We start from the raw sequence: 137,909 nt of genomic DNA, 5'->3' as shown, positions 1-137,909 counted from the left end.
GCTCACACACACACACATATATATATATATACATATATATCTCCCACCAACACCCCTCGTATTACTTCTCTGGCTTTCTAGCTTTCACGTACGCAGCGCTCCGGCTTGTAAATTGTATCCGTTTCAGGCACATAAATTGTTGTCAACTTCCGTTGGCTGCGACAACGTCGTCGCCACTGACCACTTCTACAGCTGGTGACCCTCTTGCTACCATTATCCTATTCTCATGCTGCTACTACTCCTGTGTCCAAGCATCCCAGTATGCTTTGACTTGAGTGCTCGCTGCTCGCCTGGCCAGAGATTCTGGTGTATTTTTCTTTTTGTTCGGCCAACTTTTGCATCTTTTTTTCAATTCCTTTTTTTTGTTTTTTTTTTTTTTTTGGTGTGTGAGTGTGTGCTTGATGCAGCTTCAGGTTCAGCGTCCAACTCCAACGTAATTGAATTTTTAATCTCGTTTATAGTCAAGTGATCTCTGGCATATACTGCCCCGTGTACAACTTCGCATATTTTACGTGCCTGGCGACGGGGCTTGGTCGACGCTCAGGTCCAGTTTCTGAGTTTCTGGGCAGCAGCCAAATACACTTTTACGCAAATAAAGTTGCTGGCTGTCATGGACGTAGTGGGGCCAACAGGGAAGGAAAAGGGTTAGGACATGGAACGAGTTGGCCTCATAATGAGCTCCCGACGCTATGCTAAATAGTTGCGAAAGGTAACCTTGCCAACTGGAAGGAGGGGCGGGTAACGGTAGATACCCGGGTTATTATGCACACTAAATTGCATATTCAACTTTTCGACTGTTGCAATAAAATATATTTCATACAACACAATTTGTGGGCAGTCGCCAATGAAGCCGGCTCCGAATTACCTGAGCAGGCAAATGTTTTAATAAACTTATGCCACATAATGCATAAGCTGATAATCGGCTGACGAAGTCCAAGCGAAGTGTTATCGCATTAAAATGAGCGCATAACTTTAACTGATTGCAAATTGAATTTTGGGATTTTTGCCACGACTAAGTATGCCGTGTCAAAGGCTTGTAAGCGATTGCATCATTAACTTGCTTACGTGATGCACAACCAGACCACGAAGACGGCGAGGGTAACGTTGCGGCAACCACAACGTTCAATTAAGGCTTAATTATAAGCTGCACAGAGTCAACGGTATTGCGTACTTTTTAGGGTAACACAGTTTTATAGAGTGAGGGGGGAGGCGGGTATGTGTGTGTGTGTGTGTGTGAAGAGCTTGTTGCAATTACTCAACTATTGCAACGCCACAGCGACTTGTACGACGCTTTCGCACCGACATTTTAGGCATTTCGCATTTACTGCGACCTTAATTGCGTATCTTAAAAGTTTTAGTAGCAAAATAAAATTCAAATGAGCGCTTTATTATATCTACAGTTAGCTTATAAAAGTCATTTTAAAATATGTGATATTCCATCTAAGAATCTATTGAATTTATATCTTCTATATGCCATAAATTTGCTTTCATACCTGTCACACTTCAGTTAAATATGTACACTGACAATAACAATGTGCATGGCACACGTTTATGTCCTTGCTGAGATTGCTGCACCATTGTATTACGATGAATGCCAATATGGCCATAGACATTCCAGAGTCTGCAGAATGTTTGGATAATCATTGGTAGATGGCCAATGCGATGTCTGCCGCATTGCCCAAGAATTAATTAAATATTAAAACAGTTCGAGGAGTCTGTGCCACTGACACTGGGCAGAGTGGGAGTCAGTTATTTGTATATGACGTACTTATGTGCAGACTAAGTGGAATATCGATGGGCTCCGCATTGGGCAGCCATTTGAGTTTGCGTCCGGGCTGTGTATGCTGTGTGTTTCGCATGTCAATTGTTTGATTTTCATTAAAACCACTCAACTGGAATGCTTATCTTAATTATAGGATTTTACCATAATATTTACATTTGTTGTGACCAGTGCCAGTGCATAATGCTGTCAAACTATCTGGCCTAATCCTTCTACAATGCAAATGTTTGTGGCATTGCTCAAACGTTGCCTATACGTAATTTCTGTGTCTGCCTCCGCTTGTGTGTTGCTGCTGCAAACTGTGCACAGTGTCTGCTTGAGCGGTCAAGGATTGGTCTTTCGAACCATAACTGTTGCAGTTGTCTGCCGCTGCCTCTGCCTCTGCTTCACAGTCGCTCTGCCCGTATCTCTTGGTATAGGTAATTGTGCTAAATTTTTTAACTGCAATAATTATACGGCAATTAGCAAAATGTTCAATAATGCAGCTATGCCAGGCAGCCGTTACAATTTTTGACTGCACTCGGTAAACTTCTAATTGCCATTAGCGCACTTTACTTTTTCCCAGCCAGCCAGCCAGCCAGCCAAAAAACACCACGAGCGTAAAGTGTGCGGAATGGGTGCAGGCGGGCAGGCAGGCGGCAGGCAGGTGAACTCCTCCATTTATACAACGTTTTGTAGCACTGGCGCGTAATTAGACCACGCCGTTAGTTGGTGCTGCAGCTGCAGCTGCCGTTGTTGGTTGTCTGTAATTTAGTACTAATGGCGCACTTAAAGTGCAGGCAATTATTTTAGACCTATACCACCTATAGCAAAACCTATACTCATTTTCCCAGGCGATTCAAGGGCGCTCTGCGTTCACTCCACACTCAAATCTGCTGCTCGAGTGCTCTCAATTGCCCCCAATCGAGGATCTATTAATCGTCAGCAGCCACCATGTCGCATCGTTGTCTGCCTAACGAAACTATACCAGGAGTTAAGTGCCCACTCAATGGCAGATAGCTTCTTATGGTGTATACTTCAACAAAATGCAAAGTAATTGCAAAACTATCCAGATAAGTGTGCTTAGTGATGGCTACGTGTTGACTAACGCAATCCTTTTTCATTCTTTATTTGAATTGTAGCTCCAAAATAACAAAGCTATTGTCAAAAATAAAAAAATTAAATGCAAAGGAAGGCAAGCGAGTTCGCCAAACACCGTCCCTAAACTCCTTGCAGAGGCTATTGTGTTTTGCGTCAACGATCTTTATAGCCCATCTCCTTAATTGTTTATTGTTTTTTATAATCTAAATACATTTTTTTTCCTGGCTCCAGGGCAAGTCCACCTATTTATAAAATTGGAGATAATTTTTTAAAAATAATTCTAAATAGTTGTTGCTAGTTGAACTCTCATCTGCAAGGGATTGTATTCTTTACATGACAGCAGGCAACAACTGAAAACGAAATTCATTCAAAAAAATCAAAATGTAAATCAAAAGCACGGCTACAAAAATTTGTTTTCTGGGCACTTGATATTTGCGCGGTTGACACGAATTCAGGTTTTGAATAAGCTCAATAATGAACTGGTAAAAAAGAGATGAAAAATCAATCTTGGTTGCTTGTTGTTTAGAAATCCCCAAACTGTCAGTCAAATAAATCTTATTGAGTAAAAGTTTGAAATACTAACCCTTCCGCCACAGTCAGTTAAGAATTGTGCAAAATTCGACTGCTGGAGAGTGTAATTGTGTGTGAGTGTGGTGCGCCGACAATCAGTCCATAACTGTGCATTTATGTGCCAGCTCACTGGAGACTAATGCCGGCGCTATCAGAAATATGCAAAAATCAACTCGGCTGTTGCAAATGCCGCAAGTGCCGGGCTGCCAAACAACGGAAAGCAATATGCACTGACAATTTTTTCCCTCAACTTTCTTCAACAGAAAATTTGCAAAAAAAAAAAAAAAAAAAAAATCGGAAACATATAGATATATATATATAGAAAAAACGAAGCACACAACAACTTTGACATGCTCGTGGGAAGAGAGACAAAGTGATATGTGCGCCATGTCTTGATTTGCATAAGCCCTTGCTCTCAATTCTCCCGTTTTTTTTAGCGTTTTTATGACAGCGACAATCGATAGTCAGATAAAGCCATAGTGCACACACTGTTCGGGGAGCCATCAATCAAAATTTCATATGTCCAAGGGCGTGCCAGAGTTGGAGCCACTGCTTGGCCATTTTAATGTTCCACACCAACTGCACACTTGCTTAATTATTTATTACTATTCATGCGCTCTCTATTTATAAGGTAATATTTATGCCACCGGTAGAGGTGATTAATAAAAATCTATAGGTGAAGGATTGAAGACATCAAGAAGACATTACTTTAAATCAAATTTATCTTAATATATGATATCCTATATATATTATTTGTATTATTTGTGTTCTGTGTTAAACCAAGACTACGTTGATTTTTTGGTTTTTTATACGATTTTTTATACGAAGCATTTTAGCTAAATATTAAATACTATAATGGTATTATCTTCAGTCTGTTGGATTATTTGGTACTTTATTCTTAAATTTAGTCAATGAAAAGAAATGTCTTTAATATCAAAATCAGAACATAAGATTCCGTAGATAAGCCCCAAAGATACTCTATAAAGTTAGTTGTATATAGTCACAATTAGATTTACCTATTGCAGGTTTACAGAGAATAATTTTTTAGCTCATAAATTAATGACAGTTCCATCTATTAAGTGTTAACTTGTTTTAATAATGTATGTATAAAATAACTCCAATATTGCCCAACACAATGGTATGGTAATACTGCATTAATTGGGTATAAGTGCGTCTGAAGGATTGATATTTCTGATATTTTTGAATTTCTATTTTTGCTAATAACTTGCACGTTTGAACGTGCTTAAAACTTTAGAGTTCAATACATTTTGCTGTAGCCTTGTTGCTCACTCAATTCTATTCGACTCAGTTCGATTCTTTTCCCAGTTCTCATTCTTTTATTTTGGATTCCTTTGTTGTTATTGTTATTCTCGTCGTCGTCGCTGTCGGTAGCGGCACCAAAAGCGCTCATAAATCAAAAAAGCTGTTGTTTGCTCACAGGCGCACCCACTCTTTGTATGACTGAATGTGTGGGTGTGGGGGTGTGTGTGCGGGTGTGTGTGTATGGGTGTGTGATGTGTATATAAATCACAAAGCATGTCCTTTGCCAATACAAACACAATTGAGCATGCATATGCAACAGAGGCTTGCCCCAGCAATGCGAGATCGAGCTATTCAAAAAAAGAAAGAAAAAAAAATGCAAAGAAATTGCGTTAAAAAAAATTTGATTAAAAAGTTTGTCGCCATCGCTCTGTATTCGTGTGTGTGTGTGTGTGCTATATACATGTTATGTGTGACTCGTTGTGTGTATCGGTGACTGTCACTGACACAGAGGGCACGGCAGAGTAGCGAAGGGCAGCTGGCGGCCAGCAAGCATTGAGCTTATCGATATGAAGCCAATGCCATGCGAACTAGAGTTATAAATCTTTCAAAAGCCAAACAGGGCTTGAATTTCATTTTTTTACCTGACAGCTGAAACAACTCAAACGTTGCCCACATATTTCGTTCCACTTTTGCGGTTCTAGCATGCTAAATATTTATAATATAATTTTGACTACTTGTCAATTGCGAATTGTATTATTGTTTTTTGTTGTTATACACTGACACCAACGACCAAAGAGTATTTTCGATTTTACCTTTCCAAACTTTTCTTTTTGACGAAGTTCAAACTACAGGCTTACAAATAAAATTACTTGCCTAGAATAATTTTTACCAGCTGACTGTGGCTGTAATTACACTCCTTATGGAGTATTACATCGTCGGTTCTGCCTGTGCAACGATCTTATTTGAGTTTCTATTTTTGGAGTTGTTCGACTTACTTGAAATGTAATGTTGGCGCACTAATTGCCAGGTCGAAAACACTTGCGGTTGCGTTTTTGGCACAAGTTGTTTTGATGTGACCCACCTGGCGTATGCGCAATTAAAAGTTTTGCACCACTTTCCTTCTAATTGTAATTTGACAGCAGTTGTAAAATGTGAAATGCGAAACGTTGGCCCTGTTCTCATTTGTGTCACCTGCAGCTGCAGCTCAAATTAGCTTTGTTAGCTTAACGTGACAACGAGTTGAAATTATCTTGGACTACCTGCCCCGCTCCACGCTCCTGCCTGCCTCCAATGCCTGCATGGGCCACGATGGCAGCTGCAGCAAGTTCAAGGTTGTGCAAATATTGCCATGCAAATGTCTCTCCACATATATACATACAATCGCAAAAACATACACACATACACAAACAAGGGTTTGTGGCAAATAGTCTCGTTTGGTGCTAACAAGCATTTTCCTACTCATATCCTACAAAGGAAATAGGTTTTCCGTTGCATTTGTTACACACAGAGCTTCGACTCTTTCCGAGTAGGGTTAGGTGGCCTGTGTCCTTGCCTGGAAAAAATGAAGCAAATAGGGGCTGGCAAATCACGATGTAAAAATGCAGCAACTGACACAAAAAAAAGTGCGTGACAATGGCGACAAATGTTAAATGTCAGCCTAATAGTATGCAAGGCTAAATGCACTCCATGCCGAGTTGGAATGTTGGTTGGGCGTGCGGTTGCTTTTTTGTGGTTATCCATTCTTGGCACAGAAAGTTGTGGGAAAACTTTTCCTCTTTGCAATGATTAAAATACTAAGCACAAAAAAATGTTTATATATAATAGGCATTTAAAGCTGAGGGATAAATCATGAGAAAGGAAAACGAATTTCAAATGGATACAGACATTAGCTTTTAAAGAGGTATAGCACTTAAATGATAAATACGAAAATACGTTGACGTTAAGAGATGGTACGATAATAACAGAAGAGAGTATGATGAAAATTGAGTAAAGAACAAGGGAGAATATTGCAGTCGGGCGCAAGCGAATTTCGGGAGATAAAGACTTCTGAGAAGTTTAGCATACCAAATTATCTATCCATTCTTCGAAGGATGTTCCAAATAATCTACCTCCCAAGTTTTGGGGACGTCAAATATTTATTTTCCGCTTTCTGAAGTGTTTTAATAGTGTCAAATTTAGTGTTTTTAACTTTTTGTACCTTCCGAATCAGAGTATAAAAGTACGTTACTAATGTTTGAAAGAATGAGGCATGGTTACTGTATTAATCACAAGCGGAACCATCTGTGCTCGCCAATCCATTGAGATGATAACCACACAATAACTGGCTGTTTCTGCCTGTCTGGCTGATTGGCTGCCCAATTGTCGCTTCCGAGTTTCAATGGCGAGCAAATAAATATATATGCATATCCGTGAAACAAGAGGGATTCAACTTGGACCACTGGAAACAACCTCAATCGCAGATAGATATGTGTTTGTCTTTGGGCACACATATGTCTTCGTGTGTGTGTCTGTGTGAGTGTGAGTGTGTGAGTGTGTGCGCGTGTGTGAGTAATTGAAATCGCATCGAGACGTGAAATGAAACGTAAAGTCATCGAATCAATTGAAATGAAAATTAAATTAAATGTATGCGCTCATACATTTATTCATACCCGCTTGTACCAGCGCACCTACCTCAATGTAGTCAAACACACTCGTAGTCGCATTCACAGCGCCATTCACATTCGCACACATCAACTCAATCTTAATTAAACACAGACACGCACATTGAGCTCCTTGAACGGAAAAAGCAATCGTGTGACTGTGACTCAAAGCACTGAGCGTGGTAGACGATGACTGCGGGGGAGCATCTTGAAGGGGAGAGTCGATTGCTTTTCAGCAGTATATTTTTATAAGGTCTCTGTATTTGAAATTGTTTTTATTTCTTGACAAGTGAAAAACTTTTCTAACACCATTTGATATTTATTAAATTGAAGATCACTCTGAAAATAATAAAAGTTGTAATAAGAAATGAGTATATTGTTAATGAGTACACAAATTAGGCAATACTTAATTTGCTTACATATTAAGACCAGCATAATTTCAATTAAGGTTTTTCTTATATAGTTTGGATAATTGTGAAAGAAAATACTGATTTACTATGGTCTGCAAGGCAAGCCCAAGATAACCTTCCTTTATTGATTAAGATAGGCGTAGACATATGTATCACTTAAAACTCATATTTCGACCGATTGTTCCTCTGACACCTATATGATATCCAATCCGGTGTCGTTCGACCTATATACAGATTTCAGCAAAAAGATAAATATATAAAAAATTGCATCAAGAATATATATACTGTAAGCGGTCGGAGAAGAGTCCATAAATGCGTTGCAAATTTCAAAGCAAAATAAAATTATATAAAACCTGTTTTACGTAAGCTAATAAAATTAAAAACATTATTATCCCAAATTCAAAGCCCTAATGTCATTTTATTGGTTTATTCCAAACCCTTTATATGATTTGATATTTTACCAGTATGTGTTTGAGTATTTGTGGTCGTGCTACATGAAATATGCCTATTCATGACAATGTAAATCGGAGTGGTCTACTTAGATTAATAAGACGAAGCCCAAATTAAGAACTTAGTTTCAAAATACGTGTTAAATTTATATTTGAAGGTTGCCAGACTATGTAAATGACTTATGAATTGTTTGCATGCGGATTGATTGTCTTTGATGTTCCTAATTTAGCATAAATTGCGCAGCCGAAAAATTCTAAAGTGTTTTCACTTACTCTGTAAAATAAAATCAAATAAATTTTTCTCATGCCACACTTAAGGAGTGGAGCAGGGAGTACTGTAAAAGTTGTATAAATAAAAACCGCAAACGCTTAAGTGAAATGAATTTTATTAAATTGAAATGAAAGCAAAACGACTTTTGCTATCTTCATATGTATGTATATTTGATTTTGTGGCTCTGTCTTGCGTATTTATTTGATAGAATGAACACAAAGAATGTGAGGGAGGGAGAGGGGGAATGAGAGAGTGAAAGAATAAGGAGAGGAGAGCCACAAATCAAGTTGTTGCTACCCAAAATACTGGGGATGCCATAGACAAGGCAAGCGACATTTTAAGATGCTTTTAGCGTTGCATATTTAAATGAGCCGCTGTCAGGCGAAAAGAAATCATAAGTGGAAATCTAATAATCAGGCCGCAAGTAATGCCTGCAACTGTCCGCATAGAGAGAGATAATCAAATCAAATAAGCTCAGCCAATCGTTGCATAAATTTATGACATATGCAAAAGGCAAATGTGCGACAAGACGAGTCCTCACCGAGGGCAGAGTCCTGTCTTCCTACCAACTAGCTAGGTAATTCCATTATGAGGCAATCGCATTTCAAATGTGTCCAGCACAACAACAACAACAACGATGAAGACTTTATATCTATAACATGTTATGTGTGTATGTGGAAAGTGCAGGAGCCCTGTCCAGTTGGCAGCGTTTGGATGAGGGAAAAACTGAAACTAATTTTCCACTTTGCAGCACAATTTAAGCCAATAATTTGACCGGAGCTTTAAATTCAAGCTGCACAACTTTAGTCCAAGAAAATTGGTATCGAGTAATTGCTGCTGCAATATCCATAAGACATTTCATTTCCCTCTTTAAACTTTAGGTATCCTAATTTTTTTAAGCTTTCATTTGATAAATAGATTTTTTTTTTTAACTGCAACATTAAATCATTTCAACTAAAAGCCTCGTCATCGTTTGTACTTGATTTTAATGAAAATTGTAAAAAGTAATTAATATGAAGACAAGATTTAATAGGCGCTATGGACGAACCAACGGGTGCAAAAGCTGGTTAAAATTTCATAAATTGTGCAGAAAATATGTTGCAGTCTCCGACACTCAAAAAAAAAAGAACGAAGACTTATTCACACAGACAAGATGGGAAACGATTTTGGCTGTATGTGGAGCAGAAGACAAGCTGCGTTTTACACTGAAATGTATGAGGAATGAAATTTTTGTGGCGATGCTAACACACACGGACACACGCATAGGGACATCAATGTCAGGGCAAATAACAAGGAAGGCAATCGCAAGCAGGGCTGGGAAATTGGTAGCTGGGTAACTGCAAATAGGAAAGTGGGAATAGGGGTTGTCAGGAACGTCGCTGCGTTGGCACCAATTTTGGCGTTTCCTGCAGTCACTCGACTGATTTAAAATGTTACCGTTATTTATACACGTAGCCAGGCTATATAAACAGCAGGAGCTGCTCCCCCGTGCGCTATGTATGCGTGTCTGTGTGTGTGTACATATATGTGTGTGTGTGTGTGTGCGAGTAACATTTTTGCACATTTTTCATCGTTTACTGTGGACGGCAAGGCTGTAGCTGCAGCTCGACAGCATCGTGCAACTGACTGACTTGCGACTTGGCAGTAACAAAAACAGTAACTAAAACAACAACAACAGCTGCGCCTTCTCGCTACACCCTCTCTCTTGCTCAGTCTCTCTCTCTCTCTCTTTCTCTCTCTCATTCACTATATCTTACTCGCTCACTCAGACCAGCCGTGCGCTGTCAAAAGAGATTTTTTAAAATTAACTTTTCATATATTTATGTATGTTTAAATATGAGCTCAACGTCTTTGTCGGTTTGCAACAACGGTTTATATATATATATATATATATATATTCTATATATATATATATGTATTTATTTTCATATATTATATATTTTTATATAAAACCGTCTTACTTTATATAAAGTGTTGGCTTCCCAGTGTGTTCTTCAATTTGTTATTTTCTCTTCCGCAGCGTTCTGGCGTCTGAATGAATGTGTCATAAGCTTTTCAGCTATAGAAAATATTACACGCTTCATTCTAAGTTCCAGTTGGGCAGATACCCTGCATACAAAAACTACACCAATTGCTCACCTTAATCACAGATAACCACATTTGGGAGAATGAAAAAAACTTAGTGGCGGCTTTATGAGCTTTGCCCAGCTAGTTGTTTTTGCCCATTTTATTTTTCCAGGGTATATAAGTGTGAGGTACATTTACTTGAAGAACTTAATCACTATGATTGAAACAATCTTAAGTGCTACAAGGCAATTCTAAAATTAAAATATGATTTATTTTAATGAAACAATAATTATGCACAACTTGATCATGACTTTCTAATCCAACAAAATGAAAAAAGCCGACGAAGCTTGCACCAGAGCAAATTCAGTCAACAAAATGTATAAGGAAAAAAATCAACCAAAGCTGACATTTGTGCCTTGCAGAAATTCAACATTGTGTTGTCCTTTTATTTTGTTTTTGATGCTTTAGTGGTGTTATTTTTTGTCGTTGCCGTCCCTCATGCATTTTTAAAGCGCTTAACAAAATTTCAGCCATAAATATTTGATAATGCGCTTGGCATGCGCCAAAAGTTTGGACATTATATGGGTTGACTGTTGCCACAAAGTTGCTAACTTATAGCAAATTAAGAGAATTTATAAGCTGGAAAAATCTGTTTTAATTATCTAGTCTAACTGCGTGGGATGGCAGTCATCTGGAAAATGTTAACTTTATATTTGGTGACTAAAACACTGTACAAAATGCGCTTTGTTGTAATTTGTTAAATTATAATTACAATAAGTAATCATTGGTATAATCGCGATGATATACCTATACGATAATTACACAATAAAGATATAAATAATCTAAAACTTGACTAATTGTTATTAATAATTTAAAACTTGACCAATGTTTCAGTGGGAACAATAAGACTCAGTAGTCAAATGTTGATAGTTTCTTTGTTGATAAAAACAAATTTCTAAACCTGTTTCGACTGTGACTTAAAGCCAATCACCTTATCCATTCCAAATATGTAATATATAAAATATGTACTATTACTTACAACACAATACTTTGTTTTTGACGGTTAATTTTTTCAGCAAATTTCTTATAAACGATGTACTCCATGTAAGTAGGAGTAATTGTACCGACGATCTATGGAATAAAATTGAACAAAACATATCGCAGATCCCGTTACTCAAAAATCCCGCTTCAGCGTATTGGTCATCTTACCAAAATAGGCAATCTACACAAATATGTTCGGCCGTTTGTACTTAGTACTGTGCACTACTCGAAGTCCAAAGGAAGCGACTGTGATAAAAAACCTTTTAAGGGAAACAAAGAACTTCTAAATCGAAAAGAAAAGAAAGCGCCCAAATTCGAGATGAAAATCATGCCTGTCTCATATCAGAATCTCAGCTACGAAGAGCTTAATATGAAGCTGGGTCGCGAACTGTCGCCCCATCTGACAATCTATAAGATACAGTTGACATCAGCGATGTCCATCCTTCTGCGCATAAGTGGATTCGTCTTGGGCATGGGGTTCTGGGCAATTGGTTTGATGGGCTTGTTCTGTAATATGGATATCAATGAACTTGCCACAAAGATTGAGGAATTCGAGTTGAGTAAGAATTTCCTTAGTTTTCTCAAGTTTATTATAATTCTACCCTTTGCGTACCATATGGTGGTTGGTACGCGCCACCTTATATTTTATTTGAACGTGTTTCTCAGCAAGAAAGGAATTTATGCAACTGGCTATGCTGCCTTGGCAATGACCCTAATTGTGGCAGCTGCCTTGACTGGCATCAATCTTGAGAACGAAATGGAAGACCTTTGTGAAGTATCAAATGTTGGACAACTCGGAGCGGAAGTGCAGAGCTTGGTGAATGAGAAGAGTGATGAATAAGTAAAGAAGGAGATGAATTCTGATTAACAAGCCTTAAAGCTGACAACAATTGTGTTATTTACAAAATTTACCGACTGGCTTTCAGTTTTATAAATGTGATACTAATATTGTTTGATGGTTCTTCAATTCTTCAAATTGTGTATAAAACTAAACTACACGCCAGTAAATAAAATATATAAAATCAAATACATATATTTTTTCATTAACACAAAACTAGAGTGAGTATGCGCTTGACAGTTAGTTTACAACTCCGAATATTGTGTAAAATGTATATAACTTGTACACTTTGCAACTAAATATAAACTCTTCGTTACTGCAAATAATACATAAGAGGGAAGGTAAACAAGCATTAAATGACAGCAATTAAGCGCACCCACTTCTAAGCGCACCATCAAAGCATTCCTTGGTATAAGTCCGAAAATAAAATGATAATTTAATTTAATAGAAAAATCACAAAAATGTTTTTGATAGCATGAGACACTGAAATGTTAAATTGGAGCTGAACATTGAAGTGCTCGGAACTCAGAGCATAGTGGGGAAAGCCATTAAGTTTATTAAGAAGCTTTAATTAGTTTATAGGAAACTGCCCACGAACGAGAAGAAAAACGTGTCTACATTTCATTAATTACCGAGCTGTCAGGGCAACCGACGACCACTTTAAGACTGTGCTTACCTTTTGATGGGCCCCTCCGGGCACAAAATCCTAACAACAATAACAATGAAGCCAGCATTTGGGTATGGAGGGAGGAACTCAATTGTGAGTCGATGGTTTTGATTGAACACTCGCATCTTAAGTTTTGACGTTAATCTTTGATTAGGGAATGGGCGGCGTCAGTTTTGCTGACACTTCATTATGCGATTTTAATATGAATATTTATAAAATATATAAAATTCAGCAATGCCACGAGCTGATTTAATCTTATTTTGCTGCGAAACGTTTGATCTTAATTAGTGTACTTGAATGTTCGTCCATTGAATCGAGTGTCGGCTTTGCATCAGCATCAGCATCAGCATCAACATCAGCATCAGCGAAAATGACAAAATGTCGCAAATCACCAATGGGCCAGCCTCCTCTGTGGGGCAGTGGGTTTTTAGATTGGGGAGCCGCCCTCTCGGTTGATTGGCAGTTGTGCTTCTTGCCTGCTCTTGGCCTGATTGCCATTGCTGCTACTTGCGCTTTTGGTCTAAGCGGATTTTATTCGCATATTAATTGAAGTTTACACAGCGATAAAAGCAGTCGGCCCAGGCCATAATTAAATAGAGTTCGGCTTGTTAATGTCGCACACACTTTTGCCGCAGTGTAGAAACAGTCACGAGCCAGCCGCGTCAAATTGTCAAACAGGCACCAAACTTTAGTGTGAGGCAAATATTTTTCAATTAAAATGGCTGCTCGGCTATTTGCTCAGCACTTTGGCTGCGTGCATAAAAATTTAGTGGTCTCATAGTTGGTCAGCGCTATCGAATGAGAGCCCAAGAAATACTTACCATGATGAGCATTTATAGATACATTGCTGCGATTTACCCCATAAGAAGTTAATCAAGGTAAGGCTATAAGAAATTTAATTAAAAGTTGGAAAAAATTGATTCGATAGATGAAAAACCCAAACACAATGGAGTGAAATACTTAATGGAAGTGGCTAATGGCGACTTTAAAAGCGCTTATTGAACAATTTACATAAATACTTTGAATAGCTTTGTTTCTTTTTTCGATATTAATTAAGATAAGTTGCCGTGGCATAGTCATTAAAAATATAGTGAATATCACACACCTTTTAATAAGTAAATAATACATACATGCAGGGCCAACAACATATTCTCTGTGCAGTCTTCATTTAGTTGTGCACTAATTAAATAAACCGTTTAACACTTGAGCACGCAGACAGCAGACCAGCAAATAAAATTAAGCATACGCCAGGTAATGCACTGCAATTTGTACGTAAATACCTAGCAGTGCTCGTCGCTATAATTACCTTAAACTTTTCAAACACATACATGTTTACGTGTGTGTGTGTGTGTGTGTGTATAATTATGTAGGTATGCCTTTAATTTTGCTTAACTCGAAGCCAAATCGACGCTTAACTTTTTGAGTAGCCACCACAAACCAAAGAGAACTGCAGAGATAGAAAACAAAACTAAACCAAAATGCTGGAAACAGAGCGGCTCTTCTGCCAACTGTCGATAATTAGCAACAAAAGTTTTAACTTGGCTATTAACACGCATTTGCTGCATAATGGGCCTGTCTGGCATACATTTTGTACTTGGCTATGGATTTACCAATGGCTTACCTTTCGGGCTCCATTTGGCTTGGCCACGTGGCGCATTAACTCAAATGTCTGGGCAATAAAGCAATCTTAGCTTGGCTTGGCTTCGGCTAAAACTCTCGCCCACCACCTACCCACACCGCTTGAACTTGATGGGCAACATTTTCAACAATTGGCACAACAATTGCCGCACACTTGACTGGCGCTGAGTGTTCCATAATTAAAGCTGAATAAAATCCGAAGAGGTCACGACTAGGAAATACCCAGTCCTACCATACACATAATGAATGTGGATTCAAGTGCGTGTGTCTTTTCTTCTTTAAAAAATTAAATTATAAAATACGTAACTTTATTCGCTTGAATATATCTGCCTCTCGCTGCTAAATACGTATGCTCAACTTCATGATTTCCTTTTAGTCCATTCATAATACTTACAGGGTAAATAAAAAGAGCAAACCTCAAGTGGAGCCTTGAACTCATTTCGTGACTGTGGCTGTGGCTGCATTGCGTGTAGCAGCTTTTGGCAGCACGGCCAAGTTGCAGCCACAATTGTTGCACGCACAGTTCCAGTCAAGTAGAAAAATTGGTTGGGGGCGTGGCCAGCCCCATATACATACATATATTTGCACAGTAGGCGCTTGCACACATTTTAACTTCATATTTATGAATCCTGTACACGGTTGGGGCTGGGCCACTTTTGCATGGCCTCTAATTACCTTTTTGGCTTGGCGTGTACGACCAACTTTTTGGCCTGATAATTTCTTAATACTGAACCCTCTTGATTGCACTTGTGCCACTAGCCAGCTGCGCGCAGCACTTTTTGAGCACTTCTTGAACTTGAACAGCTTCATTAGCCCACTGATTTACAATTGATAACAGCAATTGAATGTGATTTGCAAAGTTTCACGCTCAACCGATTTAGAAGAAGATGTCACTGCTACTAAACTAAAAGTTACGTTTAAACTGAGGGAACCCTTAATGTTCTACCAAAAGCCCATAATGGCTCGGTCATTGGCTCTGCAGTCATTCAATAATTTCCAGTTTCAATATAAAAAGAAACCTTTTACTTGCAATGTATTTGTCATGGGACAACCAGCCAAAGCATGGAAAATGCTGGCCCTGACGTTTAAATTACCAATTTTGTGTAAACTTTTTTCAAGAACTTGCAAAGGCTGTGTACTGCTTCATTCGAGAGGAAATGTCGCTCTCGTTCTGCACTTGGCCAATTCGAAGTGGACGGCCACTTTTGTCGGGGCAGCAATTGAAACGCTCCAATTGCACATGTCAATTGGACTGCTGCAGACATAAATCAATAGCTCTCCAACGGCAACGGCAACGCCATTTGCAAAACCACAACATGTCAGCCTTAAAAATGAGCCGCTGCAGCTGTTTCCGCTGCCCATTAAGGAATGTGTCCGTTTTGTCAGCAGCCCGAATCCGCCAGGGCTCCGGCCAAATAAGTAATTGCATTAAAGCCAGAAAAATTGCAGGTAGTTAAACTGGTAACTGGCAATTGGCAATTGCCAGCTGCTAGCGCTGGCTGCAGACTGCCACTGTCGTGTCTAATTGAATTTTTCAACGCCTCCCTCATTTATTAATCCGATTTCAATCGACTTGGAAGTCCCAGGTGTAGCATTGCATTTCCCACCGAATTAATGAGATTCATTAGCTGCATTTAGATTGCAATCACTGAACCAGACAACGTTAAATTGTAAACAAAAGTCCTTAATAGCAGTTATGAAGAAAAAGTGCCGAAAGCGCATCCAGCTTTTTATTTAGGTCATCATTTCCGGGCATATAAATTCCAATTCTCAATTTACAGAGACCTTAAATATATAGTTAGCACTTTTATACATAGTTTAAATATTTGAAAATTATTTACATACTTACAAAATTAATTTAATGATTCAGCAAAGTGAGAAGTGACTTTAAAATGTATTTGATATAAATATAATGCATGCCAAACTCTAAAATATTCATAAGCTAAAAACCTCAAACATGAGAATTAAAATTTGTCTCGTCCTGTAATAATATGCAAAGTATTTATTGATATTAAATATTCGCAAGTTAAGGTGAAGAAAAATTTAATCTATTTTCTATTTTGCAAATAGGATGCCTTAATAAAATCAATGTGAACATTTAGTTATGTTCGGCAAAATAAAATAATTGTATCTTCTTAGACTAAAAACTGATTAACTATGAGAGAGAAGCAAGCACAAAGGAATTCGTACATTTCCCCATATGCGCCACGCCCATGGCAGGCACGATCTATAAATTGGGTCAAATATTTCAGCTTGGATTTTTTGGTTGTTCCTGCCTTTTAATTAGCATGTTTATTTGACTTTGTCTGTACGAGTGAGAGCACAAAGTTTGCTGAGCTCAGAGGTTGAGGCTCAGTCTGATGGGCTGAGTGCTACAGGGCGTACGAGGCGTATGTTTAATTTCTGGTTTTGTGTGTGTGTTCCAAACTGCTTGTGAGTTGAGTGTTGATTAAACAAATTGCAAATGAGTTTGTGCTTTTTTTTGTTGTTGTTGTTGTTCATGTTGTTGTGTTGCTCTGTTGCTGCTGAGTTTGTCTAAATAAACAAACAAAGCTTTGGGTAAGACATGCACTTGAATAAACTCTTATAAAACTAAATAAATACTCGCACATAAAAGGGAAGTGGAGCTAAATGTAAAAATAAAAAGCAACTGCTGACAGAAGGCGTGTCTCTCTTTCGTCCTTTACCTCTCTATCTGTGAGTGTGTGTGCGTGACAGTGAGTTATTTAAGAAATGCAATTTCAATTAAATATGCAAAATACTCAAAGTCTAATTTAGACAGCAACCCATTTGAGCTAGTCGCTTTGCCTGGCTTTGCCTCGCAACTGCCATTTTGTTGCCAAAACTAGAAGCTGCAGTACGCAGATACTTAAGTATTTATATGAAGAGCAGCAGCAGCCACAGCCACTGCATCAGGAGCAGCAACAGCAGCAACAGCAACAGCAGCAGCAGCAGCAACTACTGCCACTGCAACAAAAGTTTGTAATCAACAATTTGCATATTTGCTTTTGAAATGGCAAAAACTCAGCCGCCTTCACCTTGTGCGCTCTGTATTTTTAATTTTTTTTTTCTGCACTTTAATACTCTGTGACCAAGAAGGAAAATGGCTACATTTTAACTAATTTCAACTGAAAAATTCAAAATTAATTATGCACAACAACTGTGTGTTCACATTTAAGTAGATAATTTTAAAAATGTCAATATTTTGTCTAAGTATTATTATATTATTGTCATTAATATTAAATGCATTATAGAATATAAGTGATTGATTTAATTTTTATTTATGTTTTGTTACAAGTTGGTCTTTCTTTTAAGAAATTTAGAAAACTCCTTGGCATTTCTATTAAATTGGTTATAAGTTTGTTGTTTCAGAACTATTTTACCAAAATATGTTGAAATGGCAATGTAATATGATAATAAGATTTTATAACAAACAACAAATTAACAAAATCTTCATCATAACAAAAATGTTCTAACATGAGTATCCCTAAACAAATACATATTGAAAAAATATTCTTAGTATATATATAATATTCCGGTATTGTTTTAATTTTTTTGCAGCTGTTTTATTCAAATTTAAGAACTAATTTCACCGAAATCAGGGAACCGAGCAGTCATGTGTATTAAACTGCAGCATTTTTTGACTTTGTATATATATGCATTTTGCCATTTGTTGTAGTTGGTAGTGCCCAGTTCTGAATTGCCTCGCTTTGTTTTTCATGGTTTTTATTTATTTTCGGTTTTTTTTTATTTGAATTGTTGTTTTGTTGTTGCTCTGTTGTTGCTGTACTCTGCATAGTTGTTTGTTTGTTTGTTTGTTTTTTTGTAGGCTTTTAAGCATTTGGCAAGCATAAAACTTACTTAATTTGCGTTTATGTGAATTTACGCTCTAATAAATTTAACCACAGGTTCTCCTGAAAATTATACAATTTACAAAATAGTTATGAATCATAATTTTCATAATCAGATTAATAAAAATAGTAATAGAAACACAAAAATGAAATTGTTTAGAGGTCGTATTCACTGCATCGAACTTTGTTATGGTTGTTCTTTTGCTGATTAAAGTAAAAGCCAGAATTTGTGGGCGTGGCTACACTTGACACATGTTTGGACCACTAAGCACTGGCCATTACTACAACCGAAGCGACTGGCCAATGCCATTCATTCAGTGGCTCTTTAGCGTTTGTTGACTGGATAATTATGTGGTGCGTGCGAGATTTATGACCGGCCAGCGGCGGGCAGCGGCTTCGCGAGCCAGGATTAAGGTGCAAAGGCAGGAATTTTTAGCTGTTGGCATTGTCTGTGCTGAATGTGCTGCAAATAAATTGACTGTCTGTGTCGAGGCGAGCGCTAAGTAAACAATGAGACACCCACAAGCCTGACACTAAATAAGCAGTCTTGTGTAGGTGCAAATGTGCCACTGTATACACACGCGTGTGTGTATGCTTCTGAATATTTCTGGCTGTGTGTGTGTGTGCGTGTGTGTTTGTGTGTGTACAATATTCAATATTGCAGATACAACAGCTTGGGCCTCAGTTCGTCCTGTGCGCGCGTGCCTTGAAATTAAATGTCGTTATAAGTAGGCATTTATATACAACGCAAGACAGCGTCCTTTCAGCCAAACACATACAAGCAAACTCACACGTACACACATATACATATATATTCAATACGTATGTGGCACATATTCATTTACCCAGTCGATTGTCGACAGTGAGGAAGTCAGGCGCAGTCTCAGGTCTGCGGCTCAGGGACTCAGTCGCACTTTGTTTGTGTCTGAAGTTTGTCTTTTGCCACACCAAACAAATATTGAAAAGAAATAAAACGCAAGCTAAAGAATACAACCGAAAGAAAAATAAAACAAGAGACAGCAAATGGTGGAGCTTTTACTTCTAGCCTTTTCAATGAGTTTCCCTGAAAACCGTTCGTTAAACTGTAATAAGCAATGTAGCTACACATGGAAAAGTCAAACGATTCTATGTTCTTAATAAATTGAAAATATTTCACAGTTTGTCAGCACAGAATACATTTAGCCAGTAAGTCACTTTCTGCTAGTCACTTAATAGTATATTCAATTAGACTTGAATAAAATATACTTTTGAGCTTTACTAAGAGAAAGAAAATGAACAGAACGTTCTGAAACTCGATTTAATTGGAGACTTATTTACACATATTCCAAACTAAATTTTGACACTTGTGTTAAATACTATCGGATCCAGCAAGAATCACATACTTACGCCGTGGTGCGGATTATAGCTTTTCGATAGCTGCGATGTGCTCGAAAAGTATTTCACATTGAGATTAAGAAATATTTTAAACGAATTTGCAGCTGGTGCTCAACAGCATTCAGACAATTTATGTGCCACTCTCAGGACTCAAGACTCTAGTTCTTCATTAAATACAACCCAATTACATTTTGCAAACGCATACAAATAACACTGAGCAGACATACAAACACACACGCACACATACACATACACAAATTGAAGATCCTACCCTCATCTAATTATTCTCTCAATTATAAATCCTCCCAACTTGGCCCCTCCATCCATCATTCTGTGGCTAAACGCTCCAAAGCATCAAGTGTTGTTTTTGTGTACATATGTGTGGGTGTGTGTGTGTGTGTGTGTATATGTGTTGGTATGTGTATGTGTGCAGCTACAATGCATTGGAATTACAAACAGGCAGCAGGCAGCATCATTACAAACTGAACTGTAAGCGTTTACAATCGATGGCAAAGCAAATCATTGTCATTACGTGGGCGTATCCGCACGCACACCCAATAAACACACATACACACTCCCATAGAAAGAGATAGAGAGAGAGATAAAGAGAGAGAGAGAGAGAGAGAGAGGGAGCGAGCAAGACTAAAGCAATTTCCGTACAAGTTTGTGGGCACTGCGTGGCTGGCAATAAGTTTCTATTTAGTACTATAGTACTATAGTATTGGGAGCGTGCACTGCACTAGTAATGAGCTTTAATCATAATTGATTTACTGCGTCTGCCTGCATCCAGTGCTGTCATCAGTGCTATTCAAGCGAGGCTCTCAATTCCAATTCCAATACTAATACAAAGACCACTGATCTGCAATGAACTGCGCTAGACAAATTATGTCTGAGCTCATTTTTCAAAAGCTACAACCGAAATAAAAAAATTGTGATAAAATGGAAAGAGAGAAGCGAAACTTGTGCCGCTTTGCAACTCAACACTCGGTTATTGAATTTTAGCCATAGCTGGCAGTCAGCTAAGAACAAATGGCTTCGAATAAAGCCAAAAGTTTGCTTTCTTGCCAACAGACTGTGGAGTAGGCCACGAGTATGAAGAAAATATGCAAATATTGCCAGCAACCTCAAAAACTTTTCACAATCGCAAGTTATTTGAATCTGTTGCCACTTGTCGTCCGCTGCATTTAACAACAGTTTAAAACCAATTGCATTATTGATATGTCCTAGATGAACTTACCAGGATCTGTCAATGCATAAGATTTTACAGAAGTAGAATTTGATTGAAAGTGGTAACAAGAAGCTGACTAAGAAATGAAACAAGATTCAATTGTTAAAATTCAAGCGATAAGTAAGGAGAAGCAAGAAGCAAAGCTTGGAGCGAATCGATAAGCAAATCGAGAATAGAAATTAAAAGTAAATGGATTAGTAGAGCGAGAAACAAAGTAGGAAATGATATGTAAACTTTAAAGTTATGAAATTGAATAAAAATTGAAGAAGCAAATGTATTAGTGAAGCAAAAAAGAATTAAAATAAATGAGTTTCGAATCAAAACGCAGAGAGACGCGCAAATCTAAGCGAAAAGAAAAAGAAGATGAAAATAAAGTCAAATGTGCAGCAAAAAACTTGTGGACCTTGTCACTTTTGAAAAAACTTTCTAGCATGTGAAAGTAAGTAATAATGATGTTGTCAACTTGTCAAATATCTCTATGTACGTGATTGCCCAATTTTGTGATAGTTCTGATGGACAGGATGCCGAATGTAAAACGTACAGCTTACATCTCTTTTATGTATTTGTGGGGGGAGATGAGGGTTGTGCTTTTAGAGTGAGCTCAAGGCAAGCAATTTCTCTGTTTGCTGCATATTCACTGATTGGCCACTTAGTTATGCGACGTCATAAAGATAAGTAATGGTTGAGTCTAGTCCGGATAAGTTTGGTTCGTTCTGCCATTCATTAGCACTGTCAGCTGTGTCATGCAGTGAGATGTCCTTCGCTTAGTTAGTGCAATATGCAAATTTTCTCTAGCAATACCCGTAGCTGATGCTTTCGGTGCTCTTCGCCATCTTGAAGGCTCGTTCTCACAATCTTTACTGCATTTGAGTCTTGGCTTTTGCGTTGTTTGTTTAATAAATTTGCCCGGTCAAAGACAATTTCAAATTCTTCCAGCAATTGTCAAACAGCAGCAGCCAAAGCAGCCACATTTACAGTCATAGCTCGAGGCCCCTGGCCAGCTATTGCCAGCTGCAGTAACTGTAATAGCGACAGTAACAGCACCAGCTAAGGGATCCGGTACCGTTCTGAGAGGACAAAGGAAACCAATTAACAGTCGCCATTGTTTCACTTGGTAATTCAACTAAATTGCATGGCGTCGTCATTGCAACTGCCGGTTGCAGTTGCAGTGCATAAGCAAATCTGCAAAAGCACGTTCCCTGGAGTTCAGGAGTTGAGCTGCTTTATTGCCACAAAATGTGCGCTATGAACATGGACGAGGAGAATGGCATTTGTTGGATGCTCTGGGTGTTTCGTGTTGGGCTGTTATAGGTGCTTGGTTGTAAGCAGCAGGTTTGGGAACTGGTTGAATGACTTGACTGCCAAAGGAAATAAAAGCATATTACTTGGCTGGGTGTAATAATATTGTAGTTCTTAGTGCAGAACAAGTAGAAAAGGCAACAGAAAACCTCAAAGCAAAGTTGAGCAAGTGATTTTCTCACATCATTTGCAGAATTGAGGAAAACTTCGTTTATTGCTCTACAGCTGTCGATAGCAAGTTGCTGAAATATTTCAAAAATATAACTAAAATGTAGGGTGTATCCCATTACAGAGTTAAGCTCGAGTTTATGACCTCAATGACAGAATTAGAGTCGTCCTTAAAGCACATGATTTGAAAATCATCTAAAATCTAGAAGGAGCTCTACCTTTGAGGGTAATCACAGTAGCATAGCCAAAGTCTCCGAGACAATGTACTCCTAAGCCAATTTCATATTATTTCGCGAAACTTTTCATTATTCGTATTCATTTACATATGCAAAACTTTCAAACAAACAATTACAAATTGATACTTCCCTTTATATAAATTGTAAACAGATGTTAAGTAGTTCAAGTGTCAGTGGAATGCATGGAAACAGAAGATACACTTTTAATACATACTGACGAGTTGTAAGAAATGCAGCAAATTTCAAAGATACAAATTTCAAGTAACATTTCATTTCAGAATTGAACAGTCAGTGTTGAAAGACAGAGTTCAAGACTCTTACGTTCCCAACAACTCGCAGGCTAGATTAAGTCAAGCGAGACACACTGCTTAAATTTTCACGCACAAAAGCTCGTTGCTAGGAGCACTCAAACCACGGCTGAGTGCCAATCAACAGTTGCAGGACGACGACATGAAACCATTTGGGCGCGACTGCTGCCCAAATTAGCTACGGACCATCGGTGTGAGTAAACAAATGGTGAACTGCATGCGCCGCCAGAGACACAAATTCAAATGCAAAACTTCTTTTTTTTCGACAATGACGATGGCGATGACGACGAGCCACAGCCTGGCAACAACTGGCAACAACTGGCAACTGGGCAACTTTTCATTAGCATTGGCTCTAGCATACACCACAGGAGGCCACCCACGGCCCATACGCCAGGTAACAAGTAGCAAGTGCAATCGATGTCCATGTGCAACTGGGAAAACATTTTCATTGGTTTGCTTGGTCGGGTGCCGCTTGGTTGCTGACGTCGTTTTTGATGCGCGTGGAAAATGCATTTACAGCGTGGTCGACGGCGACGTCAGCGATCGCAAGCGTTTCCTTGGCTATTTCATTATCTCTCAGTGTATGTGTGTGTGTGTGTGTGTGTGTGCGTCAGCCTGTTTGCTTGGATAAACGATGTAATCTAGTTTAAATGGAACTTTTCACATTTAACTGCACACATGCAACGGCTGCAAAGAAGAGTTTCCGGATTTTACCCGATAATGAAAACTTAAATCATTGTATTCAAAATGCATGCCTCAGCAGCAGCACAAACATGAAGTAAGCTCAAGGCAAGCCTGACTTTTATTATACTCTTAAATCAGAATGGTGAGAATTATTTTAATAGCAAAGGAACAGTCAGATTTGCTGCTAATTATAACTACAAGAACTCGATAATAAAATTACAACACTGAAACTACATTTTTCATTATGAAGCGCATTCTATAATCAAAAAAAAAAAAAAAATAATAATAAGTTGACACAATTGTATTTGTAATTATATCCTTATCTAAATAAAATTAAAAATGTATTCCATCTGCAGCCAAATTTTCGGTTGGAAAGCGATAAAAAAAACCTAAAGTTTTCGAAATTCTTGTTGGTTTTCAAAATATTTGAAGCGATTTTAAAAGGAGAATACGCATAAGAATAAGTAAAAAAAAAGAAAAAAGCATTTGAATTTAACATTAAGTTTAAATCGGTGCTATACACTTTCATATCATTCTTTAATGTTCTTTATATACTTTTGAAAATGTTTGGAATTCTAGTGAAAAACTTTATGCCCACTGAAAAACATATTTAATATATTGCTCTATATACTTTCCTTCACAATGAAAGAGCTTTTTGGGTCATTAGCGGCTTTCCATCCAGCTAAGGACAAACGGGATTCATTCAAAAGTTACGGGCGTTGCCATAATACGCATAATACCCGTTTTGCAGGTAGTGCACAGAGGATGCAACTGAGCCAGCTGCTGGTTGCAACTCACTCTCGTGCTCAGTATGGGGGCAGTGTCGGTGGACTGCAAAGTGTTTTCATTTCGTTTTCGTGGTCCGTTGCGTGCCAAATCCATGAGCATGCGATGGCCGCAAAAAGTTGTCCTGGACAGAATGGCGAGGATGAGCTGCGTCAACCTTTAGTAGCCATTTGATGACTTTTCGCCGACGACGAGGACGATAGAGTTCGTTTGTGATTGTTGTTTTTGTTGTCGTAGTTAACCACAATTGTTGTTTTTGTTGTTGTAGCAACACGCCCCATTGTTCTTGTTGGTGTCGTTGATGGGCGTTCAAATGAAAACTTTTCCAATTATTGCGGTGAGCCAAAGAGAGAGAAAGATGACCAAAAGAAGCACAGCAAAAAAAAAAAAAATAATAAAATAAAATAAAAATGAAAAGAATCAGTGGCAGACAAACAACTAAATGAGCATCAAATCGAACTCGTGCGGCGCATAATGAGCGTTTGCCATTTGTGTGCAGAGAGAGAGAAAGAGAGGTGAGTGTGGGGAGCGATGGTTCGATTTCTGGCAAAACCCAAGTCATTAATCTAATTTGTTCGCCCTACTATGGAATTTAAAATGGATGTCGCACTGCAAGGTGTGCAAGTACATCGATCAAATTATTTTGTAGCCGACGCTGGCGGCCGTTAATGATGATGATACCTAACTGCTTAACTGCTTAACTGCCTAACTGGCAAACGCAAGACGCAAAACAATACGACGACGACAACAACAATGCGGAACATTGACAATGACACGATAAGCTGCCCCGCGCACACAGCATGAGATTGTAATGCAAAAGGCACAAAAACAATGGCGTACGCAGTGCCGCTAATGTGCGCCGGAAGTGACGCCATATTGTTTTTAGTGCTTTTGTCATTTACTGACTTGTGTTGTGCCTGCCAAACTGCCGAACGATGACTGCGCATTTTTTCCATCGCCTCGAAGCGAACCACGAAATGAATGTGAACCACCGGTACAGCATTTGAAATATGTATGTATATACATACTTGTGTGTGTGTGTGTGTGTGTGTGCAAAAAAATATTGTTATTGCTTTAGGTTGTTTTGTTTGATTAAATGCTTTTTCTTCAAATTCTTTGGCTTTTTTATTGCATTCAATCACAAATTGATTAATAATTGTCGTCATCGTCAGTTTCATTGGCCGCCAACTCTGCTTATAGGAAAGTTTAATTAAACTTTAAGCGCGTTACGTTTCAGTCACTCTCTCTCTCTCTCACACACACTTGTTTTGTCTCTGTCCCTCATATTGCGTCTTGCTCTTTTATGTGTCGATTAATTACACGTCTTTGCTCTTTCGGAAAGTTTAATTAGTTTCGCTTTTAATTGACAGTTGAAAAACTTCAGTCAGGCTGGCATTTGACATGTGCTGTGTGTATATGTAAGTGTGTGTGAGTGATGTATAGTTGAGTGGTGTATATAAATAATTGTAAGAAAAACATTTGCAAGTAAACTGATTGAAATACGGAGTCTGAGGCAAATTCAATGCTGACAACAGCTCAGTTGTAAGAGTGTTGGACTCAACCACAGAAAGTTGAGTTCACAATTTTATAATTGGAGCTTAAGATCTGAAATCTCAGAAGTATTTTTTTTTTGCATTGAGACTTGGCAAAGCTTATAATATTAAAAGGCGTTCGTGTTGTCTTTAAGTCGCTATATTGTTAAACAGATTTCATTTTCAATTAATTGTTTTAATGATGTCGATGGCTGTACGCTGAAGAAAATGTGATTATGTCTGTCATAATAAAAATAAATCGCATTTTACAGACACAACAATATCAATCACAGATGCTCAGGAATTTACTGACTTGCCCCCAGAACAAATCTTTAGCTTTAGATGCCAGAGACTGCATACTTGAAACGCAATTAAAACAAGTAAAAGAATGCGCACTTCGATATAAATCGTCTATGAGATACTCTCAACTTTTGAAGTTCTCATCCTATCGAATAAGAAAGCTACATAAAGAAAATGGTTTGTTTTTGGTGCTATAAAAAAATGACTTTCATTGATATTCCCGAATCGAAGGAACTTATCTAAAAACATTAAATAAACAGAGATACTTCCTTCTGTCTGGTACATACTTTGACAGAACTTACCTATTTTCATATATGCATCGCTCTGAAGGTTTGACAAATGGCGCATAGTATCTAGGATATCTCAAATAATTGCTATACCCCATGTTCCTCATACGTTCTGTGAAAAAGTCAATGAAATACGCATTATTTGCACTTTGTCTTCATTCTGTAGCAAAAGAAAAGGAGACGCAAAAACCAACTTATTGACTAGAGCTGAGCGGTGAGAGAAAGTGGTAAAATAACTGTAACTGTTTCTTGTTGGGTAAGTCAACAGTCGCAATGTTGTGTTAATGTTGGCTATATGTTTTCTCAGTGGTCCTGCCACATGTGTGCATGTGTATTTGTGTGTGAATGTCCTGTCATTTGTTGACCAAATAAGTACATGGCAAGCAATTTGTATTTGTTTTACTTTGTCGAGAGTCGAGAGTCGACACGCACCGAAGCCAAAAACCAAAGGACTTAACTAATTTCATATTAAAACATCGTTTTGCATGCAGGAGCAACATCCAATGAGAAATATCCACCCATCCACCCCCTGTCCAAAATCATTCTGCACGTTGGCACTTTGAAGCGGATCTAATGAATTTGAAGCCCAAAAATTCTTTGGCCTTGGATTTGGGGGCAGTTATTGTCATATGTGAGCCTGAGTATATATTTGTATGTGTGTGTGTGTGTGTGTGTGTGTGTGTGTGTGTGTGTGTGTGTGTGTGTGTGTGTGTGTGTGTTCGTGGGTCTGTGTTTGCGAGCCACATAATTGTCAAACTCATTCTGCACAGCTGTCAGCCCGTAGCCCGTCGGCGTTCCGACTAGACCCTACTGTGCTTTGGTATGGTGCGTGGCATTGCAATTAACATTTATGACATTTCTCTTCTTTCTTCCTTACTTTTGTTGCTATATATATATATAGATATACATTTTTTTTTTTTTCATTTTGACCATGGACTTAGTCGGCATTCCGCTCAGTGCTTAAAGCAAATCAAAGTCACATCGGTAATCCAATGAGCTGGCATTTCATTTTTTGCATCGCCTCATGATAAATTGTATATATCTACTAGTGTATACGTATACATAAATAGACAGTTAAAGTGAATTACAGATGAGTGGGGCTCGGCTGTGCGTCGATGCGAAACCACAAAAAAAAAATAAAAATACACACACACAAAATAAAAAGGGGGACACAGCAGAAAATGCTGAAAAACCGAATTATCGACAAAAATTTTGTGCTCATTATTGAGGCCAAAAGGACGACACATAAATTTGATGCGCTGTCCCTTTTGCCCCAGCATCAGGAAATTGTCGGGTAGACAATTTGGGCTTCGCTCAAGCGCGCCTAATCAAAAGATAAATTCCCAAAGACATTTACTTAATACACGGCTTATACATGGGTAGTTACAGTCCGCAACATTTTCAAATATATACCATTAAAGCAGCATTGATGAGTGGGCTTAAACACTGAAGACAAACCAGCGAATGAATTAAGAAACAGAAATATCTTAAGAGTTTGTAATTGAATAGAACTGATAAGTTAACTTGAGGTTTCTAATTAACATTTTAGAAAATGACGCCATTCATTAGTTTAACACAGTCTATTTTTGATAAGCACATTCAAAGCTAATTGAAAATAACTAAAATCGCATTATATTTAATTTATTTTTAAATTATTCAACATTATCAATTTTTTATAAGTATATGCAGAAATTTTTAACAAAAAAAAAAAACATTAAATTAAATTTAATTTTAAATAATTTACTTTAGGAACACTTAGCACAGTATACCACATAAATATTGTCTATAAATTAATTCTCTTCAGCAAACATACTCATTTGTTAAGGATATGAAATAGGTATTAAGTTTCATTAAATTCTCTTGACAAGCTTTGAACTTACAACTTACAATTCAGTTCAGCCGTAACCCAAATGTACAATTTATGCTCTATATGCATTTCCAATCGGATTTCCTTTAACTTGCCGTTGCTTCGTTGTAATTTAGCTTGATTTGAACTTACGACTCGATTTCGGCTTTTTTTTTTGCTTTATATTTGACCGCCTCTGCTGTGGTCGCGCCGGCTGTATCTTGGTTGCTGTGTGCCCCAATGCCACACCTACTTTCCAGTGGGCACGCATCATTATTATGCCATGCACAGTTATGTGCCTGACCCAAAAATATGTAGAAAGGCCGCGTAAAAATCCTTTTTGGTTTTGCAAATCGGGCAATCTGAATCCACCATCCCTTTTACGTCATACAAAATTCAACTTTTGTGCTGAATTTTTGAGTCCATCTGGATTTGTGTGTGTGTGTGTGTGTGTGTGTATATGTTGGAGTATGTGTGTGTGTGTATTTGAGTGTGAATTTTATGCTGCTGCCTAATGTCAACTTAAGGCACGCCCAGGCAGCGGCTCAATTTCGCTTTATGTTAATTTAAACATGTGCCGCTATGCGCATAAAATATGAACAGCTACCCAGGCCCAGCAGCACACCGTCCCGCCCCGCCACGCCCCAGTCAACGACCTTTTGCACAGCAGTCCTGGAAAAACCTTCTATATCCTGTTAGCTAGCTGACCGCTGCTGTTGCTCCTGCTCCAGCTATTTGTTCTTGTAGTTTTGGGTCAAGTTAGGTTGTAGTGTGTGCCAAGATTTTCGTTTTTTACTTTTTATTTCAGCTCCCCCGCAGTTCTTGACCCCCCTCGTTCGAAAGCTTATTGCGTATGGCCACATTTGTAGCAACTGATTTTTTGTTACGCTTCTTCATGCTTTATGTTTGTTGGGTTATACTTTCATGTATATTTTGCTGATTTCTTGTTGTTGACTTTTATGTTGGGTTGCCCTTGCCCCTGGCCCATTCGCTTGTTTGTTCGCTCGGCGAGGCGACTTAAAGCACACAGGGATACCCATGACCCCCATACACAATCACACACAGACATATTCAAATGCGTATTCGCTTAGACTCATATTCAAATTTTTTAGTTGCTTTCTTTCGACTGAAGTGATTTAATGGCTCTTACTTGGTGTATTATATATAACTTGCTTATATATATATATATATATATATATATTTATATATATATTTATATACATATATATTTTAGTTTATACAGATCTCAAGAATTACAACTGTTGAGCTTATTGGTTAATCTGGAATGCTTGAGCTTGAGCACAACTTAGAAATTATTATAAGAGCATTTTAGACACGTCAGCTACATGCGTAAAATGTAGTTTTATTTATAATATTTATTTAATGTATGATCGCTTTTGAATACATTTGGCAAACTATCAAAGTAAATATGCCAATTTGTTTCTAATACATGTCGATTATTCAATTGCTTTCAAAACTCAAGTGGGAACTATTAGAAAACTCAAATTTTCCAAAGATGAGATTTGGACAATCATGTTAAAATTTGGACTGATCATTTTCAGGTACAACTGTAGCGTATTTTCATTTCTTCTTTAACCAAGTACAGCCCAAAAAAAAGAAAAAATCAGCTACTCAACTTCTTTTTCATTTGTCAGCTAAATGTGAGATTAGTGTTTATACACATAGCACAGACAACAACTTGTCCTGCTTCCTTTCTGCCGAATTATGTTTTTTTTTTACACAATTTTAAGTTGCTTTCTTCCTTTTTTTCATTTTTAGGTTTCATATGAGCTACAAAATTTCATTTCTCTTTTTTTTCGGCCAGGGGCCACATTTGTTGTTCAAATGTTTTTGCCATTTAAGTAAATTGAAATGTTTCCAAATCTATGTATGTGAGTGGGTGTGTGCTTGTGCGTATATGTGTGTGTGTGTGTGTGGGTGTTTGGTCAGGTTGCTTTCCTCTACATCTTAAAATCATTTTAATTAGAAGCTCTCTTTTTTGCAATCTCCGCAAATGGTACATTTTAATTAAATTGTTTACTCAAATCAAAATGGTAAAAACTTGCCAAAATGAGGCCAGAGCTGTCCTTTTTGTCCTTAATGAATCTTATTCTACTTTAAATTTAAACTGCTGTTTATCGGCTACAAGCTGATTTCTGGCCATTTGCCGCTGCTATGCGTCGCAATATCTGAAGAGCAATGCAATTGCCATAAATTGCGAGTGTCCCAAGGGATTGCACAGTGAAAATTGTTCACAGTATTTTTGCTACTGTAGGCAGCCTGCCCCATTTTGTGGCATCGAGAATGCAAAAATTGCCAATCGAAATGCGATCAACGTGCGCCATTTAAAACACTGCTTTTAGCACACATACACAAACACGCACACACACTCACTCTCAAATACGTACTTAATGCGCCTAATTGTACTGGTAATGCACATGAAGGCATTTAATTATGGCCCAGCTTATATGTGTGTACGTGCTCGTGTGACTGAGTATGTGTGTGTGTGTGTATGTGTGTGTGTGTATGTCGTCCTGTCTCTGGTGTGATTAGCCTATACAAATTGCCACAGTGTCATTTGTTACACAATTCAACTGGCTCTCGCTCAACAACAAAGCGCTGTAACAATGCGTTGCAATGTCAACTGCATTTAATTTATTTGCTTGCCACAAATACACCAGAAACAACAACAATATCAACACAGACAATAACAGCACTTTGTGTTTCTATTTTAGCTTAACATCGAAAAAACTGTCAGTACATCAAATATTTATTGTATTGCCTCGAAGAAATATAATCTATTTTCAAAAGCGAGAATCGTAGTTAATAGTGGTGTGAGAAAAACTTTTGTTGTGCAATTGAAAAACAAGTTTAAGAATTTAAAAAATAATAATAAATCAATAAAACAAAAAATTCACATAGCATAAAAACACAGTGTATTTAAAAACCTGTAAAACTGTTTACCTACAAATTAAACCAAACTATACAAATGAATCGTGAAATGCATTAAGCCCTTAAATTAATATATAGTACTGTGAATTTGTAACTTTATGAAAATTTTTTGTTTTAATTGGAACTTGGACAAATTAAAATAAATAATGTTCGAGTGCGTCCATCCTAATTTATTCAGTTTGGATAAATTGATGCCTTTGCCAATTTTTAATATAATATATAATAATATATAATATATAGAAGGATAGTTAAATACATTAAATTTCACGAATCGGAGGTTTAACAGGTTTCACAATTTGTTTTTGTCTTTGTCTTTATATCGATTAAATAAATGGCGATTAATATTTATTGTATAATGAGAAAGGTATTCTCAGCTAACTTCGAATAAATCCAAATACTACAAACTGCAACCCTTGTTTTTACAAATTTCCTTTAATTTTTTTAAATTAATGCGAAAGTGCCAATCAAATTCACAAACGACATGTAGACAGAGAAAACGAATATATTTTATATAGCAATTGTATCTAGCAACTTGCCAGCAACTGGATTTATATAGCTACGAACAAAACAGAGCGCTTACCATTTATAAGAACTTTGTTGCTATCAAATTAATCGATTTAATTGAAGATTGCACAATGGCTGCGACAATCAAGGGAAAAGTTTCGACTGGGCCAACTTATTTTCAGTTTGTTTACAATTGAAATTCGCAGGGTGCAGGTGCAAAGGATGCAATCGAAACAATCAGCTGCAAGATATTTGTGTCTGCCTGGAGTTGAAGCTGGAACTGTTATTGCTGTGAGTAACCTGACGATGCCCCACAGCACTGAAAGTGCACAAAATGTTGCACATTGTAGATAATTGAGTGGATTGCATGGTTGCCCCCAGCGCTACGCGATGCTGCTCTCCCTTTTTCTAAAGGTGGCCACCTGCAAAATAAATAACTAACAATGCCTCCGGCATCCAAGGAGCTTCCATCGCTGTCGCTTTGTAAATAGTTTTTGCCTCCAAGTGAAAAGCAAACACATTTAGTTTGAGTGCAAATCGAGTTTGAATTCGCTCAAAGCAAGCATTTGCTGCAACAGTCAGCGACTCAGATCACACCCATGTCCATTACTTTAATATCCAACTGCAAAATGAGCTTCTTGTCAGAGCTGGTCTCTTCTGCATAATGAAACTGATAAAAGTTTTAAATTGTTTGCATGCCTCAAATTGTGGCAGATACACTGAGGGAAACAGTTTGTAATCATGCATTTATGTGTATATCATCTCTGGACTTCTCTGGCAACTAAGAGAAAGATTTGTGCAACTATTTTAAGATATTGGCATTGGCTTGGTATATACTTAAAAGTGACCACTTATTATTTATTTCTTTCTTATTTAGCACTCAAGTCACTCAAAACATCCTCTAGTCAAACAATCTCTGCCTGTGGAGTATTAACTTAGCACAATGAAATCCGTGAAATAGTAATTTCCTTCTTTGAAATTTCAAGAACATCGCAACCTAAATTATCTCAAACAAAATATATTGTCATGTAAATAATACATTATTTATTACGTAATAATAATATTTTATAATTCCTGTTGCTATAATCGCTTTTTTCTCTGTGTAATACAACTAACTAGCTACAATACTGCTGTCTCGTACCTCTGAAGGCCTAGCAGCGACATATTCAATTAAATATGCAAGAAAAGTGCACATCAACTGAATTTTCTGCATATTTGTTGAAAAGTAGTTGCGTAAGTCGCAAAGTTGCGACGAAAGTCAGCAAACACAACTAATTTCATATGCCTTGTAGCCAATTTAAACAGCAGAAGTAGCAGCGGAGCTTTTCAAGTTGTGACAGCGAAAATAATGTGGGCGAAACAATGAATTATGCACTTGAAAATAAGTTTGGCGATGCGAAATTGGAGCGCCTGTGGCTGGCAGAGAACTAAAACCGGCAACCATAACCGAAACCGGGCAGCAAATCACTCATAAATGGCCAGCGGAACATATGGCCAGTGGGCCAACACATTTGGAGAGTGTGGCATACACTAGCCTCTCCCCCCCCCTTTCCGACCAACTGCTTGCCTGCCAGCCACGCCTTTATGTTTTGAAAGTTTTGCGCTGGCAATTTGCAAATAGACGCACAGACAACAACAAATTTAGTGCCATTTAATGTTGCAAAATGCGTGCGTGGCTCATAATAATTCATAAGCAACATTTTGCGATGGCAGCGTGTGTGGATGGTGGAGCGTGTGTGTTGGTTGATATGTGTGTGTGTGTGTGTGCAGAGCATTGTATATATTTCATAATCAATGCGTTAAGTTGAAAGTAATGCATCAAAATAGTGTACAGCCATTCAGACAATAACAACAACAATTTGAACGGAATCAACTTCCAGCAGTGTACTGCTGGTGGCCAACAAAATAAAGAAGAATTTTCTGACGCAGATGGAGTACAGTACGATAGTCAAGACTGAAGTCAAGTGGAACCCAACGGAAGCTTGTCAAATCATGATCTTTGGCAAAGCCAGTTGAAGAGCCACACAAAATATTACATATACGCAGCGTTGCCGGACTTTAATTTTGTGCTGGATGTGTGTTGTATTTTCATTAGGAGCAGTGCAAGCACGTAAGGAGACGATGTGTTTTTTCACACTGAAAAACTCAATGCTACAAATTGCACATATATTCTTGTTATCCTTAAAGGAGTTCGATTCAAGAAGTCTTATAACTTTTGTAGAATTTGTGAACAGCTTTAAAGGAAACACATTTTTTAACAGCATTATTTATCACTCAAGCTAAGCTGTCTTAATGGTAGTTATATATATATAAAATTGTATTTGATTTGTGAAGATCAGATAGTTTTTCGCAGGTAATGTTGTGCGGTGATTTTACAGCTAACGAATTTCGATATACGTCCATCGCTAGTCTAAAATCACATTCTTAATTACAAAAAGTCACTTTGCAAGTACCGCTAATGAAAATGAAATGCTGAGAATGTGAAATTAAGCAAAATAATACAAAAAATGTGGGCAGCATAAAAGTGAAATTATAATTAATAAATCCATCATCATATTGTGTCCTCGCCCGACTGCTTGTGTGACGCCAACGGCAGCGCGCCCAGTGAACCCCAGTGCCACCCTGTGACACCCTGTGGCTGCAATAAAATGCATGAAATTTGCATAGCCTGCTTGCAGGCGTTTCATGCATCAGATGTGTTATGAATTTCAATGCAATTTCAGCTACAGCCACGAAAAAAACAACAAAAGAACTGAAGTGAAAAAACATAAAAAAAAATATATAAAATCAAAGTAAAAACGCAGCGCTGACGATGGCGAATTGAATGCGGTTTTCCGACGTTGCAGAAGTTGCAAAGGCAACTGGAACTGCAACAACAGCTCCAATAATTGTGTGTGTGTGTGTATTTTTGTGTTTGTGTGTACGTGTCGGAGAGAGTGAGTGAGGCGACATGGAGTTCTTGACGCTGTCGGTGACATTTTACATTACATAAACGTATTTATGCAAATGTGCTGTGAACTGTGCTTCCCACGAGCTGATGTTTATGTTGTTGTTGTTATTTGTTGTTATGCTTGTTGCCCACTAACTGACTGGCTGAGTAACTCGCCTCCTGTTCGCTGTTCGCATTTTCCTTTTGGGGCAACGTTTTTGTTGTCAATGCGCCATATTTGCATGCATTTTAAATGACTCGGGTATCAATTTTGACATATCACTTGACAGCTTAAAAAGGTTTATGTATTTATACAAACGAACAGGCGAAACATGTGTGTGTGTGTGTGTGTGTGTGTGTGTATGTGTGCGCTTGTCTGTATATAGAGCGAGATGGAATCATCACGACGAGACATCAGCAAAGAATGAGAGGGACAGCATGCGAAACACTCAGCGCGTTTCAGTATACTTTATAATAAATGACTGTAATAGATGTCTTCATATCCTATCACATCATTTTATGATAAAACATGTATTAAAAATTAAGATATCACCCGTGATCTACTTTGCAATTGTTTATTTCAACTAGGATGTGAAAATTTATATTTTCAACTTCTTATTTGTGAAGTGCGAATGAGGTTTATGGATAATTATTCTGCTCACATACATGTTCTAAATCAAAAATATATATTTTATTTATATGATATATCTGTTGTAGCTTTATAAATATTTATTTATAGCATATAAATACAAGATACAATTTTTCAATATGTTTGGATGTTTGTAGTGGATATCTGTTCGTCCAGCAAATAAATGCATTTTCACTCGCGCTTATTTATTTGCTGTGTACTTGGACATAAAAAATGTGTATTTTAAATTTATTGCTTCATTAAAGCTTAATACCCCAAGGCATGTGTGCATACATATGTCTGTAATATATATATACATATATTTGGATTGTTCTTTGCAAGTGTGTGTGTGTGTGTGTGTCAGGTAAAATATTAACGAGTTGGGCATACATTTTTCCATTGTTTGGTCGGTGCTGTTTACCGTTGTTGTTGTTATTCTGTTTTTTCTCACGATTTATTGTTGTTGTTGTTTTATACAGCCTCAACCGCTGACCAATTCATTTAAAATACATTTGAATTAGCCCACAGATGATATATTATATTATTGAATATTTAATAGACCGATATATATGTATATTCATATTATAAGCCGGTATGCGTGCAGGTGTTGTTCTTATTGTTGTATGTATGAATGTAATTTTGATGTTTTTTTTGGTCATTATCAGGTTTTATTGTTACAAATTGTAAAATGCATGTTATTTAAAGCATTTTACAGGCATTGCATAGAGTGGCAATAGAATTATGAAAAATGACAGTCAAATGTTCATTTTATTGTAATGTTAATTGCATTATGAAGGGGACGCGAAATAGAGATAGAGAGAGAGGGAGAATGGTTGTCAGTGTTGGAGATTTTCATGATATATGTGCTTAAATGCATTAATGTGATAAATATTAATATTTTGATTTATTTGACCAAATTCCTGTGAAATAATAATGTGAGAATAATTTACATGATTATTTATTAAATTGCGTCAATTAGTTAATATAATTTATATAACGATATTAAGCTGTCCAGCTTTAAGCGCCACTAGAGCTAAGTTACACAAAAAGCCGAACTCAGAGTTCAAGTCCAATTCAGTGGCCAAAATCCAAAGCTCGTAAATAATTAAATTTGCTGGGTAAATAAAAGTTCAAGTGACCGCCTTGGCACTGCTCAAATGTCCGCTGCTCATCTGCAAGTCTCAGCGCTTCCTGACAGCCAACAAAAACAAAATCAACCCTCGAACCGATTGTCCACAATGTCAAAGTCAGGAGCTCAGTCTCCCGCTCTTTCTCTCCCTCTCCCTCTCCCTCTCTCTCTCACACTCTTTCCCTGCTTTCGTTTGGCATTCTGTGAAATTGCTTTTATTAGCGTATAAATCAACAGTGCAAAAATCGGAGCATACTTTCTGGCGCTGCTGCTTTCCATGGCTCTCTCTTTCTTTCTCTCTTTCTTTCACTCACTGGCAGACTGTTTCAATTAAATTTATGCGTCATTTTAAGTTGTTTACAAGTTGGCAGCACTTGATAGATGGCACGACATAGAGGGAGGGAGAGAGCAGTCGCCAGTGCCAACTTAATGCAATTGCTGTTGGCCATGCTCAAACAGCCTCAAGATTTGCACTTGAAAACTGCATGAAAAGGTCAAATGGCTGTTCAGCAGCAGAATAGTCAATTTTCATACGGCTCAAGTCACGGTACGCCACTCGTATTATGTGCTGCATAAAATAATAAAACTATAAATTAAATTAACTCATAAAAATTCCATGTGCATAAAAACGAAGAACAGTCCGAATAATAACTGTCTTGTTGTTGTTGTTGTTGTTGTTGCTGCAGACAAGGGGCTATCTATCTATTCTGTGAGTTAGCCAGCATCCTTAACTGCCCGCCAGAGACCATTCCATTTCATTTTTGGGCTTCCGCCGCCCTTTCTATCCCATCCCAGTCAACTGCCCTTTTATGGGCATACATATAGGCGCTTTGGCTTGTAAGTAGCATGTAAGTCAGCTCGGAGAGCACATGATTTAAATTCTTGTGAGCACGCCAAACCAAATGGACAGTGGAACAGTGGAGCAGTTGAAGAGGGATAGAGTGAGATACTTGGCCAGTGGGTTTATATATGTATGTACGTATATATAAAGCGTCAGCATGCATATTTGATTTGATTTCATTGCCAGCCTCGCCCCGCAGCGTAGCAATGAGAACGCGATGTGCCTGTAAATATTTATTAATGCCGTGGAAGTTTTTTTTGGACGGGGTATAAGTAGATGCGATTTGTTGCTGCGGGGAAGACGGCTTTGATTTTATGGCATGCCGAGTAAAAATGAGATCAATAAAAAGACGGCGACCGAGTGGGAAAGTATGTAACTGTTCTATATTACTTTTATTGACTGTAGATTTACTCAAGCTGCTTAGATTCAAGGCTTTACTTATAAGAATAATCAAAAATGGATTGCCTGTTGTGCCTTAGCGAACATTGGATTATCCTTATAAGTAGACCACCTGCTACTGTTTATTCATTTTTTCCTGTTAGTTCTCCTTAGTGTACTTCTGGGCACAATTGGAAGATTTGTCTGCAGTTCCTTAATCACCATTCTCTTAATTTTGATGCGCAATTTTACCAGCATTATTTGCTCTTTGTTTTCCTTATATTTGCGCTGACAGTCTGCAATGGCTTTCCTTTCGTACTCAAGTCTCTGATGATTGGAATATTTTGACTCCATATTCCAGCAATATCCTTTTTTTTGGCTAATTTTGTGTGCACAACAAATTCAGTGGAACTCTGATTTGAAAATCAGAGTAAAAGGTGTAAATGAAATTTCAAATTTAATAAACTTTCACAACACACAGAAAACAAGTTAGCAAAACATTGGATGACCAATAACACAAGTCGGAGCCAGCGATGATGACGTTAAAAGCAATTACAAGAGACCAAATGAAAGCTGCACAATGCAGCCCGCTTCCCCGTTGCCACTTCAACTAACTTCCAGCTCTTATAACAGCAATGTGCATGCAAATGCAAATTGCACACTGGCATACGTTGCGTATACGTAACGCCAAATGCCAGCACCGCCAGCGAACAACTAAAACAACAACATCGAAAGCAAAAACAAAAAACAATAGCAAAATAGTTTTGTGTTGCGGTTGTTTTCAGTGGCTCAGAAGCGGATGGAGGGTGGCGGGTGGCTGCTGAACGACTAAACGACAACTGGATCAACAGCACCAACAACAAAAATGTTGGCAATTACACCGAAGTAGTCGTACTCCAAAGCAAGGCCACCAACAGCAGCACCACCACCAACACCAGCACCATCAGAAGCAGCACAAGCCACGCTATCCAAGTACTCGAATATGCCATAACTGCGAGAATTGTAAGAGTTTCGTGCTGTAAAATGCAGTTTCTTATGCGAGTTTAAAAAATACATAACACTTTTCAATGCCAGAATGGAAACTTAGAGTAAAGAAGACCGTAGGATACCCTCACGGAACTCATTAGGCATTTTGTTGAAATTTTGTAAACGAAATATCCGAGAAAATAAATTGATGTATTAATTGACATAAGGTCAAGTAAAAAAATTTCCTGCACATTATTTACTGACTTAATTAATTCTAAATATTTGAAGAAATCAGTTTTATATTAAAATATATTATCTTCATAAGGACAATTCAACACTCACAAAATGTAAGGAACATTTTTGGACACTAGGAGTATGACTCTGGAAATATGATAGTAATCATTTCCAAGTCAAATTCTGTATCTGGGAATGGAAGCGGGCCACAGGTCACTTGTGATATAGACAAATAACTTTTAGGCCATCTAAAAGATATAGGATTAATGATGAAGATGATCAGCTAAGAATAATAAAGAGACGTGCATAGACATGTTACGCTAAATTATTGCCTGACTTTGATTGGACAATTTCAATTTTTCAATTAAAAATTATGAAATTATTGAACTATGCATTCACAAATTAAATAGTAAGCAAACGCCTATTGCTTATTCATGGAATCAAGATTCATGTTCAGTTTTATCTTTTACATGTAAAACAATTAGTGATGTATTCTATTGATTGAGTTTGAACAAAATGTAGAAATATGCCAAGAGCTAAAGTCCAACCAATAGCAACAAAAACCACATCGCAAGGACTACATAAATATAGAGAAATACAATTTAGAGAGCTTGCAATTCCACGCATCAAATCATAATAATTTCATACCAAATGGAAAATGACTTGTGCAAAATGGGAAAAAATAGAAACCGAAAAGCAAATAAGAAAACGCCAAAATGCAGACTAAACCACCTAGCGATGACCTATACATAAATTATTAAATTCCTGACAAAATGTGAATATCTATCAGTTATGCATTTATACGCACATATAAAAATATAGATGTGTGGCACAGTTATATACAATATTTTCTATTAATATTCTATGATATGAAAATACAGCTCTGGCATACTATAAGTTCGCTCCCTGCTAGGGTATGCATAAAGCCAGCAGCTCCTGTCAGCTATCGTATATAAATAAGCTGGCAAAATAATAGAAGCTGGCAAGAGGGCGAGGGTCGTAGCTCAAACTCGAATTCCATTTGTGTGCATTTCAGTTTGTGTTTAAATCAAGAACTGGATATATTCGTTGCTCCCGTTGTTGCTGTTCGCTATCTGGTGCGAGGAGATCTCGACAATCATTCAGGCTGACAGGATGTGCGCTTCAGTGCGTTGATTGTGAGTCGAAAAGGCTAACAAAATACAAATACCAATACATGTGGCCAATGACAGAGCCGGTTCCTGCGCCTCAGTTTGAGCCTGTCGAGGGTCAGCGTCTGGCGTCTCCGATTGCCTTTCCTGTGGCTGCAAGTTGAGAAAACTGCTAATTGAATTTATGCCACGACGTCGAGCTGACAACTTCCTGCAACAACAGCTAACTAGCAACAGTTGGCAGTGTGTTAATGCAGGAACAAAAAAAAAAAGAAAAAAGATGATGACATGGCCCTCCCTGCTTCCTTGCCACATCCGGCCTGCTCATTAAGCATATGGCGAAAGTGGCAGCAACAAGGTGTAAATACGCTTGCCACCCCCCATATTACTGCTGCCGCTGTTATTTATGTTGTTGTTGCTGTTGTTTTGGCCATGTTATTTTTTATGCCCAGCAAAGGGAAAATTAAAAAGCACAATATTGCGACTCCTTTTCTTTGCGGCTGTCTGGTGCCTCCTAGCGCGAAGCCTTTTCTGTTTGCTTGTTCCCGCTGTCTGCCATGACAATTTAAATGCCAGTTGTCTGCGTGTTGGATTGGGGGGCGTGCCAGGGGCAGCAGGGCGTAACTGGCAGTGGTAAGTAATAGCTGCCATTTGCTGCCAGACTGCGGTCTGCAGCCTCCTGCTGAGCTGTTCGTTCTTGCTTTTCATAAACCATCCTGCTGCCACATACTGCATGTACATACATATCCAATTTGAATGAATTCCATGTCATTACAAATGTTGTCTGGTTTGTAGGGGAAAATATGAACTTAGCAGACACTTAGAGCTTTATTGCCAGGTAACAGCAAATAAGCTGAATAAATACTGATATACATTATATCGAAATATTTGCAGGAAGCAATTCAAAATTATGGGATGTGTCACTAAAAACGACTCTGTATAAGTGTTCAAAGAGGATTTAATTAAATTTTCAACAGCCTGTTAGTTATTCCGCTTAGATTCAAAGACACAACGAAGTCTCTAAAGTGTTCAACTTTTGCGGAATGTCAAAGTTTTTGCTGCGGGTATATTAAACTAAAAGCTTGTCTGCAATAGACTTTAATGGTAGTATGGGATAGTGTTATAGTTTCGCAGAATGTCAAAGCAGCAATAAAAAATGCATTTTATTATACAGAATATTTATGAAGAATGCACAAACTGCAAGTGACTGACTCTATACTCAGCTATTAAGTTTAGTTATACTGAAAAGATATAGATATGCTCGGATATAACTATGACGATACTTTCGATAAATATAATTTCGGTGAAAAACTAAAGTCTATCTATTAAGGAATTTAAAAGAAAACTTTAAAGCTTGATTTCTATGAGTTTGATACGCATTTTATATACATATTTATATTTTTAAAATGTTAACTCAATGGAGCAACTTAACTGACGTTGATATAAATATATATAAAATCCAAATAAATATTGATGAAGGGCCGCTGCACAATTTGTAAGCGTGCAAATGCTGCAGGATTTTTGGCAATTATGTCGCAGCACTAAAATGCAACGGGCCAAGTGCCAAAAGCCCAATAATTCACTATAGGTCAGCAGCAAATGTGTGTAGCGGTGATGGCTGGGAAGGGTAAGGGAAGCTCATAGCGGGATGCTCTCTAACACAATGGCAGCTAATAATAAATTAATTGAGCAATTGCATTTCTGGGTTATTGGACAATTGATTATTTTTTGGGCATTGTACGTTGTGAGCTTTCTATTATTATTTATGGATGAAGGCACTGCCACATTACACTGGCCACCCCCTCAACACATCAACCCCTTTACTGCCTGGCAAATCCAATCAGCGTGGGCTACCTAATATTGTACAATCTTCGCCGCGTTACCAATTTTCGTCATATTATTGAGGTGGGTTGGGGATTTCATAGGTTTTTGCCAGTTAACCCACTAATTAAAACTAAGTGGCGGGCGTTGAAAAACGCGTTCCAACCTCTATTAACCCAGCGACGCCCAATTACACTTTCGCTTAATTTTTTAGCTCGGCGTGCGCGTCGTGCGCGTCGGTGTCAGTGCCAGCCCTTGTGGCACCCAGTCCTAAATTTGACATTTTGACAGCGTGGTAAGTTTACAAGCAACAACCAGCAACATCAAAAGCAACAACATCAACATCACACATTACACAAACGCCGCATTGGGGTGCCGGATTCTAATTTGCTTACGGGCATTAGGCCAAAATTTTAACTGCGCCCCCGGAAAACACTAAAACTGAGGTGAGAAAAACGTGTGTTTGTGTGTGAATGTGTGGGATTGTGTGTGTGAGTGTGTGTGCCTTGTGTTGTTTGTTTGAAATCTTAGTTGGAGCTGGAGTTGGAGGTTGGTTTGTGAAATATACAGAAAACTCTTCAAGTTGTTGGGGACTGCGTAGTTTTACAGTTTTATTAGGGTAGCCTGTGCTTATTGTAAATGAGTTCAGCAAACTGGTGTTTGCAAATACATATATGTTGAAATTAGAGCTTCAACACGTTGTCATACTTGCCAACGGGCACACATATATTAGCGACCCAGTTTAAATAATGCCGACACTTTTAGTTTCTATAATTTTCTGTTGGTCAACTGACTGCTGAAGGATATGATATATGTTAAAACATGTTAATATATATATATATATATACGCATTTGTATTCTAAGTAATTTCTACTTAGGATTTAAACTGGTTATTGCATTTTTAAAATGCCTTAAGCGTTTCTGTAGATTGATTGCACATCGAGACACAAATAGTTGTGAATTCGTCAGAGTCTACGTTCATAAGCAATTTCGTTATTTACAATAAAATTTGTGCTTGGCTTTAAATTTTTTATTATTTTTGCTATTTAACTGTGCACCCTAAAACGTAAGTTAAGATTGAAACATAATTTTGTGTGGTCACGTGCTTAGTTCTTACAACTAGTATTTAAGATTCAGATACAAGGTGGCACAGACACTGACGCCCGAACATTAACTCACAACATTTAAGTATGCACGCTGTCACCTTGCGCGTTTGTATTCTGACAAATGGCGCACGTTTTACATATGTACAGTTGCAATCTCCCCCATCCCTCCCTCCCCTTGCCGATCACACAACTCGACGGCAAACCCTCGAGCAGCACATACACTTTGTGTAAATGTAACACAAAATGCCGCAAACGTGTGCGTGGCAAATTTGTAAAGTGCAAAATTTATGCGTAATGTGAGGGCGTTACCCGAGACCAGCCCCAGAAAGTTGCTGCTGCGGCTTACAAGTTTGAAGAGGCCTGGTAACGACGACGCGACGTCTCCGTCTCCGTCTCCGTCTCCGTCGCTGTCTCCGTCGCTGTCGCTGTCGGCAGCGAAGTGCCAAAAAGTTGCAGTCAACGGCAACCCAAAAATATGTAACTGTCTAGCCTCAGTGTGTGTTTGTGAGTGTGTGTGTGTGTGCGTGTGTCTGTGCGTGAGTATAAAATGCTTGTGTGTGTTAGTGTGCGTTTAATTTTCTCGCCAAACTAAAATGTTTTTCGGTAGCAGCCAAAATCGAGTTTTTTTTTTTTGTTGCCACGCGCTTCATGCAAATATTTGCTAACTCTATGGCAACCAAATGGCAGCAAAAGGTTAGCAAAATAACTTTATACGCGCCGCGTAAGCGCAACAAAAGCTACGCAAATACACGCACACACACACACACAGGCACAGGCACACACACACACACACACACATATGTGCAGGCTGTGTGCGTGAATTTGGATTTTGGTAAAATTCATTAAAGTTTATGTTTGCGTATGTTTCAACAGTTTTACAACGACCCGCCCACATTTATATGTATGTGCATATAAATATGTGTGTGTATGTGAGTGAGACAGATAACAACAAAAACAATGTCGATATCTGACTTTTAGGGCCTGCCTTTTTACGCTTAATGTGTTAAAACTAATTTAAATTTATTTCATTCGTGTAAATTTGCCAAGATGCTGTGGCAGGCACAATAACATTTTTCGGGCCTCTGTCATGTTCCCCTTTATTTCCTACATACTCTCTCTCTCTCTCTCTTTCTATCTCTCTCTCGCTCTCTCCTTCTCTTTCTTTCTCTGTCTCTGGCAAAAGGGTCGTAGACTCGGCATTCAAGGGGTTAATAAATAAATTACGTATACGTGCACATAAATTGTTGTTTTGGGCAAAGCCAAAGTTCATACTGCAAAAAGCAACAGAAACAGCAACAACAACAACAACAAGAACAACAACAAGAACAACAGCATAAGGTTAGGGGTAAATTAAGAGCGAGGAGCTGAGGGATGAGCGGGTCATGATTGGCAGCTATTTGTGTGCTGAATGTGCCGTTAAATTAGCCAAATTACGATAAGATAGAAATTCTTGGCTTATTTGCTTAGTTTGCGCCACAGCCAAAAAAAAAATAAAAATATTCAATTAATTTTTCAATGTGTCACTTTTGCTTGTACTCAACTAGGACGCAAATTATTTTTCTATTTTTGTTTTTTTTTCTTCTTTGTTAAACATGCCTTCTGCTGGCTCATTATTAATTTACGACCAGAGTGGCACGAGCAAATAATAATAAATAGTTGGAAATATGCATAAGTGTTGTAAGAGCAACTATAACAATCGAGTTTTTCGTAGTATGCCAAAATAAGACAAATTAGCCTATAACCAAATTAGATTCGACCTGATTATAATCTGACTATAATAAATTCGTTTAATAGTCACTTAATAACAAATATGTGCCAAATATATTGCACTCCTACTCGTAATACTGAGTTAAAATAAGGCCTGTGAATGGTTCCAGTAGCTACCCCATTACTGTTCGCATATTTCATATTTATTTAAAATAATTCTTGTGAATTGTTTCGGTGGCCGCTCCGCAAGCTGTTTCTGCATCTAACCAACACAGTGGCTTTGGTTGCACTACGCCAAAAATTGTTTATGGATTATTGGACGTGTTGTTGTTGTTTCTTTTTGTTCTTTTTTTTTTGGTGCGTGCAACGCTCAAAATGCGCACCCAAATACTTAAATATGCAAATAAAGCATTGAAATTTCGGTTGCGTTGGCAATTTAATTAAATATGAGGTAAATACATTTGCTGTCTACCATAAAGAGGACATGCACAACAATTGCATGCGACGGAGGCAGGCACGACAGCTCTTTGTGTGGACGAGTGAAGGCAGCTCAGGGGGTGATGGGAAAAGTAGGGCTGAGGAGGACAAACAGGCCGAAGACAAACAAACGGAGCAAACAGACAAACTAGTTAAAGTGTATGAGCGGGGCAACCGGTTTGTTTGGCAGACAGGCCACAGGCAAAGGCAACGGTAAAAGCAGTAGCGGCGAGTCAAGTGGGAAATGGGAAGTGGCAAGTGGCAAGTGGCTGGGAAATGGAGAAAAATGGGGGCGTGACCCCAAATGACACAGACAGTTAAGTGAAAGCGTTGAGCGTTGACACGCAATACACAAACAACAAAAATAACTTTAACAACAATAACAAGATACAGTTAAGCCTGCCATGTTTTTTGGCCAGACTGAGTTCCGTTTCACATTTAATTTCATTTGGCAACTTTGTCGTGCGTTTTTGTTTTTCCTCTCCATGTTTTAAATCGAATTGTACAAATTGCAAATTGTAAACATGCAATAAATTAAACAACTTGCAAATTAAATGAATTTTCACATCCACACACACACACACACACACTATGCATATGTGAATGGATGAGTGAATGGAATGCTGCATGTTTAAGCCGCTGCAGATTGCCAGCTGTGCTAATGAAATTTATGTAAATTATTACAGCCTACAAAACATGCACGTAGCAATCGCCGTTGGAGGGGGCGTGGCATAAGAACAGACTCTAAGAGTGGGCGTGGTGAGCTTAGCCGAAGGGACGCAACGTGTGCAGTTTGTTACCCCCAGCGAGAAGACGCATTAAAACTAATGCTGATGCGACGTCTGAGAGATCGGCAGGATGAACAGGCCAAAAGTAACAGGACGGAAGCCGGGAAGAGAGAGAGAGAGAGAGAGAAATGGAGACAGAGGGGGTGCTGTTAGGGAAAAAGTTCGGCAGTGTGAGTGACAAACAGTCTTAGACTGGAGCTTATGGACAAGTCCATAAGGCCGCCCGTTAACACCTTGTAGCAGCCACGTCCACGTTGCCTAATGCCAAAGCTCAGAGCCATTGCCACAAACTGTGTCAGCAAAGCAATTCTTATACCCTGTAACAAGGCAATATCGTTTAAGTGGGCCTGCTAGACTATAACAAAAAGCATGCTGCAATTTATTTTCTCAGAAATATTGTAAGTGACAAAATCCGAGTGAGAGCACCGACAGAGAATTAATTATTATATTAATATATGTTTTATATATTTATGATGGAAATTTTACAAGAGGCATTTCATAGTCAAGCACTCCTGTTACTTGCAGAATTTTTACTTGTTGTTGTATGTCTAAGCGCCAAGATGCTACAACCTTCTACAAGTACGGCAAACCCCAGGCACACACTGCGATGCCAGCGGTCTGGAGTTGAGGTCTTGGCTGTGAGACTGTCCCAAGGGGTGTGCAAAGGAGGGAGTGAGGGCGCGCACGACTGTCTGGGCATATAGGCAGTGTGGGTGAGTATATATATATGTGTGTGTCTGTGTGTGTGTGTGTGTCTGCGAGTGTGTATTTTTGCTATGTAAACGTGTTTTTTGACAGTAATAGTTTGTAATATAAATTCACACCAGCACGCCAATGCCAAACACAAACGCAGAAGGCAACCCCTCGACGCACACATCTCTCTTTCTCCCTCTCTCTCTCGTTCTCTCTACCTCTGTCACACTCACACAAACACATACAGACAACAAAGTATTTTGCTACGTGTAACAAAAAAGCCATTTAAGCATTTTGAGGTTAGCGACGCCGCCAGCAACAGCGACGCCAGCTGTGCTGCTTTCTCTTAACTTACCTTTACTGGGGGAGGTGTGGGTTGGTTTTACGAGTATAACCTCACAATTTTATAGCGCACACTCCATGTGAGCAAGTGTTTGTGTATAGATGTGTGTGTGTGTGTGTGTGTGTGTGTGTGTGTGTATGCGAGTATGTGTTATATCCCTGATCCCTTTTAATATATAACCAAGTGTGTGTTACCTTTTTAGCCAAACTTTTTTATGGCTTTAATGCCGCACAAAACAATTTTATATAAATTAAATTAATAGAGCAGCGCTGTTGACAGTGTTTTTGGGACTAGTTGTGCTGGTTTGTCCTATTATCTTTGGCCTCCTTTATGACTTGGCCAACCAACTGCACAACTCGCAATTTATTTCATTTGCTGCATAATTGAAAATTCTTTCCAAGCGTCTGACCGCGAGCTTATCGCATAATTTTTATATGCAAGTGATTGCCTTAAACACAAAATCCGACATATATGTTTTTTATATATAGTATGTATGGAGATGGTCAACGTTTTGGGCTCAGCTCAGTTCGGTACGGTCCCATTGTTGATGATGCACATTTCATGTTAATGCAATTAAGTTTTAATTGTTGAATTGTTGATCTTAACGCATGATTTCATATTTATGCGCATTAATGCGAATCGCTTGCCAGCCAATGTCGTCATTCTCATTCTCTTATTGATGTTGTTGCTGTTGCTGTTTTCGCTGTTTTTGTTGTTTTTGTTGCTTTCGCTGTTGCTGTTGCTGTTGGACACATCGTTGTCATTGTAATTGCGCCTCGATAAACATTACAGTTAAATGTCGCATTTATTGTAATTACACAATTTTGTTGCAATCATTTTTAATATGCACGCACATCGGTATTATCTTTTGTTTGCTTTAATCAACTTGATTAAAGTCGCTGACACACAATTTGTGAACGCCTTTTGTGCAAACCTAACATTTATTATGACATTGTTTCACTTTTCTATGTACAACACACACACAACACACACACACAGAAATATCTAACAAATTGGCAGACAATAAATGATTTATGGCTGAGAATTAGTTGCAGTTTATTATTTAAAAATGGCAAATCCAGTTAAGCATTGAAAATTAGAGCAAAAGTAAATGTAGTCCAAAAATATTTATCAAAATCAGGCAGACAGGCTATAAATTTGTCGATAATCTTGAAGCTTATACAAACAAAATGATTTAAGATAAACGGTAATGCAAATATGCAAATAAACTTAAAAAGAGTATTTTAAAACATAACCTTAAATTTGTAAGCCGAATCAAAGCAAACAGGAATCAAAAACTTTAATTCATATATAGTACACCTACATATCTTTAAAACCTTCAAGCTATCTTAAAGATATCAATTTCCAATTAATCAATCTTGCTATCAACTCAATATTAGTTCCACACCTAATTACTTTGTATGCAACTTATTACTCCTGTCGAAAACTGATGCGAGATTGGAAATTTTTGCTTTAAAACTTTGTGCTTACATTGCTTCATATTTTTCCAAGAAATTTGTCATAAACGAAAGCATTTTTAATAAAAACTTACCACACACTCACGCACCCACACACACACACACACACACACACATACACGCACAAAACTCGAGACTTTGACAAGTTTTCTAACACAGCCGCAAAATGATTTTGAGTACTTGTTTGGCTGACAACGTGGAAACCTGGTAACCACACCAATTTTCAACACGTTTCCTAAGGGTATTCTATTTTTTTGAGCACTTCAAACCCATATATTTATATAAATCGTGATCATTTATATAATCGTGATCAGCATAAATAGCCTGGCCAATATAGCCAAGTCGGTGTATCTGTCAAGTCTCCTGGCCTCAAACCAATCATTTTGAATTCAGCGGTTGAGGTTTGTCGTTCTTCATATTTGTATGGAAGGGTATTTCATCTACGGCTTGATAAAGATAAGAACTGCTTTTGTTGTACTGATTTTTGTTCTTTAGGTAGCCTTATATGGTGCTGCCGCATGCAGCAAAGTCAAAGTTTTCAATCACATGTCAAGCGTCAAGTTGACTCGAGTGCGAGGCACGTCGCCTGTTGGCTTTTCGACAGTTGTCGCACATAGCTCATAAATGTAGTAGCAGGCGGTGTGCCACACTGCACCCTGCCCTCTCACTCTCTTTGCTAACCACAACAGAAAACCTTTGCTTGCCACAATTTATGTTTCAAGGCAGGAGCAAGTAGTCGCAACAGGAAAGTATGTCGAGTACGAATATTTTGCAAGCTTCAACTATTATTGTGGTTATGGGCCCAAAGATTTGCTTAGCGTGTGATTAATTGTGTGGGCAACGAAAACAGCTGTCTGAATAATTAAAATTTTGGTCAAAAATCACAAGCAAATCTGCTTTGGCTGCCCTTTGTGCTGGAAAATCAACAACAGCCCAACACACACAGCCCAAAGGGGTGGATCGAAATCATCATTAAAATGTTGCCCAAATTAGTGTTGAAATAAAACAATTTTTGGCCTATTTGGTTTTTGTAATATGGGTATTGGTTTTTCGGGTCATTCAGCAAATGCTAATGAAAATAACACAATTCCAGTTTTGTACAAATTAATTTTAAATGCTATTTCAGTCGTTCATTGTTTTGGACTTTTCTTGTGGCAAAATTAATATTATCGACATTCTGCGCCCTTTTCTCTTCATACAAATTTTTGGTTTTGGTAGCCATAAATTGACCAAACTAGAAGAAACTATAAGAAGATAGCAAAAATAACTTGACTATAAGATTCCCTTGGTTCATATTTAATTCATTTAACATTTTCATCAATTCTTCGAACACACTGTTAGTGAATTTAGATACTTTATCAGGTAGCGTATACATGTATGTATCTGTAGGTAGCCCATAGCCAATTTTCGTCAACCCTCTTATACCCACTAATTAGCTCAAAGGTACAGTCATGTTATTTGCCACATTTGCATGGCAACATTTGATTTTTGAAGTTGATGAATAACTCATGAACCGCATTCGGAATTTATTAGCTGCAAATCTGTTTGCAGTTTCGATTGTCGAGCTACAAGTTTGGTGCTTGTAATGAGCAGCTATCAGTTGCATAATTAAGGAACGGTCTTCGAAAAAGGCTATGTTATGCCATTCTGCCAGGGAGTAGAATTTCGACCAAATGTTGTGTGTGGTAAGTTAATACAAACCAAACAATCAGGTAGCTCCAGGCAATATCACTGTGTAAAGGACTTCAATGTTGATGTGCTGCTTTGTTTGCCTTGGTCAGTTAGTGTTTCTTGTCCTATTGTCAGCTGGGCAAATATGGCCGGCAACAACATTAGTTAGCTGCACTCGGTTTTGAGTGGTGCGTAGACAGGACCAGATAAGGCTTGCTTATGTCAGAGCCATCAATGCATAAACCAACAATTACAGGCCAAATATAGTTAATCAGACTGACATATGTTCTTGCCTGCCTATACGCAGAGCGAGAAAGACAGACACAGCGAGAGAGAGAGAGAGAGAGAGATACATAGGGAGGAATACCCTGCATATCCTAGCGACTGCTTGTGCTTATCTAAGTAAGTTAATATGCCATTTGAATGTTGTGATTTGAATTGTCTGTCCTCGAACACAAACAATCATACTCAGGCTCAATGAATTTTAATTAATTAAAGTTTGCTTGTGTCGTGCTTGCACTTACCACAAATCATGACAAATATGAATAAAGTTTTCTGTGATCCTAACTGATTATTGTGATTCTTGTTGCTGTTGTTGCTGACCAAGACAAAGTCAAATGTTTATTATTAAGCGGTTAAGTAAATTTTGATGTGGTTTCATATACAAAATTCTTGGAATTGCTACTGTCGGTGACATACTTATCTTCTGAGTTGATGTGTGTGTCTGAAATATAATTATTGTTGCTGCTAGTAATAACTGATATTGTTTTTTCATATGTGTGGACGCAACATGGATTATCTATTGAGAAGTATTTAACTTTATTGCAATTTGATTGGCATTAATTGTATAATATGAATTTAATGCAATTGAATTCCAGTTTTATCCTACTCTCATATTTTCAATTGATATCTAAAATCAAATTTTAATGGTATTCGCATTGTTGTTTATTTGCATTTGTTCTGTCATTTGATTTCAATTCAACTGTAATCTTAAATCGATGCTCTCCAAAGTTGTTTGTTATTTGCTTTCAAATTGTTTTGATATTAATTTTCGAATTTGACCTTAGTTTAACTGCTCACATGACAACTATTAAAACCGATTGAATTCAAATTAAATATGAACTTTATGGTCTCGAAAATACCTCCCATAAAAGGTATATTAATTTCGTGCCAAGTAAATAATATTGTCAGCTATCAATTACACTAAACAATTTAACAAAAATCTCTATATATTCCATAGTTCGTTGGTTGTTTAAAATATAGCTGAGGTAAGCCAACTGTCCACTGTGCCCATAATTATATGTGGGTGGTGTTGGCACACATCTTTTGCATACTTACTTTGAAGCGACCAACTCCCGAGGGAAGTTGTCTCTAGCTCATGTTTGTTGGTTACTCAACGGCCAAAGTTCAAGTGAAAAGTTGCCAAACTACATACGAGTGCGAGTTGCCATCATTGAGCTTATATCATTTTGGCACCCAGAAAAACCGAAAAATGTTTCAATCCGTGATGAAGGTGAAGGTGGAATTTTAGCATCTGTGCCGAAATACTAAAGTTGTACTATGTGTGTGTGTGTGTGCATGTGTGTGTGTTGCCAACATTGTTGTTCGCCATACATACACACTCATACCAGCACTCGCATTTACAGGCATAATCTAACATTGGCCGGGTTCTGTCTGCCTGTCAGCTCACAGGTAACAACTGGGGGCCAAGGCATCATCATAAACGTTTATTACACCCATAAATAGGTGAGAAATTACCGTTTGTTTGGCCAGTGAGCAGCTTGCTGGCAATATTGTTGCCAAAGTCTTGGCATTTCTTCTTCTGCTTCTTCTTCTCCTTGATTATTTCTTGCGGTTCTCTTGTTGGGCACGTCAAAGGTGAGACGCTTAAATGTGCGAAGTGCTGTTCGTCAAATAGTTTTTACCACAGCCACAGAATTAGCAACTTTGTTGTTGCCCTGCCTTCCATGCCTTCCCGTCTTACACAATTTGTCGAAAATATTTGCAATTAAAATTTGCTTATACTCCATAAGCAACAAAGTTGCGTTGGGCAACGGCAGCATCAACTAAGGCAAATGAATTGAATTTTCTTCAACCAATGCAAAATTGGCAGCTGGTCAAAATGTTTTTAGCTTGTGAAGCATGGAATGTGCAGTATCAAATAAAGAAAGCGTTCCATATTTATTAGTACAGATAAAAAGCCAATGTATCTTCAGCAGCAATTTGGTAACTATCAATAATCGATTGAAAATATAACAATTTTTTGATAGTCAATTGGTTAGTATGTATTTTGTATTATGTATATTTTATGTATATGAATTTATATCGAAATTTAAGTTTAAAGCTTAAGTTTGAGTGTTAAGCGAATTATCTGATCTATTAGTTAAGTATTTTAAGTTATTATCTGCCATTGGGAGATATCTCTCTACAGGACAGTTTCCATTGTGCTAGAATTTAGTTGACTTAGAGCCTCTTATTTCTGGACCGTTTATCCCTCCCGACCAAAGAAAAATCATTGTTTTTGGCATATGAAGCGGTTATTTATTTGCACAATTCTTGTGCGCATTTCATTAAATTTCTTATAAAATATGGTGGTCGGTGAACTTGATTTGTGATTACTCTATAGTCTATTCGTTTAATTAAGCGAGTTTTTCCAAATTAATTCGCTAATGAACTAATTTAGTGTTGGCTAATATAAATAAGCGCATAAGTCGACTGTCAACACTTTTGCGATGGGGCGTTTCATAAAAATTTATCAAGTGCGTGCGTATTTTCCCTTTTTTTTTTGTTGTCGCTTTCTTTCTTTTTTGTTCCATTCCAGGATACATTTCGCAGCACATTTGCAGCAAGCATAGATTTTTCACACTAGTGGATTAGCAGCGAACGGAGGGCAGCTCCATGGTGGCGCCAACAGAGAAGGGGGGGTAGGTGGGCGCGTGACAACTTGACAAATGCTCGGTAATTTGTTGCGACGTAAATTTGAATGGAAGCGCCTTGATTGCCACTTGAGACATTTGTGAGGCAACAGCTGCCAGCGGAAGAGAACTTCTTTCTCCATCTGTCTCTTTCTTTTCTTCTGGTTCTTCTTGCTTTGGTTCTGTCACTGTCGTTCCGACCGTTCCGCTTGGCTTCTGTTAGCTACTTACTCAATTTTCCGACCACGCCGGAAATGCAAATTATAATGATATATTGGCTGTGAAAAAAATACGCGACAGCCGCTACTGAAAATGGAGAGCGGCAACAATTTCACCGTACTCCTAATGGTGGACCTGCCTACTAGAGTACTAGACACTAGAGATATATGTTCGGTATATGTATATGCATGTGCCACGTTGATGAGAAAGTCACAAAGTGGCGGAAGAGGCAAATAATGAGGCAAACAATGCTTCGTTTTCCAAGAAGTAGAGAACTGTAGGGAATATATGAAGGTATTTAAATGTAGTGAGCTGCTAAGGTGTTTTTCATTTATTGTTGACAAAATACAATTTCAAGTTATTATATTTAATGATGAGCAAAATTGTTTGATTCGTTCTATTAGCTGATATATTACATTCTTAGGGTATCTGTTAGCCGTAACTTCAGAATCTTCTCATTCCTCACTTATTGCTTTTGTTTCAGTGCTGCTATCGTGGCTTAGGATTACCGCTAACGGTAATAAATAGACCTGCCACGCGTGTGTAATTTCGAGGGGACTCAAAGTCGCAACCAGTACGGAGAGAATGGGGAAGAAGGCGCTCCGACGACAAGCGACCGTTGACAGTAATGAAATTATGACATTGCTAATAACAGTGTACTCCGGCGGGCTGCAGCTTAAATAAGACTTCTTCTTCTTGTTTTCCATGGCCAAAGCCCCCACACTGCCTGATCTAACGTCCTAAAATATGATTAGCTGGCATTTAGCTTGTCCTGTGAGTAAGAAACCCTTTTTTGGGAGCCTTCGAAAGGCGAATTTTTAGCGCCTGTTGTTGTAATTTATTTTAATTAAACTTTGCGCTGATGAAATGCCGTTGATTAGACTTGAAAGACGTGCGCACACAAAGCTCTGACCGGGGAGATAAAAAAAAATGTAAAAATTATAATACGATGGAAAAAAAAACAAAGAATAAAACGAATTGAGTGCCAGCGAGCGAGAAAACTGTATTTACCTCTTGACTTATTAAGGTCAGCTGAAATTATCATGGACTTAAATACCTTCCCGAGCAAAACCTTAAAAGAATCAAATATAGTTCTATTTGGACTGGAACAGATAGCATCTAATATGCAATAATCTAAAATTTGCTTATCAGGGAAAGACATTTGGGAAAGGTATAGTCAGAAATAATACAAAATATTTAGATTACCCACCGGGCACTGTAAATGTCAGCTAAATTAGGTGTAATCAGGAATCTGCCGAATTTGAGAAATCCTCAGTGCAAGTATTGTGTCGCCTTCGTCAGAAAAGGATGCAGTATCCTAGGAGAACATGTCTTAGGCTAAGTAGACATAGCAAGAATCAATGATGATGGTAGAGCTATAGGCTTAGCATGAATCACAAGAGATCTGACTTGTTCACAGTTCATGAAGCCCCCAATCAAAATAACATTAGCTTAAAATCGAATTTTCATTGGAAGTAAATATTATTAAAGTATTTAATTTAACATCACTGTTTTAAAAAACCCATAAATCTATAAAATGAGGTTAAACATAATCTACGCATATATATATTTACACATTTATATATAAAATAAGGCGTTATTCAGGAGTGGCTGCCTTTCGACATATCTTGGGAGAACATGTATATGTCTAAAAGTACATTGGTATCTGTGTTGATTGGGTAAATGCATGTGGCCTCATCATCAGCTGATGATTATGAAGACGAAAAACAACGACTGCTGATGATGAAGCTGCAAGCGAAACGATTCGTTTGAAGTGGCAACTTCCTCGCCATCGTGCTGAGTGCTACAATAAATCACTGTGGGACATTTTCTTTAGATGTTTCTGGTTACAGTAGTCGCCACTCCAGAAGAGATTCTTTTCCAGATGTGCTAGGAAATTGCAGTCAATTTCAGTTTCCGATAGTCCTATTTTTATACACAATTTAGTAATGTATTCTTGAAATAACATGACTCAGATTAAAGCTAATCGACATTTTTCTATTAATTTAATGGTATACAAATGTTTACATTCAATATTTGAAACAGCTTAAGAGCAACTCACAAGCAAAACGATTTAAATATATTGGCTAATCCAACTTGAGCAAAACTGCAACAATTTGAGTAACTACTGTACTGGCTGCACCTCCTTTAGCTCGATGTTGTCTTTGTATTCGTCTTCTCCGATGTCACTGCGTCGTTGCTCATGTCTTTTGCTATTATTTCGCTTGACATTGCGCTTGTCTTTCATGACGCTGCGCGCATAAGGCAGCTGCCTCAGTTACTGCCTGCAGTGTCGTTGCTGTTGCCGTTTCACATCGAGCTACATGTAACAAACGCATTTTGACAAGTGAACATGCGCCAGGCCAGGCCAAAATCCGAGCTGAAATTGAAGCAAAACCAAAAGCTAGAGATGCAGCTGCAGCTGCAGCCCGAGCTGCAGTCGTACAATATACGGGAAGACAGGTTCTTTCATGTCCGACATGACAACACCGAGAGTTATGGACCCACTTGCCATATGCGATTGTCTATCAACCCCTACGATTTCCCCCTGCATCAGTGCGTGCTCAACCAGCACGAGTTGTGGTATGTATGGAGATAAGTAACTACTAGCATCTTGTCTTGTCAAACTACTTTAAAAGGGTTCGCCCACATAGAACTTGAACAAGCACATGAAATAAGAACATAAGATAGCGAATCGATTAAGCTTGAGCAATTCCCATTCACTGAATCAAAATAAACAAGAACTTCTAAATGAGTAACTTCTACAAATGTGATGTACGATTTTTGTGCAAGTTTGTGCTGTCAAAAAATGATCCGAGTAAATCGCAAGGCAACGCAAGAAGCGCATGATTTTAGTCTGAAATTAGCAAGTCGACATTATAAATTTCATTCATTTAAAAAAACGAATATTCAAATATTCAATAGTGAATTTTCAACTGTCCGGTGAGCACATCGGATTTAACGCATTAGATGACTTGAATAAGAAAATATAGAATACGATATGAATTTAAGTATTTTCATAGCCGAATCTTAGTATTCAACGTGCAAATATGTGTTCCAATTCAAGGCCTGCTCACAGACCTTGTCTTATGCTTAGTCGTTAACAAACTACAAATTATGTACACTTCGACTGTACGAGTATATTGTACACGTAGTGTTTTGCATATTGTGGCAATATTAATGCTAGTCGCTTTGCCACAACAGTTGAGATCATTAATCTTTCTTAGCAGAGCAAGGCCAAGGTCCTGGACTTGTCAAGCAGTCGATGCAGCAAGGACCGCTGCCAGGACGTGCTTTCTTCCAGCAGTAACTTAGGCGCCACGATTCGCAGCAAATTCCAGGAATTCCTTGAATGCTGTCACCTGTGAGAACAATGAAAAAAAAAATTCAAATAAAAAATTCGTGAGAATAATTAGCAGGGGGGCTAACTGCTGACCAGATTTCGGTACAGTTCCTGTCATTGTGGCCAATTGTCAGTGTGAACAACTTTGTTTGCCTTGGGCCATGATAAATGGCAATAGACTGTACTCTGACTAGCGATGTCAGTTATGGGATTTATATATATATATACATATGTATGCATAGTCGCATAGGCATATATGTTTTTTGATTTGATTGATTGCTTATGGACTTTGGCAAATATGTTTGATTTGTTGTGTGACTTTAAAGCTATTCATCTCTGTACAATATGAGAATTCTCCATACTAAAAAGTAGAAACAGCCACATACACATGAACACACATACACACACACACGTCGCCCATTAAGTGGCAGAGACCACATACAGTTTTTTTTTTTTTTTTGTGCCAACGGCACCACACGCAGCTCCTTTCAAGCTTGGAACCGGGCAGGGCACCACATAAGTAAATATAAAAAGATCATAAATTTTCATTCAATTTAATGCCTCAGCAAACAATTTTTATAGTCAAGGCAAGAAACTGTCAGTTTGGTAAGGGAGCTGGAACTTGGAAGCTTCTCTCTGCCTCCCTCCCCACTCTTTCTCTATGTTATTTTCAGTGCAGTCTGTTTGTTTGCCGAGCCAAGGCTGAGCTGCTGGCAGCTGTTCTAACAGCTTGCTCTCTACCCCGCGTTTATAATGCATACTTGGTCTTATACTTATATGTACTATATATATATATATATATAAATACGTATATTTGGTTATCTATGCCTTATACATGTGGGCGCCCCATTTCAAAGATGACGGTATAAGCACGTGGCTGTATGCAAAAATTGACTGCCAGGGCAAACCGCGTTTTGTGCTCGACATTATTTATTTGGAGCGGTGAAAAGTGGATGCTTAAGGCAGCAAAATAAATTTGTATTAAATTGCTAACAGGAATTTTTGATTGCAAACATTAATAACTATATTTGCTATCCGCGTGACCATTTTGTGTGAAAGCCAATCAAGTTTGAAATTGATATCTGTTGTCCACAACATGTCTGACACGTTGTAGTTGAGATACTTTAAATTTTGTTATATTCATAAATGTTTTACTTTACTGACTGTGCTGAATTTCATTACATACAATCAATCATGCTTGTCCTTCCTCTTTCCTCTTTTGAGATCTGCTTTTTCCAGCTTCATTTTCCCTTTGTCACTTTCTCAAATATTTACTAAATGAATATTTGTTATACAAATTTTCTCGCAGAAAAATATAGTGTATTTTAGCAATTTTACAAACCTGTACCTGTTTATTTAAAAAAAAATGCTTACCAACTTAAATTTACAATTAAAATACATGCAGCGTTGTGGCTCACAAGATTTATGGAAACATTAATTAATATGCCTGCCAAATTAATGTAAAAGTGTCGGCTGAAAAATCTGGAACATTCTTCTTGTTACCGTTTGCTAAGCGACTTTTATAGAGTCTGGACTCTGTCGTGGTCATTTGTGGAATTCTGGCGTCTGCCTGCGACAGCATCTTTGCTGCTGCTCATAAATCACAAAATTAATCCTTCTTGAGTTTATTAGCGGGAATTGACGTGTCTCGTTATCTGTGCGCCCAAGCGACCGGCGCATTTACACTTACTTACCAACCAGTGAGGGCCACGGCCAGGGCCAGAACCAGAACCGCTAGACAATTGTGGCCATAAATTATGCGTGCATTGACGCTGTCTCAGCAGCGCTTTGTCTATGTTTTACAAACTGTTTTGGCCCAATTCGCTAGTGTCCATCTACAGTTAGTCGTTATCTTTGGCGCTGTTCATGGTCAAAACGGTTAGGCAAACACGTTCTGCTTAACGCTTTGCTTTTGAACTTAAGCGCTTGAGTTCATTGCGCAGTCTTAAACCTGGCTAATAAAATGCAAATCGAACAGTCTCACAATAGAAAAGTCTAACTCCTGTCTAGACACATCGTCTATTACCAAAGGCAGCAGCAGGTGGTAATCATTTAACAACCGTCAAGAAATATATCAAATATTCTTAATAAAAAAGCTGAATGTCTCAAATATCGAGAATCTGTGTGGGCTCATATTCAGTATGTGCTTATGACCTGTAGTATTAATAGGCAATTTAAAAAAAAAGTAGCCATAAATTGTGACGATCTGGAGTCCATAAATTGTGTCCACCTATGTGCATGTGACGCTCGACTCTCAACAGCCCATAAAACAGGTTGAGAGACAAACTTGAGCCAATTGGCCTACAGGATTTTATTGTAATATTAAAAAATGTTTCTTTAATACACTGGTTGTAAATTTGACATGTTTTGTTAGATCTAAATGTCAATATTCATATTTTAAATTAAGATTTTAATGATTAAAAAATGTAATTATTTAAGGTTATGGGTTAACTCATCGTGGCATTAAGCCTAGATAAGGAGACTTTAACTAAACTAGGCTATTTCAGGTTAAAAAAAATTTGATTTGTATTAACAATAGATTTTTAGTATACATTCATAAACTTTATTAGCATTTGTATTCAACTTTCTGATTTTAATAGCCTTATTACGTTGAAAGCCATTTGGATACAAGAATTTCAATAGAACAGAACTTTCACGCATTGGTCAAATTAAGTGCCTAGTGGGAGAGTTACAATTTTAATGTATATTTTCATATTTCTTACACTTTGAAAAGCCTCCATTCAGATAAGGCATTATAAGCTCTAATGATATAATTTACTTACGACTAAATAAAAATGTCTCTTTTGGAGTAAAAATAAGATGAAGCGGAAGAAGAATCACAAACAAAGCCATCGATGCGTTAATGGCTCCATGTACAAATAACAAATTGAATTTCAGCGGCGAATTATTCTCGAAACTGATTTCAATGTGATCAACGGTCCATGGCAGTCAGTTTAAAGTACGACCAAACTGCAGGACGAGCACGAGGACGAGGACGAGGACGGTGACGAGGTCGGTGACGAGGGAAAGCAAATAATTTGAGTCCCACGCAAGCAAGCAAAAGTAACCGAGTCGCATTCTCAACTCAACTTGGAGCAACTTTTTACAGTTGTTCTTGCTTGCTGGTTTGTTGTTGCTGTTACTGTTGCTGTTGTTGGCGTTGTTGCTGTTACGCATCCCAGTCACGTGTTGCCACAACAACCGCCAAAATTGTCAACAGCGAAAAATTGGCGGGCGTGGTGTGGGCGCGCGTGTTTTGGCTGACTGTGTTGCAGAGTGGGCGTGGTCGCCTACAAATGAGCATGAAAAGCAGTACAAAGAAATTTCCGGTAGTTAAAGCGTTGCCTCCGCTGCGGCTCCATTTTACTTTTCTTTTTTTTTTTTTTTTTTTTTCGTTTTGTATAGCATATTTTCCCAGGCGCCTTGTTGTCCTTTCTACAAAAGAAAAAAGAATTCAAGGGAATAGCTAATGAAATAAGCACTGCAAGGCGGCGGCTGCTTTTTTGCCTGGCCAGGCATTTGGTCACACACAAAGGAAACAACATACACACCCACAAAATCAGTAAGTTGAAGTGTGCATTCCGTGGGCGCAAAAGGAAGTCATAAAAATATATACGAATGTAAATAAATAATAAACAATATGCAAATGTAATAAACAAAGCCATGATGAAGACAAACAATAACAACAGCAACAACAGCAACATAAATAATATTGTTGAATGAATTACCATGCACTTTGACCACATTGTACAGTGCCCAACATAAAGCTTTTAATGCATTGAAAATGCTCAAATATTAGGATCGTGGCAGCTGACAGTGCTCCACCTACAACGAAGGTTTACTTTTTTTTATACCACCTACTCAATGGATATGTGACAATTTATGCATTTATACACGTATATATATATATATATATATTAGTTTTTTATTTTTGGGATTTTTCATTGCGAGCGAGCACTTGTGGCTGGCTGTCAAAATCACAGAAACTCAACGAACCAAAAACTTGAAATATATATATTTTTACATGTATTTTTATCCCATGCCCAATAACTTGCGTGTGTGTATGTGTGCGTGTGTGTGTTTTGCCAAGTTATGCAAAATGGACCCACAAAACTAGGGGTATGTCGACGCATGCCATGCAAATGCTGTCAAAACAGATTTTTTAACCGGCTATTTTTTGGCATTTTTTCATTTCTCGTTTTTTTTTTTTTTGTTTTTTTTTTGTCTTTTTTACTTAATGCGAGCGAGCCAAACGTTTAGCTACATACATTTCTTGGCAGGACGTCGGCCACAACTGCCTGACTTACTGGCTAGTTAGTCCTCTACCAAATTGGCTGCCAGCCAGCTTATGTAGATTTCTGCAAGCTAAACACGTGCCTGAATTTTTCGTTGAGTTTCAGTTTTCAGTTTTGTCTGGGGCAGGAAGTAAAGTGGGTGAGGGGGAGAGAGAAGGGGTTGGTGTTGGTGTATGGCGTATGGATAGTCCTATGGCAGTGATGAAGACTACAACTTGGCCGTGCCATATTTTTTCAGATTTACATAATTATATGTGTGATTTATGGATTTGAAAGTGTGTAACTAAGAACGATGTGTTTAATTTATTCGTTTGTTATTTTTGTGTAAAACTTACTTATTAAATCAACTTAAATCAAAAACCTATAATGATATTAAACTATATGCGACAAGAAAAATATCAGTTTGGGCCGAACGGTATATACTATCTGCATAAATGAATAAATAAATACGAGATAGCATTATAATTATGTATCAGAATATGTATTATATTGGCATATCCTGACCCAGCCATATCACACTTCTAATTAATTCAATATTTTAATTATTGTTATAAATTCAGAAAAGTTGCAGACACTTGCTGGCACCACAAAAAATAAATCAATTGCATAAAATATGGAAGAAAAAATGTTAAGTGCAAATAAAAAGAAATATTAATCACAGCTCATGCAAACGCAATAATTTCAATTTGCTCGCCAATGTGACAGCAACAACAAAAGCAAACAAAAATAGCAGGAGATGAAAGGCATAAAACATACGCACAAGCACACACACACACACACATACACACACACACATGAACACACATACTCAAATACACAGGCAGAAACTGCACTGCATATGCAATATGTTCAACTGCAGCCAATGGACATGCCCCGCCTCCGTCACCACCCCCTTCTGCACACCCCCATCTGCGTTCTCTCCTTAACGCTTGTCGTTGCTATTGAGATAAGAAAATTTATTGGCTGCGCATGTTCTTTGTGACAGATTTCGATTTATGTGCCTTTTATATGTTTGGCATGAGGATTTTTTATTTAAATTTCCTTTTGTCTCTCAGCACCGTTGACATTTTTGGAGTCATCCATTTCCATTCCATTCCAGCTTTAAGTGGACATCCCTTAAGTGTATCCAGTAATGAGAGAGCACCGTGTCCCAAGTCGTCTTAAGCCATAATTAATGAGCTGTAATTGAAAAAAGCTGGTCAAGCTTGACTGTGTATTTTTGAGGTGAGAAACAAGACTGGAAAATATCCTGCCATGCAATTCAAAATTTAACCAATAGAAAGAGGAGGAAACAAACGAAAATATTCAATAATGATACGGAAGTTCGTCAAGTAGGCGCCGTATGAATATAATTATGCATAAAGTTAACTGATCACTTTTAAAATTCAGTTTTCCGATTATCACTAGAATAATAGTTTTAAAGATACCATAATGACTCGGAAAATATTTCCATTATGGGAACACATTAATCAAAATTGTCTTAGTATAGGGTATACATATCAAAAGGCTATGGTTCAATGTAGGATCAACCCAAAGAGCAGTTAAAAAAGGAGCAAATTGAAAGAACTGTGGTTAAAGCCCATTTGGCATCTGCCTTTGCCAGCCATGTGCTCTTCGATTTGCACTTTGTCAGGCTGAAAGAGAACTGGAAATGGATAGGAGTAAAAGGGAAAGGAGTGTAGAGAAAATGGTGCACCAGAGTCTGCCCTGGTTCTTGCAATCCCATTTAATGCCGCAATCAGCTTTGCTTTTTGAGCCTTCTGCTACTCTTCACTGTGTCTGCTCTGCTCTTGGCTTAATGTAAATCATACGCCCCGTGGCCAATGCAGAAGAAGCTTGTTGCGCTCTTTAATATGCAGTCTTTGAGCGCGGCAAATTGACTTTATCAAATCAGTGGCAATTTAACTTTATGTTAATAATGTTCAAATTGTTTGCCTCGTATTTGCCTTTTTATATTTTCGAGCAAAAGCTTATTTTAATTGCTATAAAAACGCTATACTTTTAATGACATGCAGAAAAAGTACGCAAAATTATGCAAATAGCGCAAATGCTACAAATTGTTAGTTGAACTCGATTGCAGGTTATTAATTAGCATTCCAATTAAAACACAAAAGTTAGACATGTGACTTTAACATTTGTATTTTCATTTTCTCTTTTAATTTCCATTTTCCCTTTCCTCGCTTCCTTTCCATTGACCATTAGCATCTGCATTTTTATGTGAAGTGACATTTGTGCTGTTTGTTTATGCCGTTTGACTTTCACTTGGCGAACGAACGAATTTTCACTTACACTTTGCACTTTTCTTGGGCCACACGTCACTCGTCGAAGTTTTGAAAAGTTTGGTTGTCATAAATAAAAAGCTGCCTGGTTACAGAAGTGAAAACAAAAACGCAAAACAAAAACAATAACAACATCCCAAAACAAACTGCAAAACTGACGAACGTAAAAGTAATGAAAAGCCAACCATAGTAGGCAGAGCAGAAACGAGCAGGAAAAAAAAACCCCAAAATGGCTACCAACTTTTCTTGAAAAGTGAAAAGCAACTAAATTACAAACGCAAGTCAAATCTTTCACAAGTTCGTTACAAATACTCGTCTAAAGTCATCGCCAGAGAGTAATTGAGGGACCCAGACAGAGAGAGAGAGAGAGAGAGAGAGAGAGAGAGAGTGGCACGTTAAAAGGGATCAAAGTTGCTTTTGGCTTGCCGTTGCTCGTAATTTAATTAAGGACCTTTGCTTTTGGCCAATCTCACTGACACACTCTCACACACACACACACTCATTCCCTCACTCTCTTTGCGATGGCCAGGCTAACCAGTCAACTGACTGACAAACCCACTTAGCCAGCCAACATACAAGCTGTCCATCTGTCCGCCAAGTCCGTCTGTTTGCTTGATTTTTTCCTGCCTTCGTTTCGTCTCGCAGTTTCAATTTTAATTTTGCAGCCATCAAGTTGACTCTTCACTGTTGTTTCTCAGTTTTTGGCTTGTTCGCTTGGGTTTCTTTCCTTATTTTGACCAATATTTGTATCATATTAAGTAGGCTGGTTGACTTTTGGGACATTTTAATTTACATTGAATTAGTCATAATGCCAATTTGCTGGCTTAAGAGATTGCCTAAGTGACATTTAAATGCTTACAGCTTTTTTGCATTAGGTTTGTATGTTGTATAGTGGCAAAGATACTGTGATAAATCAAAGAAATGCCTTTGACAAGGTCGGCAATATATTTACATTTTTGATAACCTTAACATGAAATTCATATTATAATTTGTCATTTATTTAGAACGTCTTAATAAATCAAAGCCAATTAATTATACTTGGCAATAAGTTATACAATTTTAATAAAATATATATAGAAGCCTTGCATTTAATTTCCAATTACCAGAATTTATTTTTCTACCTGTCTGATGTAGTAATGCATTATTGCTAATGAAATATAACTGACAAGCACTTACGACTAGGAGATTTGATTCGGCTTTTTGGACGACCTTGGGCAGCCCAAAGCACTTTCTAATTACGCAAATGGCTAATTGCTGAGGGCTGAGGCCCATGCATGGCTGCAGTTGGGGCAGCAGGCGCAGAGCGTAAGGTGTTAAAAACAAGGGATAGAGAGCTCTGACAGCTTTTGGCATTAGACAAACAATTGTGACAATTGGACAAGTTCTCTTTGCTCTCGGGCTCATGTTGCTGTTTTCATTGGCCACTCAAGTGTATTTTTTTTTATTTGCTTGACTTTTTTATTTTTAGAAGCCCTCCGCCCACCCCACTCCATACCAACACATTCGTTGTCTTTACGTGAGCTTTACATTTTCATTTTGGTATTGGTCGACGTCGTTTTTCTTTGCCTTTTGTCTCTGCCTTTATCTCTCGGCCCGGCATTCGTTTCAATTAAGCAAATCCCCTTAAGTGCCAAGGCGTGTATGTGGGGGGCCCTACCGACCACTTTGTCAACATAGACTGGCGAATCCGACAAGGACAATAGCAATGAGTTTCTATGAGTCTATGAGTCTATGAGACAAGAGTATTACCATGACAAGCGAGCGCTGCGCTTAACAATTAAAGGGCTGCACTTGAAATGCCATCACGTATACGGCGCGTAAACAACACGCTAGCCGGCAATTCGGTGAGCGGCAAATCAAAACCCGCACCCATAGATAGACTGGCAGCCGAACCAATGCAGACTGCAGACTGCAGAGCGCAGTCGGGTCGATAGCTAGTTGAGTTGAATGTTTGATGTGTCCCGCATATGGCATCGACGTCGACATCGGCGCCCTATCTATTTACATAGATGCAGGCATTGGTTGCGCCTCAAAGTATGCAAAGCGTCACAGCTGCAATGCGGTTTAAAGGTGCACACATCAGCGCACACACACACACACACACATACACACACACATATATATATATAAAGTAGAACTAAAAGCCGCGGATTTGATGATGTGACGTTGAGTAAAGATGATGGATTCATCAGCGTATGCAAAATGCTGTCACACGCTTTGTCGTCGTCAAACGTCCTGTTCTCGCTGTCGTCCTTCTACTCAAGTCTCCCTTTTCCCCGTCAATCTGTGTGCTCATCAACATCAACATCATAGTCGAGCACGATGCCAACTGCGACGCGATGATAAACGAACGTGATTTTGTTGTTGGCTTTCCCCGCTCTCCGCCTCTCAGTTTCTGGCCAAATCCGCATCCGTCGCTTCTCGCCCAGCATTGCATAAGTTGTAGTGTGGAGCGCATAATGAAAATTTCATGTAAATGAGCATAAAATATCTTTTTCATTTCACTCCGAGTCAGTCAGCCACGCAGCAGCGGGGACCGAGACAAATGTCAGCTTATGAATTAAAATGCCTTATGATGCTGATTCTGTTTTCCTTTTCTTTTTTTTCCGCTTATTTTTTTTTTTTTTTTTTTTGTAATAGCAATCTGTTCTCGGTGAAATCTCTCTTGTTCGGCGTTTTGTTGCTGGCTATCAGTGCTGACTGATAATTGTGCATGATCTGCGATGACAAATTAAATGGGGCTTATGCTATGCTTTTTTCATACCCTTGCAGAGGGTATGTTGCTTTGTTTATTTATTTTTTGTTCTCTGCCTTATGAGTATGTAATTGTATATTAAATGTTTATCTATTTTGAATTAAGGTAATTATGGTAATGGAAACATTGACCAAGATACTATGAAATTTGTTGTGCTTCTATTTTATTATATAATAAATCCAATAGTGCTTAGCCAATTTTAATTTCAAAATATTCTATAGAAAGTGGCTTAAGGTTTTTTGGTTTAAGAAAGTTACTACTGAAAGTAGACTTTTATTATGGAAATTCAAAAATATAAATCTTTAATATTGTATTCACTTGGTGGTGCCAAATTGACTCTTTAGTTTGGATTAAGTAGATCAGTATCAAAGAAAATAGCTCATAGTATTTATAGCTTTGTAATTGTCTTACACCAGCTGAACTGAGCCAATTTGGTGAGTCACATCTTTGGAATTATTCTACTTAATCTAAACAAAACGATTTGGCATCTGAGCCTAATCATTTTGTGAAAGTGGTATAAGTAAGTTCAATTTCTATGCAAGGATTTACAATGGGATCTCTTGAATTGATTCCAAGAACACTTGTAGCCAATGTAAGTTGAGCTTATTTCTTGGCACTTTGTGTTGCCAGTGAGTTGAGCTGCGAGGCATTGGTGTCATCTCGCTGGTTGGTCTTGTGTCGAAGCACTTGAGCAGCCTTGTAAATGCAAAGGCAACCACTTGATAATGAGAATGTCGCAATAATACCTAGCACGGACATCATACCCCCTGCCTGTGCTGACCTCTGGGCGGCCATTTAATCACTAATTACATGCACCGCTGCCATGGCAAACAATCAGCCGGCAGTCACCTGGGGTCATAATTAGTGTAAGCAAATGTAGAAAAGAAATCTTAGACCTGGCTAAAGACAACCGAAGCAGTGGCAAATAGACACAGAAAAAATAAAATAGAAAAACGTGCTGCGGAAAATGAGAAAAAAGATGAAGAAACCCAAAGAAAACCCAAGACTCAAACTGTGCACAAAGTTGCGGCTGGGACAAGTGGATGTCTCTTTGTTTTTATTCTTGTTGTTTTTCTTGTTGTTGTTGTTGTTAAGGATATAGTTGCTCGCAGCATCTTCACAGCGCATTTGCTGGCCAAAAGGTGTGAAAATACAAACAGTTAGCTGCTGCTTCTCGGCTGCATCTTTGGCGTTTATCGCCTTTGTGCCTTAGTGCCCCATTCGAAACTGTAATTAAAATTAATTGGAGGCTTTTCTTGTGGTCAAGCTGAGCGGCGACCGCTGTGGCGCTTAATTAACGCTACAGTCCGGCTAAACATAAAAATATCCTAATGAATTTTTTCCTTGCTTTAAAATTCAAACGCTTTTTCGGTCGATGTAGATGCTTGCTGTTTACTTGCCTCGGGAAACTTGAGCGCAAGTATCCCAAAAGCGCACTAAACAAAACAGTCAATAAATTGTTTACATGGCAAATTGATCCCAGGCGTGCATTAGATGAGGAAAAATGAGTTGACTTTGACTGAAAATAACAACAATAGCAACAGCAACATTGAGAAATGATGCTGCCGCACAACACTACGAGAGTAAAAATAACAACAACGAGAGGAATTTAAGACATTTGCGCTTTGGCAGAGCTCTGGACATTTGTGGCATTCATAAATATCTAGATCTAGATCTGGTTTTGGTTCAATTTTGGCAAAAGAAACAAATAGCTAATGGTGAACGGTTAGTAAGATGAACGGGCATGGGAAGAGCATAAGAGCTACTTATTCGAAATAGATTAATGAGTATCTAAAAGTTAAATTATTATACAAAGCTCATGAAATTCATTTACAAATATATATCCCAACTATTTTAATGACTCAACTGTTAACCTAAGCCAAGCATACGTTTTTCAAGCAAGTTTTGTAAATTGGAAATTGCTTTTTAATTTTTATTGACCAAAAAATAACAATCAATTTTTTTTTCTAAATTCTGTAGTGTGTTATTTAATAAAAACTTAATTACAGCAGTTGCAGCATATTGCCCATTTGACTCCTAACAATGAAAACTGCTGCCCAAGCGACAATAAACTGCGTATGCGTATTTTTAATTGATTACCAACTTCCGCAGCCGACAGTGTGCATTAAAATGCTCTGGTAGCCATAGCTCTTGCAGTTTTGCGCAATATTCAATTAATTATCAATTAATGTGCTACACACCGCAGAGGCATTAATTACATATGCCGCGTTGCACAGCCACAGACGTGAACGTGGCAACAAGCTGCAGCAGCCACTACAGAAATTGGGATACCTTTAAATCTATCAGAGCTTTGAATAATATCGATTTCTTATTAAGGCTTAACAACCTGCATGTTTGCGTCTGTATATGTCTGTGTGTGTCTGTGCGTGTGCAATTAGACAAGTTGACGAGTGTGCGCATGAATATGTGGGTCAAGCAGCGAATATATTGCGGTATATTTGAAATGTTTGTGGATACTAATGCAAAATTAGTATTCTTAAGAAATTAATATGCTTCTCTACGGGCTGTAGAACTAATTACTAAAGCTTTAAGATTCCTACAACAGCTTCAGAGCATTTACCCTTTATAAAAATAATAACCACACATTTACTTAAAAACTTTATTCAAAGGAAATAAGGTAACTGAGATTTGCTTAATTGGTGGTTAATAAAATACTCTGCACAACTTTGAAAGCTAAACACTTTCAAAGAAAATTGAATACATTTTTACTAATCGATTGCAACGAACTACACACGAAAATGTTATAATTTAGTGTTTACTTACTACAGTTAGGACATCAACACAACAGCAGTCAAAACTAAATTATATATCTTTCTCAAACACGTCTGCCTACTTTGCTTTATTCACAACGATTGATGTCTTCTTCTTCTTAAAGTTAGTGATCACACAATTGTCATCGATCGATAGATGTTAAGTTACAGCCTTGTAACTACGTCACGAGCAGCCTGTTACCTACATTGCAAGTGTCCTGCTACAACACGTTTATGTCCCTGGCTGGCTGCTCAATTGCTGACTCAATTTAATGCAACGAAATCTGTCAGTTCATTCAATATGACTTTTAATAGTTGCTTTTTGACTTGTGTCACGAAACTTTCAATCGGAGCACCCCAGAAGTTTTTGACATTTGTCTTTGAAGTGGTTGCCAAGGGGCAACGCAATGACAGTTTGCCTGCTGATGCCGCTATCCATTTGTTGTTTGGCGGCATCGGGGCTCGCTGTCAACCAGCAGCCAACTGGTAGCACATTTTGCCAAAGGCCGTGCATTAGCGTCATTGCAAAATCTGTAGCCATAAGCCCCATTGGGGCTGCCATTAGCACTTGTCATCTGCACGCCATCCACTCAGAAATCCAGCTCCAACCTAATGTTCGGAACTGCAAACTGGGCAAACTAATGACAGATTGCAAATAATTTTCCATTTGGCCGGAATGGCCTTGAAATGTTTAGAGTTTTACCTGTGACAGCCAAGGCAGCGACAAGTCTCTCTTATACCCTGTAACCTGTGCTGTAATGCGTGGCAAGGGTACACGGGGGACATATATCCCATAACGGATATCTATATTTATATTAGTGAGCCTCATCAAAAGCATAGCAAATCTCAGATATCGCAAATCAACTTGAAAATTAACTGTATGTTACGGCTGGAAGCAGAGTATCTGCTTGTCGGAGCACTCCGACTTGAGAACTCTCACTTTTGGGTATTTATGTCTTTGCATATTTAGTATTTTTTTTATATTATTTTTTTTTGCCTGATGCATGCTCAAGATGCTTGCATCTGCTTTAGATTCAGTTGCAGCTATAGCTGCAGCTCCTGCATATTTGCAACAGAATTCATTGCGCCAGTGATGCCGCACATATTTTGTTACTCTGTGCTTGCTGTGCAAAGATTAAATAAATTTCATATTTTACGTTTGTTTTGGGAGCCACTCACTTGGCAGCAGCGCCACACCCAGCTCCTCGTTACCCGTTACCCGTTCCCCACTCTGAGCTGCTCCGATTTTGTCTCTGTTGTATCTGTGGATTTTACGTAATATGCACTTTCTGAAGAGTGCAATAAAATGTTTTGCGCGAAACTTTTGAGCTGCCTCGCCTTCATCGGCAAAGTTTTTAAAATACTTGTGCTCATTGTTATTGTCGAGTTTTTAGTTAGATTTGCACTTTTGTTTTGCCTTAGTTTCTGTGGCATGGATATTGTCCAAAAACCGTCGCCCAACGCCCCATTAGACACTTTGGTATTACTGTCAATGAATGAATGCCAGCTTGCAGATCAACTTTGCAGGCAATTTCTGCCATTCTATACAACAATGAAAGCAGTAGCAGCAAGTTTCGACACAAAATAGATCAACTTAACCCTGAGAATTGATGATATCTTTATGAATTGCGAACGTTTCATTACTTTCTTAAATACTTAACAAATCAAGTTTAAGTTGAGAATTGAAATGTGATTTGAAAGGGAAATGAAATAAGTTCAGTGAATAGCCGGTCAGAAACATATTATTACTCTCAAAACTATGATCTGACAATTATTTTGAAATGTTTATCATATATTTAAGATATTGTAATTATTTTCAGTACTTATTATTAAAAGGATAAATAAACACTTTTATAAATTTTAATGTTAAATATTTACGTGCTGTATAGTATATAGAATAGATCACAGCGAGCCACTCTTTAGTAAAATTTATTGAGTAATTTTTGGCCACATGGGTCAACAAATTGTTTCAATCATATTTGACTTCAGCTTTTGGACAAATTGTTAGCCATGTTCAGTTAGCTGGAGCCACATGACAAATGCTTTCTGTCAAAGTCTGGATGCCATAAAACACAAAACGTGGTCGTCTTTTGTGAGCTAATAAGACATGCAGCGGAGATGAGAAACGAAACGAAAGCAAACAGGAATCTCTTTCCAGTTTTGGCTAATAGATCATTAGTTAGCCAGTTGCTGTGGGAGAGTATTTAGGGTGCAGTCATGTTATTTGAATATTTATGGCATGTATAACTGTAATTTATGGCCCGACATTTAACAAACGGAGCAAAGCTTGTGTAGAGCTCGACGCTTTGTAAAGCCCAGCTGTCCGACTGCGTTCCTCCTATCGTATGCGTAATATTAATTATGCCCCCAAGTGAAAGTATTCCTCGTAGCGGGTCTCAACTTCAAACACACATTTCGATGGTGAGCGGAGATGTACACATACAAAAATGCTGCTAAACTTGATGGCTGATGATTACGCTGATGACATTGTTGTCAGCAGTCAGCGTTGCTACGATGCCCATCATTGTCAGCGTGCTGCAAAAATGCAAAAATAATTCATGGCTGATAGGGCGGCGGCAGCAGCCAAACAAAAGCATCTAAAGTCAAAGAGCGATGCTGTATAAAAAATGTACGCAAAAAGGAGCAGAAGGCAACGTCGAGTCGAGAGTACATTGACAGTTGACAGTAGCGGTAGGAAAAAAAGAAACAATGGGTAGACGGGGGAGACTGGAAGTAAGTTGAAAGTTAGACTATATATACATACGTGCTGGGTTGGAAGGACTTGCTCTTTCTGCAGCTGCTGCTGCTGCTGCTGCTGCTGTTGCAGCTTTGCAAAATTGCTTGTTTACTTCAAAGCGTGCAATTCTTGTAGCATCAGCTGCGTCAGGGCGCAAAACAATGCTGTCACTTGGGCGACGCTGACACACAACAGCAGCAGACGCAGCAATAGCAATAATAACAATAAGAGCAATGACGACAACAACAATAAGTAAGCTTGCTCCAGCTAAAAGAATCATAACTCGTATATACCCTGTAACCGGCCCTAAAAGGCATTTTATTTAATGCCTTTATTCGCAAAAGCATACAAACTGTAATACAAACAGCGTGAATAGCCTCGTCGTTATATTTGTACCTTATGGGATCGGATATGTTTTCTACAGCCTGTTACACTCACACAACGTTCTGAACCCTTCTCTGCTTTTTTTTATGGGTATATAGTGTAACAACAATGGCTCTGGCACAATGTGTGTGTTGAGTGCATTTTCAGGCACTGCACATGAGCCGCTGCTTGAGATTTGCCTTTGCGTCGCGCCTTGTGAGGATATTGAAGCGGAAATTGATTGAAAGTTGCTGCTGCTAAAAAATAATGGTAATGAGATTGTCTTGACTCGACGCTGATACGACACACAAGCCAAAGAGACACTGAAGTCGAGTAGTATCCAGCAGTCATATCATTTACCTGCACAATAATCCCATCCAACACAGCAAAATCCATTAGTAATTATGAATATTGCGCATTTGCTTGGTTGCCAGTACGTTCCAATTTTTGTTGATGCGCTGTCAAATGTTATATATACGAGTGTATTATGCGTTCTCAGTTTGATGCATGTGCTCCCGGAAAAAGTTGCATGTGTTGCATAACAAATGGCCAGCAGATATCAATGGATGAGTTACGCTGTTGTTGCCAAGCAAAGCATTTTGCCGCTGCTCTTCCTCTCCTGACAGTGATGGACAGCCGCATCACTCGCCGATGGTTGTATGCACCAATTTGAAGTGCAACTGCAACTGATTTTTCAGTTGTGATGAAAAATAAAACCAGTAGACAATAGATAATAGATAAAAGATCAATATAAGTTTAACTCATAGCTATCAACTTTATTTCCAAATTCAAACTATCGTCTAACTAACGGATGGAATTAAATATGGCAAGTTGTATAAGGTACATATCTTATTCGGAGTGAGTCAAATCAGACCAGCATATCATTTTATTATCATCCAAACTGACCAGTTATTTCAATAAGTAAGCAAAAATTAGTTTAAATAGATGTAAACAATATTCGGTTTAAATAATCTGCTTTCATCACTCTCATGATGCGTACACGGCGCATGAATTGGGCTCCATCATGCTTGCTACAAAGTTGTCAATATTCCCTTAATATTTAATTACAGTACTGAACACAAATGTGTGTACCCACAACTGGACATTTAACAGCAATCAAAACTGAACAGAGGAAACCTACACTTAATTGAGCGTACATTTCAAATTTTAATTTGAAATCAGTCGCCTGTAAGAGAGCCAGAGAACATCAAAGCTGGCCCACAAATTACCACAGAGTGCTGAATGTAATGTCTGAAATGTGACATATGAGCAGAGAGTGAAACTGTGACCACTTCTACAATAGCGAGAGGAGTCTTTCCCAAAAATTCGTTACATGTATTTGCTGCAATGATTTCTCTGGCAGCCTCTGCATCGCCCTCTCTCCGTTTCTCTCTCTATCTCTATCTCTATCTAGTTGTGCTGTCTTGCAGTGTGTCAATATCAGATTCCTTTTTTAATTTCGACCAGCGTGACAAAGTAACGCATCAGAAGGAATCTCGTAATGCATTAGAGAGAAAAAGAGAGATAGAGAGAGAGAGAGAGAGAGAGAAGGAGAGAGAGATAGAGGCAGAGAGATAGAGTAAGTGAAGAAGTAGGAGATGTAAAAGTTGTCAAACATGACCATTTGGCATTGTCGTTGCCATTGCTGGCTTTCAAGCCACAAATCTAAGTGATGTCTGTGCCTGCTCTGCTCTTTATTTCTTTAGATCTACGCCTCAGTGCACATGCAAACGGTTGCCCCTCCTCCACCTCTGCAGAAATAAAAAATAAAAAAAAGAAATCATCATGGAAAAAGCTAAATGTAAGAAATGTTGTAGTATGTCCCTCCACATACACACACACACACACACACACATACACACAGTCACTTACTCATAGATAACTCATACGCCATGTTTGCACAGACAGAGGCACATATAAGCGTTGTCCTCGTCCTCGTCCTCGCCTTCGTCGCTAGCTGTCCTCGCTGTGTCCATTTGAGTGCACAATTTGAAAAGGCTATTTGGCTCCGGCTGCCCTTGAGGCAGAAATTCAGCAACCGCGTCGCAAGACGTTCTGGATGTTGCAGGCGACAGGCTCCAATGACGATGGCAATGTTGCATTGTCAATTTGCGTGTGCATGTGTATGTGTGATTAAAATTGTTGCCAAATGGCGGGCCCTAAATGGCCAAATTGTTGCAACAAAATATTTCAGCAACCTTCTGTCGGCAAGGTTGTACTTGCCTCATTCGATTAGGCGTCCTCCACTTGGGCTATTCATGCAAGTCCTTGACTACAAAAAATTGTAAAGATTATACAACAGCAAAAGGCGCCACTATATATTTTAAATAAATACAAAAAACACTCGCTGCTTGATTTCTTTGAAATTTTTCGAATTTATTTTTGAATTTATTTAGTTTTTTCTTCAGTTTTTTTTATTGTATTCCTTGTATTTTGGTTTAGGGGACTTCTCATTTTCGCCTTGGATTTAATTTTTTGAGTGCTTAAAATAACATACATTTATACTTTTTTAGTTTTGGTTTCAATTTTTTTTTTTGTTATATTTATTTACTTTACAATTAATTTAAATTAATTTATTATCTATTAGCTAAAGTTACTTCATCGTGGAACGCTTTCATACATACACTTAGTCCTTTTCTGATTAATTTTGTTAAAAAGACATCACTTTTAAAATACATTTATTTGTATAGCTATAATTGTTGCTTCTCCATATTTAATACGCCCTCGTCTGGCTAGACAAACAGTTTTTTCAACAGTTCTTTTTTACAAATTAGCCTAAAAAGTTTAAAGATTCTTTGTGTTTTTGTCTTAAACGCAAATTTAAAGTTGCAACAATAAATGTACAGGGTGCTTGAAGATACATTTATTTATTTATATTATATATAAATAATTATTAAACACATATATTAAAAATGCAATTTACACTTATATTGTTTAGAGCTCGTAACAAATTGCTGCATTTCCAACAAAATGTTTCTTGAAGTTTTAAGTCTTTTGAGTTGTAACTTTGAATATGCAACCAATTTACATTTTTTATGACACATTGATTTAAAAAAAAAATCAGAAATGTATTCGTATATTTTTCTATTTACATTTATTAAGAGCTACTAAATATTTATGCTAAACTAAAATTGCAGCTAATATGTGTGGTTATGAATGTGTTGTTTTTCTTATATTTCATCATATATTTATTTTTAATTTGCTTATGTTTTATTTTATATTTTTTTATTTTTCATATATTTTTTAATTGCCAAGAGTTTTCTTTTTGTGTTTTCTGTGAGCTTTTAGTTAATTTAAATCAATTAATGCTTAATTGCATATTGAGCTTAGTTGCTATAAATTGTTGTTGCTCTGCTTAATAATTAATAATATACGTACACATACATACATATATCCTATATATATATATATATATATATATAATTATATATATATAGTTATATTTTAACATTTACAAACATTTACAAAGTCGAATTGGAAAGTATTTGCATTCTCATTTAAAATTGATTTTTTTTAATAAAAATATTTTTTTTTTTTTTTTTGTCTGCAGCTGCAATATTTTAGTACTTACTGTAAGGAAGGAACCTTTTGTGATGCACTTTTAATTGGAATTATTTATTTGCTGTTGTAGAGTTTCAAATTAAATATGCAATAAAGACGAATAAAAACATGAAAGTTCAGTCAATGTCAGTTAAGGAAATACTTTACATGGCCATCATTTTAATTATAGTTTATTGTTCGGTATTTAATTTCGTTTTATTTCTGGCATATTGCTTAGATAGCCAAAAAGCTATTATATTTTCATAGCAATATTTTGACTTTCGGATTTCGGAATGCATTTTAATACGTTGTTGTTAAATAAAGTGAGAAATCTGTGCATTAGGATCTCTGCTCTTATCTGTTATTTTGCGTTAATCGATATTGTTTCACAATTTGTTGCTTTTATCAAATTTATGGTTTGTCCACAAATATTTTTATGCACTGACATTTATAATTACACGGATTTATATGCATACTTTATTGGTAAATGGGAAACTGGCAAATGGCAAATTGCCCTTTAATATATAGATGTATTACTTTATTTTTTTAATTTTTGTTAAATTTTTGTAGTTCTTGTTTTTTTCAGGTTAATTTAAGCTTTCAATTCGTTTTGGCAACGCGCTTAGCCTAGACACAAACCTCGACGAGCTCTCAATTTAAAAAGGACTGCAACTTAGACGCAGCTCTCCTGCTGCGAGTACATAAGAGGCGTGCGTACTGTGACTATTTCGCGCGAATAGGACTTGCCCACGCCGGAGAGTCCTGACAGGGAGCTGCTGGGACTGGCTACGGCTGCCGTCGAGGCCAGACCGCTGCTGTTGCTCGAGACGAGCATTTGGCCATGTGCCAGCTGTTGCTGTTGTTGTTGCTGCTGCTGCTGATGCTGCTGGTAGGAGGGCGGCATGGGAATGTTGCCAGCTGGATGATGTTGCAACTGTTGATGCATCATTTGCATCATGGATGCCGAGTTATGCGGCTGCTGTTGCTGCTGCTGGTGATTATGCGGCAGGGTATGATAGCCACCCGGATGTGGAGGTAGCGTATACATTTGCACTGTGCCCGGCGACACAGTTGATGGTGTGCCCTGTGACCCCGGCGATGAGACACATGGACCAAAAGCCGCACCGGCCGCAGTGTCCACCTGCATGGCGGCAGCAGCAGCGGCGGCGGCGGCAGCTCCAGTTCGTGTCTTATATGCATCTATCTGCGCGTATATCGTGGGCTCCTCAAAATAATCGTATGTGGGCGGCGGTGCATGCTGATGCGGATGCTGCAGACCGCCCGCATTCGGCTTGTGGCGCTGCAGCGTCGCCGTTGCCGGAATGCTCGGCAAGAGCTTCCTCATACTCGAGCCGTGTGGCAATGTGCCACCCATAACTAGCTGCTGCTGCTGCTGCTGAGACTGCGACTGCTGCTGCTGTTGCTGAGCTGTGCTCTGGCTGGGTTGGCTCTTCTTTGAGCTGCTGCACGCGGCGCTGTTTAGCGAAAGTTCCGCATAATGCAGTTCATCGTCCTGCAGGGATAAATATATTTTGTGCATAATGTACATTTTTTATTTACGAATAAACAAAATACAGGGATCTCTCGCAAACTGGAAAGCTTTAGTTGCACCAGTATAATGGATTTGTAAATAGCTTTAACACTAATTTTTTTTAATTTTAATTTAATATAATACGCTGAAATGCTAACGCTAAGAAATTCACTTCATTTATTTTAGCAATTCTAATTTCTGTAATTTGTATTTTATAGTAATCATTTCAATATTTGGCTGATTGTAGATTATACTTGGACAATCATTTTTAGGTTAACAGTTTGGCCTTTAGCAAACGATAACTTACCTTGCTGCTCTGGTAAGCGCCGCTGTCAGCCGAGCAGCCGGCGCTGATGCCGACGCCAGCTGTGGCGCCAGGTTTGCAACTGATTTCTGCCTCGCTGGTTGTCGAAAGATGTCCCGAAGGCGTTTGAGTTGCTGATTTTTGTTTATATTCGCCATCAACTACATTGAAGCCAGAGCGAGACAAAGAAAGAGAGAGATAAAGATAGATAGATAGGGAGAGAGAGAGAGAGAGAGAGAAAGAAAGTTGGCTTAGTGAAAAGTTTTTAGCATGTTGTTGGTGTTGTTAAGTGGGGCAAAGGAAAAGTTTTTCGCTGCCCAACGGTTTGATGCTGCCCATTTTCTACCCTTGCAGAGGCTGCTATATATTCTCACAACCCCATTAAGTGAACATATGATTAAAATGCTTGATCAGCAATGGCGGTACAATTAACCAGACTCTTCTTTGGAATTATCTTAACGATACTTTGGCTCCATCAGTCTGATATCCTTGAACATATACCTGGCATTCAACCATTCAGACTTTCTACATTCACGACTTTTTTAATTCCCCAAAAAGCTAGACAAATCTACAAATGTTGAAAAGATATCAACTTTGGACTATATATATAATCACCACTGGATAAATAAACTGCTTCAACTGCTTGTTGTCTGCAAGAGTATTCAAAACTCGGCATAGCCAAGTTAACTACTCTTTCTTGTTCGGTAAATCTGTTGATGGTTTTTGGGGCGTAACGTTCAATTTTCTTTTCGCCCTTTACCGCATTTGCCGTGAAATTGCTGTACGTTAAGAAAATTGATTAATTTGTTGAGCTGTGTGAGCGGCTGCTGATTTCTTGATTGCCATTAATCAAGCCGAAACGTGTGCACTGACTAAAATCTCTGCAAACTTAAAGTGCTGCATGCCGCAAGGCACTGGGCAGGGAGATGTGGCAGGGTAGGTGGTACTCAGCTGCAGACATATGAGCAAACAAAAACAACAGTTTTTGCCTGCTTGTCTGCCTGCCAGCAATTAGCTGTCATTTAAATATTTCAACACTGGCATAAAAATGCAGACTCGCCTCTTACCATCCACAAGACCCGCCCCCAACAGACTCTTTAGGCATGTGTATGTAGGTTTGTTTGTGTTGGCTGACTGGCAGCCTATTTGTCCTAAAGCCCTTTCGCTAACGTACATAAATTACACACACTCACACACTGGGATCATCCTGGCGCATACATCTTGAGGCAAAAAGGAGCTATGGTGGAGAATGGAATGCAATTGCACTTACCCTCATTGTAGGGGACGACATCGGGATTCTTCTCGTCGTACATCTCCTCGGAGTGGCTCAATGGCAATGAGATTTTATCCTTAATTTGCAAATTGCCTGGACGTGAGAATTTCGCATTCGAATGTGCGAACTTCTGCTGCTGCTGATGCTGATGCTTGTGCGAGCGCAACTTCAACGCTGCAATGGTCCCAATCCCAATGCAGACCAGGGCCACCAGAATGCCCACAAAGATGCCAATGGACAGAATGGGTGTCAGCTCAAAGCTGTTCGCCCCCTGGGCGCTACCCTTGTACGACGTCAATGCAACTGCAAAGAAATAAATATAGAAAATGTAAATCAAGAAGAAAAAAAAAGAGAGAGAAAGAGAGAATGTGTAAGCAAGAAAAAGCACGTGAAAATCATGTTTAATTTGGAGTCATTTTAATGCCCAATTAGACAAAGGGCCGCTAAGCAGTTGCCCAAAACAGTTGCCCATTAATAAAACGGCTGAATACTAATATTTTTTCATTACACTAAACACATTATGAGTATAATGATTTCCTAAAGCAGCTTTTCAGTTCGAAGCTCTCTATTTTTTTTAGATTTGTCTGAATTGATAAACCAATTGAAATTCTTTTTATTTATTACTTGCTTATTTTATTTCGAAAATTTCTTTGTTTAAAAACATTTTAGAACATATTCTATGTACCAATTTGAATTTTTTAAATATAAATGTAATTTAAGGTTGAAAATATATTATGTTATTTAAATAATTTTTTGTTGTATATATATATTATATTATATATATATATATATTATTAATGATGAAAAGTAAACTCTAAGTGATTAATTGGGTTGTAATACTGTAAGGGTATTTAATCTTCTCCATTCCATTTATGTTTTAGCCTTCTTGTAACGTTTTCATCATATTTTCTTATTTTCTTTTGCAATTTTTTTGTATTGTGACTTTATGAAAAATTAAAACGACTCAAGTTGTTTACCCAAAAAATATGTGTCTGTCTCTGTCAAGTACATAAAACCCCGCACCGCTATCCATTGGAAAAAACCTCTTCTAAACTTTGCTTTACGGCATTTTGCCTCAGCTAATTAGTATTACAATTTGCTTTTGCTCGGCGTTTCTCGTTTCGTGCCAGGCGAAAACCTTCTAAAGACAATTCATTAATGTTAATCATTTTATATAATTTGTTTCTTTCCTTTGCGCTACTTTGGCGCTTGCATAATTTTTTGTTGCTGGCAGGGCAACTGCAAGGCAAAAGTTTTTGTGTTGCGCTGGGAAATTTACAATTCATTGAGCAGTTTAGCTTAATTAAATTGTGAGACGGCATGACAATAATAAAAGCTGAATGAAACCTTCTGCCCGACTTTAAAATGCTAAAGTCTATTGTTTGTAATTTTATATACTTTAAGAAATCTCATGCAAAGTTATGCAATTGTACAGATTCTCAAAAACATTAACATAAAAAATTCATAAATGGCAAATACACGCGCTACATAAAAATGCATTAAAAATTCATAAGTCTCTTTCAAATGCTCCGCGCAATATTTTCCCATTCGCCATTCCACAATCACCCACCTCAGTCCATAGCTCCATCATTTACTTACCAGTTTGCTTCTCGGCGGCCTTCAAAGTGTAGCCATCGACGGCCACCGCTTCACTGCGTCCCCGTCCGTTCACCGAGTAGATATAGATCCGGAATAGACGACCCGCATCTAGGCCAGTAACACTGAATACTGCAAATTTGGCGCTTATGTTGGCCTGCAGCAGACCACTGTGCTGATCAAAGATTTCCATAAGGAACCATTGACGCATGCCTCCGTCAAATCCTGCAAATGGAATGTAGGTGAAAAATGAGTCAACTTTTCTACCAATATAAAGTCCGATTTCAGATTTGGCATCTCATTTTTTAAATTTCACTAACAAATCTATAATTAATTAATTTATTCACTGCTTGCTTTCAGGAAATTCTCTTGTAGGTAATCAAATGAGAAAATGATTTGCTTAGTAGTTTAATCACCAATTCGTCACATCCCTTTCAATTGCAGTCACAACCAAGCACCGCAATTAAATGATTAAGACTTAAATACACTCCCTTTATTCTGGGTATTATCAATGTAAATATTTTGTTTGGTCTGTCCAAGTACCACTTCGGGGCCCGCCGCCCTCTCTCAAGGTTGTCGCAAGTGTAGTTAACAAAAATACTTGAAGTAATCTAAAGATACATTTTAAATGCCATTTAATAACACCACAAAAGAACTGGCCGACCACTTGAAGTGAAGATTGTGCGCTCTCCATCCAACACCCAATTTGCAAATGTGGCACCCTTTGCCGAAAAATAAGCAGCTAAAGTTCTTGTTGTTGTTACTTCTCAAATGGTATTTCGTTCTAGACACAAAAGTCGGCTTAAAACACTTGCGAAAAATGTTTAAATATTTTGTAATAAAGGCGGCGCTTGAAAAGGTTGCTCCCCCAACTACTGCTTGAGCTTGGGTTTGTTGTTCGGGCGGGGGTCGGTAGAAGTGGATTTTACCCGAAGGAGAAATTGTTGTGTAAAATGTTTTATATGTTGCTATGAATTTAGCTGGGCATTGTTGTACTTATTTTGACCGGCTACTGTTCTTATAGTTATGGCTGGTGGAGGAGGTCGAGAGCACAAAGGCTGGCTGCACAGAAATAGAGTCAAAAGAATGTGCTTCGCCTTTGCTTCAAAGGCCTTTGTGTGTGGCACATCATTGTTTGTGGCCAGGGGTCGGTCGTTGTTGCCAGGCTATATAGCCAAAGCATTTTGTGCGCACTTTAAAACGTTTAGCTAATGAAATTTGCCGCAGCATTGGGCCAAGCAAGCAACATGCCAGCCCGTTACAACAAAAACTTCATTGTAATGGGTTAATTTTATTTACTTAGACCAGGCTACAATGGAAATTGCGCAACTGGAGTAAAAATAATAAAGCAACGGCAGCGGCAGCGGCAGTGGCAACAAAATGTTATAAACTGAAATTTTATTATATTAAACCGACGCTTGATGAGTTTGGTTAGTTGCCTGCCTTCCGCGAAGCTTTTGTTTCGCCAGAGAAAAGAGAGAGCAAGTGAGTGAGACAGAGAAGGGGAGAGGAGGAGAGGGGGAAGGGGACGGGGAATGGGAAAGGGAATGGGAGAGAGAGTAAATGAAAAAGAAGAGAGCAATGATTGGCCAAGAGGCAGCCGCCCTCAAGTTGTCCGCCGTTGTGAGCAGCAGCAGCACACATTGAATTGAATTCGAAGCAAGTTCTCTTCATCGCCAGCGTCCTTGTTACCATTGCGGCAAGTTGGCCACGTTGCGTGCTGGCTTATTAAAGTCGAAACGTGCAGCAACCGCAGTTTAAGTTGAGTTATTATAAAAAAAGGAAACCAGCACAGATACTTCGGGACCACCGCGTTTTTCCTGCGGGTGGGTGGCACGACATTTGCTTTAATGTAAAGTGCAATATAAAAAGTATCGCGTTTTCTTGATGTTGCTGTTGTTCCTGCTGCTTACCAAGTTGCGTTAAAGTTTTAATGATGCTGATGACTATGATAATAATGTGCAGCCACTAAATTAGCAGGGATGCGGGGTGTAAATGTTGGCGAACCGTTGTACATAAAATGCTTAAAGCGGAGAGCTTAAAGCATTCGCTCTTACTACGTTATCCGCACACAACACTAAGTTGAAAATTAAGAAAGGTTTCTTAATATCACTTTCCCGTGAACTTTAAAGTGTTTTCACAGAAACTTTTTAATGATTCACTGAAAATTATGTGACGTACAAAAAGCAAGTTGAGAGCAATTCAAAATATTGTAAAATATTTATACATTTTTAAATTTATTAAACGGCAGAACTTGAGAAATTTCATGAGAATTGTGATCAAATCTAAAGCAAGTAGGAATTCACAACGATGTGGTTGTACATTTAAAGAAGTATACACAGTATACATATTTGAATAAATAATATTTTGCTTACTTTAATATACTTGAAATTGGCAAATCAACAACTCAGTTCATATATGTAAATACTATGTTATATATTTTATTTATTGCAATATAATGGATGTCTTAGCGATATAAATTGGTATGTTTGTGCTTATTGATAATGAAGTTTAACTTATGCTTAATTACGCTGGCTGCATCCGAAAGTTTCGATGCCAATCCGATATTGATACTTACTGATATTACTGCTACTGACTCGGCTATTTGCTCTAAATACTATCGGGGCAGTGGAAACAAGATTGCCAGATCGCTTTTACCGCTTCTTGTTTGTTTAGCTCCTATACGAAATTCCACATATATGGCTATAATACTTTATAGATTTGCTCTTCAAGCGACATTTAGCACGGCAAGACCATGGAATGGCATCGACAAGGATAAGGAAAACAGCAGCGAAGAATGCGCTATTAAGTATGCAGTTATTATGCGCTTTTTGTTGCACTTGCAGCGGCCGCCTCGTTATGCTGCTGTTCCTGCTTCTGTTTCTGTTTCTGTTTCTGTTTCTACTCTGCTCCTGTTGTTGTTGCTGTTGCTACTTCAGGAATTCACTTTGCTTTGCACTCGAGAACGTTTCGAGGGCTGCATAAATGCATCATAAACTCCGCTCTTACAGTCGCAATTTGTGAGGACATTTCTCGACTGATGTCCTCCCGCCTGTCCTTGTTCTCCATCCTGTATTCTCTCTGCTAATATACAACTCTGTGAAACTGAACTTTGAACTCGGGACGAGCGCTGCAAAAATTTGTGCTGCTTATTTTGCGCTTTGCGCTATCTTTTGCATTTCCGTAGCGCATAAAATATGCGAATTGAATTTGTATTTAAAGTTTTCTCCTTTAGCTTTTACTTTTACTTTTACTCCCAGCAAGTTGCATAACAACCCAAAACAATTTGTATGTACAAATTTGTGCTTAACTTTTGGCGCTCACTGTGTCTGTCCGCCGGCACTTCTTCTGTGTGACTACTACTTCATCACTTTAGAGCAGCGCCATATTTATTATTTGGGATAAAATTCAGCCAAGAGTTTTGGCCTTTGAAATTTCAGCAAAATTTTCCAAGATTTTTTCTTTTTCAGCATCTCTATACTAGCATACTGCAATCTGCTCTCGAACTAAAGCGTTTTGTATATGGACTATGACCATCTCTCAGCGTGTTGCTTTTCTAGTTGTATGCTTTCATTGCACTTTTATTATTCGGCTGTACTATCTCGAAGGAAGTTGAATACACACACATTCCCATTCGCCTGCTGCCAAAGTGCACTTAAGTTGCTCATGTATTTTAAATGAGTCTGAAAAGCGCTGCAGGAAACACAACAACATATTCATGTACACATGTACCAGGATTTCCACTTGCTACCAACCCAGGCCCCACCTCAAGCTCAAGCTCTTGTGTGGCCACTTAACTAGCCATGCAGCATATTGCTTGAGTTGTGGCTAACGATATTTTTTTATATACACATATCATACATATGTAAACATATGTAGTACATCCCATTTTATTTATTTTTATTTTTTTTTTGTTTTCGAGCATTGATTGGCTCATCAGCAATTATAAAAGCTGTCAAATTGGCTAGACATTTTGGTTACTTTTGAGGTTACTCACCTTCAAGGCAATATACCTCCAATGAATCGGACGTTTGATTGACCACGGTACAATTGGTGGGCGCTTCCGGTTTGCCCGCAGCTATTAAGTGGAATACACACGGCTCCTTTTGTTGACCCACATTGTTGTCCGCCCAACACATGATGGTACCAAAGTCCATTTCCTGCAGGAAACAATTATTTTTCAAAAATATTATTACTTTTATTTTGAATGATGGTAATTAAAATGACTTCGTGTCATCTTTGCTTTAGTTAATTATACTATTAATTTGAAGTTGCATAGCACAGTTAATTGTAAAATGTGTTTTGTAACAGTAACATGAAGTTAATGCATTAAAAAAATAAACAAATATAAACTCAGCAAAGCTGTCATCGCCTTGTGGCGTAGGTGGATTGTGCTTGTCAGGCCGCCTGATCGATCGCAGCTGTCAATAAGTCTTTCATTAATATAATTTCATGTCAATAAACGGACACACACACACACACACACACATACACACTGAGAGAACAAGTAGCAAGTTTATGTGATAAGAGAGAAGAGGGAAGTATCGGCTGTCCAAGAAGTTTTCCCAGCTTGGCAGTAAAAACAAATGAAGCATTCTGTGGTTGCCTATTCGGGCTCATATTTCTCTGAGTCTGTGATTGCTAGAAGGGCCAAAAGGAAACTATGTTAACATGGCTTTAATGTATGCCATGTGTCCGGGCATGTAGAACTTGATAAGTGGCCACGCCTGTGGGCCCATTGTTGATTCTTTTCGTCAGTGTTTGTGGGTGTATTTGTTTGTATTTGTTTGTATTGTGTCAAATGTTGTGCTAATGAAATCCTCCAACTATATTACGGTCAAATGAACAACAACGTTCGAGACGATTGATTTGTTTGCACTGACACTGACAAAAACACACAGGCACACACAAGCACAACTTAGCTTGGTTGTGTCTATTTACCTTGGGAATTGTTAGCTGGAAAAATAAGCTCACTTAATCAGCCCTGGGCGTCTTGAACTCATTAAAAATTAAAATCACTTTCCACCAGCGCTCAGTACGCTTCAAAATGTCAACGCAAATTGTAGCTTATTTATCAGTCAGAACGCGCACTTATTTTAAACCCCAATCTTCAACGACCTCTTCTTTTCGGTACCCGACTCAAGTCAAGTCACTACAGGGAGTTCTTGCCATTTTAATTAAGGAAGCAAGAAGAAAATCACAAAAAACACTTAAGTAAAAAAAAATAAACGCTCAAAGTTTTCCCTAATTTGAGCCGGGTAAATAAACGAAAAATGTGCGACAAAAGTGAATTGTCACTATAGAACTACGGAAAACTTTGAGAACAAATAAAAAAAAAAAAACTGTTTCATTTATATGGTCATGGATGGAAGTAATTTATTATAGCTCTGGACTACAAGCACAACAAATGTTTATTAATTTTAAAAATCCAAAACCAGTTCAATTAGCACTTTAGTTTAGAAATGTCACTTCTTGTTTTTTAATTAATAACTAAATATAATTTACTTAGTTTTCCCTCAAGCAAAACTGTACACAGAAAAGGAATCATTAAGTGACGTATTTCACAAGAAATTCATTTTTAAAACTCAATCCGGAACTAAACTGTATACTTGATATATCTCGATATTTGAAATGATTTTTCTTAGCTTTCTATTAGAATTGAAATTGGTTTTTGCCTTAATAGATAGTTACTTTTAAAGTGTTCAATTTATTATTGATCAGCCAATGAAAGTTAAAAATACTTAAGAGTGAAATTATTGAATAAGGGAAATGTGGAAACTGAGTTATTTAATAGCTATGCTCGTTTATGTCAAAAATGGCCAAAGTATTTATGCACATTTTCGACAAATTTATGAATTTTGGAATGAAAATGCATATACATGTATATTGTAAATAGTATTCTGTCGTAGCATATTGTGTTTGACAAAGTGTTGTCACAAGGGCGGCAACAGCTGCCAACACTGCGCATCAACACCTACACATATATGTTAGAGCTTGTGTGTGTGTGTGTGTGTGTGTGTTGTAGACTGTGTGTATGTAACCTCAAGCAGCATACAGACTGCATTTTAAGTAATAATAAATGTTCGCAAACGCATAGAAAATGTCTGAAAATTGTATGCTGCATAAGGCACATAGTGAAAGTCATAGCATATTTTTTTGGGCCAAGCCATGGCTTCTGCAACTGTCAACTAAGAATATGCTTAATAAATTTACAGTTGCCTGAGCTACAGCAAACTTTGACGTTAGTTTAATTTCACATACTTTTCTATTTTATAAATGTCTGTGTGTGTGTGTGTGTGTGGGTGTGTGTGTGAGCATCGTAAAATTATGCCCTAATATATGCATATGTACATATTTATTATCATTAAACTCTGTTGTTTATATTATTTCAATGTTTCCGCAACTGAGCGTAAATATTATTACAGTTGTAAAAGCTGGCAGCGTAAAGACAACAAAAACAAATGCCTAATTTGTTGCAGGCTGCCGCACCCACACACACACACACACACACACAAATACACACACATACATACATATATAGAATTTTGCTTAAGGGCAGAGTATGTGATTTCCTCTTGAGAGCTTCGGTTACAGCTCCTGCCTGCATTTTTATTGCATCTTGTCTAGTGCTGACAGCCCGAAAAATAAATGTTATTATTTATGAATTTTAATTAAAATTTGAACATTTCAGTGGCATTTTAATGAGTTTTTCGGCCACTGTTCTGTGTACGACAATTTTGACAAATATTGTGTGTGTGTGTGTGTCTGCAGCGAAAAAATCCTAGGAAAAGGCATTCACAAATATCCACACATGCAAAAGAGACACAGACAGAGACAGATATACACATTATCTCTGTGGGAGAGAGATAGAGATAAACATAAATTCCAAAGCATGGCGAAAAATTAATGAGCTGTTGGCTGTTGTCTGCCTTTGAGCAAATCCCACATAAGAAAATAAAAGAAAAATCAGCTCAAAGGACGACAATGAGAGCGACGGCGCTTGAGCTTCGGCAGCGGAAACCGGAAACAGCATATATGACAACAGAACGGAAGGGATTTTTCATATTCAATTGAGTTAAATGATTTATGCTTGTGTGTGAGTCTTAAAGTGACTGAGTGTGTGTGTGTGTGTGTGTGTGTCTGCATGTGTATGTATGGGTGCAATCAGCGCTGGGTGACTGTTTGTGAACGGAACTCATTTGAATGCCGTTTGACTAGCAACGTTTCTCGTTTGACAACTGAAATGTGAACCCAGCCAGTCAGTACACAGAACCACAGTCCACTCCATTTTAACCCCAAAAATGAATGTGGTGCTAAACTTTAAACTGGGTTAGCTAAACAGCCAGACAAAGCTCTAGCCAGCTTAACAACTGCGTTTGGGCTTAACATGCATGCTAAGCGATGCATTTCTTGACACGGATTTTTGTTGTTGCCGATTTTGTTATCGCACAATGACAACCATTTTGGCTAAGAGGCAAGTACAAGTGAATAATACAGCTTACAGTCAGAGATAGAATGAAAGCATGTATTACGATCTGCGGAAATTGAGAGAAATTCGAAACTCAGATCTTCTTTTATGGGAACTTCTTTAATTTGCCAAATAAAGTAGGTGTGTTAATGTATGTATATAAAGCGTGGATTTGTCTTATGGGAATCGTTGATTAAAAACTGCTAAAGTAGTTGGATCAAGTTTCCTGAGTTTTGGGAAAGAATAATTGTTATTTGTAGTAGATTTAATTGAGCTAAAGTAACCTTGGGAATACATAGATAAAGCATAAATAACATATTAAAAAACTCCAGAATAGTTGAATTAAAAGCTTATAGATTCCTTCTTCCTTCCGGCAAGTCAGTTGAATCGCCATCAGAAACAGCCTTAGGCAAATTCAATTGTCTGTGCCACGATTGCAGCACATATTCAGTTTTGTTGCGCCAGGCCATAAAAGTTAACAAATGCAGTTGCTGCCGCAATTGGAAGTACATTAAAAGGGTATGCGGGAAAGGCGCATTCGGTTACAAATTTTTGGCATTGATAGGAACGCATCTCATTGATGGCCAATTTGGCTGTTCAATTGGCAGGGAGGAAGCGAAGTGCACAAAACGTCAAAATGCAATCGCCATTGCCAATGCAATCGCAATCACAATGCGGCTATATCGATGACGATAACGTTAGCAATTTGAGCTGAAAATGCTGGCCAATTGTCGAGTCAAGTGGAAGAGAAAACGGCAAGTCAATTGTTTTGTTTGTTGTCTTACTTGGGGCGCGCTTAAAGTCAAAATGTCAGGGGCTTTAATATTATTAACTAACCTCTGACGTTCTTTGTTATTCCCATTATTGCTGCCATTGGCATTGCTTTTTAATTAAAAAGCAGCACTAATAGAATTTTTAATTAAAAATTGCTCATTCGCTGTCCGAAAGCTATACCCATTCCAACGGCTCTTTGTCTTCCCGTGTTGGTTTTACATTATGTTTGGCAACGTGACACGCACACGGGCCACAACAACAATAAATGCTGCTGCTGCTACAGCAATAGCTATTAATTAAAATTTTGTCATTTAATTTGGAGCCCGAGTGGGATTTTTGCTGTTTCGCCTACCATTCGGCCAAATATCAAATATGCCAACAACAATTCCACATCAAAAAACAATAAGTTAAATTTTAAAACTAGTCAAAAATCCAACCCAAATTAGAGACCTATTTGCTGTGGTCTGCTGTGCCTGTGCCTGTGCGTGTATGTGTGTGTGTGTGTGTAGTCAGCACTTAACCCGCCCCTTAACACACCCACACGAAAATACTCACACACATGTCACATGTGATGTTGAATCGCTTGTTCCCATGTTTAGCGTTTAACGGCATGTAGTTTGTCATTTTCATAATGCAAACGGGACACGAAACATAAATGTTTGCTGGAGTTTGTGTTCGGAAGGGCGGGTGGATTTGTGGGCGAGGTCAGTAACAACTGTTTGTTGGATCATCACTTGGGTCACGCAAATATCAATCAGTATCAGTATACATCTGCTGTACTCACCTTTACCGGCGTATAGGTCAACGTCGAGCCCTGTGCAGAGTGGGGTCGAAAACCGCTTTGCGGCATATCGAAAGTTTCGGCGGTGTTGTTGAATGACCACTTAAAATTCTCGGGCGGTGGAAAGGCGTCCACTTCACAAACGATTTCAGCCGCCTCGCTGCGGGCAACGCCGTAGATTTTCTTTTGATCGGGCCGGCAAATTGGTTTATCTAGGGAGACACAGAGAGAGAGAGAGAAAGAGAGAAAGAGAGAGAGTGAGAAAAAGAGAAACAGAGGGTAAAAGTTAGTAAACTTTGATGTTTGTCGAGTGCATTTTGCTGTTCGTCGGCTGCTGCAAATCAATAATCGCATTGCTTGGCCCCAAACTTAATGCAATAAAGCCCTAACAGTTCGAGTGAACATTCTGTGCTGCTCAAGAGCCAAGCTGGCTGACTGACAAGTGCTCGGTTTTTGTTTTTGCATGCGCCTGAAAACCGCACTCAAATCCGTAGTCAAAAGTAGGAAATTTTGCTTTACTATAGATTGAGAGCGAGGGAGTCCTATGCAACCTATATAGCCAAATCCAGGATTCTTCTTCTTCCTCGTTGCCCATTCAAGCCACTAACTAAACATGGTCGAAAACAGCAACAGAAACAAAAAGCCATGCGAAAGGAAAAAAGAGATACAAATACGAGATATTCGTTAAGTGAAAGAAAAACTTGGCCGGAACGAAAGTTTCTAGTCGCAAAGAAACAGCTATGGGAAAATTAAATTTCTTCTAATCTTTGGACAGACGAATCTGCAGCTGCAGCGGCATTCAGAATTGGGCATTGTACAGTGCACAATTTAATATACGATTTGGCAAAACTGAATTTAGTCATTCTTGTAGTTGTTATGCTATATGCGAAATGGCCAATGCTCAAACAAATTTTCCATGGACAGCATCGACTCTTGGACCAAGCGTCAGGCATTGTTTTAGAGATTTGGTTTTTTTGCTGCGGTTATCCCAATCCACAATGGAGTGGTAAAACTGGAAACTGCTGAAGTGGTGCTGCCACATTTCGGGGTGACGAAAAACGCTACAGCAACCGAGACAATTGCTGCAAAGTGTTGGAAAAGGTTTTCCAAACGGATGTTTAACTTAAAATAAAACCCCACAACAATGGCTCCAACAAAAAAAAAATGGATTCTGAAGCAAAAGGAAATGGCGCAGGAAATAAAAGCATAAGCCAACAACAATAAATTTGAGATGGGAATAAGGAGCTGTGTGATGAATTGCTTGCAAAAAAGAGGAAAATAATTAACAGTAGCTTTTTTTGATTTAGAAATTGCCAGCAAATTGAACGGAAGATTTCTTTTGAGGATTAAGTCTGATGATTGAGGACAATTTAAAACTGTGAAAACATATTTCAAAAGGCAAAGGTCTCGTATTTGAATGCAACCAATTAACCAACGAAAATCAAATACAATTCATACTTAATTAGCCCTCACTTGCAAAGATCTAATTAAAAATGCACTCAAAATATATTTGCAGCAATTTAAAAATAAATGCAATCACAATTCGAGCTTAAAGCAGTTGAAAGTTGTCGAATCAAAATCCTATATTGATCACAATTAGGCCAAGAAAAGAACTTTCCTTGTTGTTAGACGAATGGTGAAAAGCAATCGGAAATGCGCTCATTGAATAGGAAAATAACTAAATGTCAACAAAAGGCCGGAAGCCACGAAAAGGGCTTTGTGTCGGCCTCAGGACATACCTGACCAACAGAAGGCTGCCCGAATGCATATTGTATACTTGTGGGCAGAAATCCAAGTTTTCAACGGCAAGAATGCGCCGTGCACTAGGCCAAGATGGCAAAGCCGAAACCAAACCCAAGTTGCAGTTTGAATTGTGAACAGAGCACAAAAGACGGTCAGGACACAAACATAAAAGCCATTCGAGAGTAACACAATATCGGGGGCGTATACGCAATAAAACTGCAAGAGGGCCGCACGGTCGCACAATGCGCCACTCACTAACCTCGCACCATCCAACCACTCGACAACTCAATAATGCTGCTTTTTTGTGTGTCAAAGGTTCTCAGCCAATCCTAAACAGTGCAGCCAGCGCCAGCATCCAAGTAAAAGCTGGCAATATCGTTGGCAAAAACGGGATTCGATTTAAAAGCCAGTTGGCATTTAAAAGCTGAATGTTTGTTAATGGCTCAAACCGTACGCTTGCCATGTGCTAAAAGAATGATGGCCCAATCCAAGCATTCAACGCGTATTTTTTACGATTCCACCCACAGTAACAATGCGATGCATGCGAGCCATGCAAATCGAAACACACACATGTCAAAAGTGGGACAAGCTTAAAATGTTGTACATACGCAGCGTGGCACAAAGCTATAACTTTCAGGTTTGCATTCTTATTTTCGTTATTTTTTTGTTTGAAAAGTGCTAAATAAAACTCAACACGTGCCCTATAAAACTTGACATGTGAATACGCTCGCAAAAACAACAACAATAAAAACTCGCAATCAATTCAATGAAATCCTAAATAAATGGAGCACACTCTTTTATTCAACTTGTACTGTACAACTCGTACGCGTATTCGCACATCACTTAAAGTCGTAACAAATCCATTGAGCACATGTATGTACTTACACATAACTTTAAGCTCGACAATGTTGGAGTCACCATCGCCCTCCACATTGGAGGCGGTGCACGTGTAGTTTCCGGCCTGGTGACGCGTCACTCCCTGTAGTGCCAGATCTCCGCTGCTCACAATTACTCCGGCACGCTGATTATGTTGGATGATTTGGTGCTGCAAGTGGCATGAAAAAATATATATGCGAATCCCATATTCTCATTAGTCATAAGTTCTGAGTTTATGCATTCTTATTAATATCATCATTTTTATTTTTTGCTAATGAGCATCTTTTTTTTTTGTTTGTTTGTTTTCTGTCCGTCATTCACACACATTCTAAAGGAAATATGAAGGGTTGGAGCCTATTATCAGAGGTGATTAGCACACAAGTAAAAGGTATGCCAATTAATTCGGATTACGCAAAGTGCACAGTGTATGTGAAAAGGTGTAAGCGGCTTAGGTACTTAACTTTTTCAAGCTGCATAAGCATTTACATCCATCCAAAGCTAATTAAAAAATTAATTCTTGCTTTACATCTCAAATGCAATTGATTTAACTTTAATTTATTTAAAAACGATAATAAATGGATTGTAAACCATCAAATACAAATTATGCACAAATTTTTAGTCTTACTTATTGCCATTATCTACAGATGATTAAAAACTTAATAAATTAAAAATCAAATATATATATACTAAACATGCCTTTTTGTGCATATACAAATGTTAGATATGCCACAGTTTTTATTGAAATTTATATTGGACCATTAGCTTTTTGCCATAAATTTAAAATAGGCTTTTCAATCCATACTCGTATTGCATAAATTGTGCAGCTTTGGAGCATCAGCTGCCTAAGTAAAAGAAATTGCTATTCAACCCAATACATTTTGGCCCGCCTTTGGGCGCAAGGTCAGATCCGCCTTTATTTATTATAGCCGTTGGTGCCCAGGCCTCTAAAATTCAGTTGCTCATAAACGCGACGCTCATACGCGAGGCGCTTCATTAGAGAGAGATTGAGCGTCAGTGTTTGAAACGTGTCTGGAATTATCAAAATGCTAGAAATCAGCCAATATTTACTTTATTTTCCAACAGACTCTCCATGCCCGCACACAAACTTGACCCTTATGTGATATATATTTATATATATACATACATATATAAATGCCTTCAGCTTGTGTTGTTGTTGTGGCGCCCCCAATGCGCTAGCCCTCGACAAGATTTTGACGCATTTCCCCAGAGCCTTGTGCCATTTAGCAACAAAACAAATTCGCACTTTGGCCTGCACAGCAGCAGCAACAAAGGCAATAACAACATTGCGAAATAAATAAAAATGTGTGTATAAATTGTCGACAAAAGTCAAAATGCCGAAGCACCAACAGCCAGCGAACAAAGCCGCTATGACCTTAGCACGGAATGTGTAAGCATAAGTAGAAACAACAACATCAATAGAGAGAATATATGTGCAAATAGCGGAGGGAAAGAAACAATGCAATGTGGCAACACTTTGATAATAGTATTGCCTACTTTCTGCAAACTGGTCCACAACGATGACTCTTGTCTACTTGTCCTTTTGTGTGTGAAAGTGTGTGTCGCATCTTTTGTCTGGCAATGACAGTGGGCCACAGCTCAATATATAGTAATTTATTTGTGTGTGTCTATCCCAAATCGAATGCTCTTTGACTGTTTGCTCTTTAGATAATTGTTAACCTTTTTGTGCAGCCAACTAGTCGTATGCTTAATATATATAATTAGTGCATTTTTAAGTTGGAGCGCACAGCTTGGGTTCGCCTGAGGCAGACACATAAAAAGAACACATACAAACATTCATGACCTTGAAGCCGGCTAAGCACTAACCGTGCACACCCCCCATCCCTGTCCCACCACAGCAAATAGTGCTTTGCAGCCTTCACTATTCCCATAGGGTTCTTAAATAGCTCCCCAAATGTTGTCAGCCATTTGCTGAACTCAGCGACCCAAGGCGTTTTATCAGCTGCAGCGTTGTTGTTGTCGCTGTTGCTGTTTCTGTTACTGTTGTCATAAAACAAATAAAAATGTCGCCAGGCACACAAAAGTAAATAAAGTTCAAGGTTGTCACATAGAAAAAAAAATGAAAGTAAATAAATACATACAGAAAAAAAAAAAAATAAAATTGAAGTGGGTTTTGCTTCGTTTGGCGTGAGTTTAGGAATATTTCAATAGTTGAAGGCACATCCGCTGCAGCTTTTCCGCCCTAGCTTTTCCGTTTCGCCACAGCTCTCAAGCCAGGTTGTTGTGTGCCAGGCGCACAACCCTTTCGCAGGCCCGCCTCCCACTTCCTTTTAGCCACTGTCAATGCTAATGGCGCATTTTATGCGCTGCCATTTTGTTTGTCTGTCTGCAGAGACAAGCGCCTTGACATGTTTGTATTTGTGTTGGTGTTTGTGTTTGCTTGCCGCTCACTGCTGCTGCCATTGCTGCTGCGCTGTGTACCCAGCTACAATAAATACCCAATTAGTGTTGACCATTTCTATAGTTGTCTGGAATATGGCGTTGGCCTCCCAGATCGCAGCAGTTCAGCTTCACATTTATTCGTATTTTAACTATACTCTTGCCTTATTCCGAATTGCAAAAGTCATCAAAAACTTTAGCTAGACCCATTTTTAATGAAGACTACGTTTAAATGTTCTAAAACTATGCACATTCTATGGGGATGAAGAATTTAAAAATTGAACGTTAATACAAATTGAACGTTGTTCAACAATATGTTTGAAAAAATTAATAATACTAAATTATAAACAATTGGGCTTACTGTTGACTAATTGTATAAATTAAATTTGCTTTTGCATTTCTCAATCATCCTTCTCCAATTCGGAGTCAGGTTCTTGTTAAAGTTTAAAAATTATATATGTGTAGTTAGTGGAAATTGAAGTGTGGCTACCTTCCGCTCTAATCAAATTTCCCGATTATGTTTGTTATTTTCAGCACTTTCGTTAACACACACAGACGCACACACACACACACACACACACACACACACACACACATACGCACACATCTCTCGGTGTGCTAAGTAACTTTTGCTGCCAGCAGCATTCAGTTGTCGGTTTTGCGTTTTTACCCTCTGCGTAACGATTGCTGGTCGGTTGCGTTGGCAACGTCTTCCATCAAAGTTGTTGTCAGCTTCTTAATGAGCATGCAAAAGTTTACCACATACACTCGTACGCACACACACACACACACACACATGTACATTTATACACGCACACATACGTAGAGTAAAAGTTTTGCTGCTGTATGTATGCGAGTTTAATAAAACTAATTGTTAATTTAATTTGCCAGCTCGTCGTTAATTGTTGGCATGCATAATTGAATAATAACTGACAAAGGCAAAGCGAGAGCAAGGACAACAATTCCACTCAGTTTTCCCATGTCATTGTTTACACACACTCATAGTGAATTTGTCGTTGTAGCTGTTGTCGCTTAGTTTTAAGTCTTAGCAACCGCAACAATTTGAAAGTTAACTTTATTCAAAATACCTTGAGGCTAAGGCCTGTGCCTTTAATTAGGAGAATTGCATTCAATGCAAAATACTTGAAGGTAATTAATTATTACTTACAGTTCAGCGTGGTATCTCTTTTCGTCAGCAGTTAGCACAATTGTCCGCAAAAGTGTGTTTAATTTAATTGGTATTTTAATTGTGCACAAATTGTTGTTGCCAATTAACAATTGACTTGTAACAAACGACTTACACACTCGACTTGTTTTCGACACAGTCCTTGGTTTTGTTTTTGTTTTTGTTTTGGTTTTCACCCTGAGCAATTGGCTTTTGCTGGCCCACTAAACTAAAGTCTTAGCATTAAGCCTTGAACTCATTATGCATACGCCATGTGAGACACACACATAGATACATGCCCAGCTGTATCGTTCTCTGCTCGTCTCTTTTGCTTGTCTGTCTATTTTGTTTCCATTTCATTTCCGTTTGGTTTTTTGCTTGGCACTAAACTTTTATTGTTATGATGTCGAGCAAGTCAATTGGCTGGCAACTAACTAACTGTGTAGTTCAGTTGTTAGCCCCGTCAACAATGACATGAACTGCAATTTGCAAGCGTGCATTTCGCTATCTGTCTATCTGTGTGTAGAAACATTATCAACAGAGCGAAATGAAAAATTTGAGTTTAATTTTTTCATTATATTTTGGTATTTGGCCTTTTTTTGTATGTATTCGGCAATTTACGTGGCAGACACGTTGTAGAACATGTTATTCACATATTTCTAATTTTTCAGCTCATTTGCATTTGATATTGACATTTGGTTGGGATTGTCTGCTCATTGATTGATAGCAATTTTACTGACTTCTTCATTTCAGTCTAGTCGTTGTTATTTATTGATGTTTTGCTTTGGCAGAATATTGTTTACTTCTAGATGTACTTTTTGCTACCTTTTCTATAAGTCAATTGCTATCTCTCTTTGCTTGCTGTGAACTTAAAGATATTTGTACATTTGTTTTTCGACTGGCTTTGTGAGCCCAAAAAGTTTTTGGCTGTGTTGTTGTTTATTTATTATAATCATTTGCCAAAGTTATGCTCGATTGTTGTTATTGTTCTAGTTGTTTTTTACCATGTTGTTTGCGCTTGTACTTAGTTGTTTTGTCGTCTCCGTTCGTCGTTGTTGTTGTATCTGCGTCTTTTAATGAATTCAATTAACATTCATATTATTCATACACTTGATTCACAGAGTCTGGCACATTGAATAACATTTATTTGCTTGTTGTGCTTGTCTGCTTACTGTTGTTGTTATCTTTTGTTTTTACTTATGCAAGTCGACTGAAGTTTTTGTGTGCTACTTGTAAAACTAATAAACAAATGATTTGGCCACGCAAACTTTTGCCCACTTTGGCCGCATGAAGTGGCCCAAAGCCGCTCTCGACTCTGGGCCACTTGACTCAATTGCCTTAAAATAATTGGCCAATAATTCACTAAAAATTACCACTTAATTTTGGTTTCATCATAATTTAGTAGCGCTCCACCTTTTACAGTCCAAACATACACACACACACACACACACACACACACGTATACACACCCACCCAGTAACACTTCCATACACATATTAAGCACGCCACTGCCTGGGGAATTGCCGGAAGCACAATCATCGTATCCGTATTCACATTTGTCTTGAGCAAAAGTATACTTGAAGGTCAATCTATTTAAACCATATTTTGCCAGTCCTCAAGCTCTTCAATACATATGTATAACTTTTAGGAAAAAATCGTTACATATTGCCACAAAAATGATTTCACAAAGTCTAAAAGAATTATATACTTTCAATAAGGAAAACTCATTTTCACTCACTTTAGCTCGCACTCAAGTCAAGTCAGTTAATAAATCTTGATAAATCTTTGATTTGAATAGTGTTTTTTTGCTACTTACATTATGCTTCCAGACAACTTTATAAGCAGCTGGATTTGCATGCACTTTACACTCGAAATAAACATCATCGCCTTCTTCGATATCCTCCGGATTTAGATTTGAGCCCAGGTCCAGTTGTAAGGTGGGTATAACTGCAAGAAAAGATAACAAAACACAAAACAGACATTACTAATAATATAGTATATATTTGCATTTGCATTTATTTCTTATATGTATGCTGCCTATTCTTGGACTTGGCCCTGCCTATCAAGTGCAATTTGTTGTTTTGTTTTTACTATGAGCCAAGCTAAGCACATCCTAAAAACAAAACAAAAAATGAAAAAAACAATGGAAAGCAAGAGGAAACAACGCAGAAACCAAGACATATATACAAAAAAGGAAATGGGGTTAATCTGCGCTTATCTGTGATTAGTGTCGCTTCTTACTGCTCCCCCGATCTCTCCTTTTTTGGCCAGCCAGCCCCTCCCCCGGCAATGGTTTCTTTTTCTGCTGCGCTGCGTTACGCTGTAGTTTGGTTTAAGATGTGCTTACTGTTTTCTTTGCCACGTTTTATAAACAAGTTTCCTTAAGCCGATTTCGCTCTTTGCAAAGACTTGTTAATGAAAATGAAAATCGCTTGCCTAAACCCAGTGAATGACAGCTACCTAGAGAATTGTGCAAGAAACGGAACGATGGCATCGACAAAGACAGTGGCAAAAGTTGTTTGCATAATTTAAAGACCTCTTTTTTGTTGCCTGCCTGCTCAACAAGTTCATTAACGGTTGACTTTAAGCCCAGTTTCTAGCCAGAGCACAATACATGCCCCGAGCACTGCGAAAAGTGGAAAGTGGCTGGCTAGCTAGCTAGTTGGCTGGCTACCGCACTGTTGCGGTTAGATGAGCTTAAGTGGTAATAACTGTCACTGGCCAAGCTGGTCAGTAGAAGTCCGAAACTTGCCAACTTTACTTGGCTAATGCATTTTATGGCACACAGTCCAACTGCAGCAGCACAAAAGCAAAGCAAACCCAAAACCCGTAACTGCAGCTTAACGTAACGACTTTTGAATGCTGCCGCCACATTTTGTAGCAGACATTGCCAATGTGCTACAGCTTTTTTCCCACTCCACTCCACTCCTGCACACTCCCCACTCCTTTCAACCCTTGTGTGTGAGGCCTGTCATTGTCTGTTGGGTAAAAAGTTGAACAACTGCTCGTTAGCAACCCTTAAATTGATTCCACTCGCTATTGCTGCTGCTGCTTCAGCATCTGCTTCAGCACTGACCATATAAATTACATTAACTGTAAAGTATTTTTGTCCCGGCCCGACCAAGTGAAACTGAGAAAAATTGGCTTAGAGTGAAATTAATTGCAAATGGCAGATGTGCTGTGTAAATAGTTTTGAAAATAATGTTCCTCTAAACTAGCTCTAATGCCTTGCTGTCAGGATAATGCATTATGAGTAGTCGAAAATATTAGAAAATAATTCCAAGGCAGATTAATTTATTATTTTCTATTACATAAAACAAATGCTGACTATCAATAATAAATACAATTTCAAACTGAGAATTAAACCCTTTACGCAATTGCTTCTCCTCCTTCATTGATCATCCAATTCAGAATATGAATTCATAATTTATACGAACAATTAATTTACTCTTTAATTCACATTTCTCACCCTGTTAGCACATGTTTTCAAGCGGAATTCCCTTCTTTACCAGGCGCTCTAATTTATTGGCTGGACATTGCCCGTATTTTTGCCACCTTCGGACCCCGTTTTGGGATAACTGCTGCGTCATTACTTTTATTGCGGATATGACTTTAATTTTTAGTGGTTTCCGTTTCATTTAATTTTTAATGTTAATACAAGTTGATTGTGCGTAAAATTAAATCTCTTGCTTAGCTTTTGCCTTTTCATTTCACATTTTGCTCTGGGTCAACGTACAAGCTGCAACAGAGTGTCGTCAAATTCAAGATAACTTCATTTTTATGACAATTTTTTTTTTTTATAATGTGGAATAATGGGACAATTATTGGCTGCGCATTTGAAGCGCAAGTGCAGGGAACTTTTCAATTTACCCCTCAAATGCAAACAACGAATCTTAAAGAAGACACAAAATCTTGCAAGCACTCGAGAGGAAATCACAGGAAGCTGCCGAGGAACGTGGGGAGGAGCACAAAATATTTTAAGCACGCTATAAACATGTAAATGAGCATGGAAATTGAAATTGTTATCTAATTTTTTATATCAGCCAGCGACGCGCGTAAAATTGAGAGTCTGCTTCGCGGTGCCCACACAGACAGCAAACAACGGTTAGCTCCCGCGGAGGCTCCTTCTGTTCTTGCTGCTGCTGAAAGGAGTAAAAGTTTCCTTGGCAATGAGGGGGAACGATGCGCCAAAAACTCTTAGATAATAGACGTGGCAACTGTTTGCTTAACGACAACGATGACGACAACGTTGGAAAAATTCTTCGAGACTATTGAAACATAAAGGCTACATATACACAAACTATGTGTGTGCAGAGTGTGTATATAGGGTCAAAGTCTTTGAGCAGCGACGACTATACCGAGGAGCCACTCATATAGAACCGTATTGAGCGCAACTTGCCTTTTTAATATGTCCTTAGCATAGAAATTTTATTAACAAACTTGGAGCGCACATTGTTGACTTGGCCCATAAAACAAGCGTTTGACATTCAAGCTCTAAAAACCGCGGGAACAAAAAAAAAGTCCTCATGTCTACGAAATTGATATGCAAATCAGTATTGATTTTGAGGACACGGGTGATAAGCGCTTGGCACACTTTATGGCTACCCCCTCCCAAGCCCCCACACTCCAGTTAGCTTATGTGCCACTGACAGCCATAAAACAAAGCGCGTGTTCAACATGCGTGTAATTATTTGACAGGGGTAGCTACCACCCCCTTTTGTGTAACGCGCTAGTTTTATTGACATTCCGTTCAACCGGGACCAGCTTATCCCATTTATATGGACTAAATATTTTGTGAGTTAAAGCAGGTCAAGCGACTTGCACATTTACATCTACACTTAACTATCGGTCTTTGAACTAATATTGTCATTGGTCATAGTTATAATGTACCATAATCTGTCAATTTAATAATAAAATCAGTTTTAATACTTTAAAAGCTAGAATTTAATTTTATATAATTTTTTTTTATAATATGTCGGTAAATAAGTATATTTTTAGATCGTAAATATTATATATGTATTGTCCGAAAATAAAATATTTTTTTCTTAGTTAGGCTTTGTCAAATTCTTTAATTATCCCAACACTTTTAAGCCTAAACCGTGCTTTAAGGCTTCTTCTTTTGTGATGGTCTGTCCGCTAGATTATATGTCCATTTATATTCCAATTTGCAAAAAATTCTTCAAAATGTATAACATATGTTATTTGACTTACAGAATACATTTAGCTTCATGGCGGTCTCTCGTATGCCATTGCGAACAAGCTCGTTGGTTGCGCGGCAAGATAACGCTTTGCCGTGATCCTCCCTCGTTGGAGTGATTGACAGCACCGAGGTGCTGGCATTCCCATCCTCAGAGACCTGCAAGGGACAGAGGGGTTGGTATTGTTCTGGGTTCGTTGATGGGTGCGTCACTCACCTTCTGGCTGTGGCCGTGCATCTCAAGGTTGCCCATCCACCAGGTTATCTTTGCGGGTGGCCTCGAGCCAATTGCCTGGCATTCGATCTCGTATTTACGGTCGGCGGACATTGGCTGATTGTTGAAGCTGATTTCCACCAGAAGGGGTCGCACTGAAAATGCGTGTGATGGGTGAATGTGTATACATTAATATTTATGATAAATTTATGTGTATAAATGCCGTTTACATATTTTTTCATGCTTGTTGTTTGCATTTTATTTTTCTGTGTAGCATTTTCTTTTCGAAAAATGCATTAAAAACGCAAAAACAGTGCAATTAAAATTAATTGCACCGAATTACGATTGCAGCGCTGCCTGAACATATGCACAGTGGTGCAAAATAGCAGCAATAACAACCAAATTATCACGAGTGTAATAATATCAACACTTTCAGTCAGTTTGTATTCCACAATAGATTAGTGATTAAAATGTTAAGTAATGGAATCTGGTAAAAGTTCAGAATTAATGTAGGGCTGTTTAGGACATATTTATTTCTGCAATCTGTTAGGAATTCCCAGATTCCTTACAACAATATTAAAGACTTAACGGTATATATTAACGAAAAATTACTTTTTAATATTTAAGCACTTTACAAAATTATAACCTATTTGAACTGAAAATAATGGTGAGAACTTTGCAAGCTGGTTAACACATTGTCGTAAATGAAAAAAAGTTTTGATTATCAAAACGAATATTTAATGCGAATAACGAACTCAAAGTTCACATTTAAATGCCTCATTAAAAAAGTTTCAATAAAAATATGGAACAAAATAATTGCCTTGCTGTCAATTGGCGTTCAATTATTTTAACGCCGTCGCATTGATTTTGAAATCAAAACAAACAGAAAACTTCAAATAATACATATACTATAACATACATATATAAATACCTGCATACATGAAAATATTGCATATGCGTATTTGACACATAATTTGAAATCTTGTTAATATTTATTGATAATGCAAATTGTTTACATACCAAATTAAAAAAAGCACACGCAAATATTTACACACGCGTGTTATGTGTGTGTGTGTGTGTGTGTGTGTGTGTGTGTGTGTGTGTGTGTGTGTGAGTGTGTGTGTGTGTGTGTGAGTGTGTATAGACATATTTGCCAAAACCGTTCATAAAATAAACATAAACACGGTCACGTAATGTGGCCAGGTTCATTATCGAGCTTACACATTGTTGCCATAATATTAAATTGAATACAAATTTATTTCGTTGTATCTATTCATTTAATATTTATTTACTTTTTTTTGCATTGCCTATACTGTTAAATGTTTTAGTAATTGCAAATTTTGATTTAGAGTCTGTAAGTTAAATAAAGTTATTTGAGGAACATATTGGTATGCTATTAAAGAGGCCTATTCTGAACAATAATATATCAGAGTTTCATATACTTTTGAAATGTACTTAGAACTTGATGAGGAAAATGCATCACCTGTATATAATTAATAAAATTATCTCTTATTAATATTTAAGCATTGGCTATAATATTATTCAAAATAAGCTAATCAAAATCCCTCAAGTATTATTGCTATCAAAAATGGTAATGTGATATACAAAAAAATACCATTAAGCCGAAATTTATACAACTTATCGTGCACAACTCAATCGTATCTGATTATTTTCCCCTCTTGCAGATAGCAGGTTATATAAACTTTAGTGGGATACTGTATGCGTAGTTGCCGTTGGTGTTATATTAAGTGCGGTTAACCGCGTATTTTATGCATTCATTTAAGGGCAGGACATTTCATTTAAGCCAAAATGCAATAAATTAAAGTAAAATAAAAAATTGTGTTGAATAACCAACAACATTTTATTTATTTAAACCGCATTTTTTTGTATGATAAATGTATATACTGCTGAATTCTTACTGCCATATTTTTTTTTATTGGAATACCTCTTATGTATGTGTGTATGGGTTTTCTGTTTTTCTGTTACACTTGATTATTATTATTATTAAATTAATTATGCCAATTTTCATTGGAAAATTATTTAAATGTTTAATTAAACACACTACAAAAAAGCGTTACGCATCCAATCCTTAAGTGTGATTATTTATGCAAATGAGGGTTTAAGCTAGATAAACATTCATAAACTTATATATTCGAACTCCGATTACAAATCACTTGTTGGAAATTATTTTAACTTATGGAAATATTTTCCTCACTTTGCATTTTATTTTAAAATACTAAATAACAATAAAATCAGACTATTTTTGGAATATACAAGTGGATTTCAACTTCATTCAAATCCATTCAAATTATAACAGATTTTCACAAATCATTGTGTGTTGATAGAGTAATTAAGTGTTAGCTTGAAAAAATATGTAAATGGCAGAAATTAGGTAATTGACAGCATTATAATTATTAGTTTTGAATTTTCATTGGAAACAATTTCGGACAAGTTACTTAAATTTTGCGCTAATGAGTTGGCTATGTCTCCTGCTGTTACTCCCGTTGCTCGTATGAGAGTCGTGACATTAGTAATCTAATTGTTAGTGCCCATAAAATTACCTAATTAAGGTCATACTTATTATTCAAAAGTTTTTGCTTGACTGGCTGCCTGCGACACGCACAGCTCAAAGCAAACCAAATTTTTAGGGGCCACGCAATAAGGATACATTCGTCTCTGTCTCTCTCTCTCTCTCTTTCTCTCTTTTTCTCTTCTTATATCAGCTGGTTGTGACTAGAAATGTGCGTATATACATACATATCGTATCTATGTCGATATGGTTACTTGTCTGTCATATTAATTAACACCATTCAAAAAGTCAATGACGATGTTTTGTTGTCCTTTGTCACATTCCCGAAACACATTTCGTAATAATTACAGAGCTTCTCTTATTGACGTGTTAAATTGTATGCAGGCTGAGTGCGACATTCTTATAGCACGTCCACATTCATACACCCACACACCCGCACGCATACATACACTGACAAACACAAACACATACAAACACTCAGCGAATTATTCGTGTGTGTTGGCGTAATAATATCAAATATGCGCATCACCATCTGTTGTCGCAAAACATTTTTACTTTTATTAGCCCAGGCCTAAGTAAAAATTGACAGCAATTGCTTTTCGTTTTTGGCGACATTGAAACAAATGTGGGGAGAGAGAGAGAGAAAGAGAGACAGGGAAAGGAAGTGTGAGAGGGACACCAAAGTACCATAAAACTCAATGGCCAATCTTTGGCTGTTAGCGCAACGCCTTGGGCATAATATTTAGCAATGGCAATGGCTGGAGTAGGAGCTGAAGCAATGCAACAGGACCTATGCCAGTGCTTTGGGTATTGTTTTTGGCAAAAGTTTCCTTATTTATTTGACAAAATAACGGCACTTTATATAAAATTATTATTAAAAGATGGCCGTTCAAAAATGCCATTGTGCGACTATAGAATCACCATTTGTAGGCGCTTAACCAAATTAATGATTAATTATTGTATAGCCAAGAATGCTTAGAAACAATATAAAACTTAAAAACACCCTAGAAATATCTTAGAGTTGACATCAAAATACTTTGTATATAAGTACTTATTGTCGGTTTTAATAAGAGGCATGAGAATTGTAAATGAATAAAAATCAACAAGTTCAAGCCATCCACAATACCAAACAAATTTAAACAAATCAATTTCGTTATTGTTGAAAACTTACTACGAACTATTTCAATTCTCAGAATATAAATAACAAGTTGAAAGTAAATGAAATTGAATGTAATGCCATATGCTCAATGAAAACAAAATTGATGCAGTTCAGATTGTTAAAAACTTAATCCTCGGGCAAAATACAAACAAACAAAATAGAATAATAAGAAAATATAAAATGAAAAATAAAAAGAAAATTGAAAATTGCACAAAAATAAAATTCACGTCATCATTTTATATATTTTACACAGTTCTGTCTGCATCAAAGCGAGTAAATACTAATAAGGCTTACAGGATCAAAGCCTGAACTGAATTCACACACACACACAAAGAGACTCACACACACACACACACATTGGCAGAGGCGCATACAGACCGACAAAAATTGGCTACAGTTTAATTCAATTTTACAATTTGCAATGCAATTCAGTGTCGCGCGAAAGGCCAATTAAAAAAATGTTCACAAAATAATAAATCCGTTTTCAAATGCACTTGGATACGACCAGAGTGTGTGTGTAAATATGTGTGAGTATGCGTTAAAAGCGACGAATGTTTCCCAACACAAAATATGTCCAAAGGCGATTGCACTAAAAGCAGCTGCAGCCAGGGAATCCATTTGCAAGGGACGCGTTTGAACAGCCGTTTTCCAAACTGCACTTCTTATTGTTCCTATTGTTTCTATTTTTTTTATTTTTATTTTTTTATTTATTTTTTTTTTTTTTTGTAATATTTGCATAAGCCATTTTATTATCTATTATATTTTTCTTCTATTTTTTTTGGTGCTGTGAATGGGTTTTATCTACATAGCTATTTGTTAAAACTTTTATCGCAACGCTTAAGACCGTGCTGTGTGTTGGGGCAGCAGCAACTGTATAAATACCAAAAACAAAAAAGAAAAAAACCAAAAAAAAAAAAAAACACTGAATAATCTGTTTGTTGAACCGCTTTTCGCACTATATTTTGTGCTATGAGTGCTGCCACTGTTTTTGTTGTAGGACTTGTTATTGTTGAGACTGGCGTCTGCACACGCTTGAAACTCAATTTGAAAATTTTCAATTTAAAACATAGTTAAAAGTTGCCAAATACAAACTTCAGTTGACATATCAAATCGTAGCACAATTTGCAATCAACACAAAGCTGAAGCTTCGCTCATACACACTTATATATACATATATATATATATAGTTAAAGATAGATATAGCTTGGTTATACTCACGATAGAGCTCAATCGTTATATTGGTGGCCACATATTTCTTGTGGAAATTGCTCGCCTGACACGTGTAGACCGCATGCTGGTGGATGCGTGACAAGTTACGCACCACCAATTTGCTGTTGATGGTGCCATCGTATGTGTAATCGACAACGCTGTTCTGAAGTTGTCCATTCATCAGCCACGTGACAGTTGGCGGTGGCGAGCCTGCGGGAATATTCAAAGAAAACAAACATACAAACGCTTTAAAATGGACGTCGCGCTTATTTGAATTAATATTAAGGCAAAGAGTGTAAGTTAGTGTAGAATGTGACCAGCATGTTATAAATAATATTTACTTTTATTTAAATTTGTATACATTTTCCGTAGAAAAGCTTCTATTGAATACATGTCATAATTAAAATAGAGTTTTTAAGATCTACCCACGTCGTTGAGAAATGCTTTGAATTAAGATTGTAGCCAGCAAATGCTTATTAATTTTTTCAATATGTTTTGTCAGCATAACTTTGGAATTTGCTTTCATTTTTAAATTTGAAACTTATAGATATTAGAATGTTATTCTTATTTTGTATTCATAAGTTTTAGAATTGCTCAGGTTTTTTCCCCTGCTCGCAGCGGGAGACGGAGCCCTTTGAGAGTCTCTAATTTAGTCTTATACTACTCTAGTTAACTAGACGCTGTCAACGTTATCGTTGGTGCCTTTGTTGCTGTTCTTGCTGGCGTGGCACTTAAATCCACACACATTACTCATACGCAGCGTGTGGCACTTGGCCGCTCTTAACGACTTCAACTTAATCAAGCACTGAAATTAGCTTTTGTGTGCGTATATGAGCGCACATTAATTTAATAGCTGCGGGTTGCCCAAATCTACAAGCTGGAGAAATGAAAAAATATATATATACATATACACTGTACAAAAGGTGGCTAGAGTCAAGGATTTGTTAGTGAAACCACTGAAGAACCCCAGTGAGCACTTGTTGTGTGCTGTAATCGCTCTATAATTAGCTGTGCTATCATTATTATGATTTTCGGCATATGTAGCTTAAGCTCTACAATTATTCACAAGTGCTTCACATCTTAAAGTTGCGCATAATCCTCGCTTGCTCTGCCCATTACTTTTAAGTATTGTAGACATTTTGCAGCGTGTAGTTTGCTTGAAATAGGCTATAAAGAAGTATATTTATATCTTAAACGAATTATGGAAAACTAAATTCGTTTGTGTTCTATATTTCTGCCAAGTGCCATTAAGTCCACCTGGATATTCAAGAAAACTAGCTGCACTTGATACCCATGAAAAATGCGACACACACACACACACACACACACAAAAATAAACTCGCATTACTTTGATTAATAACCGCCATTTGGTTGAGTTTTATGTTGTTTATGAAAATATTTCACACACTCAAGCGAACAGCGCACTATAGATGCATACACATACACATATCTGTGTTTTGAGGTCGCCACATTTGTCTAAATGTATATTTGTGAGGGTGGGTGGGTAGATTAGCACATATGTAGCATGCGGCTTAATGGTCGCCAATGATTTATTAGCCTCGCAGAAATAGAATCAAGCGGGAAAAGAAACAAATAAAAGCAAAAATTGCAAACGAGCCAAAATTTGATTTGGCAATGCATTTTTCGATTTAAGCTGTGTCTTTCGTTCCACTCAGCTGCCACAAAGCTTAAAGCAATTCTTTCACTACAAGTTGGAAGTTTGCCGCGTGTTCCGCTTACTTCGGGCCAATGTGCGTGCTGTTCGCACATAAATTTAAGTAATTGGCCTCGCACTCGCTTTTGTACTACAATTCTCCCCCAACAACCTCTCTCTCTGTCTCTCTGGGTCTCTGGGTCTCTGCTCAAGAATTTAATTAGAGTCCAGACGTTTTGCTGCCCCAACCCCATCAACCCCTGGCAGTAGCAACGACCCCTTTTGCCATTCTCTCTTATCAACTTTTGCTTTCACTTTAAAGTCGTACCAGCTGTGCACAGCTTTTCTAATGTCAACAGTAGGTGCCAACACACAAATGTACACACGCACACACACACACACACATACACATGTGTAGTATATATATTGGAACAAATATGTACTCTATATGTGCCTGTTGTGCCTTGCTCCGAGGCTGACTTGCATTGCAGTGTGAACAAACACATAGAGTCATAGTGCTTGCAGTATTGCATTTTTCGCACACCCTGTAAATATATTGATTTCGTAGTGGTTATGAATATATATATAAGCAGCAGAACTCTTATCGAGCAGGATATAGAGTGTATTTAAATATATATTTTTTTGCTTTTACCCCCAAGAATTCTAATCAAAGCACCTTTCATTATTGCTTACTGTTTCACGGAGTATCGCGTTGTCGAGCAACCTGTTAGCTTCCCTTTCTTTTCCTTCATCTTTTATTATTCTTTTTATTTTTTTCCAAGTGCAGAGCCATTTTTAGAACAGGCTAAAGCTGGTTTTTGTGCCAGCAGCGACATTTTAACATTTCTTTGTCACGCCCAGTCCAAAGCCGCCAGCCACGCCCAGTCCGCCTCCCTGCAGTCCTAATGAGCAGCCGTATTCAAATGCGTGCTAGTTTGTTTTTTTTTTCTAGTACTTTTGAGCTGACTTTGGGAAAACTTAAAGCGCAGGCTGACTCGCTAATGCAAGCGTCTGCTGGCTGAGTTCTCGTTGCTCATTGTCCTATTTGTTCACATCTAGAGTAAACGCAAGGGAAAGAGAGAGTTCCACATGAGTGTGGATGTGTGTGAGTGTGTGTTTGGACTGGCCTTAGTTGTGCAATGCTAAAATATTTGCTTGTTTAGTTTTGCATATCTTTGCATCTTTTGCATCTGCTGTGTGGGTGATACATGCTGCTGCAGCAAGCACAAACTGCAGGCAAACAAAAAAATATGTACGTCTATGATAAAAATGGCAAGAAGAATAACAACAGCCATGACTGCTGCTGCTGATAGTTGCAAAAATGCACAAATCACATAAATATTTTTTATGCTGTTGTCTTTCTACACTTCAGCACATCCTCTAGCCCTCTCTCTCGTTCTCTCTCTCTCTCTCTCTCTCTCTCTCTCGCTCGCTCACCCCTCCTCTCTCTCTCACTGTCTCGCACTCTCGCTCTCCCTCTCTCTCTCTCTCTTAGTTTCTGTGCCTAATGTTTGGCATTTGGCTTTTTGTGCCCAGCCAGCGACCATTGAGGAAGCTGTAAAATAAATTCAAAGACTGCCGGTGGCTGCTTCTCTGACTTTAAGAGCAAACAAAAACAGGAACCAACTTGCATTCAATCTCTTCTTCAAATGCCAAGTTGTCATGTCAAGTTGGAATGCGGTGCGAGGTATGGGAAATGGCTTGCGACTTGTCGTCTCCCCTTGTTCACTAAGAGTTACCACATTTTGTTGGAACAATAACAGAATCCTGCAAGGGTTCAAAAACTTGACTGGAGCGGCGCATGAATTTCAATGCAAGATTCCAGCACACAGAAATTCAAGTTGGCAACAGAGTGACAACAATAAATCTGATCACTTTAATGTACAGAAAGTAATACACTAAAGTATCAGCAATCAATCAAATGATAGTGCTTGTAATGATTTAGATAAAAGACTGCAGACTACAAGTCCAAATTATACCATATAATGATTTATTGAGAGATTAACAGATTTTACATATAAATAAAATGTCTGTCTTTCTCATGCAATATCAAAAAACTTAATACTTATAAATTAAAGTCCTGAGATAATGAACTTTTATGTACATCGCCATTGATAACTTTATAAAAGCTCTCTAAAATAGCAAACGGCCTTAAAATATGTCTATGAAAAATATGCCACATTCAAAAGCCTTCATAATAAGTGCAAAATGAGTAAAAATTTATGCAAGCCAGCAAGAATAACAACAACAGTCGTTGCATCAAAATTTGGCATGCATTTTACAGCAAAGTTTATTTTTTTTTAGTTTTTAGCTTCCCTTCGCTTTGTGGTAAACAATTTCTTGCCTGGTTCGCCGTATTGTTACATTTCCGTGCTCGAATTTGGGGAGAAAAAACAGGGGAAAAATTTTAATAAAAATGCACACAATTTTGTAGTCGACAACCTGGCCACACCGACAACTAAGAAGCAGAGGATGGCAATAACAACAACAGTTAAAAGAAAAGAAATTTTTTCTATGTCAGCCGCGCACTTTGGCAAAAGCGGAAAACGCCTGCACTTCCGTTTGCCACATACCCAAACACACACACACACACACACACACCCAGAAGCCATTGTTATTGTTGGTGTTCTGTTATTTTTGTAGCCAACTTTGGGAACGGGTAAAAATTGTGTGTGGCAGCGTTTTACCCAACAAAAGGCAACGTGTGTTAAATTCATGACGTGCCAAAAAAAAAGTAGGCGAAATATTGTGCATTAGTAGCCGAGTAGGCGAGGCGAGACCTTTATACTGGCGTTGCCATCTAGTCACAATGCAGAGTACTAAGCCTTATGATGTCTTATGTTTTTTTGGGGGTAATTTTTACTACCACCGCAGACTGTGCGGCTTTATAACTTTATTTCTACACCCGGCATTCTTGGGCCGGCTGGCGTGCCGCGCTCATTTGCAACTGTTGCCAACCTTGTCCACTGTTCCACCCATTCCTCCAACAGGCGAGCTGCAATAAAATTTAGTGCTACTTTGACGATTTCGCACACCCTTAATCTAGACCCAAGCCAACCCAAATTACTTGGAGTAGGCGCACGTTGATTGCCATTCCCAGCAACTCAGCTCAACTCCTCCACTTTGACTTACTTCTACTGATTGCACTTCTTTAAGTGGCAACTTTTTAGCTCTCATTTCTGTTGCTTTCCTTTTTTTGTTACCCACACAATTGCAATTTCTATAATGGACTTTGCATGTTCAGTGCCGGTTTCAAATTTGTTCTCTTCGTTCTGTCTTTCCTGATTGCCTGCTGAACATAATGCCAGCACTTGCCTGTAATTTATTTCCACTTTCTGTTCAACATTTAATTGCATTCATTTTCAAATTGACACATAATTTCGCCAATGAATAATACAAATGTATCTGGGTCAGTTGGCACCGCCATAGTACCATAGCAATTTTTAGAAGAAAATATCGTTTATTCAAAATAAGTAGTTCTTTTCCTGATACTAGCAGTGATATTTAAATATAGTTTGTCACATGATTTTTTTTACGATATTATAATTAAATTAAATTTTTTTTTATTTATGGGGAAAACTATTTATTTATATGATTTTATATGCCAACAAAATATAATTTAAATATAAACATTCGATTAAGCATTTTTATGATAGTTAAACAATTAAGAATTAAATAATTATATTTAAAAAATCATCATTTGCTGTTTATTTTTGTTTCTGTTTCTATTTTTTTGAGGCTAACAATAGAAATGACTTTTGTTTAGCTGTCAACAGGCTTGACCAACGACTTGCCACTCACTCTTGAACAAGTTTTAAGCATAATGCATCCCAAGGCCAACCTTTCGACCCTTGCGTCCTGTCAGCAACTTGTTCGGCGCACAGACATATAAATATGTACAATCGTCCTTTTATATGGTGGTACACTTAGCAAGAATTCTAGGCCCCGTTTAATTGGCACATACTATTGTTTCAGTGCTTTTGTTTTTTTTTTTTTTTTGACTGTGTGGTTGCGGCAGTCAACCCGTTAAGTTAAAGCCGCCCAGTCAACTATGAAACTGGGCAGTTGCCAGTTACTAGTTACCAGTTTTGGAGTGCAGTTGTTTTTTTCGCTGGTGATTTATTTTATGTCAACGTTGACATGTCAAACCATTCAAAGTGGTTTCGCTTCCGTTTTGGCTAGAGAGTTTCCACAGTTTCGTTTGCTCGCAGTCCGCAGCGATAAAGCACGCGATTTCTGTTGCTTGTGCTTCTTATTGCTGTTGTTCATATTGTTGTTGTTGTTGTGGTTGTTGTTGTTGTTGTTAGTAGTGTTGAGTGTGACATACTTACTGTAAGTGTAAGCCATTGTTGTTGGCTCCGGCTTGAAACACAGGGCCGTAGTGCCACACAATGCACAGAGTGTAGTTTTCTTTCACACTGGCGGCTTTTTTTTCGTTTTGGCTTTCATTATCAACAATTGACTTAAGTGTTATGTGTGTTTGTGTATGTGTGTGTGAGTGTAAGTAACTGTTGTCAGCTTGTCGCCCATGGTTTCGATGCTGACAAATGCCTGTTGACTGCCGCCAACTTCCTGCCCCCTTTTTATTTGCTTAACAATTGTTTGGCTATGCTGAAAGGCAGCTTTTTTATTCTTTGCATTTCGTTTGCACTGTGTCACCGCCCCACTCCATCTCCATCTCCACCTTCCTTCCCGGCAACTCGGTAATTTTAATCCTTTTGTGTACGACGTATATTTGAGAAATTGACTTTGGCGATCTCTTTGCCATTTGGCATTCGCTTTCAATTGGCTTTTTGTTCCTTGACTTTTGTTGTCGTTCCTTACAATTCAACGTTATTTACCTTATTTATTATTTGTTGAATATGCCGCTACCCATTGTTTGTTTGCATACAAAGACCACCCCGCTCGCTATTGCCAACCCCATCGGACAATCAACGAATTGTTTTTCATTTCTCAGCACGATTTTAATTTCTGATAAGTTTTCGTGCACGAAAATTTATGTTTTAACGATGCTTGTAAACTTTAATTGCATTTCATAAAACCCCAGGTCCGGACAAAAGTTCGATTTGTTTCTCAAATATGCAAATGCGATTACTCACCGCCATAGACAACACAGGTGACTTCCAGACTACCGCCCTCCTCGTAGGGACCCGCACGGGAATCGATGCGCAGTCGGCGCTCATTGTAAATGTTCGGCTGCTGTGGGGGCACTATAAAGGGATGTGAAGGGTGTTGTGGATTAGTTATATGTCAATTAAAAGTCAATTAGGATCTGGTCAATGTCCCAATCTGACATTTTTAAACATTCGCTAGCCACAAATCAAAAATAATTTGTGCATTTAACAATATCAAAGGGAATGAACTTACACTGTTATATATTATATTACACTATGCATAGTAAATATTCACAAATGTATATTTGTATTTTAATATGTACATATATGCGGTTAACCAAAAAATCATATTAGCTAATTTATGTGTTTAAAAATAGTCATCATTAAATGTTCATGCCTTTTTGATTTTGCTACATTTTGACGTGTAATAGAATAAATATTTATATTTAAAATAATATATACTATTAAGAGTTCTCTGAACTTGGAGAACTGCAATTTATTATATTAAAATGTTATTAAGTTCAATATTATGTAGCGTTAAATCAATAAAAACATGAACCTGCAAAACATCATACTAAGTTTAGAGAATTGAGTGATTCTAAATATACTAAATATATATTTACTTTAACCTATTTTAGGCCACTTTTAAATATACTTTCACTGTAAATAGCGATAAAAAATAAATCAATATTTGTATACGCACCAACAACTTCTAAATTGACATTGCTGTTTCTGGTCTGCGATAGCTTAAAATCCACACGACAGCGAAAGTTTCCCGCATCCTTTTCCTGTGTTGTTGGGGTACAAAAATTCAATTATGGAATGTTGTATTGTTGACACTTTAGCTTTAGCTTGGGCCATGGCTATTTGGGGTTGCTTACCTTAACCGGATTTATAATCAATTCCGCTGGCTCCTTGTGAGTGCGGAAGACAGCCCGATCCTCGAGTACCTCCTCATCCCGCCAATGGGAGGGCGTGCCCGCGTGGGCGCCACGTGTGTCATAGCTGTCAAGTGTGTAGAAGTACATGAGATGGCAACCACAACAAGAAGCTCAACTTCAGTTTGAATTAAAGCTCGGTGAACTTACCTATAGATTGGCAAATTGTTTTTATACCAAACGACTAGCAGCACTTTGTCATCGGGCAAACTGGAGCCCACATCGCATTTGATTTGTGCCGAGTTATTTACAAGCACGCGCAAAATTTCACCATCTGTAAAGGCAACAGAAAAACAAATTGATGTTTTTAATTTGCATCGATTATTTCTCAATATGTTTTAAAATCATACGACAAATTTTAAAACCTTAAAAATAGTTTTAATTTATTTGGGTTTGTGACAGATGTTATGTCATTTTGTTGACCATGTCCTGTATCCATTTCTAAACTGCACCATAATGCGCGCAAAGTAAACAAAATGACAATTGTGGTCTTCCCTAGTTTAATGCGCTTAATGCAGCCACACCATTTGGCAAAGCTTTAAAATATCGATCAAATAACCAGGGACTGACCAACACAAAAAGAGAGAAAAATAATGAAAAAAAAAAATATAAAAACAAAACACACAGCAACAAAATCACAACATCTACAGCGCCGACCACATTATGCGCCAATGTGCCGCAAAAACCCGGCCAAAGCCGCCACACGTGAGGGAAGCTGGATGAGGTGATTACCCAGCCGCATGCGGATTACAAAATGGCTGCCATTTTCATTTTTTTTTTCCACAAGCTGTGTTAGTGTTAGTGTGTGTGTGTGTGTGTGTGTGTTTGTATGCGGTAAAAATGCAATGCGTATAACATGTAGAAAAAACCAGTCAAGGGGCCAGCAACCACAACCAGAACTACAGCAGCAACGAGAACAACTGCGTACTACGAGTAGGGAATAGAATGTTGCAAACTACGTGAAAGCGCCTTGGGCCAGGCTTTTGTTTCTAATTTTGCACTTGTGTGCGCAATAACATCGCAAAGGCCTACGCATACATCCACACTCTCCCACACCCACAGACCCACAGACCCACACAGCCACACTCGCACACCCACACCCGCACACACATAGACAAGCACTTATAGTAGTCGCAGTAATGCCCGGCAGGCGCTCCGTCACTTTGTCCACAATCAAACAGACGACCACATGATAAATAATCGATAAATTATGTGGACACATGTTTAATCTAGCATGAAATGGAATCATTTCCCTTCAATTTGTTGTTAGCCAACCAAGCAGCCGAGGAACAAGAACAACATTGGCAACCAAGCGCACAACAGATGTGCATTAGGCGGCTTCGCTGAGAGGAAGCGAGAGAGGGAGAGAGAGAGAGAGAGGGAGAGAGTGAGAGGGAGATGGATATCTATTTAAATACAAATAATGAACAGATTATAAATGCCAGCGAATATGTTGTCTGCTTTGTAGGCAGCATAAATCTACGTGTGTGATGGCAAACGGAATTATCGCGTATATGCCATGTTTAACGCAGTTGAACACACACTTCACACACACACACACACACACACACACACACACACACACACACACACACACACATACCGAAGCATAGAGCCGCCAACAAAAATCAACAACAAGTTGAACAGCAACAAGAGCAGACAGCTTGTGGCCCACTGACCACACATACCCATTACATTTGACCCCCCCATCACCTTCGCCCACCTACCACCCACATAATGATAGATTTATCATTTGCTTAATTGCATGGCTTGCAACACGGCAATGGTAGATTTAAGGCGGTTGCTACTGCAGACATCCAAATTTGTTAATTATTAATATTAATATTTTATTTAATTAGCAGACAGTAAGCAAAATGAACCCAGAGATATCACCTAAATTACACACACATGCACACACACTCATAAATGGAATTACGACGAGCGTAACTAATTTATTAAACACATAACGGAGCATATCTTAACGGATTTTCTCACATAATGTAATGTTATTGCATTCAGCAAAACACCTCAATGAATTCTTGAGCAGAACTTATAATTGGTTAATTAGTTAATTAAAAAAAGATTTACATTTAACAGGATAGATTTAAAAGCTGAACAAAAACAGAATAAAATTCAACTGTGGTTTTACATTTTGTAATTCGATCTATGCTACAGAAAAAAACGAATTATCCAAATCCAAGAACAATTAATTACATCTCTATATTTGAACTGTAAGTTACTCTCTAATCACTTGCTTATAAATGTTAATTAATAGTCCAATCTACGCTGCGCAGCATTACTTGCCGCCAGTCTATCTTAAACTAAGTCTTCACATTGCTCAGACCTAACTTTTGTGCCAGCTAACTTGAAAGTGCCACTAATTACAATTATCTCTCAGCTTATATATCAATCTGAATCTCTCTTTCTCTCTCTCTCTCTGTCTCTCTCTCTCTCTCTCTCTCTCTCTCTCGCTTTATCTGTTTTTATGTGTCTGTCTATCGTTGTTGCTTTGGTTTTATCTTCATGCTTTGCAAGGGGATACAACAATGAAAATGACAACGACAATAGCTACAAGTAGTGGCTGTCAGTTACAAAGAACCACTTGCTCCTTTTATTGTTGTTGTTGGTGTGAGTGTTGTTGTACTTTGCCATTATATTTGTGCACTATTGTTGTTATTGGATGCTTTAATGTAACTGAACATTTTCTAATTGACACTTGTCACTGGGAAAAAAAACATTTTCAGAACTTCATTTTGACGCATTTACACACACATTTATTTCAATTTCCCTAACAACAAAAGCAGCATCAGCAGCACAAACAACAATAATAACAACAACAATACCAAAGACGTATACAAATACAAACAGAATAAAGTTGTAGCACAATGCCGGTTCCCTGACAATGCTACACGAAACGTAGCTTGGAATTTATTGCAGTGGCTCCACGCGGAGCACAATAGAGCAAAAGCGGGTGGTGTTGTGGTGCTGCTGTGAGAGATAGAAGAAGAGAGAGGCAACAATAGCAGCGACTGGCAGTCAGGTAAGCAATCTGGCCTTGGCCACATACTCATTCGTCCACCTGCTCATCCTCGACCTCGGCAATCCTCAGTTCCCAGTCCCTGCTGAATAAGCGATGCAACTAAATACAAAAACCACGTGACAATGTTTTCAGAGCAGCAGCAGCAGCATAGTGAAGGGGTCTGTACCTCAAATGGTATTTGTTAGTGGAAAGAAAAAAAGAGAACCACAGCCTTGTCTATCGAGTGTCGCTTGCACAGCTGCAGGCAAGCAGCATGCACTGAGCAGCAACTTTGTGTCGCATTTGCCACATGGCAGAAATAAAAACCACATTGGTTGCATCAAGCTGTGTAAATGTGCTCGGCGGAAATAGCAATAGCTCTGGCACTAGCTGCAAAAAGAAAAAAAGAAAAAAGGAAAAAGGAAAGAGAAAAACCAGCTAATATTCGATAACTAGGCGAATGTGAGATAAGTTGGCTTTGCACAAAATCAAACTGATTTAAGAGAGTAAAGCAGCTCAGTCCTTGAAATAAGGCAATGCTAATTTCATTGATGGTAGCACTTTAGATTAAAGTGGAACTGAATTCTACTTATGCAAGCACAGTTATTGCTAATATCAATTGTGTATGAAAATGTATTGTGATTAAGCTAATATTTTGGTTTGCTTTCAATAAAATTACACATAATAGCCTTTTTTTAACTTATATAATTGTTTGCAATTGTTATCCAAAACTATCGCAATACTTTCGTAGGCTCTTATCTGAAAGAAGCTTGCTAGTATTATGTTGATAAAAGCTTAAACCCAGTATGTCTACGTTTTGTAAGAAGATAGCAAATATTCTTAGCTAAAATAACAAGTCTATACTGTATTTGTAATTTAATGCTTGAATTTATTTACTAGTCGAACATTTGGACATTTGCTGCAGCATTATCTGAAAGTGGAGCACTCTGCCTGTCAACAGCAAGCAAGTGACAGTCCATAGGGTTCTGGCACTGACAGCAGCTGCCGCAGCAGCCAACCAGAGGCTGCATTAAAATGATAACGTCAAAACTTGCGTATTAGAAGTTTAGCAAAGATAAAAAACTTTTGCAGTTGGCCAACAACAAGTGGAATGCAGCTCAACAAGCAAATCAGGATAAAAGCAAAAATATTAATTCTATAAATAAGTTGGAAATATTGATATGAGCTGCAGTTTGTGCAAGTCTGAGGGTCGCCTAGATTTCAAAGAAAAATCAATTGAGCTACCTGTGCAGCGACACATGGAAAACCAAGAGCTCAGGGTCCTGGCGACCGCAAACACCAGAAACGCACACACCCACACAGATTCACGGATCGATGCAGCCACGTGCCATGTTGAATAAAATTCTTTTGATACCTCACGGACATCGTTAACTCAAATTGTTGTTGAGTTAACAAGAGTTGTTCTAATGCCAAATGACGGACAGGAAGCTTCAACAAATCAGAAAAAGATAGAAAGAGAGAGAGAGAGAGGGAGAGAGAGGGATAGAAGCCATGTACAAATGAAGCTTGAAAGCTGCTAACTAGCCCGCATTTCGGCAAATGGAAATAAAAGTTGGCTTGAATTGTTTTACTGCAGCAACTCCGGCAATAACAGAGTCTGCACAGTCTCTCAAGTCTGATAAGCTGGTGCATAAATCACAATTTGGTTAGCGCTGTAAAGTATGCTACGATCGCGACACGTTTGCCAAGTTGCGGGCCAAATTGTTGGCCAAGTTTATTAAACGTCTCGCGACTTTGGCAATAATTTCGATTTTGGGCATGCAATAAATTTGCTTTAATGTGCAATTTATGGGACACCATTTAATTAGTTTCAGTTGCTCAGGCCTCGTTCCAAATTGATGTTGACAGAGATTATTGGCTGGGCACGTAATGCCCGTGTAGCTGTCGTTTCATCCTTCTCCGTTTCTCTCTCTCTCTCTCTCTCTCTCTCTCTCTCTCTCTCTCTCTCTCTCTGCCCACCAGGGTCTGCCCTTTGAGTACGCTTTGTTAATGGCACAAAGTTGCCGCCGGCATCTACTTTATTTGTACGTGTCACAGGGTCAGCTGCATCCCGGCCATAACTTCCGCTTTACGCCCATTGACCTCGTCAACATTTATCTAACGGCTAAATGCCCCACATGTGTTTCCATATACTGTCTAAAAGTTTTCTGGTTTTTTCTTTGTTTCGACAAAGCGAAGTTATTGGTGTTTTGTAGTTCTGGTTGTTGGCCAGACATTTGTTGTCTTTGTGTTAGTTATGATAATTGCCGTGTTTATTGCGATTGCTGAAAAGCCTTTAGCAAGATTAACTGCCGGAAAATTGTTATGCACAGCCACAAGTGACACTTTTGGCTAATGCCAATTGGCATCGATTGTCTTCGCTTATTGCCGATCGAAATTTGTGGCCAAGCCAAATTTTGTGGTGCGCTAATAATTCAATAGGCAACTGATATACTAGCTAACCACAGCAAAGTGACAGTCGGCCCAATATTCAATCGATATAATTTACATTATTTAAATGAAAAATCGTGCACATTCGAATGGGCGGATTTCAGCCCTCAGACCGTCTGTGGTAAATGGTTCAATATATATTTTTCTTTTTACTTGACTCATAAAGTATTTACAAAAAATGAGACAGTGTAACGAACTTTGAATAAACTACGGAATGAGCAGAACAAAATTATTACAAAGTAAATTCTTACAAACTATAAACAAATAAATAAATTGTAGTCAAGTATAACTTTTAATTAACTAATTTTCTTGCTATACTTAATTATATTTCAAGCCTGTCAGAATCAGTAAATATTTATGAGAACTTTTAACAACTTTAAAACAAAATTTGTAATTGTGCTTTATTGTTTTAGAATGAGTCAAGTTAGTATCCAATAAATGTGTGATATATAAACAAAATATTACAATTTTAAAAATTTTAATTAAAACTACTCAATAATATGTTGACTTAAATATGTTTTATTGTCAGAATTACGAGGTGGAGGGCGTTGATATCTAGTATATTAAATGACATTCTGTTGGGATGGTTGCAGAGTCGCCTTTCTCAATCTAACTATTTAGTTTTGCATTTTTCAATGAGAAATCGAGAAAATGTATGTGAGAAATAGAAAGGAAACCTTAACATTAGCTTACTTTAAATGCAAATTAAATACTTATGTTACACATTTTATTAGATTCTGTATTTATTTATTTAGATTATTAATTTGTTTATATTTTTAATATGTAATACTTCTTATAATTTGATTAAAGTAATGAATAAGTTTGAATTCGGTTTTCTCATTCAAACCACAAGAAGTACTTCTCAGTCAACAGCCATTACATTTTTGACCCCTTTAATAACTTGTGCATAACTTTTGCATTTTCAAGCACTTGTCCCATCCAAATGTTTCAGAGTGCTATGCAATGCTATAAAAAACTATTACAACATGCAAATTATAATTGCGCTATTAAAAATTGCATATTAAATGCGACACAACAAAAGAAACAACAACGAGGAGTACAGCATGAAGGCATTAGCTAAAACAAGCGATGGAAATGTGTAAGCAGACGCCAAACTGCAACACGAAGCGCATTAGGCAATGCAACAGCAGCACAAACAGCAATAGTTTAAAACATGATTGTACACAGAGCACGCACAAGAAGCAGTCCTCTCTCCCTCTCTCTCTGTGTGTGTGTTGTTATTGTTGGTTTAATGCCAGCAGGCAGTAAAACCTTGGCCCATAAATTATTCATTGATTAGCAACAAATGCTATTAAACATGCACCCAAAGTGCTTTGCCTGCAGCCAACTGCCAACTAGCAACAGGAGACTGGTCTGTGTGTGTGTGCGTGTGTGTGTGTTGTAAGTGTGTGTGCATAAGTGTGTGTCACGCACTTTAAACTGTCATTTGTTTGGCGGCTGCTTTTGAAAATTGCCCAATTGTTGGCCAGTGCTACTGCTTCTGCCCTTTGCCAGCAATAGTCAGTCCAACGGCCTAAAATCGCGCTATAAATTTTCGACGTCTACTGGCATGGCTATCAAAGAGCGCTAAACGGCTTACGTTTTGCGCATATTTTGGCCAAAAACCACCAAAGCCCACGCCCAATGGCCATGTGCGACAATAACAGTTAATGCTGCTGCTGCTGCCATAACCAAGGCCATCGAAAATTCTTCACTCACCTTTGCATTTTGTACTATACACTTCGTAAAATGGATTCAATACCTTTGTCCTCTAAGTAACATTTTCACGAAGTTTTTAATCTATAGAAATATGACTTTAGATGATATTTAAATATTTGTCAAATAGGTCTTGAAAATCAAAGACTAAATATGCTGATGTTATTCTTCTATAATATTAACACTCTATAAAATTAAGTAACGTAGAGTATTTAAAGTACGTTATATTGATGTTTGTTTACTGTAGAGCTGTTCTCAATTTTACTTTACTCTGAATTTTAATTTAAATGTTGTTGGCAGCCTTTTGGATGCTACCAACAAAAAATAAAACACAAAGAAGAAAAAAATGTTGCACGTCAACGGCTTTTAAGCGCTGATTTGGTGAGGAATTTGTTGAGCGAGGGATGTGGGGCGGTTATACAAGTTAAAGGGCTTGATAAAAATCTGAAATCGGGCAGCCAAAGCAAAATATTTTCAATGGCATTTTTTTTTTGTGCTCCGCTGTGTGGGCCACATAGGTAACCCTGAGTTGCGGTTTTTTCCATACACACCGATTTAGGCCAGAGGGCTGGAAAGAGAACATAACTCACACGCACACATAGACACACACACACACACACACACACACACACACACACACAGGACACACACATGAGTAATGCAGCTGGTGCTTTGTGTGCGGCTTTTAATTTGCTTAATTTTGCGCTTAGCCACAGCAGCAGCAGCAGCTGTGTTAGCGGCCACTTCGGCACAACTGCCAGCCATTTCAACAGTATCCCCTTTACAATTTCAATGTGAAAGGCTTTCATCAAGGTCCTCACAGTTGGCTCTTTCTCCACCCATCTCTATTTCTCGCTCTCTCTGTTTCTCCCTAACTCTCTGTATTTCTCTGTGCTGATTGTGGCTAATGTGGCAACAGCTGTTGACCATTTTTAAATGGATTTTTGCGGCTGCACATACGTCTGCCCCTTATTTTTGCACCGCATTGATAAATCGCACTTATTTTAGGAGCTTGAACTTTGGACGCTCCCCCAGCTAACTGTGTCAGCCCCATACACACACCAGCCGACACAAAACAGACTCTTAACAGCAAATTGTAAGGCAGCCTGCAAGCGTCAGGTGGCAGCATGCGAAAGCAACACAAATCTGACAGGCAACGGCTGTGCCAAGAACCTGACCCAGAAGCAACAATGGGGCATGCATCACCTTAAGCCTATAGTTTGTTATGCGCTCGCAACAAAGTCGACTTAAAGTTAACTGCTTCCTGTGGAAACGACTCCCTTACAGTATCGATTTTTATCTTAAATCTTTTCTAATACAAATGCGCTTTAGAGTTCCAGGCTTACTGAAAGTTTTTATAATTGTACATTCTTTAATTTATGCTTCAAAAAGTTTTAATATTTATTTTGCATTTTCTATTTTTTACATTATGCGTGATTGTTGCAATTCAGTATGATATTATATTCTGTAAATAAGAAAAGATATTATCCATATTATCCTTTTTTAATTCCGAATAATATGAATACACTTTTGAAAGTGCAAGTGGCAATTTGTATAAATATATTTTTTTAGAAATCAAAGGAATATTCAATATTTTAAGGGGCTTTTACAATTTGAACATAGAATTCTCGTATTTCTTTGAATGTTCTGCAATTTCTGTTATTTGGCGTACTTGGGATAAATATGAAATTGAATAGCACTGGAAAAGGTCAATATGAGTACACCATAAGCATTTATCACCGCATGACCGCTGGCTAAATTGCTTCAAAGGGATTGGTTCACTTTGCATGCACAAGTACGGGCAGCAGAGTGCCATAACCATAACCGTATCGTATTTTGACGTAATCGCACACACACACAAAGGCACATACTGCAGACACTAACACACATACACATCCACATACATATACAGTCTTTATGTATGCCCTTGGCAATCTGTGGCAGCATCCAGCACTGAGCCCAAAATTGATTTCATTAATATTTCAAAAGGATTGCGTCACGCACATGCATATGTATATCCGAACGGATGGTTGTTGGCGATGAAGAAGGGAAGCGGAGAGGTGGCGAAGCTATTGCCGAATTGGCAGCTTGTTCGCGGTGTCTACGTATCAATTAAGTTGCCTAACACTTTGTTGTGGTTGTAACACGCATAAAAAGCATGCGATGCGCAACACTTGATTAACAATTTTTAAAAATCAAAATAGAAAAAATATTACGCATTCGCTTTGTGGTACAGCCGTATGGGAAATTCCCGTCAGGTTGGCCATTTATATTGACAATTTTACGCGTTGTTTATTGTTATTACAAGGATGCCAAAAAGTGTATATAGATATTTTTGGGTTTCTACAAATTTGCCAAAATTGGTTTAGTTATTCGCTTAATCACATTCTGCGGTTGGCCAAAATAACAATTTAAATGACTGCAGCTTCAAGCTGGCACAAGAGCGGGAGAGCATAGCGAGCATTAGACAAAAATTTTCGCTGACCTTGCAGAGGCACTCAGACAGATATCCAGAGACAGTCCAAATTTGCTAACGCTGCAAATATAAGCCCGAAAACTTATGCATAGAAAGAAGACAAGTTCAACGTTCCAAAAGGACACGACCAGACAGCAAATGCCAAGAAAATGCCGGCATGTGAATAAGTAAATGTGTATGTTTGTGTGTGTGTGTGAGTGTGTGTGTGTGTGTGTGTTGCCTTGTGTTTGACTTTCAGCTTGAAGCTAAATTGTTATCAGCTCGTATTTTAATAATGGCCAGCTTAAAGTGTAGGACAAGAAAAATGTTTACCAACAAAGAAGCTGACAACAAAAGATGCCGAAGCAGAATGTGGGAAAATCATTAAAAATTCTACAGATAAAGATGAGACGGGCTACACCATACACATGCCGAGTATTTAGCTTAGGTCACATGAATATGTCTACACATACAGAAGCGGAAAAACGAAGTCGACCCTGACAGGACAGGATAAGACAGCCAACTTCTGGCTAAGATATATGGCATTCAGTTAGCACAGTGCAGGTAGTTTTTAAAAAGCATAAACTAATACTTTTAGTCAAGATAGGAGGCAATGAATGGGAATGTGAGAGGCGCAGGCAACTTGAAATATGCAAGCCAGTGTTGTGATTCTTTACAGGTGCTTGCGCAGTTAGCTTATGATGATGATGACGATGATGACGACTTATGTCACTCGAGTGTAATTTAGAAGCACTTGAAAAAATGCAGGCAGCCAAGGATGCAGTTGCATTGGCAAGACCCAGAAACTGAAGTACTCGAGTGCTTGAAAGTCTTGCCATGATGCTAATGAAGTGTATGCATGCGAATTTAAGACTATAATAAAACGCTTTCGTCTCACTGGCAGTCATTAAAAATGCTTAAGTGGCATTTGTTGCCTAAGCAACACACAAATACTTATATCTCGTTTGGAATATCAGCTGCATGCAACAGCTAAAATCATGAGTCATGAGTGAGTGTGTGTGGATTTGTGCAAATTACTACACTGCAAAGTCGAAATGTGATAAGTAAGGTGACAGTAAGGTACAGTAAGGTTGTACTTTAAAAATGGAAACCGTATAGTCGACAGTGAATACAAATTGCTATAACGAGCTTGTTACGTTGGTCAGGTCAAGGAAAACCCTTCAGAGCCAAAGGCTGCGTTACTGTATAAATAACATAAACTGTCTTTGTTTGGACACCAGTTTTTGGATTGCTTTGTAGACCTAGAATTTACTCGGTGTGGCTTCGAATATAAGTTAAATTAGTTTATATTATTACAATTAAACACAATAATATTATTAGGCAATTAATATTAAGGGATCTGTTGTACGAATTCGTAGCTAACAGTTTCATTGTTGTGCATGTCCAGTCACAATCTGCTTATTAAAAGGGAAAATGGCAAAATATTTAATTATGCTACTATAACACAGAAACACAATATTTATTAATTCTATACTATGTAAGTACATTTATCATAAATAATCCTTCTTGCTCGGGTGCTCTCTGTTTGTGGTCCTTTAAGACGGGTTTAATTTCTTAGTCTATCCAAGGATATCATGTTTCTGTTAATTTTTTTTTTTTTTTGAATTCAAAAAATTGTTCTTGCTCAAGTTTGTGAGAGTCAACAAATATATAATAATTTTTTTGGTCAATTCTTCTGCCAGTCTTCACAGCGGAGTGAAGGTATTAAAAATATACCTTTGCACATTAATATAAATGTTCGAGCAAAATGTAATAAAATTGACTTAATGACAACGCAAATAGTCGATAAATTGGCATTTTGTGAACTTGTATACCTCGGTTAAATTCTCAGAAGTCTATAGATAACTGATATGTAGCTGATAAACGGTCGCTATATCAAAGCTTGACCATCAACTATATCTGCCACTTAGCCGAGAAAAATATAAAACAGACTGCGCAAAGTTGCGAAGAGGACAGCCCTCTCAAATAGGCTCAGCTATCAGGCACAAAAAAGGAAGCAAAGAAAAAGTAGCAAAAAAAGTGAAATTGAGGCACCACAAGAAGAATGGGCAGATTTCCACGAAATACACACAGAGCGGAAAAGGAAATGTAATACACAAAAATAAGTGTGTTGGAAAATTTATTTCATCAATTTAGAAGTAAATTGTTTGGAGAATACAATACAAGAGCAGTTACAACACAGGCGCAGTAACAACAGCAGCAACAACAATGGCAGGACTATAAACAGCTTAACTAATACAAGCATACAATTTGACACACAAACACACAGATACATAAAAAGAAGCGGTAAGTTGTTTGGGACAGCAAATAAAAGCGGCTGCGAGTTGAGTTTGTTGTTGATACTGCCAAATATATCGATTATGTTTAAGTCTGTTGTTAAAGCAGCTCAAAATAGGTAAATACATAAATGATATACGAGCCAGAGCCAAACTGAGACACTGAGTTACAGTAAGCTATGGCAACAGAGACAAATAGCAAATGGCAAACTGCTGCTGCAGCTGCAACAGCAACAGCAACAGCACATTACGCATACGCGGCGTGGGCAACCAGCCAGACTGAGTTCAGGGCCAAACTGAGTTCGCACAGCTTTTGCCAGATAAGCGCGTACATGCAGTTGCTGTTGTAGCTATTGCTGCCGAGTACATGTGTAAATTACGAGTTTCGCACAAAAGTTGCAACAACAACCAGAACAGCTAGAAGAATGGCAGTCAGGCAGTTGCCCTTGCAGCTACAGATATATAGATACACAGATACACGCTACGAAAGTGGCTAAAAGTGTACGTAAAAATGCATGATATATGGTAAATGCTTTGTGGCATTTTTGGCTTAGTTTGCAGCTCTTAACTGACGCTTGTAGCTGCCAGAGTAACTCTCTAATGCTGCGCTCTGCTTCGCCACCCACTGTTGCTTCTAGCCATATCTGCAAGCATAATGCATACAAATTGTGGCATTTTGTGAGCGTATGTATGCATCTGTGTCGGTCTGCACTTAAGCATTGAACATGACATTTAACGATTGTCATTGATAAGGACATTTTGCAGCAGTGTCTCTCTCAGTGTGAAAGCATAAAGTTGCAGTGCTTCAAGTTCAGCCAGCTGGCATTGTGGCCATGACAACTACTTATATATGCAAATCAGGTATAAGAGCAATGCTTAAATATGCAGAATTTATGATGCTTTGACTAAAGTCGAATAAGTATTTTAAACTAAAGATTTTGGTCACTTAAATGATTTTCCTTTTTTACCACATTTTTGTTAGAACTTTTGCTGGCTCATGTCCAAAGTAGCAACAATTGGTGCACACTCTTTGCACATAAATCAGACTGAAAATTGAGCAGCCACAGAAATAAATATGCACATAAATAGACTCTGCCAGCCAGAGGCCAACGCAACACCGAATGCCACAAAAAAATCTTTGAACCAGTGGGATCCACAACTCGACAACTTCTGTGTAATAGAAATTGTAAACTTAAATTGAATTATCTTTTGACCGAGGCACAATTTAAAAATTACTCGCTTGGAAAATTCAATCAACAAGCGGGCAGTGCCCAACGACAACGACAACGACAAGGATAACAAAAACAACATCAACGAAAGAAACGAGCTCACCTTTCACCCAAACTGGCCGCCCATTCTCTAAGTGTGGCTCGCAAGTAAATAAGTAAAATAAAACAGCAGCAATTGCGGCTGAAAGCAATTTTGTAGGCACCCACATACTTACATACGCACACATACACACACTCGCTCACTCGAACACCCAAAAATTACCTTTAAGAGGCAGCCAAAAATGCTTCAGATACCGTCAAGTTCACGCAAAAAAAAAAAAGAAAAAATAAATAAAATGTACACATTTTTTTCTCCGCTTTAGCTATTCGCAAGGGCTTCAAGGAATTCGGTTGGCTCGGCCCATGCTGGTTATGTTGACTTAAGCTTTAAGCTGCTCAAGTGAAGCGCGTAACGGCAATTTGTGCCCGTTGTTTGCCAACGCTTGGGCGCCGCAGGCCATTCGCACGCATTAGAGCCGCTAAGCAGGCAACGCAACGTAACTCACAAAATCTGAGAATCACTCTGCGAACACGGAGTAACCCAAGCAGCAGGAATGTCTAGCTAAATAAGCATTTTCTTTAAGGCCTCGAGAAGGTGCTTATTAGAGCCAAAAGGCAACGTGTTGTTTGGTTAGATAGTATATAAAATAGTGAGTATCTTTTATATATTGAACAAAGATTACTTTGAGAAATCATCATCAAATATTTATTATCGAATATTTCATAATCTCTCTTTTTTTAGGCCGTGGTTCGATAATCCATCGAAGAGAATGGAAAATAAGCCAAGGATATATAGGAGAAAACTAGTTTATTTTTTGTGGTCCAATCGGCTTCTAACTTAATTGTTACGGATTTAAAAAACATATATGCAATATACATTCGGAAAATTCCATCATTTTAATATTAAGAAGTGTGTTAGGCACAATTTTTTAAATCTTCAAAACTATGTCAATGTCTTAAATTGCTGCTGATTGCTCCTTATCACCGAACAACTCAGAGCAGATGAGAGCAAAAGAAATCGTTGACGTTGCATGTTAACTGTTTGTTAGTTTATTTTGCACTTATTGGGGGACGCCAATTGGGGTGTCGACACACGCAGAGCAACAATTAATAAGTAAGTAATATATGTAGGTCGAATATTAATATTCGTATCGCGCAATTTATATGAACAACGAAAAGAAGTTCATTTCAGTACTTCATTAGTGAAATACTGAAATGATACAACGATATGTAGCTATAGCCGAGACTTCATTCCCCCGATTTTTCGAATGCTCTCATATCTGCAGCAAACAATTTTATTTGCGTATGAGAATCTCATCGAGTTGCTTTTAAGCGCACTTAATCCTGCTTATTTCTACCGCAACAGCAAAACGCGGAAGCACCTGGGACGGGAATAGAGGTGAGTTAAAGTGTGCTCGCATTGCTAAGCTGTCGCTCGATCCCAAAAAGGTATGCCACACACACACACACACACACACACTCGCTCAAATTCATTACATAAGCAATGTCGAGTAATGGCTTTGTCTGTAAGTAGCTTGTGATTGAATTGAGCCAAGAGAGCTAGAACCCAGCCCAGCTGCCAACATCTCATTTGGCCCGCATCCACCTGACAATTGTCGTTGCCAATATAGGTGTGCGTGTGTGCGAGTGCGTATTTATCTCTACGTGCGTGTGTATGGGTGTTAGCTGAAATGAAAAATGAAATCAAAGCATTTAAAGCGCCACATTCGCTGACTTTGAATGTTGCCTGTGACAACGCGTACCCCTTTTTGCAGCGCTCTTCGTCGCCACCATTGGATTAGCGCTTGATCCTTGTTATTTATGTGTTATGCATGTGTCTGAATGCGTGTGTGTGTGTATGTGTGTGTTTGTGTGTATATATATACCACACATATACTCAGAAAATGAAACTCTCGGTACACACGTTGAAATGTGCGCACAATGAAACCTTTTCAATTATTTTTGTTAGCGTTGCTTGGGTTTTCCGTGTGTTTGTTCGATGTGATTGCTATGCACCCAAAAGCCCTGTGTGTACATGGCAACCTGAGAGCAATTCATTTGAGATGTGTGCATGTGTGTGTGTGTGTTGTGTGTGTGTGTTGTGTGCTACTGAGCTAGCTTATAAGCATTGAAAAAAAAGCGTACTCCAACATACATTCGTAGATAGCTATTGTGCTTGCCTCCCTAGCATCTTTGCCATCTAATTATTTAATTCACTTCGCAATTGGAACAAAAAACGGAAACAGAAACCCTTTTCAATGTGTGTTTACCCAGTTAAGTTCAATAGGAAGAATGTTAATTAAATATTTTATAAAATGTCAATTGATATTCTATTTATCAAATCTGAAAATAAAAAAATAAAAAACAGTTCATATTTTACTGAAATCTATTCCATTTCACTATATTAGCTGGCTATTAGATGATAAGTGCAGTTTTTGTCGCCTAAAAGCAATTCGTTGTTATCAATTTCTTGTGTCAAAGTTAAAAAAAAAAAAAAACAGCTCAAATTTTCCGTATCTCTCTTTTTCTTAACATGTATTTTACAAAATGTCAATTGATATTCTATTTACCAAAGCTCAAAGCAAATATTTATTTAAAACCAGTTCATATGACCATGAATTCAATTCCATTTCCATTGCAATATAGCAGCTGACAATTACATGGAAAGTGCAGCATTTGTCGCCTAAAAGCAATTCGATGTAATCATTTGCATTCAACAATATATATATACATATATATATATATATATAGGTTGAACATTAATGTCTTGGGTAAACAATTTTAATTTCAGCATACAGCTTTGGGCTGAGGAGTTTTGCATTTATAATTGCCACAGACAGTGGTTGGAGGTGCTAGTGGGCATGATGGCGGTGCTGGTGATGTGGGTTCAGTCAAGTGCGACATGCAAACCACACTTGTATGCCATTCGATAAAAGACGACAAACGATGGCGCATGCCAGTGTCAGTTGCCTCGAACCGAAACTGCTGGCAAATTATGGTAAAACATACAGTTACGTCGGCTAATAGCCGTGCCTCGAGGCCCCAAGCCGGGCAGACCGGGGCATGGTTGCTGCCTGGTATTGTGGTAGGTGATGGTGCATACGAAACGAGGGCTTGGCATGCCACACAGACGAACAGACTTACAGGCTGACAGACGGACAGATAGACAGCTATACAAATCGGCAGACAGTCAGCCCGGGGTGACTATTTGAAGGCCGGTAACTGGAAGGGGTTGAAGGCGTGTCGTCTGGATTGCATGCCGACTGCCAGACAATGCAAGTGACAGTTTATGGTATGCAGGTATGCAATGCATTTTATTTGCTTTCGATTAGACGTTTCACCCCAGTTTCCCACCGCCCTGCATTGGTGTTTGTTAGCCTTGTTTGTTAGCCTTGTTTATTGCGACTAATTTCGTGTTAAGAAATTTGCAAATAACAGAAGCTTTGACAACGTCCATGCAGCACGTCGTATACTGATTAATGCAGAACAGCCGGAAACATATCGGATACGGTTCCGGTTCTGTTTCTGCTTCTGCTTCTGCTTTGTCCTTCCACTGAGCACTTTTTAATGTCTACCCAAAGGTTTGGGGTGCTGTTAGCATTTCTTTTTTTCGACATTTCGGGCTCTGGGTCTGGGTCTGACTGGCTGTCAGCAACAGCTGTTGTCGATTTTAATATGCACCACTCACACGATGAACTTGAATTTTAAATGTTGCCGCAAATAACATGTTGTGTGTGGTCATTAAATGTCAGTTGAACAAAAACAAAATCCGCTCGCTCTCTCACAAACTACATATTAATAAACCCAAAGGCGCCCTCAATATGACGGCAAACTCCATAACTGTCAGTTTGATGTCTATCCCACGACCGTTAACTGTCAAAGCTGAGTAACATTTTTGAAACCAGAACAATTTTTTCTTCTCTTCTTTCTGTTTGAGATTATAGTTATTACGCGGTCATTTATAGTGTGAACTCATATACATTTTGTAGCGTGTTAATTAGAGGTGATGTTAAGTAATATAAATAAGTTTTGAAGAATGCCAATTAACGTTATTTAAAACAAAATGATTGGCTGGTGTTAAATAGTTGTTACAGGCGAAGTTGATTGGGTTTTAACTATGACGAGTTTAGTTTAGTTTCTCAGGTGCATCGATTTTTTCTTTCAAACCCCATGAATGCAAATATAGTAAGAAATTATTTGGGATTTGTCTGTCTTTAATATTTTAAATAGTCTCTTAGACTCTAGTTATTTTGGTGCAGAGCTTAGCAAAAATTTCATAAAGCAGTAATGGAAAATAATGTTTACTCAGCCTTTGCAAAGCATTTTACCAATATTGAATATGAATTCAAAATCCATTATCACATATGAAACACATTTATTTGCGCTATTTAAAATAGACTGCACCTTTTTATAGCTATTCAGGAGACTACAATTGTGGAAAAGTTTGCACACCATGGTTGATGAGGTGTGGCAAGTCTGAAATTGTTAAGCTACGTGTGCACCACTCGAAAACTATAAAATGCAATATCAACAAACACGCCGGCAGAGGCAAAGAAAAGATACGCACCTGATGATATTGTCACGTTTTGGCTGGTCGCCACAAAAAAAAGAAAGAAACAGTAAAACCAACAGAAATAAAACAAGAAAAACGCGTGCAGGTGTCACACGCTGCGTATGCGCAATTTTCGTAAAGTAGAGTGCTGCAAAATTGTTTTGGCAAATCGAGGCCAAAGCCAAATAAACATAATTTTTTGTTGGTTTCCGGCTATCAACAATCAGGCTAAAAGCCATGTGCAGGTGTAGCTGCCGTTGTATGCTTATTTATGTGTGAGTTTACGAATGTGTGTATTTGTATGAGTAGCATGTGTGTGTGTAACACTGTTTGCATGGCCAGATTCAGATTAAAAATTATGCTTTGTTTGCCAACTGTCAGCACAAAAAACATCAGCGACACCAAAAAAAAAAGCAAGAAGAGAAAAAAAACTTTTTTTTTGGCCCACAATGACAACAAACAAAACAAAAGTTGCCAAAAACTTTTCGCAGGGGCTGTGCTTGTGCTAGTGTGTATATATGTGTGTGTGTGTGTATGTGCCTGTGTGTCTTACCTTGCACTGAAAATATGTGTCAGCTGATGGCCGTCATAGTCGTTATGCCATATACAATAATAATGGGGCTCACTTGACTCAGGAGGCAGCCCAAACATAATCATCTCCATTTTTTTTTTTTTTTTTGCTTCGTACCAATCAGTTTTTTTCTTTATTTCTCTTTCTGTTGTGGCCGTTTTGCAAGTTGAAGTTTATTTTGTAAACATGCCACTAAAAGTTTTCCACTTTCCTCTAAAATACTCAAACCGAATGCCAACACCAGCGACAACGTGTCGCGTTCCCATATAGCTCTCTCTCTCTCTCTCTCTCTGTCTCTCTCTCCCTAGGTTTGCCCGATTTTCTATTTGTTTGTGTGTGTGTGTGTTTTTTTAGTTAATTTAAAAAGTTTTTCGGTTGCTTCTGCTTCTGCTGCTGATTCTGTTTCTTTGCTTTTTATTTTCAGTTATTCCTTTTTTTTTTTTGCTTTTTGGTTTTTGTTTGATTTGCAGCAGTCAGAAAATTGGTAAACGATTCGTCGCAATACTCTAGTTCTTCTTCTTCTTCTTCTTATTTTCCTCTTCATGCTTTACAACATTTTGTAGTTGTGGTTGTGTTTGGCCTGGGAAATGTGACATTTGTGTGCCTTTTATTTTGCCAAGGAATTGCTTTTACAGTTTTTGGTTCGTTTACTCTGCTTTTGGCTGCTGCTTCAACTCTAAAATGTTTCTTTTATTTATGTGCTGTCACTGAAATTGAATTAGAAATCGCATGTTATGCCAGCTGCCCCAGGTAGTCTATCTATTGCTATCGCAATCCCTATCTCTATCTTTATTCCTATTTACCCCCAAACTGCTGGTGCTCTCTGCTTTTATGTGGTATTACGTTTGTTTTATTAAGCTCTAAAGCATTTGGCATTGATGTGGTCACCGCCATATAGCCAAATCCAATATATGACACTCATTCTGATTGTGTATCTGTAAGCGAAATAACTTTGAAGCATTTTGTTTTCGATTGTTTGTCATACATTTAACGATTCTCTTTATATTTTAATACATGTTTACACTTATAATATAGCCGAGGCTTTAATACATTTGATAGTGCTCACTTTTAATAATTTACAATAATAATGCATCCATGGAAACATCAGTGTTGTAATCGACTTCATCGATGCTGAATATAACTTTCTTAACTGATGTGGATTGGCAGAAAAACTTTATATATATACCCATTTACATTATTCCAATCGTCAACTAACCAATATTCGGACCATATTTAAACTATTTTCGCAATTTAAACTTATACAGGTTCTGTTCATTTGAAGGCATAGTTTCGTTGCGAATAATTCAAAAATGTCGCTAGCTTTGATTGCATTGCAACTCAGGCTGCACGTTCATTGTACGCTTTAATTAGATTTCATTTAGAGCATGTCTCCGAGGTGCCCGGTAGCAGCTGTTGGCTGCGCTTTTCTGCCCAGTCTAGTTCCAGGCAACGTGAACACTGACACCGACATAACAACGGACATGGACACGAACGTGGCCTGTTGACAAGAACGTTGGGTCTCTGTCGACATATTTTGCCCATTCCAACACACACCGCCCACACACCATCTCTGCTGCTGTGCTGGAAACTGCAAAAGCAAAAATGGTGAGCTTTTTGCGTGAAAAATGATGAAAAATAATTTGCTAACGTTGAGGACTTAAAGCAAACTATAAGTGGAGCTCGAACGTGCGTTTGACGTGGCCATTTGCAGCACCTTTTTGCCAAGGGATGCCGTCGACGTTGGTTACCTGGTTGCCTGCCCGATTTTGCCAGTGTTTACTCTTTGCTGTTGCTCTCTCTTTCTTTCGCTCCCCTACCTGTCTATGTCACACTCTACCTTATTCAGCAGGAGGTATGCTCGTGTTTATTTAGGTGAAATTTATTTTACTAATTATTATGTAAGCGCGCGAGCTTCGAGCGTTGCGTAATGAAATTAAAGCGATTTTACAAACAAACAAAAATGTGTTGCAATCGCAGATGCTTCAAGCAGACGCAACTAATGCTCTACAACATATATTGTACACTCAATTTATGCTGTATATGATATTATTTGGTTAACTTCATTTTTCCTCACTTCATTTCATTTTACAAATTCCCTGGATGCTTCATGAAAATGTGAACAGCGCAATAAATTTGAGCATATAACGAAAATAAGAGATCAACAACAAAATGCGAGCACAAATTTTTATATAGCACTCTAGGGATAATCAACAGCAGCAGTAGCAGCAGCAGCAGTAGCAGTAGCAACAACACCAGCTAATGTAAAGTCCAACACAGACACATAAAAATGAGAATTTATGCAGCTCGGCAAAAGTGGCCACCGCAGGGATAAGGCAATGGGGCGTGGCTGGCCCATTGCGCACCAATGAGGAAGGTGACGCAGGTGACGCTTTTGGATTTGTGACTACGATGCAGAAAATAAATAAATATATACCGAAAAAAAACAATAACAACAAGAGCAATAAACGAGCGTGGCGCACATGTCGCCTCTTGGACACAAAAAGTTAATAATGAAGTTGTATAAATTGCATAATTTTATATTTATTAATTTAACATTTTCGCTCAGCTCAACTTCCACACAGACAAATGAAACAACAAAAGCGATTACAGCGTTTTTATAAGCTGGCAATAAAAAATATTTTATTCCATTGCACTGTAAAATGCACTTAAATCTAGCATTTAATAATAACCACCATCAATTTAGCATAGTTTAAACCTCGCCATAAAAAAGAGGGGATTTTTTTAATTGTGAAATTGCTCATGAAGAATAAATGAACAAATCAATTGTAGAAAAAGATAAGATTGCAAATAATTGCAGCAAAACTGAAAATAAAAATAAACGTCTTTTTTTTGTTTGTGTGAAACTACCGCAGTTAAAAATAAAGCATATTAAATCGACATGAACAAAATGGATAATATACACAGGCAACAGCTCAGATTTCAATAACAATTATATAATGATTGCATGAAAATAAAAAAAAAACGAATTTTAAATACAATTGAAAACGCTGATAGTTTGTGTTTCAATCCCACTCGAATCTCATTTTTTTCAAAATTAACTTCGTAATGTAACAATTAAAAGTTCGTAATCTTTTTAAAAGAGATTTTAGACATAAATTGAAGTCAAAATTTAACGCAATTTAAAAGATGTTTTATATTTCTATTTTCGTAAGCGCATCACATTTACTTATGCATATTAACATTTTGTTTTTTTGCTCTAAAGTTTTCTTTTCATTCTTCTTTTGTTTTGATTATGGCAAACAAAAAGACCTCGAAAAAAGTTTCAAATGAGCAATTAAAATTTTACGACACTGCTCCTTAATTTAATTTGATATTGCTAATCTTAGACTGAGCCAAGCCATAGAAAAATGTAAAAAAAAAAATAAATAAATTAAGTGAAAGTGTTTTAAAATCACTCAAGATACACAAACTTTAAAGGTCATTCAATAGATTAACACAAACGCAATACAAAAAGAAAGCATAAATTTAAACAAAAATCAATTTAACAATGTTGTTTGTACACAGAGCCACTGTACATTCGGAAAACACACACAACGAGAAACATTTTAATAAATAATATTAATTAAAATGTTGTCAATATGTATTAAAAAGTACGCATGGGACTGTTCAACTTGCAGATACCCTATAGCTGTACATCATCGGATCAAACAAGCAACAATTAATACAATCACAATCTGTATACACATGAAAATATATTTATATTATTATTTTCAAATCTTTATCCATATCCGCTTCGCATGAGTTCAGCATATATTATTTCATCCCTTTCATTCAAACTAAAAACATTATATTTTTCTATGTAATGGATAATCGCAGATATTTTTCAAAAACAGATGGAAATTTGTTTGAACTTGTAAAGGAACACTCATTATATTATTATTATTGAGTCTATACTAAATCCGAGTCGCGTGATTTAAATAATCCTTATATCATCGATTTCATTTAAATTGGGTTAGAGAAACTTAAATAAATGAGACCGTAAATTGTTTTCAACACAGAAAATGGAATATATTTTTGAAATACAAGTGGAAATTTATTAGACAGCTTATCAAGAAATGGGTGGTATTGAAAAAATAATAATAAAATACTAAAGGCATTGCATTTTTTGTCAACTAAAGCTTAAATTCATTTCACTAATCGTTAAATATCCCGTCAATAAATTGCATTTGCTCGCTGTTGTATTTTGAACTATAGATAAACATATATATATATTGACGTATGTATGTGCTTACCTGGCTTATATCCATCGCCATGCTCGTGTGCTTCGATCTCGGTTAGGTGCAGAGTGCCAATGATGAGGCACAAAATAAATGGTGCGCATTTTAGTGGCGGCTTCATGTTGGACCCCATTTCGCTTAGGCGTATTTTTTATTATTATTTTTTTGTTCTCACTGTGCCAAATGGCAAACTCAAATGTAACCCGTAAATTCTCAATGTATGTGCTGTGAGTAGTGTACAGGTCGAGCGGCTACATTGGCATAAAAAATGCAACAAAATTTGCTTCGTTTTATGCAAACATCATTTCAAATATGCACACACTAAACACACAAACACACACACGTGCAGGCAAAATGATTTGCTGGCTTTTTGGGTATGTCCTGGTGACAAATTTCGTGTTCGTTGTTGTTGTGGTTGTTGTTGTTGTTGCTTGCTGTTTTCTTTTTTTATGTTTTATTTTTTTCCCTCAATCCTTTTTGTTGTTGCTTTAATTTTTTCACTTAATTAAAAACTTTTGCGCTGCACATAAATTCATTTTAATATTTACAAACAGTAGCCCTTTTTCAGATGGCGCTCTTGCTGTTTGTTCTTTATGGTGTGTTTGTTTTTGTTGCTCCTGTTATATATGTATACATATATATTATTTTTGTTTTTGTCAAAACACATAACCGTTAAGATGAATTTTTAATGGAATTTGCCGAGGCGACGAAGCAACTTTAGCGGTGCTCCTCACACACGCACACATGCATACTCGCAGTCAGTCCGTGTAAGTTGTTGATGTGTGTATGTGTGTGTTTATAAATATTTAAAATATAACGAGCACGTGTTGCACATATTTCGCTACTTCATTCGAGCTCCAGCAGCTGCTTAAAATTTAATTTTAAATCCTTTTGCCATGTTGACACTGGAATTATGTTTGCCACAGAGTCCCCAAATGTTGTGCTGCAATTAAAGAAAATAAAACAGAGATTCATGCGGTTAGTACAGAAAATTTGTCTTGCTTCACTTTGGGATTCGGACTATAAATAAATGGCCATGCATTATGCCGGCCATTACATAATGCCAGGGAGTATCGAGAAAAACTGGATGCCAATCAATAATGATAGATTAGCTCCGTCCGGCCATCACACACAAAGCTCGTAAATTATATACAAGTCTCGGTCCTGAGCAAGTCTCCTCGCCTAAGCAAATGAATAGCCGAAAAACTTTTCGCACAGCTGTATTAATTGAGTGACCCGCAGGAGAGCGGCAAGAGGAAAAGGATGAACAGCCTGTGAGCCAGCCGCACGTGCCATGTAAACATGCTATATGTAGTTATCCTAGTTATACGCAATCGAAATGTCAATAGGTTCATATTGTGTATGCTCAGGCATACAGAAATACACCTTGTACCTTGATGGCAGGCATTAGGCTCTTCAAGCCAAGTACAGGTAATTGACAAAGGAGTCATGAAAACTTTGACTTGAAAGTTTTGCCACGTTTTTTGTTCAACACGCAGCTCAAACAAGCTGATAAACTTGCATGACATTCCGTCGATTGCCACGTCCCAACCTCAAGTTTCCCAAGCATCAAACTACCAACTCGAATCAAGCGCCATCGTCGTCATCGTCCTCAGGTGAAAGCACAACCCACATTCTGTTACTCTCCTCTTCGCTCCTTTTTTCCCTTGACTAAGTTTGCATTGGGTAATTAAGAGCTGTGGAAGTGTTTATTGAGAGAGATTACGATTGGAGCTACGAACTTGTGCTAAGTTGTTAGTTGCTAACTAGCTTCACAGCTAGTACGACTTGCAC

The 137,909-nt window shown here is 37.9% G+C and overlaps 2 protein-coding genes across 3 annotated transcripts; one reads left to right on the top strand and one right to left on the bottom strand.

Moving 5' to 3' along the window:
- The first annotated feature begins 11,579 nt into the window (after window positions 1–11,579).
- LOC6563734 lies at window positions 11,580–12,597 on the top strand. 2 transcript variants are annotated; one of them, XM_032737318.2, is made up of 3 exons: window positions 11,580–11,633; window positions 11,694–12,130; window positions 12,237–12,293. In XM_032737318.2, the coding sequence occupies exons 1-3, from the start codon at window positions 11,623–11,625 to the stop codon at window positions 12,278–12,280; spliced, it is 492 nt and encodes a 163-aa protein (XP_032593209.1). In that variant the 5' UTR covers window positions 11,580–11,622; the 3' UTR covers window positions 12,281–12,293. The 2 variants fall into 2 exon arrangements, with proteins under 2 accessions (XP_032593209.1, XP_001990579.2); XM_001990543.3 differs by having other exon boundaries at window positions 11,585–11,633; window positions 11,694–12,597.
- Window positions 12,598–76,152: 63,555 nt separating this feature from the next.
- LOC6563737 lies at window positions 76,153–136,563 on the bottom strand. Its single transcript, XM_001990546.3, has 16 exons — window positions 136,131–136,563; window positions 113,699–113,822; window positions 113,492–113,615; window positions 113,314–113,398; window positions 112,596–112,706; window positions 105,852–106,052; window positions 100,948–101,099; window positions 100,745–100,889; window positions 97,350–97,480; window positions 91,960–92,119; window positions 89,335–89,543; window positions 84,306–84,468; window positions 80,312–80,533; window positions 78,710–79,015; window positions 77,443–77,600; window positions 76,153–77,117 (listed from the first exon to the last, which is right to left on the bottom strand). Exons 1-16 carry the CDS (start codon window positions 136,246–136,248, stop codon window positions 76,278–76,280), a joined length of 3,249 nt encoding a protein of 1,082 aa, XP_001990582.2. The 5' UTR covers window positions 136,249–136,563; the 3' UTR covers window positions 76,153–76,277.
- Window positions 136,564–137,909: the final 1,346 nt, after the last annotated feature.

Source organism: Drosophila grimshawi, unplaced genomic scaffold (assembly GCF_018153295.1).
Source record: "Drosophila grimshawi isolate 15287-2541.00 unplaced genomic scaffold, ASM1815329v1 contig_311, whole genome shotgun sequence".
NCBI classification, from domain to species: Eukaryota; Metazoa; Arthropoda; class Insecta; order Diptera; family Drosophilidae; genus Drosophila; species Drosophila grimshawi.
The sequence above is the reverse complement of the archived record's forward strand: the minus strand, read 5'-3'. Positions and strand labels throughout refer to the sequence as shown.

Coding starts and splice junctions, on each gene's coding strand:
- LOC6563737 (XM_001990546.3), bottom strand. CDS start 136,248: ATGGGGTCCAACATGAAGCCGCCACTAAAATGCGCACCATTTATTTTG. Junction 113,823..136,130: donor TGGCGATGGATATAAGCCAG/GTAAGCACATAC, acceptor TTGCCTTTACAG/ATGGTGAAATTTTGCGCGTG. Junction 79,016..80,311: donor GGCCGCCGAGAAGCAAACTG/GTAAGTAAATGA, acceptor ATTTCTTTGCAG/TTGCATTGACGTCGTACAAG.